The sequence below is a fragment of the Azolla caroliniana genome, unplaced genomic scaffold (assembly GCF_043228905.1).
Source record: "Azolla caroliniana isolate FFs.n. ecotype wild unplaced genomic scaffold, voAzoCaro1.0.p SCAF_15, whole genome shotgun sequence".
In the NCBI taxonomy this organism is placed as follows: domain Eukaryota; kingdom Viridiplantae; phylum Streptophyta; class Polypodiopsida; order Salviniales; family Salviniaceae; genus Azolla; species Azolla caroliniana.
Window position 1 is genome coordinate 20,002,002 of NW_028230450.1, and position 131,834 is coordinate 20,133,835.

General features: G+C 38.4%; 12 protein-coding genes, 1 long non-coding RNA gene, 1 other non-coding gene and 1 pseudogene across 22 annotated transcripts; 7 read left to right on the top strand and 8 right to left on the bottom strand.

The window, feature by feature from the left end:
* Positions 1-3,462: 3,462 nt before the first annotated feature.
* On the top strand, positions 3,463-3,672 carry LOC147855042 (U2 spliceosomal RNA). Its single transcript, XR_015531140.1, has one exon. It is a non-coding gene; the product is annotated as a U2 spliceosomal RNA (small nuclear RNA).
* Positions 3,673-6,711: 3,039 nt separating this feature from the next.
* On the top strand, positions 6,712-9,343 carry LOC147855043 (subtilisin-like protease SBT1.4 pseudogene; annotated as a pseudogene).
* A 710-nt stretch (positions 9,344-10,053) lies between these two features.
* Positions 10,054-18,074, bottom strand: LOC147855044 (calreticulin-3-like). The gene is made up of 14 exons (XM_087331592.1): positions 17,904-18,074; positions 17,547-17,654; positions 16,902-17,097; positions 16,321-16,579; positions 16,169-16,228; positions 13,685-13,732; positions 13,520-13,606; positions 13,365-13,422; positions 12,274-12,341; positions 12,077-12,172; positions 11,931-11,987; positions 11,091-11,171; positions 10,986-11,006; positions 10,054-10,460 (listed from the first exon to the last, which is right to left on the bottom strand). The coding sequence occupies exons 1-14, from the start codon at positions 18,025-18,027 to the stop codon at positions 10,449-10,451; spliced, it is 1,275 nt and encodes a 424-aa protein (XP_087187718.1). The 5' UTR covers positions 18,028-18,074; the 3' UTR covers positions 10,054-10,448.
* Positions 18,075-19,914: 1,840 nt separating this feature from the next.
* Positions 19,915-26,862, bottom strand: LOC147855045 (uncharacterized). The gene is made up of 13 exons (XM_087331591.1): positions 26,593-26,862; positions 25,390-25,564; positions 24,946-25,029; positions 24,267-24,508; positions 23,518-23,749; positions 22,109-22,188; positions 21,472-21,556; positions 21,267-21,398; positions 20,885-20,998; positions 20,683-20,733; positions 20,419-20,503; positions 20,254-20,304; positions 19,915-20,161 (listed from the first exon to the last, which is right to left on the bottom strand). Exons 1-13 carry the CDS (start codon positions 26,844-26,846, stop codon positions 20,013-20,015), a joined length of 1,734 nt encoding a protein of 577 aa, XP_087187717.1. The 5' UTR covers positions 26,847-26,862; the 3' UTR covers positions 19,915-20,012.
* Positions 26,863-30,155: 3,293 nt separating this feature from the next.
* LOC147855046 (pentatricopeptide repeat-containing protein At3g09040, mitochondrial-like) lies at positions 30,156-33,879 on the bottom strand. The gene has a single exon (XM_087331481.1). It carries the CDS (start codon positions 33,827-33,829, stop codon positions 31,466-31,468), a length of 2,364 nt encoding a protein of 787 aa, XP_087187607.1. The 5' UTR covers positions 33,830-33,879; the 3' UTR covers positions 30,156-31,465.
* A 7,389-nt stretch (positions 33,880-41,268) lies between these two features.
* LOC147855047 (uncharacterized) lies at positions 41,269-43,636 on the top strand. The gene is made up of 2 exons (XM_087331780.1): positions 41,269-41,893; positions 42,177-43,636. The coding sequence occupies exons 1-2, from the start codon at positions 41,346-41,348 to the stop codon at positions 43,492-43,494; spliced, it is 1,866 nt and encodes a 621-aa protein (XP_087187906.1). The 5' UTR covers positions 41,269-41,345; the 3' UTR covers positions 43,495-43,636.
* A 4,981-nt stretch (positions 43,637-48,617) lies between these two features.
* On the top strand, positions 48,618-50,329 carry LOC147855048 (heat shock factor-binding protein-like). The gene is made up of 5 exons (XM_087331574.1): positions 48,618-48,663; positions 48,738-48,800; positions 49,619-49,642; positions 49,729-49,809; positions 49,987-50,329. Exons 1-5 carry the CDS (start codon positions 48,646-48,648, stop codon positions 50,014-50,016), a joined length of 216 nt encoding a protein of 71 aa, XP_087187700.1. The 5' UTR covers positions 48,618-48,645; the 3' UTR covers positions 50,017-50,329.
* LOC147855049 (uncharacterized) lies at positions 48,807-49,404 on the top strand. Its single transcript, XR_015531056.1, has 2 exons — positions 48,807-49,110; positions 49,146-49,404. It is a non-coding gene; the product is annotated as an uncharacterized LOC147855049 (long non-coding RNA).
* A 1,549-nt stretch (positions 50,330-51,878) lies between the features above and the next one.
* On the bottom strand, positions 51,879-55,449 carry LOC147855050 (uncharacterized). The gene is made up of 4 exons (XM_087331560.1): positions 55,297-55,449; positions 54,912-55,019; positions 53,935-54,102; positions 51,879-52,100 (listed from the first exon to the last, which is right to left on the bottom strand). The coding sequence occupies exons 1-4, from the start codon at positions 55,387-55,389 to the stop codon at positions 51,978-51,980; spliced, it is 492 nt and encodes a 163-aa protein (XP_087187686.1). The 5' UTR covers positions 55,390-55,449; the 3' UTR covers positions 51,879-51,977.
* Positions 55,450-67,241: 11,792 nt separating this feature from the next.
* Positions 67,242-71,898, bottom strand: LOC147855051 (pentatricopeptide repeat-containing protein At4g39530-like). The gene has a single exon (XM_087331628.1). The coding sequence runs from the start codon at positions 71,363-71,365 to the stop codon at positions 67,919-67,921; it is 3,447 nt and encodes a 1,148-aa protein (XP_087187754.1). The 5' UTR covers positions 71,366-71,898; the 3' UTR covers positions 67,242-67,918.
* Positions 71,899-73,134: 1,236 nt separating this feature from the next.
* On the bottom strand, positions 73,135-77,421 carry LOC147855052 (uncharacterized). Its single transcript, XM_087331006.1, has 7 exons — positions 77,302-77,421; positions 76,406-76,459; positions 76,001-76,346; positions 75,666-75,757; positions 75,158-75,447; positions 74,862-75,010; positions 73,135-74,559 (listed from the first exon to the last, which is right to left on the bottom strand). Exons 1-7 carry the CDS (start codon positions 77,419-77,421, stop codon positions 73,676-73,678), a joined length of 1,935 nt encoding a protein of 644 aa, XP_087187132.1. The 3' UTR covers positions 73,135-73,675.
* A 19,676-nt stretch (positions 77,422-97,097) lies between these two features.
* LOC147855053 (uncharacterized) lies at positions 97,098-102,084 on the top strand. The gene is made up of 10 exons (XM_087331027.1): positions 97,098-97,149; positions 97,180-97,421; positions 98,443-98,647; positions 98,969-99,059; positions 99,227-99,363; positions 99,636-99,879; positions 100,334-100,438; positions 100,548-100,730; positions 100,817-101,018; positions 101,298-102,084. The coding sequence occupies exons 1-10, from the start codon at positions 97,127-97,129 to the stop codon at positions 101,777-101,779; spliced, it is 1,914 nt and encodes a 637-aa protein (XP_087187153.1). The 5' UTR covers positions 97,098-97,126; the 3' UTR covers positions 101,780-102,084.
* Positions 102,085-105,683: 3,599 nt separating this feature from the next.
* LOC147855054 (E3 ubiquitin-protein ligase DA2L-like) lies at positions 105,684-112,321 on the bottom strand. Of its 8 annotated transcripts, none has more exons than XM_087331096.1 (10): positions 111,963-112,321; positions 110,337-110,424; positions 109,985-110,256; positions 109,849-109,900; positions 109,730-109,775; positions 109,577-109,658; positions 109,399-109,498; positions 109,127-109,319; positions 108,984-109,053; positions 105,684-106,839 (listed from the first exon to the last, which is right to left on the bottom strand). In XM_087331096.1, the coding sequence occupies exons 3-10, from the start codon at positions 110,219-110,221 to the stop codon at positions 106,090-106,092; spliced, it is 1,530 nt and encodes a 509-aa protein (XP_087187222.1). In that variant the 5' UTR covers positions 110,222-110,256; positions 110,337-110,424; positions 111,963-112,321; the 3' UTR covers positions 105,684-106,089. The 8 variants fall into 8 exon arrangements, with proteins under 8 accessions (XP_087187222.1, XP_087187223.1, XP_087187220.1 ...); XM_087331097.1 differs by lacking the exon at positions 111,963-112,321 and adding an exon at positions 111,112-111,850; XM_087331094.1 differs by lacking the exon at positions 110,337-110,424.
* A 1,503-nt stretch (positions 112,322-113,824) lies between these two features.
* Positions 113,825-118,443, top strand: LOC147855055 (universal stress protein A-like protein). 2 transcript variants are annotated; one of them, XM_087331532.1, is made up of 4 exons: positions 113,825-114,073; positions 114,874-114,995; positions 115,805-115,923; positions 118,124-118,443. In XM_087331532.1, exons 1-4 carry the CDS (start codon positions 113,848-113,850, stop codon positions 118,230-118,232), a joined length of 576 nt encoding a protein of 191 aa, XP_087187658.1. In that variant the 5' UTR covers positions 113,825-113,847; the 3' UTR covers positions 118,233-118,443. The 2 variants fall into 2 exon arrangements, with proteins under 2 accessions (XP_087187658.1, XP_087187659.1); XM_087331533.1 differs by lacking the exon at positions 118,124-118,443 and adding an exon at positions 117,555-117,722.
* Positions 118,444-119,412: 969 nt separating this feature from the next.
* LOC147855056 (chromophore lyase CRL, chloroplastic-like) lies at positions 119,413-124,074 on the bottom strand. Its single transcript, XM_087331740.1, has 9 exons — positions 123,838-124,074; positions 122,123-122,172; positions 121,992-122,052; positions 121,688-121,723; positions 121,493-121,543; positions 121,281-121,373; positions 120,260-120,364; positions 120,067-120,159; positions 119,413-119,762 (listed from the first exon to the last, which is right to left on the bottom strand). Exons 1-9 carry the CDS (start codon positions 124,027-124,029, stop codon positions 119,715-119,717), a joined length of 729 nt encoding a protein of 242 aa, XP_087187866.1. The 5' UTR covers positions 124,030-124,074; the 3' UTR covers positions 119,413-119,714.
* Positions 124,075-131,834: the final 7,760 nt, after the last annotated feature.

Genomic DNA, 131,834 nt, shown 5'->3' on the forward strand with positions numbered 1-131,834 from the left:
ATTATTGATAGTAATGGAATAGAATAATAGAATTGATCGAGCAATTGAAAATATGTTTTTTTAAATACAATGTTTCGTTAAGACCATAGTTGTATAACGTTTTAGAGTGAAATATACAAAGCTTCTAGCTTCACAAAGTCCTTGAACTTGATACTCTAATGGTAATGCTTGCTTGTGGTTATAAGGTTACGAATTGAAGTCTCACGCAATGGGATTGGTGTTACTTTCATTGTAAGAAATTCTTCATATTTTCTCCTGAAAATATGGCAATTTAGCTTTACACATTAGTTTCCACAACCCAAGTCCCATGACTTGATAACCTTAATGGACCAATATTTCAAATCTTATTGTACCTAAAAGCATGGTGTTGCAAATAACTTTCCACAATGGAGGTCCCAAAGTTGAAAAACGCATATTTTCCAGCCTTATTGTACCTAAAAACATGACTTTACAAATCACTTTCTACAATCCAAGGGTTGGCAATCTCATTGTACCTTATTGTATTGTATGCTCACTATATAGAGAAATAATGTGCATGATTAAATATGGCATTATAAATGACTAATTGTACACTTTGTTCTATACTTCTTAAAGTAGAGAAATAAAATATGTAGTTGTTGCATGTGAGATGACATATTATACCTCCAAAAGGAAGGACTATAGAAAGATGCAAGCTAACTATGTTCTATTTCTTCACTAAAACACAAATATGTTGATTTTAAATTGTACTCTTCCATGAAAATGAACTCTTTTATTGTGTGTTTTGCCCTTTCCTAGTCCACATTTCCTCCATTTCATATTTTGCCATGCTTGTGGACCAACTAGTTGAAGCCTAGCAATGGTGTTGTGCCATCATAATATAGAGTCCAAGGAGTGGAGCTTCTGAAGAGTAGAGAAAAGTGATATGAATACTAGGTCTAAAAGGTTCATGTGGGGGGTTAGTGTCGAGTGTAAAAGAAGAGGTGGAGGCTCAATGAAGAGACCATTAGCTCCAAGAAGTTCCTCAATTGTGACCCACAATAAATCATAAGCAATGTGAGTTGGTGGTTAGTTTCTGGGATTGTTGCGAGGAATTTTAAATGCTCGGTGTCCTCTTCCTAGAACAATTGCTTGGTGGCTGACAAGACATGTAAATGTTCTATTGAAGTATTACCTTGGTGTTGCAAATAGCCTCGTTAGGGCAACAATGGGCCTACTTGGAATTGTGAACACAAATATTGAGTAAACAACCAATCAAAGTTGATATAGGGGTGTGGGCATTCATGCCACTCACCTATTGAGTGTAAAAGACTTGATTCAATCTAGTGGTTGATCTATTGGACATTGTACACTATAGTTTTGTTGATTGGTGCAATGGTTTGTCACGTGTATTGTAAGTGCTTCGGGATCCCCAAAAGTTGCCACCCCTCCTTGCTTGGGGATCACATTAGGTACTAGATTTAGGTTAAATGGCATCTCTTGTGCAAGAATATGGAATATTTGATGAATAACTTCAATTGACATGCAAACTGCATGGGGTCCTCATCATCAAATAAAACATAACCATGTGCCTAGTCTTCAGGTCATTGCCTCTGAGGAATTGTTGGATAAACTATATATGTACCCCCTATCAACTTTTACCTAGGAAGAACCGAAGGCCTAGCCATGAAAGTGTAGTAGAAGTAGGTAGTTCTTCCTTTGGTGATTGGGCCGCGACTTGGGGGATCTTAAAAGCACAATCATCGCCTTCAAAATGGAACTTGTATAGCAATGAACCATTACCACCATAAACAACATCATCATAAGAAAATCATGTTGAAGTCATAGACCATGTCACACCTTGGGATTGAAAGAAGCATAAAGCAATTAAGTTTGATGAGGCAAATACATGATGCCTCCAACTCCATTGTTTGGCGAAGAAGACATACAAGAATAATCAAATATAGAGCTATTAAAAACATGGGCTCATCGATTGGATGCTTTAAACTGACTTCAGGATAGCAACGCCAAGTGTGGAATTTGTTGTCACTACTAAACTAATGATGGGAAGTATCTACCTTGTCAATTTGTTATGTTGAGGCTTAGGTGGAGTAGCACTCTCGTGATGGCGAAATAAGTGAGAGAATGTCAATCATCCTCAAACTAGTCAATGGATAGACTAGTTCACCTAGAGAGTTGTAATCTTAACCTTGATATGGACTCTTAACTTTATTAAAATATAAGATGCCATTAACACTCACACTTAAACCTAGGTAGCATACACAATTGATGACTTAATCAATGCACACACAATGAATCATTAGCAAACAAACATATGTATCGGTTAATAGTTTGGTGAAACCAACCTCCTCATACAATACGAGATTAAGTGCAAAAATTTAAAATTTGATTGTTACAATAGTTATGAGGATAAAGGAGTACCAAAACATGCCTTACCCAAATATGGAATTTAAAAGGGTTCAAAGACACTCGATGCCCTCTACATTTTTTGAGTACATCCTTTAACATGGTTGGCATAGTTCAATGCTCTCCTCCCTCGTAGACTTGCAATAGAGATCATGTACATATGGTTCCACTTTGTTCTCGAGGTTGGAGGCAAATATGTCATTTGCCACATGTTTAAAAGTGCTCAAGGCATGGGGCAATGGCATTTGCTCGTATGCGAAAGCTTCAAGCTTGATGTGAAAGGATATCTTATGTTGACGTTGTGGTGTAGTTGACAATCCATGAATGGATTGACGAGCCTATTTGCTTGCTACCCAATTCTAAGCATGTTTGATATATGGCATTGATTGGTTATAAAGTTGATGGTGAGTTGGGTTTTCGTTATAGGCTACGTGTAATTTTCGGGGGTTGGTTGTTGCGGTGCCCTTTCTATTTGTGTCGGGTGCGGGTGCAACTGATTGGCCATTGTAACATCAGTTTGCATGGATTGGTGTTGGGACCCTCCTCTTGGGTAGCACCATGGGTAACTATCGTGACTTTGTGAAGGCCCCTAGTGGTGACACAGGAAGTCTATGCAATTCCACTAGAATTTCCTATTGATGTGTTGTTGCACCATTAAAAGTCGTATACTCGAGGGAGACAGATCATCGTGGCTTGGGTTGTGATCTATTATGCAAAGAGGAAGGAGAGCATGTGTCATCGCACAACTACCATCAAGCTGATAGGAGAAAATCTTGACGAGAATCGGAGCAAACAAAAGTTGGGTGTGATGGTTATGTGAAGGGAGTGTTAAAAAACAGAAGAAGAAGGTTGTAATGTTTTTATTGTTGTTTGGTGTGTGAGAAGAAGGAAGGTTTATAAGAAGGAGGTGGTAGAAAGAAATGAAGATTCATTCAGTGACGTTTTTTAAGAGGCCAAAGTGGCCTATAAGATGAAACTAGAGATCAAATTTACATATTAAGAGATAGATATATCCCACATAGAAAGGCACATTGGACTGTGTCCTATAAATATGGAAGCAGGTTGTCAATTCAATTCATACCTTTCTCGGCCTTTTGGCTAAGATCAAGTGTAGTATCTGTTCTTATCAGTTTAATATCTGATACGTGGCCTTATATAGGCCACATGATATTAACCTAATTTCTTTCATGGGGGCAGCTCCCTGTGGAGGCAGCTTGCTGTCTTTGGGAGCTGTATGCGTCGCCTTGGTCTTGCACTATCGCTTGAGGTTAAATAGGCGCACCCCCACTCAACAAATTATAATAAATCTTCCTAAAAGAAGAACTAATAAGGAATAAATCATAGCAATAAATTAAGATCTATTCTGTATAATTTCTAGATCATTTCAGCATTTCAAGGATATGGATGAAATCTGTGCAGGAGCAAATAATGAAGCAAATCATAGCAAGAAATTAAGATGTTTTCTCTAGAATTCTATAAAATTTGAGCATTTAAGGATACGGATGAATCTGTGTGCTAGAGACATTTCATGGTGTTAGGTTATTCGATGAATCTGTGTGCTGGAGACATTTCATGGTGTTAGGTTATTCGGAGCAGAAATCACCGTATTCGAAAATTAGGGTTCTCGGAACACAGCCGATATGAATGTTTTGCCGAATTGACTAGAGGAAGGACATTGACGGAAATGAAAACACTACACGGTCGGGGGTTTTGGATTGATGGATGGATGGGGTGTGCACATACATACATGTAAGAAGTGTATTTCTTTTATAGGGGACAACACATTGGTGCATGCTTTCTTGTCATTGACACCCCATTCTTTTAGTCGGCCAATGCCAATTTTATCGTAGGTGACGACGCATAGGGCGAAGTTAATATATAATGTTTATGGAATGCTAGGCCGAGAAAATGTCGATATAATTTGAGTGTCCAGAACCAAGCAATGCCCAGTGTTTTAGGCTGTTGGATTGGTTAAACCTCCAGGCTTTACCTACCTAGACATGCTATTGAGCATTGGGATAATGAAGTCATCGTTGCATTATTGGAGCAAGTTAGTTTCGCTCTAGGTTCAAATACTCATATGGGAAGTGTGTTGGATGACTAGACAAGTACGTTTTTGAGAATAAAGGCCTAGATAACATTCTAGCGAAAAGGTGTTGAAGTAATAGGAGAGGAGATGTTATATGATTGAACCCAAAACATTGGCATCACATGCTTCTGTGGGTCAAGCGGGGACTACCTATTGGCTAAGAGGACCCTATAATGACAACACAACAAAACATCGCAGTCATCAATAGAAATCCTAAGGTGCAAGATCTAGTTGAGGTGTTAGGAACTAAATTTAAGAGTGATAACACCAACTAGCTTCAGATATCCCAGTAATAGTGAATGCCAGTAATATGCCTACAATACCAAACATGGGAACAAGGTGTGGCGGAAGTGGAGGGACTTGGGTGGGGGAGGTTGGGAGAAACTCCTCCAATGAAGAAGCATAGTTAAGGGTAAGTCTTAACTTATCACACATTCAAGGTCAACTAGTTCACTTTGATAGCACAATGGAGAGTAATTGACACCCATCCTCTCTTACATGTTTTGCCATAAATAGGGTGTCACTCCACGTTTGTCCCTTAACAACAACCGACGAGGAATAATATGCAGAAAAAATGTACAAAAAATTAAATATGGCATTGAGAAATTGCGAACTAAGTAGTAAATATACATTGTAGGAAGAAGTAAGGAAAGATACATTGTAACGAACGATCGTTTGTTTTCCTACTAGTACACGAACATGTTGGTTTTCAATTATAATCTTTCATGAAAAAGAACTCAAACACATTATCTTATTATTTATTGAAACATAAAGTCTTGAACAATACCCGTTAACGCGTTTGGGACTCATAGAAATAAAGAAATTAGAGACATCAAACTAACCTTTCCTTTGTGATGATGAATTACATATGTAGAGACAAAACAACAAAATCATAAAAGCATATTTGGGGTCAATCAATGGTGGGTATCTTGGACTACGATTACTATATGCACAATAGTGGCAGATTGGGGATACTTTAAAATAAAACAATGGGATTTGTCTAGTCAATTTAAAAATGGCAATTTTGGTCCACATTACAGCGTAAGTCTCGCCTTGAAACTCTCTCATGGATTTGTGACATTAAATAAATGCTAAAATGTGAAGGTTGGATGTTTGAAATTTCTTGAGATTGCAAGAATTGCCAAATTAATGCACGATATAATGTTGACCTTGAACAAGATGGTTTAGAATAGGTACAATGAACCTCACGTAAATGGAGATCATAAATTTCTTAAACATTGCTATTTTCTAATTAAGGGTCACAATAAATTAATGAGCAAGCAACTTGAGCACCTACAATAGGTATCAGTTGATCTACGAAAGCATGCCAATCAAGTCGAGGAAGTCCAAGTGATGGTATTTCATATTCTAGACAAAATACATTTTGAGAGGAAACCATTGACGACAGCCGTACCAAATTGAGTTGGATTGTGAATGGGGAATCAAACATTTACATAGGTCGAATGACATGTTGAGGTTCGCCAAATTGATAGTCTATGGCAACAACTAATTGGTGACGATATTAAATTATCAAACATATTGACAAGGACTTTATCTTTTAGATCGTAATGTTTGGCAGGCATCGAAGGTGCCTAGAAGTATATACTGAGAGAGTGGGGCGTGTGGAATCTATTGAGAAGATGGTGATGCGTAAGCTCTCGAAGGATTGGAATTGTGTTTTGAATGAGTGAACCATTAGATCTTGACATTGTCAACACGCGCACGTGTGCACACACACATACATGTATGTGTGTATGTATGCGTGTGCGTGTGTGTATATGTATGTGTGTGTATGTATGTATATGTACATATGTATATGTGTGTATGTATATGTATGTATGTGTGTGTGTATGTATGTATGTATGTATGTATGTATGTATGTATGTATGTATGTATAACAGTATATGTATGTATGTGTATGTGTGTATGTATGTATGTGTATGTATGTGTGTGTATGTATGTATATGTATGTATGTGTGTATGTATATGTATGTATGTATGTTAAGAGGGTTAACTGGTCTATTAGAATTTAGAATATATAGATGGATGCGCATCATAAGAAAAACAGCACCTTGTAGAAGTGTCACAATTGTTTATTTTGGGAAACCTTTTTTGATTCGTATCCATATTTCCTATTAGGAATTTCTTACCCAATTTAGTAAGTTCATTGGGTTTGAGAGATAGGAAGGCCTTCATTCATCCTTTAATTGATATAAGAGAGACTAGAACAGTGAGTGGTGGAGGAAGAGGCTATGGTGGTCATGATGATGATGATGATGGAATACCTGCTACTGCTACTGCTACTGCTTCTCATTGTGGCCGACACCTCCGCCGCCGCCTGCCCCTCGCCGTCGGATCAACTCGAGGTCTATCTAGTTCATGTCAAAGATGGCGCACATCTCCAAAAGAACGACAATACTAACCAATCCAGATCATCGATCGATTGGCACGCCTCGCTCGTCGCCACCGCTACCTCAGCCACATCATCACCTCCGTTGCCACATCAGCGCATCCTCTACTCATACACTGCAGCTTTCCAAGGCTTCTCGGCCCTCCTCACGCCCACTGAGGCAGCCTTACTGGGCGCGTTCGAAGAGGTGACAGCACTGGAGCGAGACACGCCTGCCCGGATCCACACCACGCGCACCCCTGCCTTCCTAGGCCTGGACAATGACTATAGAGGCAATGTGATCACCCCAAACTATTCTTCCCCTTCCTTGTCATCATCCGATCGAAGCAACCTTTGGGCTGCCTCTTCCCGAGGACAGAATGCCATAATTGCAATCCTTGACACAGGCATCTGGCCCGAGCACCCTTCATTTTCCGATGCCGGATTCAGCCCACTTGACAACGATTCCACCGCTTGGAAGGGATCATGCGAACCCTCCATTCCTTGCAATCGCAAACTCATCGGCGCAAGATCCTTCCTTAAAGGCTTCGAGGCGGCGAATTGTGGCCGCAGCATTAATGAAACTCTGGACTTCAAATCTCCCCGTGATTCAAATGGCCACGGGACACACACTGCCTCCACCGCAGCCGGATCCCCCGTGACCAATGCATCCTTTCTTGGCTTCAGCACCGGCACGGCATCTGGTATCGCCCCGCTTGCTCGGATCTCGGTGTACAAAGTTTGTTGGGAAAATGGTGAGGGTTGCTACTATTCTGACATCCTCGCCGCCTTCGATGCGGCCATCTCAGATGGTGTGGATGTTATCTCACTATCATTGGGTGGTGAGAATGATTTGGATTACTCCCAAGATGTGATCGCTATCGGTGCCTTCGCTGCGATTTCAAGAGGGATCATTGTGACGTGCTCGGCTGGAAATGGAGGCCCTCTGGTTGGATCGGTCACCAATGGTGCTCCATGGATCTTCACTGTGGCTGCGAGCACCATTGATAGGGATTTCCCAGCTCCGGTGGTTCTAGGCAACGGAAAAATCTACGAAGGGGCATCACTCTATGTGGGGAATAATTCCATAGGGCCCGCAGAGCTCATCCAGGCACGGGATGCGGTGGTGACAGGTGGCAACGTTGCGAATGCAAGTGTCTGTGGCTCTGTTAGCTTGTTGAATTCTACACTAGTTGAGGGGAAAATCGTGGTGTGCGAGCGAGGCGGTGGTGTGAACCGAGTTCTCAAAGGATTGGTGGTGAAACAGGCAGGCGGGATCGGAATGATCATAGGCAATGGAATAGTATATCGGGAGGAGCTCACGGCGCAGGCTCACTTGGTGCCTGCGACTCAGGTGGGGTTTTCAGCAATGGAGGAGATTCAAAGATATTCTTCTACATTTGGCGGAGAAGCTGCTGCATCGGCATCACCCACGGCTAGCATCTACTTCAACGGAACCCGAGTGGGCTATACTCGAGCGCCTGTCATGGCCGCATTCTCAGCTCGCGGCCCTAATCCTCTCTCGCTCGATGTCCTCAAGCCCGACTTCACCGCGCCTGGTGTGAACATACTTGCAGCATGGACTGCGGCTTCGAGCGCCTCGGGCATAGATGAAGATAAGAGGCGAGTGCTCTTCAACATCATCTCAGGGACATCCATGTCTTGCCCACATGTGGCAGGCTTGGCAGCCCTATTGAAATCTGCTCATCCTACCTGGAGCCCAGCAGCTATCAAGTCAGCACTGATGACCACTGCCAAGGTGGTGGATGACACAGACCGGCCGATCACTGATAGTGCTGCTGGTGGCGCCGATGCCACTCCTCTTGGGTTCGGGGCTGGCCACGTTAACCCTAATGCCGCGCTTGATCCTGGCCTCATCTACGACATCAACCCCCAAGACTACCTAAACTTCCTTTGTGCTCTCAATTACAACGAATCGATGATTGCGGCCTTCAGTAGCGTGTTTGTGTGTAACCGATCACACCCTCATCTAGGTGACCTCAACTACCCTTCAATAACCGCGGTCTTCCCTCAACGTGGTAATGTTGTTGGAAGCGAAAGGTCAGCCTATTCTTCGACCTTCATTCGTACTGTTACGAATGTTGGGCTCCCGAGCTCGACTTACTCTGTTAATGTCGAGCCTCCTCCTTTGGTTAATGTGTCCATCTCTCCTTCTACCCTTCGCTTCAACTCATCGTATCAAAAGCTGTCCTATTCCATCACTTTCGCAGCTCCTTACCTTTCCTCTCTGCCCCAAGGATTCGCATTCTCTTTTGGCTCGCTTCATTGGTATGATGATCAACATCACGTTGTTAGGAGCCCGATTTCTTTCATTTGGTATGATGCGAATAGAAACACTAGTAGTGCTCAAACCACCCAACACTAAACAAATAAGACTTGTGTTGGTCCATTTATTTGATGAACATTAGAAATCTTGTAAATAAATGATTAGGGAGATAGATTTATCCCTAATTCGATTATGAGAACCGTTGAATCCTTGCTAGCATCTTTGCTCTTTTTTCCTTTACCGTTAAATCATTGGGCAGAGGGTCAGCAGACAAAGACAAGTCTTAAATTCGTGAAAAGTTGCAGCCAATGATGACCATTATATCTTATATGACTCAGCTCATTCACGTTAAAACCAATTGGAAGATCCCAATGGCCATTTGCGTGGTAAGAATGATACAGATAGTGCACAACATGAGTCATTCACGGTATGACCAATTGCAAGATCCTAATGGCTACGTTTGTGGTAAGGTAACAAGACCATGCATAACGTTATGTTCAATGAGAGATCTCGTTGATCATGTTTGATGAGGGTGAATAATGGTGTAAGGCATAACATAAAACACAAGTCGAAGATTATGTAGAATAAAATACTTGAATGAAACGTGAATAAATAAACGTATCAACATGATACTTGGTCACTAGTGAGAAATTTTAGCACTACACAAGTTCATAATCATGATGTCGAACAATTGTTATACTGTTAGGGGCTTCAATTAGGATGTAAATGGCTTCTTCAGACATTTTTAGACACTTTTCCAACCACATTTTACATTTCAGCATGCTCCATCTTGCAACTCTTAGTGATCTGTGCTTGGTTGATCAGATCCAACTATGAATCATGTTTTGTACTGTGTGTTCTCATGCAAGACAAACAACAATAAAACCCATCAATAACCTTAACTAGCACACAAACAAGCTTTATTTTTAAATATCCGGATACTTTCATGTCATCAGTGAGGAAAACAAGTACATACATAAAATGACATGAGTGTTAAACTCAAAAGTTTTATATTTAATCCAATGAAAAGAGTAGTGGAAGGGAAGATTGTCTCTCAGTTTCCAGGATTTTTATATGGAATTGCAATAGCAATACGCAAAATATATGCTCGGGCATAGATTTTCCCCTCATTTTGACATAACATTTGCAATAACCCCCCACAGCTATAGAGGATTTTCAAAAAGACATTTATAAGTTAATGTTACAATGTTCTCAAAAATTTCCGAAATTTTGGCACATAGAAAGCTCCTGAAAAGTAGGTACCTTTTGGATGCAGTAAAACTCCGAAAGCATCTGTACTAGAATTCATCCTGTAACACCATGACATGATACTCTCGACTTTCTTTAAGTTATTTTCAGAAATTCAACACATAAATCCCTATTAACACACATTTACATAACCCAGTCCCTCAATGCAGTTGATAAACTGAATCATATATAATTTATTTTCCAGACACTAGTTTTTGGGAAAGGTGTAACCCCAGCCCCTATATGATTGATGAATTGCAAGTCTAAAATCTCTATCAAACAAGTAAACTGATAAACTAGAAGCATCACGAAATTCTTGAAGCTGGATCTAAGTTCACATACAAATTTTCTGGTTCTGTTTTACCTTATGAACAATTTCTATCAAACAAGTAAACTGATATACTAGAAGCAAATGAAATTCTTGAAGCTGTGTCTAGGTTCACATATAAAATTTCTGGTTCTGTTTTACCTTATGAACAATTTTCTGGACTTTTCCAAAGCTGTGAGGATGTCTACAATGGCCTCCTAATACTAATCGAATAAAATAGATTAAAAGGAAGAAAACCATCTAAATTTGGTCAACTTACATGATAGTCATGGTCGCGAATCTGCAGAATTTCAATGTGAAACAAGTATTAGATTAGGAACACAGTATTATGTATCAAGGATGGAAAGAGTTATTTTAGTTATACTCGAGGGTTGGGCCGATGCTTTCTCCTTGCATAGTCATTATCTCTCCTATATTTTGGAGGTCGATCTTCTTTCTTCTTTTCCTGCAAAAGCCCAATTATTTTGAACAAAGCAGAACAAGTACACCATGGTTCACACTTAATTTGAGAAATCAGACAAGAACTTGGATACAAACAAGGCATTATGTTTGAAAGCACAATGCAAAAGCATAACAGGTATGCAGAAGCATACCGAAACATAACAGCATTCATATCATGCTAACTCAACTTTTGAAAAGTTCAGCGATAGATTTGATGAAGTATCAATAAGAATCTACTTATGTTTCAACAGTAAATCGTACTCAAAACATTCTTATGAGTTACACAGTTAAGATTATGACCCAGTTTACAAAAATATGCAAAATATCCCACATTTTGTAATATGCATATTATAAAATTTAGCACATTTCGTTTCAGCAGGGCTAAGGGCTAAATAAAACATGAAATATGCGAAGCACTTAACTTCTAAGGTGAAATGTAAGTGCAATGCCCGAATCTTGGGTTTCATCTCATTAATCCCCGATCTCAGATATTGTGCCATAAAATGATTATCTCTTGGATAAAAATTAAGCTAAATTTCAATTTGCATGTTCTGGTCAACAACCTAACATCTACAATGAAGAGAGATGTCGATAAATGGTTCGTGCATGAAATATTTGCAGTTAAGATATGAAAGAAGTTGAAAAATGCGAGCATTTTCATATGCATGTGATTTCTCCTAAAACATTCTGCAAGTGCACAAAAAAATATAGATGTGTAATAAAGAAGATGTTTTAATTACAAAGCCTAGAGTCGAGATCATGCCTCTGCCTCTTGTGCTTGAATAATCTTTTGTGCCTCTGCAAATGCATCCTTTTCTGCCTGTGGGATTACAAATGAGAGTAAACAATACAGTCGTGGGAACTCAAATGAACGTGAGGGTATGTAAAACTTTTTATGACACCATGTACCTCTTTATTCTGACCCCATGTTTCTTGCGCAACCTTCCTTGCATATTCTGGGTCATCACAAACTAAGATGTTATCAAATACTGAACCTGCTTTCACCTGATCAAAAAGTACAAAGAAAAAATCAAAAGATTCAAATTTTGTATGATATACCATATCCTAGGTATGCAAACACTATGGAAGAGAACAGAATCTCCAACCTGCCAAACCTCAATCCCAAAATATTTCAAAGACTGAAACACATATAGATCTGGGTCATCCACAAAATCTGTTCAAAATAACAAGGGTTAGTATAATACAAGTAACATATAAATGTTAAAATATGCGAAGTAGAAATATGTAAGATGACAAATACCAACTACAAACTACTACTTTTTCTATTCAATGTGATGAACCCTTTTGTTTCAAGTAGGAATCATGTGCTCTTTGGAAAGGGTAAGGAGTCTGAAAAGACAAGGAATCAAGAGAAATCTCTGATACACTCATAAAATCACAGAAACTGTCGCAACACAAAAGAGACAGCAGTAGTCTGGAAAAGGAAGAGCTATAGAAATGACGCTTGGGCTGAGAATGAAGCAATGTAAGAGAGAAATAAAATAATCCACGTTCTTGAGAATATCAAACATCCTTTCAACACTGGCCAAGTGTAAATGTGTAAATGCATATGAGACCCATAAGTCTGCTATCGTAACTACAAATCTATTTCATCCAACTTTATCAGCAAGAACAAATTGCACAATTTACCAGAACATTAGATGATTACAATTTCTGGGATGGATCACATTGATAGGCTTTACCACACAGACTACTTGATTGAAGTTTGGTTTTTGTCATTTAGAGTTGTTGGAAGGACATGCCATATCCTACAGTATCATTAATCCATTCCATGATTATGGCTGTTAAGTACATAATCTAAAGTGAATTCATGGATACATGGACATGGCAGGATTTGCAAATCATACCATCCTTCATTTCTGAGGGAGAACAGTAATGTCTCCTCCCCTTGTAGACACAACTCCTACATATCTTATTCTTTATTTCAGCTCTGGGATTCAACGAATATATGGGACTCAGGCTCTAGAATTGATTCCAAATTTAGATGCAGACTCAGCCTTCAAATTTTACCCAGGAAACATCCTTTCAATTCTGCAAGAGAAGCATATTTACTGAACTAGATTCATTCCCAGAAGCATCTTCTAAGTCCAACAACATGAGAAAACACATTATAAGTGTATCAGATTATGCCACATAATGAAGCCTTATGTTCATTGAATGATAGACTCTAGACAACCTGGATTATCAATCCACGGAGTCCTCCACTTCCCTTTGTAATTTGGGTTTTTAACTCTCTGTATATCAATCATTATTTCACCAGAATCAGATGATAAAGTGGAAGAAAAAAGCTGATTCAGAGTTGTAGAAATATAACATAAATCATTATGTTACTTTTCCCTTCCATGGACCCTTATACTCAGGGTTTCGAATTTTGGAAGCTTTCCATTCTCCGTCAATCTCATCATCCCAGTCATCAGGCTGCAAAAAAAGACAAATGAAACTCCTGAGAATTGCTAGTCAATAACATAAATAAATAAACCTAAGAATAAGGTAAACCTTCTTTGCTTTCGGATCTGGTATTTCTCGCGGGATCAAATCATAACCCTGTGGCAAAAAAATGCAACCCACACATCACGAAACAATCAATTCTCATAAGTGTTTAGCCTAACAATATAGCAATCAAACATCCTTATAATCAAGCATTCACTATTGGTATTTCTTGTTATTTTTCCAAACCCTCGAGGGTCAAGATGGTTCTAAGAAAATAAAATATGGTGATCATAATGACGTTTTAACATCATTATGAGACTAAGGGGACATATCACATATGTACAAATCCCCGTCTTTGAGCTGCATAAATCTCAAAGTTGTAAGCCCCTGTTATGAGAAGTCAAGACATAAGCTGGATCCCAACTTGGATGTCATATGACGTCTAATCATACATCTACCGAGGTGTGTTAGGAAATGGAAACGTGTACGATCAGAAATGCAGAAAATATGATCATGTATGATGAAGAAATGGCAGTAAATTTGGAAAGAGGGGATAATGGAAATGTCTATGATCGTCAAAAGACTGAAATGCAGAAACCGTAATCATATATGATGAAGAAACAGCATAAACTTGGAAAGAGGAGATAAGTGGATGAAATGCTCTCCTTATTTAATGATTTATTGTTCATGGTTGTGCTTTGGACTTATTTTGGCAGCCCATCAATCCTAAACTCCCCCTCCACCCAACTCTGGAGCACGGAAACTGCTTACATTTCTGCCCATGGAACACCAGATTCTTCCCTATCATACAATTCTAATTGAAACATCCTAATCCTCAGACTTCTCTCTAAGGGAGCCCGTCAAAGTCGGACTGCCCCAAAATCCTAAAAGCACGAAATATGCTGCTTTATAATATACTTTCTGCAGTGAACATGGTTACTTTTCACAGATCCAGAAGGCATTCCAGATCCTAGAGAGATGATGTAATTGTCTACATCCTCTACCTGGTCAAAATCAGAGCACTCCCACTATTTTCTGTCATAAGAAAAAGACAATACTTCAGTTGGTAATATTCTCCCAATAGCAGGGGCAGTTACAACCCCACCTTCCAATGGTTTTGGTCCAGTTGAGACACATACATAGCATCATGTAAACAACTTGAATGCAACCAGCTACCCACCTCACACCAATGAACGAAAATTATACACATTTGGATCTTCCGATCCCTCCCTGTCCTCAACTTCAGGTTTATTCCCACCATTCCATCAGAATGACCACCATCTCGAAGTCTGACTAATTTTAGAGCAACAATCCTGAAATTTGAGATTTATCTCTCCTTCACCTCTTGCAAAAAACCCCAATGATCTCATGTCAAGATCTTATTATTGACAAAGGGAATCATTACAACTCACATCATTCTTCATCCCTGAGATAAAAGTTCTCATCAGCTAAAGAATTTGGGTATTCAATTTGTCAAGAACCTACAAAATTGTCCAGGTTGAGCTCTTAGTAGTTGCTTAAGCCTGTACAATAACTTCCGAAGCCAATGAACCTCTTCTGCACGGAGCACCTCATTATTCAGTGGCTGTTCCAAAAACCTCCTCCATGGGGTGTTCATTCAGTAATGAGAACTTGACAGTCACATGATCCACTGCCATATACACACGTGCATAATTTCAAGGCGTGTGGATTGAAGGAACACCACTTAGTAGTCCATCTCCTTCCATTGTGTTTAGACTTGCGCCACTTGCTAAGACTTCCATTTTGTAAGGCTACTTTTTAGGAGAGCAAATCTGGACTCTTCACTTGAAAAGATTCTAGGTCATTTATTTTTTTGGAATCACCCAATCTGTGATTAGGGCATCGTTGGCAAAGTAAATTAAAATTTTGGGCTGCAATGCCATGAGTAGATGACTGGAGTCTTGTTAGTTTGATATTTTACAGAGAATTAATTATCATCTCTTCAATAAGTAGATACATGCCTTATTTATAGACAATCCTATGAAATGATATCAGTTGTTGTATTGGTTTTAATGATCCTACAGCCTGTTAAGCTTACTTTGTTGGATTCTTCTTCATTGTGTCACGAACAAGGTTTAGATTGACAGACTACTATGGTAGGGCATCTCAAATTTTGTTGTTTCACAATAGTGGACATCAAAGACGGTTAGAACCTGAAGGTCAAAGGTCAAAGATACTTGAAAACTTTTGGTTCATTGTGGATAGATATATCCAGATTATTATATAAGATCATGTTTCAAGAACATAGACTCCTCTTCGATGTTTCATAGACCTCTGGATTATCAAGAAATTTCTTGATCTTTCTCGAATGTTGTAGATGTTCCAAAAATTTCTAGGCTTTAAAATAATCAGAATTTGGAAGATTTCCTAGAATCTCCTTTAACATTTGGAGCATATAATCTAGCAAAAATTAAAGAAGCACATCAATCAATCCCTTGTGATCATGAATCACACCAAGGGCAACAAGCAACCTAATTGTAAAGATTTACACACAACATTAGCGATCGATATGAGCAAAAGTGGTAATACCTCTGGCTTCCCTGCATTAGGATCAAAAATGTATTCCTTTTCATCATCCCAGTCATCTGGCTGCATATATCAACAAGATTTTCAGGAACTCTGAAATAAGCTTACAAATGCAAAATAAAGAACAAGACTTCTATCAAAAGATGTTGTGTTACCTTTTTGGCATTAATATCCTTGATCTTACGAGGAGGCAACATATCCCAATCTGTGTACAGACTGCCCGTTTCACGTTCTTTATTATCAACTAAGACACTATAAGTGGCATCAGGTTTGATGATCAATGTGTATACATGTGTGAGCTGGTCGGTTTCACATTTCAGATCTTTCTTCATAGGATATGTCTGGCCATTGTAGGCTAGAATTACATGCAACTTTTTTATATCTGTACCGCATAAATCAGGCCCAAACATGATGCTACACCCACAATTATAACCACAGTATCAATGTTGATCCATTTCAAGTAAGGACGCAAACTCCAAGATACTCCCAAGTTTTTCTTTATTTCTCTAAATGCTCTCAAGTTTCATTATTTCCCGAAATGACCCTGGTTAACCCACGAATGAGATAAAAAGGATAATCACAAGGTTGCTCAAATAATACATGTGTTTCCTAGGGAACACATTTAAAGAAATAACAGAAACTTATGAGCACTTGGAGAAATAAAGAAGGATAAGGGGTATTTCAGGGTTTTCTCTTCAAAATAATGCTATAAGGATTAGGTACTATAATCCTCTACCTATACGGTGTATCACGGCTGAATCTATTCTGATTCACATATCCGCTCATGAGCTTCACGTATGCACCCCCACATTCAATCTTTCTCTGTTCATTTTTCACAGTATATTGAAGCACCAAGGTCCTGTTCTTGTTACTAAATGGAGGAAATTTGGCTGAAATTGCAAAGAAACGGGCATCTGGATAGGTTTGAATGCCTGCAAGTAGGACAGTCGAATTAAAACATTTCCATGAGTTGCTTTACTGAGATAGAGAATGAGCGCTTAAACATGAAGATGGCAGAATATTCAATTTCAGTCTGAAGAATTCCACGCAAAAGATACTAACATGATAACTACACTCAACCAACATGGCATTGCAGAACATCGAATACTGTTTCAGAGAATGCCCTAAAAAATATATTGCTGAATATTCTTCTCCCATCTGAGGATGGAAGGAGGAGTGGTAAAGAAAACCAAATGGATTGAAAGATCCATGTTTGGTTACGGACCACATTTATCTTCAAGACTAACAACTGACATTTGTGTCTACATAAGGAGGCAAGTTTTAAATATTCGCTTCAATGAAAAGTATACATTTCAAAATCAAAGAATGTGTATTTAAAAATACACTTACATACATTGCATTACATAGATTGCACACGTACCTTTATCATCCGGATCAGCAAACCAAGTTCCAGCAGAATGTTTCCAATTTCCAGCGAGTCCTTCAGCAGATTTATAGGTAGATTTGACCCATCTATTCTCCCACTCATCTGCAAAACTCGTAATTGGTCAGCATAAAAGGCAGCAACAGACAGAAAGAGAGAGATGAAATTATATATATACATATACATATACAGAGAATGAGAATGAGAAGAGAATATATCTATCCTCTTTATATATATATATATATATACAAAAATGGATTATTTCGTTATAGAAAATCTAGCTATACCAGGTTTGAAAAGTAAAACATATATATATATATATATGGAGAGAGAGAGAGAGAGGGAAGTATCTACCATCATCGAATCGTTCTTCAAAGAAGACTTCCGCTGAAGCTTGCAACAATGGCGAGAAATGAGGAAGAAGAAGAAGGAAGAAGAAGAGGAAGAAGGAAGACATGAGAACCATCATTCCTTTCATCTAAAACCCTTGGCCTTCTGTTCTGATTGCTGGTGCTGGAGCTGTGGAGAAGGATTCTTGTTTCTGAGTAATGAAGATTCCCTTTGGAAGCTCCTTTCTCTGAGTAAGTCAGTCAATATGACTACATATAGTCTGTGTATGTATGTGTGAGTGAGAAGGACCTTTTCTTTCCTTTTTGTGAAGGTTTTTGCTGTTCCTTTCTACAAGACAAGGGTCTCCCCCCTCACAAAGAAAAATGAAGGACTCTTCTTTATTATTTATTTATGTATTTATTTTCATTTTTAACTCTTATTTATTTATGGTGAATATGGTTTTTTAACTTCTATATTTTTATTTTGTTTTTATTTTTAATTTTGCTCTCTCTCTCTCTCTCTCTCTCTCTCTCTCTCTCTCTCTCTCTCTCTCTCGTAAATAATGGCTTTCATTACGAAAGAAAAAAACACCACCATGACTAACTTACTACAAAGTAAAGAACCCCTTCTATCTATGGGATCTAAAGACTACTACAACTCCAAACTCAATGCCACCCTACACAGCAATTCAAATGGCGAGTATGATGATATGTGACCTTGCAAAGTTCTCTCTCTTCCTGGTTGAGATTTCGTGACTTCTCTAGCACTGTCAATTGCCACAGAATAAATTCTTTTAACTTTAGAACGTATTTTCTCACCCCAACTTGCAAATCAAAAGTGATGGCATTCTGCATATTCCAATTGAACCATAGTCCCCAATACCTCAGAGAACTCAAAAATAATTTGAAAACGAGGCATTGGTTCATTGTTCTCCATATGTGCAAAACCCCAACTGAAGGAAGATAGGCTTACTCCCGTTAGAGACATCCATAGTAAATTGATAAACCTCCAAATCATCTTTGCCATCAAGCATGAAATAAATCAATGCCTACTATGTTCCAATTCCACCGAACAAAAGAAACACGATCCTTGAGTATTGTTTCTTTTTTTTAATGCATCCCCCAATGGTAAACCTCCAACCATAACTCTCCCTCCCTCCCACCCTCTCTCCCCCATCATCATAAGCAGAAATATATGTCTCCAATTGGGAAAACTCACTCACCCCAATACGGCCTCGCAGGCATTGTCTCCTCTCGGCCACGCTATACATACTTATAGAGACACACACAAATGCATCAAGAGAAGGGAGACCCACCTTCAAGGGTTTCACCTTCTTGTACATGCGAGCACCTTCGTGTGCCAACGTTTGGTCGTGTAATGAATGACCTTGAGTGTTGTTACACTTGACCACATACACATTTTCTGCCGAGATACATGTTGGGATAAACCACAATTGTCTTTCTTGACTTTCTGTTCCCTACTCTTGTTATCGATCCTCTTTGTTGTGGATTACTCATTAGTTGTGCTTTGAGTCCGCCACTTAGCCGAAAGCTATGGAAGCACTTTGTGGCATATTAAAACTCAATCCAGAATAACATCGTGACACCATCACTTCTCCATAATTGGGGTTGGGGCTACACCTATTGCATTTTATATATCTCCAATAACTACTACTATTAGAAACACCGAGATGCCAAATAAGTCTATACCTTGAAATTTGTTCATTTTCACTCATAAATCTCCCATTGATTCTAACCAATAGTGGTGACAATGACATTTGTAAAACTCAAAAAAATGAAAAACCTACCATATTTATGAATATATTTGCTAATGGGTTTGCTCTCTATGTTTGCCGGTCTTACAACATCTTAGAGGGTTTACCTTGCCATAAGATCCTCATTGTTGTGGGGCTAGGGAAACAACAAGACTTTTTTATTCACGTGGTGTTTTAATATGTGCGCTACTTTACAGGAAAAAAGGTGAGTATTTTGAAACAATTAGAAGTATCATAAACCACAAGAAGTACTAGGTATTATCTTGCTGTCAGTACATCTGAAATTTGTGTGAAACACAAAACCAAGCTAACAGTTATGGCACTAGGATTATAGTAATAAGATTGTTGTAATCTTATAATCATCTCGGATGCACCGTTCCCTTCTGAAAAGGACTGAGAAATGAGATGCTTCCTGGTGGTGATTCTTCAAGAGACTCTAACATCTCATATTTAATCGGTATCAAGTTCAGAAAGCTCCCTTGAAATGGTTCCTTTTTACAACTTTTATCTGCAAAGAAACATCCACATGGTATTATTTGTTGTAAAACTCATCATCATCCTCTCTAAAAACAAATCATATGAATACGAGAACATTCTTACCGAAATGGGACTTCATAGGTCTTTTTGCCTTTCCTTTCTTCCTTAACTCAGCTTGTGTGTTTAAAAAGCCCACAACTTTGATGTAAGTCTCCATTTTTTTTCTCCAAAACTTAGATCAGCATAAAAGAAACAGAAGGAGATAACTCTCTGCTATGCAACACTCACCAATATCAACAGCCTCTTCAGCTTGAACAGCTTCAAAGTTCTTGTAAGTGTAGCCAACAAAGTTCAAATCCTTGGATGAAAGCATCTGTTGAAATGTTTTCGTAAAAGAAGGAAAATAAAAACATCCAAATTTCTATAGGAGGGAAATCAAGAATTCCTTACAATGACTCAAGAGGCATTATAAAATATTGTTGCAAGAAAAACAATAGAAACATTTAACTTAGTTCACATAAAAGGCAACCAAAGCCAGGTATTTGTGTGTACCTTCCGCCAAGGACCAGCTTTTGGAGTTGGCTTTACTGATGTACTGGCAAGCTTGGATAAGATTAAAATATGGATTCAACAAAACTACAATCAGCATTATTCTTGAAGTCATGATTGAATATCATTTTTAGACAATTTATTGAGAGAATCTCAATAAATTGAAGAAACTCCAATTGACAATCAAAAGATTTAATACACTTACCTCTTCAAACTTCTCAAAATTTTGTGTATCTAGCTCATTCTTGACTGTGGGTATAAATGCCGCCTTCATTTGGTAAAGTCTCTCCCAGTGAAGGCTTTTGAACCATGGATGCTCCTGAACATACATATGCATACTATCAAAACTTACTTCATTAAATCTGTATGTGAAAAACACCAAAATGCCCCAACCTTGTTAGGTTTTCTGGTCTTTTCAAAATTTTACTACTCACTTTCCCCTAAGTTTCCAAAAATATACTACTACATAGGGGTAATCTGGTCAGCTTTAAAAACTTGGGGGCATTTTCATAAAGACCCAACAAGTTGGGGGTATTCTGGTATTCTTTTCCCAAATTTTACCAACGCCCATGCAGTTAGAGCATTACCTTGATTTCATCTGCACCCTTTGTGCCCAATCTGTCTTCAACATCACATAGAAGCCTACTTATCAAATCTTTAACATCGGTAGATAACCTCACCTCCTCCGGAAACTTCAAGTACCTCTTCCAGTTGATTATCTACAAGTATCCAAGAGAATGATTATAACAAGAATGTACATTTCATTACCAGATAATGGAATTTACCTTTTACCTTCCTACATGTAGCCATTGGCTCATCAGAATAGAAGGGTGGATAACCTATGAGCATTTCATACATAATGGCTCCTAGGGACCACCTAACACAAATAATGGAAGACAAAACGTAAAAATAAAACATCATTACAATACCTACCATTTTTTATATCTGCACTTGTATGAAAGGAACTATCACAAATATACCACTGGCAATTTCAGAATTCACCAAAAACCATTTCTAAATTTTGAAAATTACGAAACCAACATTCCTTCTTCATCAAATTAATTAATTCTAAAGTAGCAGAGGTTGAAGTATTACTACTTGCCAAGACTTATTGAGATACACATACGTAAGTTAGTATCCCAATAATGCATAATTTATTTCCATCAAAACATCAAAATCAACCTCTTGTTAAGGATATTCACATTCTAGTTTTGTTGTATTTTAAGTGATTAATTGTGTTATTTGATTATTAATTAGTCTTTGTAAGAAGCAATATCACTTTAAAATTTCCAATGAATTATGCTAATTTGACATCAATTGAGGTTTTGGAAAAGGAATGGTGATTTGGTAAGTTTCAAAGTTTGGATTTTCTTTTCTTAAATTTCCAAGACACTATAGTAGTTTATTCATAGCTTTTGCTATAGCTTACCAATCACATTCCGTGCCATACCCTCTCTTAACTAGAACTTCTGGAGCAATGTAATCTGGTGTACCAACAGTGGAATATGCCTGCGAAAATAAAACATGAACAAGTATTGTTGAGACCTATGTCAACAAGTTAAATACATCATGACTAGGACAGAAATCATATCCTCAAGAGCTGAATACAATGTGTACAACTATACTCATTAGTAAACATCCACCGATATAGAATCCTACATGCTATAGAGCATTTAGCAATCCCTCTCGTCTTGTTAGAGCTAGATCCTAACGTAAGCATATGATAAGGATATAATAGATAGATAGATAGAAAAGAAAGGAGAGAGAGAAAGAAGGGTGCTGATCCACCCGACCACCCCCAAGCGAAGGAATCTAGATGGACTCGAGCCCCGATCGGCGTCCCATACCACTGTTGTGACATCGAGTTGTACCTGGTACTGGCACACTTGCTACAAGAGTTTGATCACCACTTACGCAAAGTGTCAAATGAGGGTAGCTAGGCCTCATATTCATAGCCTGACCTAAGCCCCCCAGACAAGTTCACACTTCACCCTTATGGGTTATCCCAATTCCTAGGATTCAAAGTAATCCTCCCTTTTTTACACTCTCGTTTAACCCTCACACTTTATCCACGTGTATAGAATACTATGGCACAATCTTACCACAGGATATTATATGGTCATGCCCGTAACATGTCTTAATAGAAACATAAACAACTAAATGTTGGTTGTCTCTAAAGATCAATTACCGGAAAACCTATTCACACAGTCCTTATTGTTAAAATTTTGCACGGTTTTAAGCATTTCATTCTCAGCCCTTCAGCCAAGAATGACCAAGTTTTTGACATAGAATGTTCATCTTGTGAATTGGGCATTTACTATTGCTAGTGGAAGTATGTAGCACTGCTCAAGGATGTAACATTACCACCCTCCTATGATCTTCAAACCATATCAGCTTCAAATTCACAGTTTATGCACTTCATTAACATGCATATAAATAATAACATGGCAGCTTCAAACAAGAAACTGCTAATGATTTAAATAGCTATGGTTATATGTTCACGATCAATCAAGTTCCCAGATGAAGAGAATTAGATAATCATGCATTATATGATACAGTATTGAGCAGATGGACAGGTGATCATAATAAGTGGAAGAGATTCATGTATTTCAGGAAAAACTCTGCAACACCTTGAGGTTTTCTTTACTCCCCCAAATGCCTCATAGTCTTGGTTATTTTTCTAAATTCCCTTGGCTAAGCCTCAAAAGCAAGAAAACGGGGATGAATAGTCCATGTAATTTGTGAAAGAGATTTCAGGAAATAGTGAAAACTTTGGGGCCTTTGGGGAAGGAAAGTAAAATTGGGGAGCATTTCACAGTTTTTCGTTATAATTCATACCAGCATGCGCCTGTTCTTTTGCCAATGTTGTAACTGTTCTTGCTGGGTACGTTTCCGTATAGATGATGTTTTTCCCTCTGCATTTTCTGCATCATTAATCTTCTCTATAGCAATTGCTTCACTCTCTTGGAATCTTGGCAGCTTGCTACAGTCCAATGGCTTGCACAATCCAAAGTCTGAAAGCTTTACGTGTCCTTCCTTATCAAGCAATAAATTATCGGGCTTAATATCTCTGCAGGAAGAACGTCTAATTAATAACGTATGAACACATAATACATGCAAAGCACAACGTCATGCAGCGCTTCAAGTTGTTTGTGAATGTTGTGATGAATGAATTTTTAGAAACCCTACCAATAATCTATAAAACATGTATAAGAAGTAATGCACTGCCTCTAATTTGCTAATGTGTCCTGATGAGTTAACCTTTATAAACCCTTGCAATGATGACAAAATCAATAACATTTGATGCCATGCCGTTTGTTTGCAAATGGAGTGATGAATTACACCCTGGCTATAATCTGTGGATGTTAACCAACATGTCATCTCCATAAATAAATAAGCATAGCTATTTTCTTATTCTGAATTTTTTTGGGGCTTTTTTTAACAATAATCTGTCTCTCTAAGACACAGTCTATCGTTAAAAAAGTGGTTGGCATTCATAGCAATCTATAGAGCATAATCGCCCCACACTAAATTTCTCGATCAACTAGAAAAATAAAAAGGAGAGAGACATAAAGAGAAAGTTCAACCTATGAATGTAGTTATGCTTATGTATGGATTCTATTGCCAGCACTGTCTGTGCAACATAAAACCGAGCTTCATCTTCAGTAAGAGTATCTTTACGCATAAGCAATGTCATCATGTCTCCACCCTGAAGGTATTCCATGACAAGGTAGAGATAATCTTCATCTTGGAATGAATAATATAGTTTGACAATGCAATTGCTATCAACTTCAGCTAACAAATTTCTCTCTGATTTCACGTGCTCCACCTGGTCATGAAATCTCACAACATATTATTTGGTTTAAAGGGCTAGCACAAAATATCAAGAGAGAAGAGTTTGAAAGAGAAAAGTGTTTTTTTTTTCTTTTTTCCAGGTTTTTTTCGGCACCTCTTATATATCGCTGGCTTTTCTTTCTATTTCCATAAATGCCCTTTAGTTCTCATTATTTCCTCCAATGTATTATGTCACTGATCGACCTGAAAAGAGCTAATTATTTCCATGTGTTATTTGAGAAATCATATCTCCTTTTTCTCAATTATATTTGCTAATCGCGCAATTGTGTGCTAAATGGATCCCTTGCTTCTCTTTCCGGATTGACCGAGGACCTTTAGAGAAATAGCAGAAAATCCAAGGCATTTTGGGAAATAAAGAAAAGCTAAATGGTATTTCAGAGTTTTGCCTTTTTTAGTTATGCTCGATAATACCTGTCCTCTTCGAAGCATTTCAGATTTCTTCAGTTTCTTCATTGCATAAACATGACCTGTTGCCTTCTCTCTACATAACCATACCTGTGCATCAATCAAACTGCCTTCTTATAAATAAACTTCATGTATCAGAAGCGTAAACAATAAGAAATCATGAGTACATGAATATGGTTTTATTTTCGCAGGGTCTATACCTTTCACAAAACACGGGCTCATGTGATCTTATTGAAATGTATGCATACAATACAAACAGTATTCCACCTCTTGTCAGTGGATCAAAGTACAACTCTTATGAAAACATCCTTTTCTCAAGGCAAACTCGGTCATGTTGAGAAAGATCACGATGAAACTTAATCCTCTCCAAATGCATGTAGCCAGCCCAATATAAACATTAATCTTTTCATAGAAGTATCTTTATCTTGGTCTGATTAGGAAATACGTTACCTCTCCAAAAGCACCTCGCCCAATGATTGTCAAAAGATGGAAGTCATCGACCCCCATCTTCCTTCTTTGCATACGCATATACTCAGCCTCTTTCCTCTCCAAAGCTTTCCTCATGTTATTTTGTTCCTCTTCGGTAACATCAGCATCTGCAAGCCTTCGTTCCAGCAAAATCCGCCTGACAAAAGTGCAACTTTCTCATGAGCAGTGAAAGAAAGAGGTTTATTACTCACAGATTTATGCAAAGAAAACGCTTGAGGAAATGTATACATTAGGAAATAGAAGAAATTAAGGATATCTCAATGGAATAAAATTATGAATTTCTTTGCATAAATCTATGACCAACGAAAGAGAGAAATTTTAACCAGAAAATTTAGGAAAGAGAAGAAATGAAAGACGCAGGATATATATACAGTGCAGACTTAGGTCATGATGTTAGGCTAATAAATCATGAATTCGCTGATAGTACAAGCAGATGAGCTTATGTCTATGTGTATTATGGTGGAAGTAAAACAGAAGAAGAAGAATTGTGGAAAATTAAAGAGAAGCTTAGAGCTATATGCAATGTCATGGGAATAGAAATCTATCGCAGATTAAAGAGAAAACTTAAATCTATATTATTAGTGTGAGGGAAGAAAGCTGTAAGAGCAAAGAGAAGCTTACACCTATGCATATTACGATGGCAGGAAAAAAACAAGAACGAGAATAATAATGGAGATTAAATGTGTAAGATGGAAGTCTGAAGACAAGTATATTATGGTGTGGAGGGGGGAATTTTGGATTATGGAAAAACAAAGAGAATCTGAAATCTAAGTGCATTATTTGTGCAAGGGGAGAAAAATGGAAGATTGAAGAAACGGTCAAATCTATGTGTAGCATTACAGTGATGGAAAATGTTGGGATGTGGAAGCTTAAAGAGATGATTATATCATCTATATTATCAGACTTGTGGGAGAAGAAAAACTGAAGATGAAAGAGCAGCTTAAGTCTGTGTATTATAATTTATGAGTTATAATTTAAGTCTGTGTACTATAATTTATGAGTTATAATTTAAGTCTGTGTATTATAATTTATGAGTTACGGAAGCTTGGACAGAAGCTGAAATCTAGATTATTTGTGTGAGGGAAGAACTACATATGTGTAAAAAAAAGCGAGGACAAACGGAGGAGGAAAAGGAAAGATGGCTAAGAAACTTATAAGAGATACCGTTCTCTGCGTTCCTGCATGATTCGTTTCTGGGATTTGTAGTGATTTTCGATGATTTGCTTTGCCACAACCACCTTCTGTCTCGTAGCATTGGAAGGAATATAATGGTCCTTATAGCCATCGTAGAAATCTCCATTCCTCTCAGATGTCAGCTTCTCCACCATGTTTCGGTTATAAAAGCAAGAGAATACGCCTTTAATCGACCATGACCTCATATAATTCGTAGGTTCTATATCGATCATCTCCATTTTCATCTGATGAATGTGGAGAAATGAAATTATGGAAGAATTTTGTACGCAGAACTCAATGCAAGTTTGGTCGTGATGAATTAAGAGCTTTTCCGATTTAACTTGAAGATGGATAAAGATATTCACAATCTGAAATCATAGCTGCGTACGATCCAATATGAGCGAGCTGAATCCATGGATTACTGCCATATGCTGGGAAAGAATGAAAACAAAACAAAGGAAGGAATGAACGAACGGAAGAAGAAGAAGAAGAAGAAGAAGCTTTGCCGAGAGGAAAGCTTCAGGGGATCGTGGAATGTGGAATGTGAAAGAACAACAAGGAAGAAGAAGAAGAAGAAGAAAAGCCAAGGGAGAAAAAGAAGCGTTTCTGAGAGGAAGCTTCAGTGCATATCATGGAATGTCGAAGAGAGAAGAGGGTATGGCGATGGCGATGGCGATGGCGATGAAGATAATGGAGAAGATGAATAAGAAGAAGAAAAGAAGGTTTTCTGAGAGGAGTAAGATTACTCAGCAGCGCATCATCGTGAAATCGTGCGGAAGAAGCAAGAAGAAGGAAGGAATTTCCTACCAACGCTTATGAATTACAAAGTTTGAGCAAACTGTATGAAATCTGCAGGAATTAAGAAGATAAGAAGAATTAGTGAATGAAGAAACTGCAGTAGTAGATTCTGAAAGAGAAGAAGCAAGAATGGAATAGGGAAGAGGATTTTTTGGAAAAAGCTTGGCGGAGAAGCTCCTCGTTTTTATTTCTTCTTCTTCTTCTTCTTCTTCTTCTCTCTGATCAGAAGGAAGTACGAGAAGAAGAAGAAGAAGAATGTGGGAATGAGGTGAGATGGCGATGGCGATGGCGAAATTGATCGCCATGGCGAGCTCAGGCACAGTACACAGAAAAGATTTGTTCGTTTTTTTTCCGTTTTTGGTTTTTTTTAACGAATGATCTACGAGAATGGCCATTAAACCCTAAACTAAATCCTTTTTTAGGGTTTTTTGTTCTTTTTTTAACGAATAATCTCCTGTGCAGGAGGAGGCTGCAGCATTAAAGAATTTATTGTTCTTATGAATCGACAAATTGAATTAAGCTGCCAAATTAATTGAATCCACGATTTAATTAACTTAACTAACTAAATAGGTACCACTCAAAGAAGCCAAATTTCTTAATAATGAATGACACATGATGACGAACCTATTCAAAACTCAAATGTTTTCTGATAATTTTAAGAAGTGTGCTAATAATAATGTAATGGAAGTTCCATAGTACGTAATATACTCGAATGCATTGGAAACCATTCTTTTCCATACGAATGCGTATGTTATCAAAACATTCTTATGTTTTTTTTTTACACTTTTTACTTTAACTTTCTTACCTTAATTTTCTTTTTTTGCCATATAATAAGTAATGAATACAAAAAGTATGGTATTTACCATACTTCAAGGGTGTTTACCATACTCGAACGATTGCAACATTCTCGAATGAGAATGCACGTATGGAACTTATGGTTCATACTATGAATGGAACATCCATCATAATAGAGAGCCATCTCTAACCTATGTCCCTAACATACATAAGTACATATATTCTAATGATCATACATACATACATACGTATATTCCAATGATCATACGTACATACATACATACACACATACATACATACATATATTCCAATGATCATACGTACATACATACATACATACATTCCAATGATCATACATACATACATATATTCCAATGATCTTAAAACCCCATGGTGCCCAATATACCAAACAATTACATATGTCTCACACTTATCGATTGTGTGAAACTCAAAGAAAATATGACTCGAATTTCCAGAAGTATCAATGCCTAAGTGATACTTTGACACGGAGAAAAGCATCGAAAAAATGGCCCTGTGTTCTCAAAATTAGTTGTAGTAAAATACCCCTATGTTAGTTCAATTATCACACGATCTTACTAACGCATATTTGTATTCCACCAATGTATACATGTCTCTATACGATGTTTCTACGGGAGGTGCTTGTTTTTTAACAACATGTAGATTGATTGATCTTTGATCATTTGTGTTGATTATCTACTTAGAAACCAAACCATCATGGTACTCTTTAGAATTCAACCTAGGCCAACATTATTTGTTTTGTGCTCTAGGTTTGTACCTATCTATTCCCTTTTTTTTTTCTCCTCTTTGTTCAAGTGTAGAGCCCTTGGCTTCAACATGAATTACCACTTGCAACAATACACATAAAATCATAGATGATAACCATGATCATGGTTGTTTTGGTCCACTATTATCAGTAGAATAAAATCATGTGATGACTTTCAGTTCAAGAAACTTAATCGTAACCTAGAGTATTAGAAGTAGGCGAGTTCAACAAAAATGGTGCTATTCTACAAGGTGTGAATATGTCTAAACCTTAATCTTCTCTTTGCAAAATGTTTAGTTATTAGCCACCTTAAATTGTGGATAAAGTTTTGTTCGTTCAACTATGTGATTGCCCTAACTAAATCACCTTCACAAAAGTACGAGCCAATTTCAATGCATTCATTTCATGAATGCAAAGCACATCTAGCTTTGTAACCCAAAAACCACACCACACAAGCAAAGAGGCAAGCAATTGCCAAGTTTCTTCATCCAAATCGTACTACTTATGAGGAAACTACTATATCAATATTCAAACATAGAGAATTGGTGTCATTTATGGAAAACAAAGATTTGTCGTTTTGTAGCAAAATGTTTTTGATGTGTAGAAACTTAGCACTCAAAGTCATGTTCTTTGTATTCTCAAGTTTGTCTACACGATTATTCACATGATTCCTTCTTATGACATTGAGTAGAGAAAAAGCAACATATTTTAGGGGAGAGGCACACTATTGGTTTTAAGAATTTAAATTATGTATGATGTAACAAGATTTGCATCGTTTGATAGAGGCCACAATGGAAGGGCACAAAGCTTGTGTGTAGTGAAAAAGCAATCCTTTTAGGGTGCCTACTCTAGTTTGCCAAAGTTGATATTGCTATAGGATGGGATATGAACCTACTACATGATGACCCCTAAACAACCAAAAACATGGTTACAAAAACTCAAAGTGAGACATCAATTCAACACCTAATAGCCTACTTTGTTGGCCAACATGTCATATCCTTGTTGTTGGGTTTTTGGGCTTACCCATTTGCAAGTGAAGCACATTTCATAATCAACCAAACTTAATAGATATGAGTCTTTTCTATGACTCGATGTTATTATAATGAGACTTTTCAATATGTAATAAGATATTGGTGTTCTCTTTAGGAAGTCTAATGGGAGGGTGCCGAGCTCAATATACCAATGTTTTATTGTAGGAAAATTCAAGAGGTAATTGTTACAAAAATGGTTTTATATGAATCATGATGGTCATAGGTCTCCGTGCCCATTTTGAGTATTCTTTGGCACTTGCATAACAGTCCTCACATTTAAATTCATCAATAACTTCTTTACCTGCTAAATCCTCCCTTTATAGCATCTATACTAATTCATTAAGACATTCACAAAGAAGAGGTAATAATGTGTCACAATTTTTATGTGCACACATGCTTGACAGGATAAGTGAAACAGTTATCCTTATAGGTTATCAAAGCTTATTGCTATGCCAATATAGGAGCATGGAGGTCATGTCCATGGTTTGGGACAATAGGCATGTTTCATAGCAGCTGATGGACCATCCCTTCTGGTAATTTGTTTGACAGGGTGTTCGACCATCTTTGATGTACACATTTAGGGTCTCATCAATCTATCCATCTTTCCTCCTAAACAATGACAAGGGTTACACACAATTTGCATGGCTATGATTTCACCATAGACCAAAGGTCTCACAATTAGGACAGGTCACAAGGCGTGTTAGGAGCCTTATCATTTCAGTGTGGTGGCCTCCCATTGGTTCAGAAAAAAACAATCCTTAGCTTCCGAGTGTTGTATCATAGTATTTGAATGTGGGTCTTAAAATACGAGTAACTAGGACATAATACTCATGATGATCTGATCGTAGTTTACCATTTTCGTTACCATCTCTTTGTGAATGCTAACTTTATTTTCTTGCATTAGTTTACCACTGTCATTTTTATGTCTGCCCTTTCTGAAGCCACAGGGCTGTACTAGTTATTAAGGGTATAGATAATACCCTGACCGTGAACTTTCAACTCTTTTCGAACCAACTTCCATCATGAATATACATGGTACAACTTCGTACAACTTCTTTGGTTTACGGAGAATATCGCATGTTGGCACATATCAAGTTTATAACTTCCATGTTGCAGCCAAAATATTCGCTCAATCAACATAGGCTGAGCATTTTCAGGATTCAAGTGAGCATACTCATTGGTTTGTGAACTTTGTGAATCTTTTCAGACTCACTTTCCATGGTATAAATTCTACTTTGGTTATGGAGAATATCACATGTAGGCACATATCAAGTTTTTGACTATCATGCTGCAGTGAAAATAATTGACGAATCAACATAGGATGAGGCATTTTCAGGATTCAACGTACACATTGCTATGTGAACTTTCGACTCTTTCCATCATGAGTATCCATGGAACAATTTCTACTTTGGTTTATGGAGAATATTGAATGTAGGCACTTATCAAGTCTCAACTATCATGCTGCAGCCAAAATATTTGACAAATCAACATAGGATGAGGCATTTTCAGGATTCAAGTGGAACATACTCATCGCTATGGAAAAACCACGCTCAATATCATTGTGAATTTTGCATGCCCCAAGTAGGCTTGACAGAGCTGATAGAAGTTGTTCACATGCCATAGATTTAGAGAGCTGCTCTGCTACGATTAGCTGACCTGCCCGGCCATATAGATCAGTAAGACAGGCCAAATGCTCCTCATTTAGAAGTGGACCATAGGATTTGCTTAGAAGGAAGAAGTATCTTAGGCCATCCTCTACTAGACCCCCGTGACTACATGCTGTAAGAATACAAACAAAGGTAACTTCGTTGGGCTCAATCTCTTGTCGCCCCATCTGTTTGAACAAATTCATAGCTTCTTTTGTACATCCATTTTGTGCACAAGCTGAAAGTGCTGTATTCCATGAAACCAAATCTCGCCTATTCATCAAAGAAAACTGACTAATTGCATCAGTAACACTTCCACACTTCCCATACATGTTGATAAGAGCATTGATAACGATCTCATCATCATTGCATCCACAGTTTAATATAGCATTATGAACCTCTTTACCTTCTTCATAAGCAGCAAGACAGCCACAAGCATCCAGCACACAAATGAATGTGACACTGTTTGGATGAAATCCACCCAGCTGCATTTCATAGAACAGATCCAAGGCTTCTTTGTCATGCTCTAAATGTTTAAATGTTGCTAATAGAGCGGTCCAAGATACCACATCTTGTTCAGTTATTCTCTGGAAAGTCTTCTTTGCATCATGAAAACTGTAAAACTTGTCATACACACTGATAAGGGCTGTTCCAACTGAGGTATTTTCATCACGTTCATCACAAACCATGGCATGATGAAGTATTCGGCCTTCATTCAAATTTCTACATGCTTCCAGAACAGATACAACGGTTACCACATTAGGATTTATGCCTTTCATTTGCATCTGGCAATAGAGATCGATAGCTTCTTTCTCATTACCACTCTGAGCACAAACTATAATTAAAGTGCTCCAGGTCACTACGTTTGTCATTGGTAAATTACAAAACACGCATCTTGCATGAAGTATATGTCCACATTTCCCATAGAAATTGATAAGGGAGTTTCCTAGAATGAGCTCATTGCCATAGCCATTCTCTATAATTGAAGCATGAATAGCCTGTCCAACTTCTAAAAGACCCAAGTTTCCACATGCATCGAGAACACTAAGAAAAACAATTCTATCCGGCTTTATGCCATACCCCTGCATTCGATGGAAGAGATATAGAACCTCTTTAAAGCTTCCATTTTCGGCACAAGACCCCATCAAAGCACTCCAAGTTACCACATTCGGCCGATCCATCTTACTGAATAAATTTCTTGCATCGGGTAAACTAGCACATTTACCAAACATATCAACAAGTGCATTACCTACAGGGAGATTCTTTTCATACCCACATCCTATAATTACCATGTGAACCTTTTGCCCTTCCACTAAATCTCTCAAGTTTGCACATGCATCTATTATAGATATACAAGTAATGTGGTTAGGTTGAAGGTTTGAGACCATAATTTCATGAAACATTTCCAACGCTTTTTTGTCTTGACCATTACGAACATATGCAGCAATCAATGCACTCCATGTGACAACATTCTTTGCTTTCATTTTCATGAAAACACCTTCAGCTTCATGTGTCTCGCCACATCTTCCATACATAGTAATAAGGGCATTCCCAACTATAATATCATCTTCAAAGTGGAATTCGATGATCGAATTATGAATCTTATACCCAATTTGCATGTCTATACATGCATCTAAGACACAAATGAGAGTGACATTTGATGGATTTGATCCACATATTTGCATTTCAGCAAAGTGTTCAATGGCATCTTGGCAACATCCGTTTTGAGCATACGCAGCTATCATAGTATTCCATGCAATAACATCAGGATGTGGCATCTTATCAAATACATCTCTCGCCTTTGAAACTTCGCCATTCTGACTGTATGCTTTAATGAGCACAGTCCATGATACGTTATTAGGGTTTATGATTCGAGCAAATGTATTCTTTGCATCTTCAGTGGAGCCACAAAGGCCATACATTTGGACAAGGCAATTTGCAAGGAACGAAGAAGGGTTTTGCCCATACCTTATGATGATTTGAGAGTGCATAGCTCTTCCTTCTTGCAAGGATTTGTTGTGTCCATATCGTTTCAAAGTCTCGATGACATGGCCAAACCCTACATCTTCTCTCCGCATACCGTCTTTGGAATGGGTTTCTGGAGCTGAGAGGGAGGAGAAGCTTGATGAAGTTCTCTTCATTTGCTCTGTTCTTCTCCATAGCTGTGGAAGCATGAACTCCGTGTCTACTCTGCATTCTCGAGCTTAAGAAGTTTACTCAGGGACGATCCATGAACTAGAACAAAACAAATCCTGGGAGGCCACCCCTGAATTTCTCTTTATTCACCAAGATGCCCCTTAGAGTTTATATTTAGAAATTAGATTCCGATTCTCATTGCGATTGCGATTCCGATGCCATGAGCGGCGCATTGTGTGCAGAGACATCGATTTATTCGCAAGCGAATGTGACCCCTTGATCTGTCGCTTTTAGGCCTCAAATTCAAAAGATTGCGATCCATGAACTAGAAACAAAACAAATCTTGGCAGGGCACCCTTGGGTTTCTCTTTATTCACCCAGATGCCCCTTTGTATTTATATTTAGAAATTAGATTCCGATTCCATTAGCGGCGCATTGTGTGCAGAGACATCGATTTATTCGCAAGCGAATGTGACCCCTTGATTTGTTGCTTTTAGGCCTCAAATTCAAAAGATTGCGATCCGTGAACTAGAAACAAAACAAATCTTGACAAGGCACCCTTGGGTTTCTCTTTATTCACCCAGATGCCCCTTTGTGTTTATATTTAGAAATTAGATTCCGATTCCGACGATTTTGATTCCAATTCCAATTCCATGAGCGGAACGTTGTGTATAGAGACATCAATTTATTCGCAAGCAAAGGTGACCCCTTTATCTGTAGTTTTTAGGCCTTGAATTCAAAAGATTGTGATCCTTGAGAGGTATCCTCCTTCTTCAAAGTCTTTGTGAGTAAAGGCATCATTGGAGCCGGATAACAAGACACGGGTTTTTCTTATCTGTTATGGTTTGTTATCAACCAGGCTATACACATAGTGTCACTAATTGGCAGTGACATGCGTTATAATGGTCCCATCAATTCGGCTATCATTAAATGTATGTGAGTATTTACGTCCATGACAAATGTATGGACCAAGGGGGGCGGGAGGGAGGGACAACATGGTTTTGAGACACCCATTGTGTGTGACTCACAAGTTCAAGGCACCATGTCATATGGACTATACATTGATCCCTTAAACCACATGCACATCTCTCATTGATCCATGAAGCCACATGCATGTCTCTCCTCACCGTTTGTCTCTAACCTTCATCATCTTTAATTCTTTTGACTTGCACCTTCCTTCTGCTAGAAGGTTTCTTTGACTAGTCGATTCCTCGACAAGTTTATTCAACTAAGGAGCCTTAGATTAGTCGTTCTTCGACTAGTCGATTCCTCGAATAAGGAGCCTTCAACTAGTCGAGTCGACAAGTTTTTTTTTCCCCAAAAAAGATACTACATTAGTATTAGAAAACACCATAAGGCTAAACATACAAGATATACCATCAATCCCCTATGTTTTTCTAAATTCTAACCATCGGCTTAAATAAATACTTTGGTGTTGAGTGAACCACTTCACCTTATCAAAACGCCATCTATAGAATATACCTATGTCCCAAATGGCATGAAACTCCAAACGCTTAAGCTCTGCTTGATGCGTATTACCTTTTATACTATCCAAAAACCCTCTGAGATTATGCACAATCTCTATCCAAATTCCTAAATTTATTTGGGCATGTCTTTTAGTCACATTTTGAAATACCTTCAAACATCGAGCCTTCCAAATATACCAAATTGTAATACTACTTACCAATTGCCATATTTGAGGTTTATCAGTTTGTATTTGTGGATTTAGAGTGATCAATTTTTTTTCCATCAAACCATGTCTCATCACAATAGCATCTACAACCTCCTCCTGTTCATATACCATAGGTTTATCATGTACCACCGCCCATAATACCGCACCCCATGTATACACTGTTGTAGGATATACTAGAGTTAATAATTTTATGATTCGTTTCCATATGTCCAGAGCAAAATCACAACTCCACAAACAATGTTTAGCGGTCTCTATTACATCTATACAAAAAGGGCACATATTGTCTACATTTCCTTTTCGCCACCCATTAATTGGTATAGCATTATGAACCAACGACCATCGAAAACAAATTAACAATTTTCCTACTCATCTTTATACCCAATAGCCATTTCCAAAATTGTTTGAGATGTTGTGGAGAAAGTCCATTTCATCTCCAAACAACATTTGCAGTTGGTACTTTCCATGATCTAGCACCTAATATTTTCCTACCAATTGTCATAGAATACTGAAAGAATGGCATGTATTTGATGTGATCTTGCACCTACACCTTCCAATACAGTTCTCTAGGATCCCAAGTTAGTCTAGATATTGGTCTCCTTTCCATAATCCAAATCCTCCAAAAATAATTCACCTTTTGAGGATCCAGGTCTAAGACCCAATTTGATCCATCATTTGCAATCATCCTCACTTCTTTATGCAAACAAAACCTAAACAAATAATTTTCCTTAGGTGTAAAGATTAGCCAACCATCATCTTGTACATCAAAACTCATACACTCTTGTTCCCCAATATAGGCTTTAACTCCAATTAAAACATCCAATGGAGTAAATAAACCCATCCACTTATGTGTAGCAAATCCAATTTGCATCTGAGTATTAAAAAGGGCATTTTGTATTGCAGAATACATTATCTTCCCACCCCTTATATTACTAATTAGTATCATTGGTTGATCTATAGGTTTAGACAGAAATGTTGTCCATGCACCTATAGACTCTGTTGGTCCACAATCTAATTCGGCCCATGCACATCTAGTACGCATTCCCAACATCTGCCCTCTCTGGTCAATCAACCATGAATTCCAAATCAGGGGTTGTCTACAGAATTCAAATTTTGTTTTTGGCAATGTCTTAACTAAATCAAGAGAAATATCTTTCCATGCATTAAGAACACATCGAGCAAATCTCTCTTCCCAGTTTGTGGCCATAACCAATTTATTATGTTCCATAAAAGCCCATCTAAAACTAGGCCTCCAATCTCCACCAGTTTTGGGACAAAACTTTTGCAATTCATAAAACAACAATTATTTCCAAGGTTCCGATCCTGGCAACAATCCTCGAATCACCAAATTTGCAATCAAAGCTTTGGACTGTTGTAATGGATCTACAATCCCTAATCCTCCTTGATCCAATGGCTTAACAATTGTGGACCAAGAGACTTTTGCCCCGGCATCACTTCCATCATTACCATACCACACATAATTTCGAATCAATCTTTGTAATTGTCCCATACATGATCTTGAAAAACTCCAACATGACATAATATACCAAAGAATAGACAACAAAACTTGATTAACAACTATCACTCTACCCGCAAATGATAGTTTAGTTTTACTCCAAAACAATAGTTTTTCCTGATTTTCAATAACAAAGAAGCAACCTGAATTTCTGAAGAAATATTCAAACCTACTTGACATCCCAAATATCTAATTGAAGTGCCCTTGGGAATCCATCAGAAATCTGGATGAGGACTCCATTGTGGAGTTGTGGAATTGGACGACACCCAAAAACCCACTGATTTATTCCAATTAATTGATGCACCTGAAGCCATACAAAATGTTTGCACTACTATGTACATTTTCTGTAGATTATTATTTTGACCATCCAGATACAAACTTGTGTCATCAGCAAATTCTACATCGACAACATTTGTCCCATCAATCGGCTTTGACAAGTTTCTTCGACTAGTCAATCCTTCAAAAACCTCATTCAACATCTTTTTTCTCCGAGTCGTTTTCTTCTATGTACTCCCCTTTCGTCTCCTCCATCTTTTCAACACTCCCTAGTCCAAGGCAACCATGTTCCTGCTCAAGTAACACATACATGCGCAATTACACAACGGGTCGGCCTATGCATGCGTGAAGAGCCAAGATGGGAGGAATTCCATCCAATTCATCACAGTAAGGCCCACCCATGAGCATAACCGGAACTCCATCAAACGCGAAAACCAAGAGGATTTTTTATGTGGTCCCTCTTGGTTTTCACCTTTGAGGGAGTTCCGGTTATGCTCATGGGTGGGCCTTACTGTGATGAATTGGATGGAATTCCTCCCATCTTGGCTCTTCACGCATGCATAGGCCGACCCGTTCCACCACATAAAAAATCCTCTTGGTTTTCGCCTTTGAGGGAGTTCTGGTTATGCTCATGGGTGGGCCTTACTGTGATGAATTGGATGGAATTCCTCCCATCTTGGCTCTTCACGCATGCATAGGCCGACCTGTTGTTGTGTAATTGCGCACGTGTAATTCATCATAGTAAGGCTCGTTTTTAAACAAGGTTTGTTCAATGATTGACTCACGAATTGGAGTAAGTCAATTTTTAAAGAAGGTGATAATAATCAAGTATCAAATTATCATACTATCATGGTGAGCTCAACTATTGCTAAATTGTATAACACTATCATGGAACACAAGGTAAGTGCATGGGTTGAAAGTCAAAACAAACAAGCACTTGGGTAAACATGTTTTAGACCAAAACACTACACGGTAGATCATTGTTACGAGCATGAACATAATTTATCCTGTGGTAGTTTGTATGGTAGCATTCTGCACACGAGGATAAATTATGTTCATGCCCTTAACTATCATCTAGTTACATTTAGGGTAATTATGGAAGAAAGTTGATTATAAGGAAATAGGCTCTATTGTTGGTTTGTTGATTTTAATAAAGCATTTGATATAGGACCATGAGGTGAGCTTTGGAATAGAATGGTAGAAATTGGCATACCATTAGAGTATTGAGTTGCTATTGCAGGATCATATGAGCAAATTAGATGCCAACTAAAAATTGAGAATGAAATCAAAGTGATTAGGGAATTATGTTCTTTAACTAACCAAAGTTTTGAAGACGGTATAAGCAATCAAATTTTTCATGTCTATTAAGGAAGCAATCAAAGCGTGTGTAAGTACCCTCGAGGAAAAATTAGAAATAGTTACATTGGGAACAAGGTCAAGAACAAAATCAATCAACTAGTCAAAATGCATCATCCATCCCTCCTAGCCACCAACATAGGTAATGGCATTCTCCAAGCATCATGAATTGCACTTACAAGTCGAAAATGTTGTCAACATCTTCATTGGGGGGTCGACCCTTGGAATTCTTAGCTTTCTCAACAAAATCGTACACTTGACAAATCTTTATGAAAAGACATAAGTGACACTCCATAAAGTAGGCACATCAGTCTTTCCCTTTCAGAAATGCTATCCTTGTCCTTCAAATACCTATATTATTGGTCATTTAGTGGGTTCTTAACCTCGTAGCAAAGAAATTACTAAAGGTTTCTTTGCATATATTGATGACCAATTTCCCAAGGTACACCAATGTGTTTTCATTCCATGGAATGAGATAGTGAAAGACCTCATGAGAGTCAACGGCCGAAGATTCGGGTTAGTTGATTAAGTAGGAAAGTTTTGCTACTTGTTTGATTCCTATAATCAATTTAGATCTTTACAATCACACAATGATTCATGGATGATGAGAGGAATCACATTGTACTTCATCATGGTAAGTTTGTGAGAAGTTAGATTACATGCTACCCATTATAACCACATACTATAACGTATACGGGGCATTGAGGATTCATCCTTTATGTATCCAAGTCAAGGATCCCTACGAGAATATGGATGGCATTTACATGGAGTAGTTTGCATCCAAGGATATATGTAGTCAATCACATTCATGAAAAGACTACATAATATGCCTTGGTATTAAATGCTAAATTGCGCTAAAATTTTGGTTTCATGTGAGTCACAATTGCACAGAATTTGGTAGTAGTCTATGAAATTCTCGATTAGATTTGTGAGCCATGGGCATAATCGAACCTAGTTTATTAAGGTTTATAGGTGTTATGCAAGGAAAAAGAATGTATTTTTTAATGTGTTCTAGACATTGAGCTTCCCTTTTACTTGCAATGGCAGGAATACCAATCTTCTTTCTATATCACATCAGTCTTATGAGTAGCCTTGCAACAACTTTATAACAATATTATGTAAAGAAAACACGCTGAGCTTTTGACCGATGGATTGTCAAAATATTTAAAGCTTTTTGAACCTTAAATAAAGTAGTTCTATTAGCATTGTAATGATTTACTTTATAGTAAGACTTTATTGTTCTAGGAAACATAAATAAATGTTTTTTTTGAGTTGAAGGGTCATTGGGTGGTCATGGTGGCTTGTTTCAAGATTGTTAAATATGGAACATTCCCAACATATTTTGAGATATTCGCATTCATGGGGCCTCCCAAACGAATCATATTTTTATTTCACAATAAAAAGGGGATATTTTTAGTCGCCAATAAATAGGAGACTTAACACTAATCATATTTTTATAATCTATTAATAAGTGATTGTTCTTTTTTTAGTGAATGAATTCATTTTAATTATATTTATTTTGCAAAACGAATGGTTTTATAATATTCTTTGGGGCCATTTCTTATTCTCGACTATTGCAAATATCACACAAGGAAAATATCACGAATATCATGCATGTGTCAATCTATGATTCTCACGTTATGTATACATATGTGTCCAACACATCAAAACAATTTTGGAATGCATTGCAATAAACTCTATACAAACAAACGTTATGTTCATTGATAATTATGGTTGTATCAACTACCTCACTTTTTGAAGGGTAGATATTGCTTTAAGTTACCAAGACAATTAACAAATTACAAACATAGAATAGCAATAAAATAATAGATTCAATAATTTGTGAGGTAGGATAATGCTTCTTGTGAGCTACTTATTTCTACATTATTAGTATGGGGAGCAATAAAATAATAGATTCAATAATTTGTGAAGTAAGATAATGCTTCCTATGAGCTGCATATTTATCCATTATTAGTATGGGGAGCAAAACATCATAATTTTAATAAAAGGGGTTGGAAACCATGATGACAATCAACAATGATCCTTTGTGTTGATAATGTACTATGATTTCTCAATATAAGCTAAGGCTATAATTTTAGCACGTTGTTTATGGACACAATCATCTATGTGACTTTTAAATGTAGTTCTAGTTTATGGTGAAGACAGGTAGATATATTGTATCATCTGAAGAAATGCATAAGTTATATCTTACACTACAAGGGATAGGCCAACTTGCACCTCGATCATCACACAACTTTAAGCAAAGTCTTTGGCTTCACACGCGAGAATGACATCCCCAACTTCACATATAATAGAGTAAGATGAGTCCAAGCTCAACAGTGTCTTGCCATTTGGACTATATAAGAACTAAAGTCATGCATGATTCATTGACGTAAAATAATCTTGACTAGATTATGAGCTCGCAAGATAAGAAGCTCACCCATGACTTCTTCACCAAATGAATATAGCCATCATATTACTTCATAATATCTTACACTATAAGGGATAGGCCAGCTTGCACCTCGATCATCACACAACTTTAAGGAAAGTCTTTGGCTTCACATGCGAGAACGACATTTCCATCTTCACATATAATAGAGTAAGACGAGTCCTAAGTTCAATCATTAGTGTCTCGCAATGTCTAGACTCTAGACTATATAGAGAAGTTAAAAGATAGGTATTACATTGAGCCAAGGTGACTAACCAATGAATATACATGTTAATTATGAGGACACCTAGTAGTAGTAGCATTACATGGAGCAAGGAAATATTAATGGTAGGATGTGCCATCATAACCAGTGTGCTATGGTTGGAGGGGTTGGTACTAGTGGCTGCACAAGCCGAGAACAACTTAGCTCTTTCCGATGCCGCAAACTTCTTGGATGCCGGCCTCACGGCCCTCGGTCTTCTCACGGCACTCGTCATTACTATCATGAGGGGCCGGCTCGATGCCGAGAATGGAACCCGGGACCTCCTCACATTCTTAAGGGGCAACCGTTCAGTTCTATCCACCCGGACACTAGTGCCGAAATCAACATCCATTAGCACACCGGACTCTATTATACCGGGATCAACGTGGCACACGTCTTCAGGAATTACCTTGTCAAGCTTGCATTTGGGCAGCCAAGCGCTGGTCATTGTGGAGGAGGCGTCTCTCGTGTGTGCACGCCAGATGTTCGGCTACTATTCGGGCGTGTCCGGGAAGACGGTGGACATCATCCCGGCTCATTGGTTGCACCGTGCTAGCAAACAAGAGCCATCCAGGTACTTTGTGCTCACTCAATTTAAACAATCTAGTAAAAGAACACAGATTCAAATAGCTCTTACCCTTTTTTTCTACCAGGTATTCTTGCTAAACTTTCTCACTCACAATGTGTTTTTATAACACATTTAACATCTATGCTGCATGTTTGGCCTGACCAGCCCCAACCATTCCAACTACACTATAATTAAAATGCTTGGTCTACTTGCCCAATGCGTGGATCCACCCGGAATGGGATGTAAATGCTTGGTGTTTCAATCATGTTTGATGGCGTCTTATGAGCAGGTGCAACTGCCCAACTACCCGATCCACCGGAATGCGATGCAAATGCTTGGTGTTCAGTCATGTTGATGGTGTCGCCGAGCATCTCTCCAAAGTGGCTGAGGGCGCATGTATCCGGCTTGACAATGATCTCGACGCGCTCATCACCCAGTCGTGTTGTTTTTTCAAATGTCACGGATATCCGAAGACATTGTACAACTCGCAGGGAATTATTGCGGATCCGGAGATCGCCACAAGTGGTGCATCGCGTGCCCAAACAGACACTCCAGGTGCGATCGCCCTCATCAAATGTGTTTCAGATCTCAATGTGGACGTAGACGGCATGAGTGGGTTCATATTAGTCGAGGGCGACACTAGCGAGGGCTTAAAATGGTCCGAAACCTTAATACAAGCGAGTGTAACCCGAGACGCCAGTGACCGCGGTACTACCAATGCATTCGTTCATAGTTACAAGAGAGCTCTTGAAGGGGTGCCCTCAGAGCTAGAGTCTACACAAACGATGCGCAACTCCCCTATCTGGCTCTCCCGCCTCGGCTCATTCCTCGTCGCCTCCGTACTCGTCCTACTCTTCCGAACCGACCCATTCTCGAGCATCCTCTTGGCACGCCGGACCATGAGAGCCTACATCCTCGACAGCACAGCCACCAAGCTGCCACTCGAATTCTTCGTAAAGCAAGCAAATGTGCAAGGCGTGGAGAGCGAGAGACGAGCTTTTGTCGTGTTCAAGCGCAAAGACAATTTTGTGCTATGCGAACCGAGGAGAACATTGTTCTGGACGGGCGCATTCCCTGAAACATTGGTTGTGGTCATGTGGCTCGGTGCAGTTGCCGCAGTTCCATGGTTCCATCCCACAGGTGGTAGTTACCTAGTCGGCGCAACAAACTGGGCTCTCTTATTAGGGTGCAGCTTTGCATTAGTTGCTAGTTGCATTAATGCATTTGTGTGGTCCGTTCCATTCATCAACAAGCTAGCGAAACAAAATCGGTGGACATTCACGTCGTTGGTAGCAACGGAAAGAAGGACATTGTGGGGGCTCGTCGCATTGGTATGTGCAATGATGGACATGGCAAGCTTAGCAATAGCTGTGATATGGGTTTGCAAAGTGGACACCATCATCGTCGTTGTGGGGCGACATTGGCTTACCACCATCTTCCGGTGGTTGTTGCTTCTCGCCGCATTGTTGCAATGGTGGTTGGGTGTGGAGGCGCTTGACATGATTATTTCTTCATCCACAGGACAAACAACCATGAGGATCATGCCATATGCCCTTACATTCTTCCGATTGCTTGCCCTAGTTGCAGGTGCTGGCAAATGGGCATGACTACTTGTGCTTGCTCATACTTGTATTTGTTGTACATCATCAATTCTGTTGGAACATGATAATGATGCAATTGCCTCGTATTTGAAAGAAACCGGTTGTACATGCTCTAAAATTTAAATAATAAATTTATGTTTTTCACATGCTCATGTTTCATGAACTATATATGAGCTACATGTTTTTGTAGGAAAAGAAGGAGATAGATAGAAAGAAAAGAACACAGAGAGAGAGAGAGAGAGAGGGGGGGGGGGGGGGGGAAAGAAGAGAGAGAAAATGAGGGGAAAACACTTAGATTATGATGAAAACCTCTTAAGGAATTGGAATGGATCATGCTTTATAAAGTGTAATTTTTTGGACATACGGGTAGTTTGGTAAATTTGAAACTTCAAGGGGCATTATGGTAAATAGACGAACTTCCAAGGATATCTTGGTACTTTTCCCTAAAAAAAACAAACAAATTGACGTGAAAGAGAGGCAAGGGAAAAATCGAGATGCAAGGAGAGCATCTCGCTACAATGATGGCTACGACCATGGACAAGATGATGCAAGAAAGGGAGAACACGACCGGCCTAAACCAAGCCATGGAGATGGTCATCAGGACGACGGGTCGGTTCAATGGAAAGGATGTCTCGCCCTACCTAGAGATGTATAAAGTCGAGATGTTGATGAGGGACATCCTTGAAGCAAAGCAATTGTGTGGCTTTACGAGAGTGGTGACGTTGAGTCTCCATGGAGAGATACTCGAGATGATTGTGGTGAGCCGCGATTTGGAGGACTTCGAGAGAGGGTCGCTTGAAGAGTATGACCTAGATGACTCCTTAAGGATGACCAAAAAAGACCTAATGGATTGGATTGAGTTCCTTGGGAATGGGAGAAACACAATAACGATATTCCAAGAATTTGAGAAGTGTTTCACTCACCTCTCGACGCTCATATGATAGTGCTTGACACAAGTAAAGTCCTATTATTTCTCAATGTGGTGGAATTGCAAGACAGGGAGGAAGTCGACTCCCTACTTGAGAACGGAGATGGGCTCTCCATGGCCCAATCCATGGTAAGAAGGTTATGCAACCGCTTCGACAAGTGACATCAATGGTACGATGAAACCTCCACAAGTGGCAAATGCCTACTAGAAAAGAGACGTACCTTGCCGGAGTCCCTAGATCCCCTGAAAAGAGGATCCTAGATAACTCGGGGCTAGGGCCTACAACAAATGTGGTGGAAGGATCAACCATTTAAGATGGTGCAAAACCTCCAGATAGCTGCATGTGGTGTGGCAAGGTCATCTGGAGGTTTTGCACCATTTGGAGGTTTAAGATGGTGAGAGAAGGTGGTCGTCCACCTCAAGGTCGGTGTCTTGCAACTACGAAAAGCTGCATGTGGTGTGGCAACCCCAACCACCTACGAAGAGAGTATGAAGACTTCCAAGAGGCCTTACAAAGGAATATAGTCTATTTTGTGGGCAACAGGGTCCACTTGACGGAGACTAGGCGTCCAATGGAATTGAACAAAGGTCGGGGAAGAATGAAGACTCGGCTGAGGGAAAAGACCGAAGCACGACACGGTCGAAGCCGTTCGCTACTCGACATCGTCCGGTATATAAGATTTTGATGGCAAATTTTTATTTTACACTTACTAGCTCTTTTTTTGTGTGGAAGGTTTTGATGTCAGTTTTTGAGTCAAGCTCCAGCCCTAAGTTGGTCGGGCTCCCGGTGATAGAGGCTAACCGTGAGTCAGAGCCTCCTAGTGGCAAGAGTCTGTCGCCGATCAGCTCTTTTGATGGCGCACTTTTCTATTATGTAGATCGCTTGCGCCCTCGAGGACGAGTCCTGGAGTGTCCAATCTTTATGATTTGGTAGTAGTTAGAACTTAGAGACGAGCCATGCCATGCCATGCCATGCCATCTCATCTCATCTCATGAGATGATGGGTGGGCTACCCCCCATCCTTTTCTATACATACATATGTACATACATATTTATGTACATACATATGTATACATACATATCTATCTCCCTCCTCTCTCTCTCTCCCCCTCTCCATTCTTATGGACTACTACAACTACTACTAGAAATAGAAAGTCATCATCATCATCATCATCATCATCATCCCACAGACACAGTCTTCTTTGCCGACCTCTCTCCATCATTGTCTACATCCATGGTACCTCTCTCTCTTTCTCATACAGGTTTTGGCATTCTCTTCCGGTTTCTCGCTCTTTACTTACTTCTCGTGACTGTTTTCTTTGGGTTCTCTTTCCCTCTTCCCCTGTATCCTGCATGTTTTTTTTGTTTTGTTTAGGGTTTCTCTCTCTCTCTCTCTCTCTCTCTCTCTCTCTTTGTCTCATTGCGTATGTAATTTGTTAAGAGTATCTCTCCCCTCCCCCAACCCTCTCTTTATGCGAACTGTTTATGGCATTTTCTTACAGTTTTGAAGCTATACGATGCAATTAAATGCTGTAATGGTTTTTAAATAACAAGTTGCTGCACAATCCATGGTAACTATGGGTAAAAGGCATTTTTTGCTCCGAGCTTTGTTAGATCCTTTGCTGAAGAAAGAAACAAAGGAAGTTTCATACAGAGGATTGATTGCCTGAATTTCGTAATTCTTTCATTTGAATTCGCAATTCTTTTTTCTGTATTTGTCAATACTTTCCCGTTTATCCTCTTCCGTCAATGGGGCCATCCTTCTGCTTATGTTTTCACAAAAATTCGTGCAAAACATTTCATATGAAATATTGCAGAAATCTAAGAGTAGAATCATTACTAGCATATATTTCCGCTCAGGATTTTACAGTTTCGTGCATATATTTTTGATATAAAATGTATGTAAAAGAGAATAATAAAATGATAGAATTTGTGCCTCTATATAAGCTGCAAATCCACCCAAAATTGGGGTTTACACATAGTAATTGAATGAAGTATTCTCTCCAGGTCTGAAACATAGGTGAACACATACTCTTCTCACCATACTAACTCATCTCAACCTTGAGCTTGAGCAATTGGATGTCAAACCAGCCAGCTTTCTTGCAAGATGAACTTGAAGAGATCATTTATATGAAAGCAACCTGAAGGGCATGAAGCTCATAGTAAAGAATATCATATTTGTTTATTTCCAAGACAGTGTATGTTTACATGTGAATTGCTTGTAAGGACATGCTAGAGATCAACAATTTAAAAGCTCGTAGGTGGGTCTTTTGTGCTTGGGAATGGCAACTTGAGGAGTCAATGTGATAGTTGTGCATATTACAAGAAGCTCATGGGTGGGTCCTTCATTTACTTGCCCTTGCATGTTGTTGACATGTTGATTGCTTGTAAGAACATGCTAGAGATCAACAATTTAAAATCTCAGTTGAATGCGGAGGTTGAGATGAAAGATTTGGGCATTCCAAAGACAATTTTGGGAATGGAGATTCTTAAAGATAGAAAATCTGTTACTTTTTTCTATAACAGAAAAAATACAACGTAAAGGTGTTAGAGCGATTTAGTATGCAAAGCTCAAAACCTGTTAGCACTCCATTGGCAGCACATTTCAAAATTTCAGTGGCGTTGTCATCACAAGCTGAGGAGGAGGTGGAGCAAATGTCCCATGTTCTTTATGCCAGTGCTGTTGGGAGCCTCAGGCATGCCATGGTGTGCTAAGATTGATATTGTGCACGCTGTGAGTGGATACAAAACCCAGGAAAAGTGCATTGGCAAGTGGTAAAATGGATTTTTCATTATGTGAAGGGTACTACTGATGTTGGCTTGGTTCATGGAAAACATATAGACAGTGGACACTACTATGTGGATTCTTATTATATTGGAGATTTAGACAAAAGGTCTTTCACAGGCTGTGTCTTCACTCTGTTCGGTTGTATTATCAGTTGGAAAGCAATGTTGAAATTGGTTGTTGCTTTATGGGCCGCCAAGGCAGAATACATTGCAGGTATAGAAGCAATGAAAGAAGCTATTTAGCTTTGAGGTTTGGTTGGGGAGTTGGGAAACTGTTGGATAAGATAGTAGTTTACCGCAATTCTCAAGTGCCATACATAAAGCTCACTTTTGCTGGCTATGAAGAGCTATAACTCCCATACATTTGCAGCTAGGCCAAACAACCAAGAAGCATAGTTTCGTTCTTATTACCTCTTTAGTTTCTAGTAAGATAAAGAATCTTTAGTGAGTGTGAGAGAGAGGTATATTAGAAAGAAAGAAAAAAAAGAAAGATATTAACATATTTTAAGAGGCCAAAATGACCTATAAGATTAAACAAGACATTACATCTTAAAATGTTGTCTCCTCTTTGAGGAAAGTAAACCAAAATAAATATAACTAAGTAAAAAAGTAAATAGAAATAGAATTATGAAGTGACTAAAGAATCTTGTCATCTATGCATGGAAGATTCTCAAGTCAGATATATTGTACTTCTCATCTTCAAAAGATCTCTAGAATAGGTTGATCCAGAATGGAGAGGTCTCTGAAGCAAGGGAAGCAACTGTGACAATGGGAGATAATAGTCTTTATTTGTCGATGACAAGGGTGGTGAGTTATCTTAGGGTGTACATGGTTAGATTTGGGCTGTGATAATGAATTGTGACTCTTCTTTTATCGTAGTGGATTTTTTCTGCTGTTCTCCTGCAGTGGACGTAGGCCCTATAGCTGAACCACGTTAAATCCTTGTGTCCCTATTTTGTTGATTTTTTTTTTCACTATTAATGCACATTTGTTTTTTTCTCCGGATTATTAACTTGTTGTTTATCAACATTCTCTTTATTTCCTGTCCATGACTTTTGTTTCACTTGTGTTTTTTCATATTGTAGATATGAATTTCTAATGTTTACCTTTCACTATTGTCAATAGGGTTAATATTTCATGTTCACATGTAGTTTAAGATTCAGGTAATTTCTGAATTAACAATCAGATTTAGACATCATAACTTTTCCTTGTGTTTTGTTTTGGCACTGAAATCATAACGCTTCATTTTAAGCTTGGTAATGGTTATGATTTATAAATTTGTTGGAATGCATTCATTAAAAAATGGTTGTGAGATCAGCGTAAGGTTGAAACTTCATCATTATGAATTCATAATGTGTTCCTTCACCTTTTGGTTTAGTTTTTAGATAGGTAGATAGATGCAATCTGTAATGGTGAAGGATGGATTCCTTAACATTAACACTATGGAATGCTCTCATTATGTACAGACATTTACGATTACATGTCTCCATTGCTTTCCCACAATGTTACTGTTTAATGAGTTTGATTGGACCAGGATGGAAGAGGCCATGGAGAATCAGGAGAGACAGGCCAGAGTACTGCAGATCTCACAGCCTTTGTAAGTTACAAATTGAACAATTTCCTCAGTCAAGCTAATTTTAAGGGTTTGATCTGCAGTTTTTGGTGTCTAGGATTCTGAGTGTGTATTAAAATGAGCATGGAAAAATCATTGAAAAACACCCAAGTTTTTTGCTATTTCCCCAGTGAACTGTCTTGAGCAGTTATATGCGTGCATTATGACAGCATAGATTATGATGCAAAGGTAAACATCATCTACTATGTGGAGTAAAGGAATGCCACGAGTAGAGATGGTGTCGTTTCTCATGAATACTATGTAGCAGGTAAAGCGATGACATAGTAGGAATGTTGTTGCAACTAGTTAATACTATGTAGTACTCAATAGTAATCCATGTTTCAATGGAGTTATCTTGGTACCTGCACTAGACCGAGAAAATGCATGCAACGGCAATATATGAGTATTATAGGGATGTAAGTGGTAGAGGCTAGACTTTTGATAACAATCTAGATATTGTTTGGGTTGGATGTCTATTGTGCCATATCCATCAACTCGCATATGATTGGCTTCCGTATTTAATAACATTTGTTGAGTGTTTACTCTAATTTGTTTATTTCATGATTAAAAATTTACTGTTTTCCATCAATGGTGGTTAAGATTTTTTGGGGAATCTGTACCCATTTAGAGGAAATGGTTCATAACTGTAGAGAAATGGGACTTGCCGGAAGGCAAGGCTCTGCATTAGAACGAGATGTCCAACTATAATAGAAGGATAATATATGTATGGCTTGCAACATCAACTGAAGTTCAAAAAAATAAAATATACACACTGAAATGTAATGTTTTGCTATATTCTGCAGGTCCAAAATCTTTTGCAACAAATGGTAATTTGATTCACCTTCACCTTACTATCTTAGGGTGTTTTAACATCATGAATTGTCTGAACAATATTTTTTGCCGACTTCTGCAGCAATCCAGATTCGAAACAATGTCAGAATCTATCATATCGAAAAATATCCTTGACCTTGCTGATTTCTCTAAGGTTCTATTGGTAAGATCTTGTTGAGTATAGCAATGATGTGGTCATGTGGTCAATTCATTCCGTTTTTACTCGCTGTGGGGGGTTGACAAGGGTGTTTGAGGAAATAAAGAAATTTGTGGCTATTTCATAACTTTCCTCTTCCTTTTTATGCTCTCTGCTATTTGCATGCCTTAACATTGTCACTAGATGAAATGGGAAGCCGAATCGATGATTTAGAAAAGAGCATAGTTGATTTGACCAAAGAGATGGGAATTGAAGTTCCTCCCTCAAGCTCTGGGGGAAACAAGAAAGATCAAGATTAAGATAATAAATTAGCCTACTGTTATCAAATTAGACTAATATGCTGAAGTGGTTGTCACCAACTGTATCTGAATTGAACTATCTATGTATGAATTGTTGATTCATAATTGTCACATAAAATACAGAGGACTTAACATATACCTGAATGATACATATCTTTATTATCCTGGCAATGCTCAGTGATCTTCAATGTTCTTTTATCTAGTAACAATTAGTTTCTTTCCACTAACATGCACCAGAGTACTGAAAACCTGTGTGCAGTGGTCTTATTGTTAAGAGAAACAATTAGTTTCTTTCCAATATGCACTAGAGTACTGAACTGATAAAGACCAGAGGTAATTGGATCAAAATTGTCAAGGATCTGTGTATAATGATAGTTTGTGCATGCAATGCGTGCTCACTTCTAACTTCTGAATCCAACATTGTAATGTAATTTAATAAGTCTATAGATTCAACTATGTGGTCAAGGACCTGTGTGTAAATGATAGTTTGTGCATGCAACGTATGCTCACTTCTAACTTCCTAATCTGACATTATTTTGTAATATCATAACTCTATAGATTCAACTATGTAGCAAGCAAATTAATTAAAAATCACTCCGTGTAAGCATATTACTTGAATAGGATAATGTTAAAGACACTGATGGATCATTAGGTGAAATGTTGGGTCATGTCAATAGTAATCGTCTACCAAGAGCATCCTGGGATAACCCATAACATTGTTTGTTGGATCCTTGGTTTGCAACACCCCTTGAACAATAGCATGATGACTAGACATTGCCCTTATGATGAGATGATGAATTAAATGAGAGGCAGCCTTTGGCCAATGACAGTGTTGTAAGTATTTCAGGTTGAGGAAGCCAGCCTTTGGTCAATGCTAGTATTGCAAGCATTTCAGGTTGAGGAAAACGCATGCTTCAATATGTGCCTGCAAACCAGTGTGGCTAACATACACCCCAACTTTGAGAAAAACAACTCAAGCATATTAATAAATGCTCATGCATCTTTGTAGAGTGATTTCCATATACACCAAAAACAAATATTAAACAGCTTGCTAAAAGGAATAAACTAATTTCCTGCTGCCAGATACCTATCTAATACAAAAGAACACATTACTATGTTTAAACATAAAAAATACAAGGCATTGATGATAAGAAAATGGATGTAAGTGACTCATCAAGACATGTTGTTCACAATAACATATGCAGCTATTTGCACAAAATGGCATTTTGATTCTGGAGCCTTCTTTTGGCGGTTTTATTAATTAATCATTTGCATCACTCTAGGATTTGACAATCCACAGCAACAAAACATTCATAAATTAGTTTTGACACATTTGTCGCAGATTTAGAACTTCTACGAACATGATTGAGAATACACAATGTTACCTTAATGTGATCACTGCACAGTGAACAAAGAATGTGCTTCTCTAGTAGCACATCAAGATATTCTGTTTGTTTGAACATGTTTACATAATCTATAATTAAGGAAGAGAGATCAACAACAAAGAGAATAAATAATCTTGTCCATACAGAAACATTCTCACGATTTGGGATGAGATCATAAACATTTTCAGGAATATTGGATGAGTAGGATAAAGATGGGTTAGGATGATAATGGATTGCGGAGAAATATTTGATCAATGCGTTCTGAGCCCTATTTTAATTTAAGATATGTTTTAGGTTCTTTAGGTATTTTCCCTATTTTGGTGCCTCTTTTACGTTCTTCACCTCATGGTATAAAAAATTACTTGGCTAAAAATGCATCTTCACTTCCTGATGATATGTCAAAGTAGTTCAAGCATTAAACTACACATACTTCTTTTTGTATATAACAATCTATCTTTTATATCAACCCCCTTGAAGATTTGGTGAAAAACTATTTTGTAATAGAAAACCTGTGATTTAGATTGCTAATCCCTACTGGACACGATGCTTTCTCATCATATTCTGCAAACTCCTCATCAGATAGGTCAATGTCTACAAATTTTGATCCTGATACCTGTATAGCAACAAAAACTTTAAATATACTTCTTAGTCAAGTTTTATTATGCAAAGCATGCCTAGTAAAGCCTTGTAAACTATGTCATCAATGTTTATTCAAATATCTGATTGTGAATTTTGAACGCAGTTTGTTTCTCAGGACAAAAGAGTTAGAGAAAATTAAAGGCAAGTGCCGAGTTCAAGGTATTTGGTCAATGTGTACATCTATAGAGCTATGACATCTGCTCATGTAACTACATATATTAACAAACGCATCATTCTCATCAGTGAGGTCAATCACCTCGCGAGTTGCGAATGTCCACTGAGAATGGATGATTGTATCAGCTATGAGGTACTTCAGATAGTATTAATTAATCCAATAACTGGCAAATAGATGTCAGTATCTACTCGTTCAGTTAGCATTGTGCCTCTTTAGGCTCTACATTAATGCAGTGGTTACACCTTTAAGACTCATCATTTGGTTCCTATGTCACATGGGAGCCTCCAGTCCCCAATGGGACCTTCATGGCCACATGCAGTTCCAGCTAAAATTCATTGTGGGACGCACTTTTAGAACTCTTTATATCAGAGTTTTAATGTCTATAAACTTTGACCCTGATATTTGCATAGCAACAAACCTTTAGATATACATCCTAATCAGGTTTGATGATGCAAATCATGCCTAATGAAGCCTTGTAAACTATTTCATCAATATCTAAGAGTTTGAGGAAAGTGCAGGCAGGTGCGGAGTACAGCCTCAAGTCAATGTGGATGCTTTACAGATGTATAGCGCCATGGCATCAGCTCACAGTGAAGCCTTGTAAACTATGCCACCAATGTCGATTTGAATATCTGATTGTGAATTTTGAAAACAGTTTGCTTCTATCAACAAAAGACATTGAGAATAAATGCAGGCAGGTGAGGAGTGCAAGCTCTTAAGTTGATGTGCATGGTTTTTTCAAATGTGCAAAGCTATGGCTTGTAAACTATCTCATCAATGTGAAGTTTGAAAGCAATTTGTTTCTAGGAACAAAAGTGCTCAAGGAAAATGCAGTCAGATGTGGAGTATAAGCTCTTAGGTCAATGTGCATGCTTTCTTTGAAATGTGTAGAGCTATGCAGGCAACTGATAGTGAAGGCTTGTAAACTATCTCATCAATGTTTCTTTTAATATCTGATTGTGAGCAGTTTGTTTCCTGGCGCAAGAGAGTTAGAGCAAAATGCAGGCCAGTGTGGAGTGCAAGTTCATAAGTCAATGCGCATGTTTTTTTCAAATGTATACGACTATACCGTCAGCTCACATGAATCCTTGTAAATCACGTCATTAATGTCTATTTGAATATCTGATTGTGAATTTTGAAAGCATTTGTTTCTTGGAGCAGATGAGTTTGCACAAAAATGCAGGCAGATGCAGAGCTCGTGAGTCAATGTGAATGTTTTCCAAATGTGTAGAGCTATACCATCAGCACACAGAAGTAAGTATATAAACAAGAGCATTATCTATTATCTGCCACGAGGAATAGTCACATGAATCTACAGGTGCTCAATTCAAGCTATTTGATCACTCCATATGTTTTCTGAATGTGTAAAGCTACCCTATCAGCCTGCAGAAGAAGACCCTACTCCTCACTGAGGAATTGTGAGATGAATTTAAATACCATCACTCTAACCAGCAAAGGCCTCCTGCTGGAAGATTGTTTGGCAAAATCCCATAAAGGTAATGACATGAGCATGGCTTAATCCAGCATTTATATGTCTCTTAATAAGTGGTCAAAACATCTCAATGCAAATCATAATGATAAGAAACAATCAACATAATAAAAAAGAAGGATCAAAATCTTGTAGTAAACATACCCCTTCAGCAGCCCATCCACTTCTGAAGGAAAATTCACAAGGTTCGATTCCTCTACAATCAAAGCACGCAATGGCAATATACTTTCCAGACTCGCTATCTTCAAGGGTATATGGACTCCCTTTTCCTTCCACCATAGTGATTGAACCATCTCTGCCACAGAATTTGCACTAAGACAAGAAAAAACTAAAAACATTGAGCACATCCTCCCTTGAACCAAGGCTCGCTTGAGATTCTCGAGCGGCCCTATCTCATTTTGTGCATGAAAAGATCCACAGCACAATGTGCAGAAGATACTTCTTGGTGTCAGAATGTCATATCAAGTTCTTTTACACTCTGAGAATGTTATTGGAAATGATACTTCTTGGTGACAAGTAAAATAAATGAACCTACCTTTCACATAAGTCTATGTTTGGGGTTCTCTTACCAAGTTTTATTTAACGTTGTTCAAATGTTACAGAAAATGATAAGCTTCCCACTTAAAATAAATGAACCTACCTTTTGCACAAGACTAGGTTCAGGATTCTCTCACTAAGTTTTCTTTCATGCTGTTCAAATATTATTATTGATGAAAAGTGTCACTAGTAAATTAGCTGAACCAGAATATGTTCAGGATTTTCTTCCCCAGTTTAATTTCAAATTGTTCAATTATATTATTTGAGATGAAAAGCTTCCACACATGAGGAACTGAGCCTACCTCTTGCACTTTGATGAACTGTTCCTTGGCTTTCTTAGGCAAATCAACCAACTTTTCAGGTATTGCAGATATTACAGGAGGAAATAAAAAAGCTTCACATGCAAAGAACAGAAAAAGCTTACATTTTCACATGAGATGAGATTTTCCTCGGCATTTATATGCAAAATCAATGATTTCACATATGGAAACATTTCCATGAGTAGATATTTCAGATACACGAATGTTTCCACGAGTAGATATTATATGGTATGAAAAGCTTCCAATGTAAAGAAATGAGCTTACCTTTTGCACCAGATGAGCTTTTCCTCGGCTTTTCGGCAAATCTACCATTTCAGATGCAGAAACACAAGAAAACTTGTCTGAAATCTCACCGCAGCTGCCACATTTGACCTGCGAGGTCAGAAAAATGAAGAATAAGTTTACAATGAAAAGAAAGATATCGAAAGAATGCTGCAAAAAGAGATCAATAGAACTAGGATCTTAAAGAAAATAATTCAGAGAAAAGATCGAAAGAACAGGGATCTAAGGAAGGGAGAAAGGCATGGGAGGAGTGAGAAAAAACCAATCAACTAAAGAAGGGAAATGAAAGAAAGATATGGAAGGACTGCAGAATCAAACTGAAGAAGAAGAAAGAAAGAAAGAAATGAAAGAAGGGAGCAATGCTTACCTTGAAGAAGTAAGGGAAATCAGAAGCATCTTGAGGCTGCAAATTTGTGAGGCTTTCAAGCTCAGCTTTGATCTCCAAGGAGAGCAACACCATGGCTACAGAAGATCGCCTCCTCCAGCAGCAGCAGCCGCCTCTCCTCTCTCTCTCTCTCTCTCTCTCTCTCTCTCTATAAACAGAGAGACACAAGACACAGAAATAAGAATGATCACAAACATAGAGAGAGAGAGAGAGAGAGAGAGAGAGAGAGAGTGAGTGAGAGTACATAGTTGAATGAAGCAAATATGGCCTCCTGCCGTCGCCATCGCCTACCGGTGTTTTCCGGAAGGTCTCGTGTCGGCCTCGTGTCATAGCCTACCGGTGTTTTCCGGAAGGTCTTGTGTTGGCCTCGTGTTGGCCTCGTGTCATAGCCTAGCGCTGTTTTCCGGAAGGTCTTGTGTCGGCCCCGTGTCATAGATAAGATAAAGATATCCTCTGAAGCCCTATAGGCTCCGACGGCCCGACTTACAAATCCTGTCCTCCCCAGGCTTTTTTGTCCGCCCCCGGACCCTTTCTGTCCGGCCGGCCAATGCATACACGCGAAAGGCTCACTCTGCCCCCACCACACGTCTGCAAGGTTTTTCATCTTGCATGAACACGAACGCATACCATGCAACAATAATCGCCTTGTATGATGAGGGGCATGTGGAAAACGCAGACCCCTGCCCGAAAAACCTCTTTCGATATTGAACTCTTAACATTAAATAGCTTGAATGCTAGATCAAATTTATTGTAGGGCCCCCTCATTCCATTCCACCTTTGGACCCCAATCGGAATACGAGGAATCACGCTCTTGTGTCCTTTTTTTGTCACCCCCATGCGATCTTTTCATTTCCTTAGCAACATTTTTACTTAGCAGTCGTACCAATCTGAAGCTTCGCTGGTTATAACAACGAACAAAAAGACATGAGCCATGCACAACACTTCTTCATCTGCCACCTTTGACAACCATGTGGAATAGACATATGGTTACATTGAAAAGGAACAACAAATTTCCAATTTTGATCCTAGTATATGCTAAACACACACAAGATTTATGATAGCTTTTGCAACTCAAATTGCCGAGCATCATTTTGCCTCTCTAACGAGGTTACACTGACAAAAAAACAAAATTACAAATTACAAGTACATCGATAGAAGTAGTATCTTTATTAGATAAGCACTAGCGACATTGTCATTGCTTTAAATAAGCGAGCACCTCATGGACTCGTGAATGGTTTGGTGAATGTTGCATAGGTTAGGGGAACTTAAAAGTTATTGCAACGTTAGTTAATCTCTTCATTTTCCCCATATTTTGGTAATTTCTAGGTAACGTTGATTGCCATTCGTTGTTTTTCTTGTAAAAATCATAGAAATAATCGAACTTTTTAAACTTCTTGAAAAATATCCATTAAAACATGCCAATAAAGATTAGTTGCATAAAATACTTGCATATGTCCCATTTTTATTGTACATGTCAAACGCTAGAGCCTAGGACGCAGCACAACCTCTACGTGCACATTTGACTAGATTCCACGCAATTAAATGATCCATCTTGGCATCAAAGTTTCTTTTTTTTTGCTTAATAAACATGCATCGAAAACAAACACTTCTCTAATAACACAAACAAAGTTGGGTAGTTATGAACCTTTCTTATTGACAAAGATGGGCACTTTTTAAACACCGAAAATACCTTTTATTGTGTGTTAAGTAGAGACGCCAAATTTCTCTCTCGCTAACATTCCAAAACAAAGTTCATAATTTTGAAATCTTCTTTGATTGATTGTAGTCCAACTAATTAGGTTTCTTTAGACATGGCACCTTGGAACTCTATAAGGTTGGTGAAGAGACATCAACTTGCACCATCAATAACTTGGCTTGTTGCTTTAAAAGTAGGCCATAGCCCCATATAATTGTTGCATATCGAAGATGAGACAAAAACACACATGCACTTATGTCTTCATTAACCACATTCTCTAATATTGGTCTTTGCAAGTAGATATGGCCATGCTTCATTCTCCACTACCAATGATGAAGATCATGTTGCAAGTGTGCAATAAGCTTGTGCGTAACGTAACCCCTTCAATTAGATCGTACCTACAAGGATTGTTACCTTTGAGGAATAGTCCAAATTCGATAATCTTACATTGTCAATAGCCTAATGTGTTGCTCTAGAAGCACCTCGTACTGCCTTATAATTGATGCATACATGCTCCTTTCTCTTGATGACCTAAAACAAAAATGGGGAAGTGTTGTCGTGTATGCATAGTAATTCAATACAAAATGGGGTGGTTTGGGAGACTATTAGTTCCATAATATTGTGGGTTTTGTGGACTAGTAGATGTCGAAGGATATTTCAGCAAATTCAATGGAATGTTGTGGATATAGTCAAGAAGATTTGGTTGACCTTGGTGCATACACTAAAAGGAGAGTATGACGCTATCAAGGGTGATTTAGATGTAGTCCTTCAAAAGAAAGAGGTTTTTAAGAAGACATGAGAAAGGATGAATGTATTTTACATGGTTAATTGTTGTATACATTGGAGGTATTCGCCACCTCTCTGGGTATTTCCTCCACCGATATGAGACATGGGGATATGTTAATTGTTATTGGTACTACCTTAGGAGTTATGTATGTTAATGGCAGTCTATGAGTAGTTGAAAAGAAAGAAATAATTGAGATTTTGTGCAATCTCATTCGAGACTTATTTTTTGGTTTGGTGATATCAAAAGAAATTATGGCATCATGGCTTATTTGGAATTTTGCCCTTCGAGGAGTAGGAAAAGGATACGAAGTGAAATTTGAAAACAGGGTTTGGAACATGATTTTGTAATCACTAAAATGCTAAATGATATGTATGCAGAATCCCATTTCTTCTTATAAGATGAATGGAGTAATTGAAATAGGTGGAGGGGGGTGCTCTTATGTATGCATTCGGAAGAAGTTTGTTTCTTCTTATGTGATGGATGGTGTCATGAAGCACTGTTGATTGCATGCAACATGTGGAAGGTTATCATATGCATATAAACTGGTCGAAGGGTTGAGATCCCTTAAGGTGGGTGTTGATCACATGGCTTTACATGATGGCATGTTCATACATACTGGAATCATGGATCGAGGCACACAAAATGACCTCTATACCATAATGCTTTGATTGAGTTTTACGTTGAATATGGAAAATAGAGGAGGCTTGGTCATTGTAAATGTGGGGGTATATTGGATGCATGTGATGGATGACCCAAAGGTGGTATCTGGATATGTTGAATATGAATATGATGAGGCAGATTAATTTCGTTTGAACATATGCAAATTCATGGTATGTTTCAACTATTGAGGAAGTGTTCAATCAAGTCTATCAAAAGAAGAATTCATGGCTAGCTATTGTCTTACACAAGACGGGTTGGGGAAGGATAATCATCTCCTTTCCATCATTTTGTATTTTGTAGCTGATATGCTTTTTTAAACTAATGGAATGATATGTTTTCTAAACAATAAAAAAGGCTTCTCTTTGGGTAGTTGTGACCATGCCTTGTTTTCTTTTCACACAAAATGTAGCTATATTTGATTCAAATACCCAAGACAAAAAGAAAGAAACAAGTCAAGTCTTGGAGCAACAAACATGATGGTCGAATATGTGGAGGCAAACAAAGTTGCATTTAACCAAAATGATTAAATTATGGCTGAATTTGAAAAGGTAAGATACTCGTGGGACACTTATTGTAGTGTAGGCAATATTGTGAGCAAATATACACATGAGAATGTTTAAGATTGATGATGTGGGTACAAACACAATACTACTCCTCTTAGCAATTAGCGAAATGAGAACTTTGAAAATCGATGAGGTTGCCATAAACTTGTAGCCAATAACGAAGTGAAAACTTTGAAGAAAGGTGAGCTTACCATATGATGTTAGATTCTACCTCGTAGCAAATATTCAAAACAAGAATTTTGAAGATTGACAGTGCGAATATAGATTGCCATCAGCTCATACGGTAACCCATTTGTTGCATTTGGGGATTTGATTTATTGTGGATCACATAGTAAATAAATTTCAATAATTTCCAAACAAATTTTGTAAGGGAGATATATTAAGTGAAAATAACTTCCACATCCTTGCCTTCAAACAAAGAAGGTGTCAAATCTATTAACATCTATTATGAGGATTGTTAGAAACATATGTATCGAGGAAGGATGGCTTTGGATAGTCGATATTGATCACAATGTGATTGCAACAGTTGGCATTGGAAATTATACGATTGATCAAGCATCATTAGGGTGGGTAAGGCATAGAAAGCAAAAAACGAGGCCTTGACAATGACAACCCATCCACAAGAATTGTATTGTTAGCCAAAATAACAAGTCTACAACAAAGACTAGTCAATTGCTTCTCGGCTTGAAGAATAATATCAATTAGCTTGGTCCATAATACAATAACTCTCTTTTTATGTTGTCACTAAGGAGAACTTTCATACAAATCACTTATAGAGAAGGGATTAAGACAACTATTGCTCCGATTTATAGAGACGAGGCCTTGGTTAGGGCTACTCGGGGCGGATTGAGTTGGCAAGAACTTGCTCCTTTGCAATAGTCTTTTCATTGTTTGTACAAGGTCGTCGAGTGGGCTATTATTGTATTTCTCATTGATTGCCCCTTTTGTTCCCACCTTAATATTGAATTGCCTACATACATTCATATGGGATTCAAGGGCATTCTCTAATATATAGTTATGCCCCCTTTCATTAACATTATAATTGCCACTAGCTTTGATATACTCTTCATTCACGGCAACTCCACAGAGCCCACATATCCATTTTCCACAAAAGAGGCTTTTCACATGGGCAATATATGTTGGTGTGCATTCTTCAATATGTTCACAACACTCACACTTAACTTGATCAACTTCTTGCACCATACCTCTTTCTAATGGGTCCTCATCATTCATTTTGAAGCTCTCTTCCATTTTCATCACCATTATCATCAAGTACATATAATTGCTCCCTTCATTAATTCACAATCATATGATCAATTTTTGGAGAACATGAAGGGAAAGAGAAACCTCTACACATCATAGCAATGGGGTGAAGATATGGCGTGCAAATCTGGCAAAGATTTTTATTTAGAACAATGGATCTTAGGAGCATAGCAAGAATGATGAATATGACAAATGAGAAGAACAATCACACCATAAAAAAAGGATTGAAATCTTAACACCACCTACAATATGAAGCCTAAAGTATGGGGCTTATAAGGCATATATATAGTCCTAGCATTAGAGTTTAGAAGGGAAAACAACAATAAGGACAAAGTCATCAATAACAAGTATATTTTAAGTGTGTGGGGGTAAGGTGGACCTTGACTCCACATATTGAGGGGATTATTATCATCCCATCACCATAATAATAATATTGACCCATCATCAATAAGCCACATGCTAGGAGGACACACACACACACACACACACACACACACACACACACACACACACACACACACACACACACACACACACAACACACACACAATCTCTCTCTCTCTCTCTCCAAGTTCCCACATTTTAAAATTTATTCTCGAATTCACCCTCGTAGAGTATTTAAACTTCTCCCTTAAAAGATGCCGATATTTCCTTCTTTCTCTCTAATGACATCGTTTTAAGGTGTAATCTCTCGTTCGTTCTCGTATGCATGCCTCTTAAAAGACACAAGGACATATGTACACATATTTTTATATATTCCCTCCCCCCCCCCTTTTCAAAATAAGCTTTAAAAGTTTTCTGTATGTGATTGCCATGTACACACATTGGTTGATCGTTGAGCAATATGGTCATTGCAAACAAGCACATTGCATTTGTGATTTTGAGGTTTCTCTAGACCAAAATTTGTTGAGGCATCTTGACTTTCTACATGTCTAACCGGTTCAATGAATCACAATACGTTATTTTAATGCTAGAAAGCGGTAATATACATCAAATACAATCACATCCATATGGTGTCTAACTGACTTCAAAAAGTAGGAAATGCATATTATCTACACATTGATAACATTGTCATCAATTTGTCTTATTTAGCTCAACAATGACTTCAACATATTTTATTTTGCGTTGTCGACCTTTGAGGTTACAATCAAACACTTTAGCCACAAGTTGGATGTTTTTTTATTTTTAAATGGGGTATTATTCAATGAAACGAAAAGAGATTACCCTTGTTTGGCAACTTGGCTAAGTTTATGATTCTACCAACCAAGATGACCTATTGATTCTTGAAGTGCCCCATGAAAAGGCATCCAAAATACCAATTTCCAAATCAATTCTGGATGTCTTTGGCATGTAAAACTAGCAACCAACCAATAATATTTGTGAGTTGAGTGATTCACCTCCTATGTTATTTATTCTTGGTCTTATTATTAGAGAAGCCAAATTTGGAAAGTGAATAAAAAATAGTGGAACCACTAACATGATTTAACATACATATGCATAGCCTATAGGTATACAATATATATAGAATTTGGTAATTGAATAATGAAAGCCACGCATATTTTGTGATTTGATTCAAGAAAAGGAGCATTGTATTAGCTTGCACATATTTTATTTATAGCATAAGTGCTTATACTTTTGCATCGATTAAAATTGGTAACTTTGATATTGTCTTTGTACATAGACTAAGGTAGTCCCAATATGATATATAAATTTCAACGTTCAGATCAAGTATCCATAAGCGTGAAACCTAGGGCATGAGGAAATATGACAATATATTGGATTCTTTGAAGGAGCATTAGATCAATTTGTGTGTGGTTTATTTTGTCGATGATTTACACTTCGAAACATAGACTTGGACATTGAGACATTAATACACCATAAATACATATATGACCAATGCTACATTGTTTGGTCAATGCCTAATACTTTCTTAACATACACTTGGACATTGACGCACCAACACACCATAAATAAACACATATAGGACCATCTCTCATGCACTAGCGTGATAGCATGATAATCAATAACTATCAATCAACTAAACATTGAATGGTCTTGATAATGAATCAATATGCCACTAGCACAATATTAATGAATATACATCACATATAGACGTATAGTTGTAATGTTCCACTTATATAGTTTGAATTAATGTAAATTAAAACAAGGTTTCGTCTTTAATGGATGTTTATCAAGTTTAATAATTGCATGTTCAAGCACCCATGTGGTGCAAAAGCAATGCATTTGTCTTATCGAGAAGGACAATTTATATTGTTCCAACTAATATGTGACTATATGACACCCTTCCTATTCAATAGCTGCTTTGAGGCCCTGAAAAGATAGAATTACTAGATATACTTAAACAACTAGGCTAACCTATAACAACTTAAGTGGTTCTTGAGTAGTTGTTGGATTCTCAAAGCTTTGAGGTCCCGAAAAGATAGAATTATTGGATATACTTAAACAACTAGGCTAACCTATAACAACCTAAGTGGTTCTCTGAGTAGTTGTTGGACTCTCAAAGCTTTGAGGCCCCGAAAAGATAGAATTATTGGATATACTTAAACAACTAGGCTAACCTATAACAACCTAAGTGGTTATTGAGTAGTTGCGTGTGCATAAACCCCTGTGTTACATTAACCAATCTACATGTGTTAAGATCATTGGCAATAAAAGACAAAAACGTGGAACTTAAAAATGTTAAGTTCTTTGACTGTGTGTTAACCTATGAATTTCTTCAAATGATATAATATATACCTTGTTTTCAGAATAAACTAGAACATTATTTAAAAGATGTTTATATAATATAAAGTCACACATATCATTGTGTGCATAAAACAATGTGCTAAAACTATAGCCTTACCTTATATTGACCAATCATAGTACCATGATCAACATAGAGGATCATTGCTGATTTTCATCATGGTTTCCACTCCCATTTCTTAAATTTACGAAGTTTTGTTCCCCATACTAATAATGTATAAATTTGTAGCTCGTAGGAAGCATTATCGTGCGTCACAAATGATTGAATCTATTATTTTATTGTTTTTCTATGTTCATAATTTGTTAGCTTTCTTGATAACTTTATGCAATATCTACCTTTCAAAAAGTGAGTTAGTTGATACAACCATAATTATCAATGAACATAATGTTTGTTTCTATAGAGTTTAGTGCAATGCATTCCAAAATTGTTTTAATATGTTGCACACATATGTATCTCAAAGTAACATGGGAATATTCCATATTTAACAATCTTGAAACAAGCCACCAAGATGCAATGACCCTTCAATTCAAAAAACGTTGATTTGAGTTTCCGAGAACAATAAAGTCTTACTATAAAGTAAACCATTACAATGCTAATAGAGCTACTTTATTTACGGTTAAAAAAACTTTAAATATTTTGACAAATCTATCGCAGAAAAGCTCTATGTGCTTTCTTTACATCATATCATTATAAAGTTGTTGCAAGGCTTTCAAGCATGTGGAATAGTAGGAGACGTTGAGAAAGTAGGAAGTTTGGAGGCAGAGATTGTATGGGATGGTCTTAAAAGTGATATTTGTATTCCGAATAGTGTGATAGGGATGTATGCTAGGTGTTGATATCTGTTAGATGCACAAGATGTATTTGATACTCTTGCAAACAGGTACAGGATATGTTGAGCATGGCCCAACAGAGATTTTTTGTGGTTTACTTGGTGAGGCACAAGAAATATTTTCAAAGCTTCGATTTAGAGATACATGGATGTGAAAAATATAGTGATTTTGGCCTTGGGAGGTTTTTTTGATTTCAAGAGATGGTTTTGAAGCACTGAAATGTTTTCAAAGTATGCAAAGTGAAGTGCTTTCTCTTGATGTGATATTATTTCATTTGCATTTTAAAGGCTCCCATATTCTCCAAAGCGCTTTTCTAGCAAAGATTACCCATCTTGGAAGTAGTTTCGTATAGATGTATGCAAAATGTGGTGACCTACTGAAAGTTGAACAAGTATTTATTGAACTACCCATGAAGACTATTGTTGCTTGGAATGCTCACATCACATTCAATGTGGCCAAGCTTATGATGATATAAAATGGATTAATTTAGTTCACCTTATGTGTCTCTCCTCAAGTAGGTTTTTGGACCATGTTCCAACTTGATTTGTAGTCTCTTGGAATGTATTATTCGCTGGGCTAGCCTAGAACTGGCTATATTGAATTTCACAATTGTGATAAGGTCTTTGTTTATTTCAAGTTCATGATCAGATTGTTAGAAGGGGATTTGTGAGAAGGATGTTATGTTGGGCAAGGCATTGGTAGATATGTATGTGAATTGTGGTATGCTTGAAAAAGCACAAAAAGTGCATGGTGAGCTTCTTGTTAGGACTCTATACTCTTCGAATCACTCATTACTAGGTATGCTCAACACAGAAAGGGTTACAAAGCAATGAATTGTTTCCAGAAGATGCAAAGTGAGGGTCTCTCACCAGATAGGATCACATATATTTGCATCCTGAAGGCTTTTGGAAACACTGGATTTAGCGTAAAAGGGGAAAAGATTCATGATGAGAGTATAAATGAAGGTCTCTTCATGGAGGAGGATATCGTGCTTAACAATGCTTTGGTGAATGCAAAAGAAGGATTGGAAAAATATCCTTTTGTTGGCACTGTAAATGTGGAGCAATAATTGAAGCCTGAGCTTTTTGATGATTTATTGTTGGTGGAGATATGGTACAATGGCTTGCCATATTATTGGGCTATATTGAGCATGATAAGAATGAGGATGCTATACAACTCTATCCTTGAATGCTTGTGCAAGGTCTCTTGCCTACTATGATGACATTTTCTAGTATGTTGAAAGCATGTGGCAACATGGGAGAATTGGTAGACATACTGAAATGAAATTAGATGTTGAGATGGATCTCAGTTAAAGGAAGGATACATGGCAAGCCATTGTCTTACACAAGACAAGCCACATAGTCGTTTCTTTTCTATCTATTTTGTAGTTTGTAGCTGATATACTTTTTTAAAACTAATGGAAGGAAATTTTGTTTTGAAAAAAGAGAGTTGTTGCAAGGCTACTCATAAGACTTGTGTGACACAGAAAGAAGATTGGTATTCTTGCCATTGCAAGTAAAAGGGAAAGCTCAAAGTCTACAACACATTACAAAAGACATTCTTTTTCCTTGCATAACACCTATAAACCTTGATAAATTAGGTTGGACTATGCCCATGGCTCACAATTCTAATCGAGAATCTCATAGACTACTAGAAAATTCCATGCACTTACCTCTTTGATGCTCATCATTCCATTATGTTTTTACATGAGAATGAGGTGTATGTAGATAGAGGCAATTGTGGCTAACATGAAGCCAAAATTCTAATGCAATTTAGCATTTAATTCCAAGGCATATTATGTAGTCTTATCATTTGAATGTGATTGATCACATATATCCTTGGATGTAAACTACTCCATGTAAATGTCATCCATATTCTCGTAGGGATCCTTGATTTGGATACATAAGGGATGAATCCTCAATGCTCCACATTCATTATAGTATGTATGGTTATAATGGTTAGCATGTAACCTAACTTCCCACAAACTTACCTCGATGAAGTACTATGTGATTCCTCTCATCATCCATGAACCACTATGTGATTGTAAGGATCTAAATTGATTATAGGAATCAAACAAGTAGCAAAACTTTCCAACTTAATTGACTAACCCGAATCTTGGGCCATTGACTCTCATGAGGTCTTTCACTATCTCATTCCATGGAATGAAAACACATTGGTTTACCTTGGGAAATTGGTCATCAATATAGGCAAAGAAACCTTTAGTGAATTCTCTGCTATGAGGTTAAGATTCAAGAACCCACTATATGACCAATGATATGGGTTTTTGAAGGACAAGGATAACATTTCTAAAAGGGAAAGACTAATTTGCCTTCCTTATGGATTGTTGCTTATGTCTTTTCATAAAGATTTGTCAAGTGTAGGATTTTGTTGAGAAAGCTAAGAATTCCACGGGTCGGCCCCCCAATGAAGACATTGACAACATTTTAGACTTGTAAGTGCCATTCCTGGTGCGTGGAGAACGCCACTATCTACGTTGATGGTTAGGAGGGATGGATGATGCATTTTGAATGGTCGATTGATTTTGTTCTTGACCTTGTTCCCAATGTAACAATTTATAATTTTCTTGGAGGGTGCTTACCCATGCTTTGATTGCTTCCATAATAGACTTGAAAATTTTGATTGATTATCTCGTCTTCAAAACTTTGGTTAGTTAAAGAGCAAAATTCCCTAAATGCTTTGATTGGACCTGTATTCCAATGTTTAGGGCTACCATGGAAGGTGATCGTGATTATGTGATATTCTTGGATTTTTCAAAATTGATGTGAATATATGTAATTGATGTTCAAAACAAGAGAAATATTCATACCTTGAAGGAAGTGGCATCCATTAATGAGCTCTCGTTTACACGCTTTGAATTTCAAAATTTGATCAAACATTTTTAGAACTTGAGTCCTCTTATGATATGAAACTTCTATTCATTGGCTTGCCCCACCTAACATTACTTACAAGTTTGTGATGGAAAATCGAGTTTTCCCACAAGGGTACCCTTATTCTTAAAATGCACTTTATCTTAAGCTTCTCTTTTACATCCTACATGGAATAGGACTTGCTCATGCTTTCGAACAATATTCAAAGCATAGGTGATATATAAACAAGAGGTTAGTAAGGGAGAAATTTATCCAGAATATGAAAGGTGTTTAGAATAAGGCAGCCTTAGAGATGTCCTTGTTGACCCACTATTTGAGAAATTACCTTTTCGATCCTACCTCCTTTTTCTTCATTTTTATGTGGTCAATTGATCTCTCCCTCTCACTTCTTGGGGTTTAAGGGCATTTGATGAAACAATGAAAACTCTACGGTATTTAGGAAAATAAAGAAAAACTCAAGCAAAATCCCCCCCCCAAATACCTGACACCAAGTTCGGTGCCTGATCTTCATCACTAGATGTCCATATGTAGTAACTTAACCATACATATCATGCTTGTAGTAACTTAACTCCACCAGATACCTGGCATCAGGTACTTGATCTTCATCACTAGATGTATACAAAATCACTTAACCATACAAATCATGCTGCTACACTCAATTCATACGGTACCCCTCCCTCGAGAACCTACCAAATATCTGACACCATGCATCTGAACTTCATCACTAGATGCACACAAATTGTCACTTATCCATGCATATCATGCTTGTAGACTCAATTCCAATAGCACCCTCATTTAAGGAGCCACTAAATACCTCATATCATCTAGCCGGTCTTAATCACTAGGAATACATACATAGTTTACTATGCATATCGGGTTTGTACATAATTCATTTCGCATCATCGATGCTGCATATTTTACATATTTGACCCTACCATTTCCTCATTTCTTCCACTTACAATTTGGTGACTTACGTTCATTTCTTCCTTCCTAAAGGAAACCAATGAGGACATTGATGCTTGTGCCTGTGATCAATCATATAGGCCTATTTTGGCCTCCAGTAGATGTTAATATCTCTCTTTCTCAAAAAGTCTTTACAGTTTCGTGGAATGGTGAGGTCTGTTTCCGTGGTAACAAGATCGGGATGAAAGTCTTAAAGAGCTATGATCCTCTCCAATTTGCCATACAATCTACGTAACTTTGCATGAAGAATAGCATCAACTTCAAAGTAAGTCTTATTATCCATATAGAAGTTACCTCCTCCATCCCCGATGAATATCGAAGAATCCCTTAAATCCTTTTCTTTAACCTTAGGATCATCTTCCAACTCAAGCAACATGCTACAAATGTTTGATAGAAGCACATAGAGAGCTGCATTTTCAGGCTGAAGCTCAAAAATATACTCGGCCGCATGTATTGCGAGAAGTAAATTGTTGTATACTCTACATCCACCGAGGATTGTCATCCATACAATGGAACTTGGTTGTAAAGGCATATTTTCAGTAAGCTCTGATGCCTCTGGTAGCAAACCCACACGACACAACATATCTATCATGCAAGCGTAGTGCTCATGTGTATAGTCAATACCATGAATTCTACTTATATTATCAAAATGATGCAACCCTTCTTCCACGAGTCCGGCATGATTGCATACTGATAAAATGGTTACATACGTAATGTGATTAGGGTTTTGCCCCTTCAATAGCATCTTATGTAGGTAGTCAAAGGTTTCCTGAACATGCCCACTTTGAGCATGTGCTGAAATAAAAGCATTCCAAGATATCACATCATGCTCTTTCATACCATCGAACACTTGCTTCGCCGCCTTGACATCACCACATTTACCATAGGCATCAATGAGCGTGTTTTCCAAATATTGATCGAATTCGAATTCATGCTTTTCAGAGAGGGCATGCATTTCTTTGGCTTGGCTCAAGTAGCCCAAACTTCCACAAGCCTTAAAAACATTCATAAACGTGATCTTATCTGGCTTGAGACACTCTTGTTGCATGTTTTGGAAGAGGTTTAAAGCCTCCTCTGCTTGCCCACATTGAATGTATCCTATCATTACAGCATTCCATGATACTATCTTTCGTTGAGGAAGACTGTCAAAAACCTCACGAGCATCCTCACAACTACCACATTTTGCATACATATCCACAAGAGCATTCCCCAACAATTCAGTCATCGGCAATCCATGCCTTTTTATGAGGGCATGAATCCCATTGGCCTCTTTCAAACTTCCCAAACCAGCACAAGCTTTAAGTAAGCTAAAAAATGTCAACTCATCGGGCTTGAGACATTGACTAGCCATTTGTTGGAAAAGTCTCAAAGCCTCCTCATTAAGCTGTAATGCAGTATAACCAGCTATCATTACATTCCATGTCACTAAATCACTTTTAGGCATTTGTTCGAACACTTGTTGGGCATCCTCTATGCTCCTACATCTTGAATACATGTCAATGAGAGAGTTACCAAGATACAAAAAAGATTCCAATTTACTCTCAATTATGTAGCTGTGTATTTGCCTACCATCATCGAGAAATTCTGGGCTTAGACATGCTTTTATCATTGTGATGAATGTCACCTCATTCAACTCAATGTTTACAGATAGCATTTCTACAAAAAGCTCAAAAACAAACTCTGTTTGGGCTTGATATAAGTATCCAAAAATCAACGCGTTCCACGACACTAGACTTTGATCAGTCAAACCATCAAAGACATGATGGCCACTGTCAACATCCCCACATTTTGCATACATATCAACAATGCTATTTCCAATAAAGCTGTCCGTTTCAAAATTGTTCATGACAATAAGATTATGCACGTGTTTACCTTCTTCTAGGTCTCCACAGTTTGCACATGCCTTTAAAATGCTTAAAAAGGTGACTTTGACAGGTTTAGTACCAAACTCTGACATTTGGCCAAATAGCTTGAATGCTAGATCGAGTTTATTGTGCTGAACATATCCAGCAATGATTGAATTCCAGGCCACCTCATTTTTTTCTTTTATTCTATCAAACATGTATTGTGCTTCATCAATGCCACCACATTTCGCATACATATCCACAAGAGTGCTTGCAATGAAAATGTCACTCTCTAATCGCCTTTTCCTGACATGGTTGTGAATCTTCTTTCCATGTCCAAGGTTTCCCAACTTTATGCATGCCTTAATGACACTCAAAAATGTTACCTTATCAGGACGGAAAGTTTCCCTTTCCATCCTCTCAAAAAGCGCAAAGGCTTCCTCTGGAGGTCCAAATTGAGCATAGCCAGCAATCAACACATTCCATGAAATTACATCTCTTTCTGGCATCTCATCAAACACTCGGCGAGCATTCTTGATACTGCCACATTTTGCAAACATATCAACAAGCGCATTTCTAAGGATTAAATTTGCCTTCATGCCACTATTCAAGAAGCTTTCATGGATTTGCTTACCCTTTTCAAGGTTACCAAGGACAGAACATGCTTTAAGAGCACCAACATATGTTATCAATGTCCGATTCACATGTTTGGATTCCATTTCCCAAAAAAGTTTAAGAGAATCCTCAGCACAACCTAATTGTGCACAGCCGATGATCATTGCATTAAAACAAACATCAGTTTGAATAGGAATTGTAATGAAAACCTTCCATGCATCCTTCATACTCCCACATTTAGCGTACATGTCGACAAGAGTACTAGCTAGAAACACATCAGCCTCAAGCTTTCTCTCGATAATATAGTCATGAATTTCCTTCCCATGCATGTACATGTGTAAGCCAGCACATGCCTTAAGTACATTGGCAAGGGTGATCCTATCAGGTTTAGAAGCTTGCTCCATCATGACAGGAAAAAGGTTCAACACATTCTCGAAGTACCCATTTTGGGCATAACCTGAGATCATCGCATTCCAAGACACCGAATCTCTTCTCGGCATCTCTTCAAACTCTCTCCTTGCACATTCTAATACACCACATTTTGCATACATGTCGACTAAACTACTCCTTATAAGTATGTTATAACTGATTTCACTCTCGATTATCATTACATGCAATCTTTGACCACAATCTAAGTTCTTAAGCTTAGCACATGCTTTGATGACACTTAGAAAGGTAACTGAATCCGGCTTGACATTCTCTTCTTCCATTTTTGAAAATAGTTTAAATGCATTCTCCTGTGGTCCATGTGTTGCATATCCAGCAATTAATGTAGTCCAAGTGAAGACATCTTTCTCCTGAATAACACTGAACAAATTTTGAGCGTCAGCAATGCTACCGCATTTACAATACATATTGATGAGGGAATTGTGCAAAACTAGTGATAATTTGATGACATTTTCAAGTATATAAGAATGCACAAGCTTTCCTATATTCAAGTCTCTTAATGTTGTATATCCCTCTAAGATGCAAGCATAATCCTCCATTTTAACATGAAGAAGACCATCTTTATTCGTGACACAGAGGAGAGATAGTGCTTTATTAAGTCGACTGTCTTTTGTCATACATCGTTTCTCTGTGTCAGAAGGATTTTCACAACATTTAATCATTCCTAACAATTTGGGTGTTTGATCAATGTGGATAATTCCATGATTTAATACCTCTTTCTTTGCTTTCATGAAATTATTCTTCTTGCCCTACTCTTAGAGTATTCATATGCATCATGTGTTTTCTTCACATTCAAGACAAACCTACATATTGATGCCCTTTTCTAGTTTATTGACATATATGACAGCATTTTCTAATGCATCTTTTTCTGTACATCGTTGTGTCTTGCATTGAATTACTTCCTCTGTGATTAGTTCAGTAGGGTATATGTGTGAAATGAGTAGCAAGAATTGAGTGAATTTCTGATCGCCCAAGAGCTGAATATGGTCCATTTCCTGATGTTTAGGAGCCTTCCCTGCGCAAACCGGAAACTCAGAGAAGCTGAATTTAAAGGTTCCATTGAGTCATTATGGTAGCCTTCTTCCACATATATATGCATGGCTACCTCATTGAGAAGAAAACTTCGACATTTCAAAATATGTAGAAACAGAGATCCAAAATAGCCATAAAAAGTCTAATGAATCCCCTTACATCTCTCATATTTCCTCCTCAATCGCTTCTATTTTAACCGAAAAGTTTCCGATCCAAAAGGCTGTTGATGACTCCTGCATGATTGCATCCATGGTAGTCGCCAATAGTTCGGTTTGGACTCAAACCAGTCCAAACCGATACGAGAATATCGAAGCTCAAACCGAACTTAAACCTGAAAATCGTCTAAGCTCAAACCGTGATCAAACTGTTGAAGTTGAGATCATTTAAGCCGAAACAGTTTGAGAAATCCTCAAACCTAAGTCGTTCAAAACCAAACCATTCAAATGATAAATTGTTGGGCAAATAAATCGCATAAAATTAAAAACAAAAGAGAGGTATGGTATAGGTACCATAAGAGATGAATTTCATAGGATCTCAACAGAGGTGTCAAAGTTTTAAGTTTTTAATCTCTATACTAATTTGTAATGACGAATGAACGTATGAGCCATTTTAGCTTAGTTGTGGTTTCAAACTTAGTAACCCATATGTTAGTGTGAAACAAGTGCCGACAACCCTCTCATGCATGGTCACCTAAGAAAGTGGAGAATCTAATACATTAGATGAGTTAAGTCTTGGGTTAATCTAGATTCTATATGTATGTTTCTTTTGGCTCAAATGATTTGTACATGTATCTAGTCACTTAGGACATAAGCTATAATTCTTGCTTTATTAGTTCACCATTATAATTTGCCTTGGGTGCTCCATTGATTAATGCAATCTTTGGTTTCTTGTTGATCCATTAGCGAGTTTTTCTAGCAATCCCAGCCACATTAGTTCACACTTGAGCCCTAACATCAATTACAATGCATGATCCATTATCAGTTGTATGCCTTGTTGCATTAAGTTGCTTGAGTTTTCCAACGCAATCTGAACCATATTAGTTCACACTTGAGCCCTAACATCAATTATTGTGCATAATCCATTATCATTTGTATGCCTTGTTGCATTAAGTTGCTTGAGTTTTCCAAAGCAATTAGAACCATATTAGTTCACACTTGAGCCCTAACATCCATTCTCATGCATGATGACATTCTCATCAAAGTCTCTACAACCCATCCCTTACTTTCCCCTCTCCCCAAATTGGCCCTTAACCTCGATCAATTAGACTCCCACTCATCCCACCTAGAGCTACATCACACAATGAAACTTCTTTGTATTTATCAATGAATAAACCAAAGAGTATAGGTGAAAATGGATGTTCTTGCTTAACCCCCATGTTTCTTTTTTTTTTCAAGAAATATACACCTTAGTATATTACTTGAGAAATGTACATATAGAAACAGAAGGAGACATTTCATCTCACCTCTATTGTAATACAAAAGCTACTACCAACATCTGATGAAACAGATGATATCATATAAGGAACAAATGGAGCACAATCTACAAGCTATGCAATAAAAAAGGAGGTATGGCATAATTCCACTTCATACCAGAAGTCATATCTGAAAATATGTGAAGCCCTCGCCACCGTTTCTTAAAGTCCACTTGACGTTGCCTTTGAGCATCGGATGAACCTTGCAAATCATCATATTGTCCACATATGGTCTGGACAAATAACCACCAGAATTCAATAAGCATATTACCGAGATGTATGTGAGCATTATTAAAAACAACCTCACATCTCATTTCCCATATTGTCCACAGAGCTAGTGACGTAATAGTACGCCAAATAACCAGATTTTCAGTTCTAAACTATGGAATCAAAGATGGAAATGAAGTGAGATAGATGTACCCATTGGAAAAGTGAAAAACATGAGAAGCATGCATACTTTCGTACTTCATAACATCTCCATGAAGGACACCCCATAATACTGCACCCCACGAGAAAGTAGAACGAGCATAATTGTGTCTCAGTAATAAAAACAACTTACTCCAGAATTGCTTGATTTTGGGACAAACCAAAACAAATGCAAAATAGATTCCGTAGATGCACCACAATGCATTCCACAAGCATATTGCTGATTTTGCCTCAACCAATCACCAACAGGAAGAGCATAATACATCAACAACCAACGAAAACAAATCACTTTTTTCGGCAACTGCATACTCCACAAACATTTCCAAAATTTTGAAAGTTGTAATTCATTCACATTATTTGCAGTCCAATGCTTCATGGCAGCTGGACATTTATACTTTGATTGCAATAATAAATTTCTACCTAGCTTAACTGAATACTGAAAAAACTCCAAGTGTTTACCATTTCCACTAGCATTCGGTTTTTTCCATTGATAATCAACTGGATCCCAATCCAAATTATAAAGCGGCTTTTTTTGAAAAACCCACAACAAACAACACCGTAAGCATTCTTGAAAGGGTGGATCCAAGAACCATTTTTTTCCAGATCTTGCAACTACTCGAATCGTTGAAACATTGGCGGATATCCACACATCTGATTTAGAAAATACATGCCACAACCTACCATCATCATCCACATTAAAGTATATTACATCACCTGTAATGTTAATTACTTTAGCTCCTAAAATCACTTTTAAAGGAGAGAAATAACCAAACCAAATCTGATTGCTAGAGGGGGACCATGAAGCCATAAATTGTCCCAATGCCACTTGCACATTATCGCACATAATAGCACTTCCTCGAACTGAAGGCCTCGACAAAGGTTGTAACTGTTGATTCATAACATAACATCCCCATGATTGAACATTACCTGCTATTGATGCATCCATAGAAGCCCAATTCAACCGAGGACGGCTACCAAGCAGAAAACCCCTTGAATCTGAAAAGAGAAAGTTCCAGGTCAAGGGTTGTCTCAACAAGTCATCCGTTGTTGAAGGCACCTTCGAACTAGAAATTTTTTAACAGCTGACCAACTTGTGAGAATTCCATTAAAAAACCTATCTTCTAATAAGGTTGTTTTAAATAAATGAAAATTCTGAATAAAGCCCCATCTTAATGATGGTTGCCACTTTCCTCCTATTGTCGGGCACATAGTAGACAACCTATGCATCATCAATCGACTCCAAACACCTTGCATTGGCAACATAGCTCTACACACAAATTTAGAAAGCAAAGCCTTACACTGTGCTTTTGGATCTACCAGCCCCAACCCACCATTTTGTCGTGGAGCAATCAATACTGCCCAAGCTACTTTAGGCCTTTTACCTTGACCTGTTTTTCCTCCCCAAATGTAGTTACGAATGAGGCGTTGCACCAATAAAATACAGGATCTAGCAAACAATGTAGTTGAAGCAACATACCAAATAGTAGTTAACAACACTTGGTTAGCTACAAGTATACAACCTGCAAGTGACAAGTTAACCGAATCCCAAAGCAATAAATTTCTCCTTAATTTCACAAGTAGAGGAGAAACTAACATATCTGCAGTAACATGAAGTCCCACTTGACAACCTAAGTAACGAGTAGTGGTTCCATTAGGAACCCACTTGAATTCCTGCGAAGGCATCCAATTAGGTAAGGAATTTTGTGACACCCAAAAGCCAAGAGATTTATGCCAATTTATCTTTGCTCTAGAGGCCAAACAGAATTCCTCCACTACTTCTTGCAATTTACTTAAATTTTCATCATTACCTTGAACATAAATTGTAGTATCATCTGCAAATTCCGCATCCAACATTTGATGTTGCGTGGCAGGCAAAGGCAAACCCTTCAGAGAAACTTGAGAGGAGTTTAAATACATTGAGAATGTTTCCATTACTAGCAAAAATAGGAATGGGGCCAATGGACAACCTTGACGTACAGAACGCGAAATAGAAAATTTTCTAGTTTGCCCACCAACGACCAAGACTGAACTAAAGGCCTCACGATACAAGGAAGCTACAACCCTAATTCATTGCGTAGGAAAACCTAATCTCAAAAACGAACCTTCCATGAAGTCCCCCAATCAACTATGTCATATGCCTTCTGAAAATCTAGTAGAAGTACCACATGATCTTGTTTATTTTTCATTGCCATCCCTGTCAATTCCCAAAACAGAAAAATATTGTAAAAAATACTACGTTCTTGCATAAATCTCGTTTGTGACTCATGCACAATCTCTAGAAGAAAAGGTTGTAATCTCAAAGCCAATAACTTAGCATAGATTTTGTAAATTGTATTCAATAAAGTAATGGGTCGCCAACCCTTCACCTCATCCGTAACAACATCACCTTTCAGAATGAGGCATATTAATCCCTCTTTCCACTTTTGTGGCATAATACCTGAATTGAACATTTCTTGAAATGCTGCCAGTAGATCATCGGCAATCAAATCCCAATATGTAATGAAAAAATCTCTTCCCATTCCATCTACTCCCGGGGACCCATCTGGCCCAACACTTTTAATAGCTTGTAATATTTCAAAGGATGAAAATGGACGAAGAAGCTGAAGAGATATCCGAGATGTTACCTTAACCGCAGTAGCGGCCCATACTTTTTGGCGCATTTGTAGAGTTTCAACACTTGGAGTATTTGCTGATAACAACGACTCATAATAAGTGGCTACAATGTTCCTCATTTCATCTCTATCCATTGTAACTGTGCCATCAGATCTTTTCAGCTGTACAATCTGAATTTTATTTCTTTTAAGCATAACATGTTGGAATTTTTTTTTTGACATGGTGTCACCTTTTGCACACCATCTTGCTGCAGATGCTTGAAGAAAGATTGAGCACGTTTTTGCTGCAAAGAAGAAATAAGCATCATAACATTCTGTAATTCACAATGAATATATTGAGAATGAGGTTGTTTTTCTTGCAAAATTTGAAGAGAAGCCAAACCTCTCTTAGCATTCAACAATGTTCTAGTGTAACTACTTTGTTTTAGCTTAACTTGTTGTATAACGAAGTTGGAAACTACGAGAAGAGCATTCTGTAATTTTTTGACAATTAGAATCCCCTACAACCATTCTCCAAAGTGACAAAACTGTATTCTGCAAATTCATATCATCAACAATAAACCTTGGCACATACAATCGAGCAATAGAAGTATGGCTGTTCATAGAGAATTTGAGCATAATCGGGGCATGATCTGAGAACGAAGTGCTTGATATAATACCCACATAACCCCCATGTTTCTTAAAAAGTATTCTGAGAAACCATTCTCAGTTTTTAGTTGGCATCTAATTTGCTCATATAATTGTGCAATAACAACTCAATACTTTAATGGTATGCCAATTTCCACCACTCCATTCCAAAGCTCACGCCATGACACTATATCAAATACTTTTTTAAAATCAACAAAGCAACAATAGAGCATTGTTTCGTGTAGTCAACTTTCTTCCATAATTACTCTTAATGTAACTAGATGATTGTTAAGGGCATAAACATAATTTATCCTCATGTGTAGAATACTACCGTACAAACTACCATGGGATAAATTATGTTCATGCCAGTAACAATGATCTATCATGTAGTGTTTTGGTCTAAAACTTGGTTGCCCAAGTGCTTGTTTTTTTTTCTTTCAACCCATGCTAACTTGTGTTCCATGATAATGCTATACAATTTAGCAATAGTTGAGCTTACCATGATTGTACGATAATTTGATAATTGATTCTTATCTCTTGCTTTAAAATTTGGCTTAATCCAATTCATGAGCCAATCATTTAGCAAACCTTCTTTAATAACTTGATCTATGATAGTCATATCCAATGACTAGCACTTGGCATTGTCCATTTTAAGATATCACTTGTAATGAGAGTTACATTAACTGGTTTCTCATTAGCCATCATCTTTGTTCCCTTATTAACATCTTCAAGATCAATGCATGTACAAGATGTTTTGATGTTCTAAACCATAGTAACCACTCCCTCATGAATATATAGGCTTTGTACATATTCTAACATCTCTTAATTCACCTTTGATATATTCCTTCTTACCATTGAAGTGTCTCCATTCTAGGTTTGGTCTGAGCTTAAACAACCTTTTCTTTTTCCTTTCTTGCATTTGGAAATATTGTCTTTTCTTTCTCTTGGATACCTTTTTATATTGGTGTCACACCATGACACATTCACTTTCCCCTTTTGCAAACCTATATAGTTTGAGATATATCTCACATTCCTCATCAAACCAAGAATTACATGGGAAACTAGATCTTTTATGTCCACCGACATACATTTGAAACAGTTGATATCCTACCTCATGAATGACATCATTTCCTAAAGAGAGTTTTGACAAATGGTTATCAACTTATTTCGCATATATCATAGCTTTATTGTAGCAAGGTCGAATGATGTATCCTCTTTTGCTTTTCTACTTTTGTAGATAGAGTGTGAGAGTATAAGCTCCAATTACAAGGGCTTATGGTTCGAGTTTGGGGATAGAGGACCAATCTTAAATGCATTCACCATGGGTGGATCACATGTGTTCATAAATACATACTCTACTACACTTCCTCCACTTGAGGCTAGTAAACATGTGTGTACATTTGTCAAAAGGTCAATTTCTACAACCTCCATCTCGCACCAAGGCAACACAAGCATTAATGAACCTCTCTACTTGGAAATTTTCCTTGCTACAAGATTATGTTCACCATACTAGAACCCAAATTAAAAATGCGGGTCTAGAAGGGGATAATTGATTAATTGTCTGTTTTGCCAATGTCCTTCCCAATACAGCCTATCATTGGATAGTGCGCGATCAATATCTAAAATCCTTCGACGAGGCCCTTGAAATAGTCCTTCATTATCAACGTTGTTTGAAGGACTATAACAAACCTGAAGTGCTCGGGACCAAGCAGACACAATTCGCTAGGAAACGCAAGACACCCATCAAATTCCTAGATTGTGATTTCAAGTGACAAAATCCTTTTTGCGTGTTCTGCAAAAAGAAGGGTCATACAAAAGAGAAATGTTGTAAGCTCCAATGTGATGAAGAGAGATAGACAAAAGATAGAGAAGAGAAGAAGAATAAGCGAATTGGATGGACTCCAAATAGAACCACAAACCAAAGAACTACTTGACTTCCAATCACCCAAACTCATAAAAGTCATTCCTTCTTCTGTTATGCCTCCTCTCACTTCTTTTAACCCTTTATTCTTCCCCCCCCCCCCCCCAACCAAATGGCTAAGAATAGCCTCCTCTTTATAGGTTTTTGGTCGTGTTATTCTTGCTTTTTCTTCTATTCCTTTTAAATTATCCTCGAGTTTATGTGAAGCACTTTTTTTATATATAACTATTTCTCTATAATCCCAAAATTTTCATACAAGATACTTTTGGAAAGCTCTCGTTGTTAGCCTTTTTTATGAATCTTTTATTTTGAAATTTGGATATCGAATGAAGAAGTTATGAGCCTTTTTCTCTACTTAAAACTTCATATCCATGCCTTGCTTTTTCCTGCTTTTTTCTACTTTTGAAAGATGCCTCTAACTTTATATCCCTTCAAGTTCCTTCCTCCTTTAATACTTGATTCTTTCATATCGAGCTTTATTCTTAGACATCTTAGCATCCAACGTATTTGTAAGAGTCTTTTCTTTTGAACAAAAACTGATTTCACACAATGCAAAGAGCACAACAACAAAAACAAAGTTGCAGACCATAAAGGTCAGATTCTTGATGTCCTTGAGGTCTATACAAATCATTTAAGTAATTGTAAATGTTCTTTCCCTCACAATGTATTGGGACCCAATAATTTATTACGTGCTTAATACTATTGTCCTAAGATACATCTTGACAAACATATCTATATGACTAAATGTCATCAATGTCATGTTAACAAAGTCGGGCGACGTAAAGCAATTGGAGTTTTACATCCCTTGGACATTCCCAACAATAAATGGGAAAACATATCTATGGATTTTATTGTTAGCCTTCCTTGCACTAAAAAAGGCCATGATGCCATTTGGGTTGTCAATGATAGACTAACTAAAATGGCCAGGTTTATTGCTACTAAAACCACAGACAATAGCTCCTGAATTGGCTGACTAACTCGTTGATGAGTTATTCCATTTTTATGGGTTACCGATGGATATTGCGAATGATCACGATCCAAAGTTCACTAGAAACTTTTGGATGCAAGTATTTAAGGAGTTAGAAACTACATTGAGCAGCCTCAATTTGATAGATAGACAGAATGGGTAAATCAAATTATTGAGGACCTACTTCGAGCATATGTTGTTGCGAAGTCAACAAAATCGGAATGCTATCTCCCAATTTTGGAGATGGCTTATAACACCTCCAAGCATACATCGACCAGATATAGTCCTTTTATGTTGATGTATAACTTTTAGCCACGAGGCCCAATTGATGTTAATATACATCACAATGAGTTGCGAAATACACAAAACTTTCTAAGGGATATGCAAGATATGTTGCATATTGCACGAGATAATAAAAAAACAAGTCAAGATAGAGTGTGTTTTTATGCCGACCATAATAGGCAACCTCGTGTATGCAACCAAGGACAGAAGGTATTTCTAAGTTTACCTCACAATTCTAAGACATTATCTACGGGTAAGTGTGTTATCTCCCAATTTTGGAGATGGCTTATAACACCTCCAAGCATACATCGATCGGATATAGTCATTTTATGTTGGTGTATGGTTTTTGGCCACGAGCCCCAATTGATGTTAATACACATCACAATGAGTTGTGAAGTACACAAAACATTCTAAGGGATATGCAAGATATGTTGCATATTGCACGAGATAATAAAAAACAACTCAAGATAGAGCACGTTTTTATGCCGACCATAATAGGCAACCTCGTGTATTCAACCATGGATAGAAGGTATTTCTACGTTTACCTTACAATTCAAGACATTGTCTACGGTGTCGCGTTGCTACACGCGTGCGTGGAGAAGGGCGGGACCACGGGGGTCTTGGACTAAGGAGTAGAGGAGAAGGAATCATACATGGAATGGAAGCTTTGCTCAAGAAGAAGAAGAATGAACAAGAGATTAGATCGAACAAGAGGAAGATGGAGACAAGATTATCAACAAGATATATTAAAACGAAATGAACGATTACAAACGGTGGCCGCGTAGGCCACACCAAACGACTACTCGAAACCCTAACCGACGAAGATGAAGAAACGACAAAGAAACCCTAACCCTAACCCTAATGCTCGACCTATGTGGTATACCTCGCACACTCAAAATAGGCAACCCTCACAATGGTGCCTTCCCTCTTCTTTTATAGCACAAGGAGGGAAGACCGTTTACAAAAACGAGACTAAAATATCCCCTTTCATTCAAAGGGGATATTTGCCTTGATTTGGGGGAGGGTGAGATTGATGGCCCCCTTAACTCCCACCTCCTCACAAACAACTAGGTACCTATGTACCGCATAGTACCTCTCTCTCTCTCGCGCGTGGATGTACGTACGACCACATCACCTTTATACCTTTATTACTATTACAAATACATTATGTACGTGTGCAACGTTGCACATCGCTCTTTGGCTCTCGTTGCTCGGGTTTCTGCTCGTGGACGAAAATCTTCACGACAACGTAGCCTAGAAATTCCACTTGCTTGCAGTCAAAGCTACATTTTTCTAGCTTGGCATAAAGACCATTCTCGCGGAGTCGCTTTCGTACTAATAGTACATGAGAATCGTGCTCTTCCTGGGTCTTCGAATAAATCAATAGATCATCCAGATAAATGATCAAACAGATATCCAAGAGGTCTCTGAATATATCATTTGCCATGTGTTGGAAGACTGTGGGTGCATTGGTTAGGCCGAACGACATAACAGTATACTCGAAATGCCCATACCGCGTGCGAAAAGCGGTCTTCCATTCATCTCCCGGTCGGATCCGCACGAGGTTATACGCTCCTCGTAGGTCGATTTTAGTAAAAAACTTGGCACCATTAACTCGCTCTAAAAGACTTGATATAAGAGGAAGTGCCTACCTATTCCGGATGGTGACTTTATTCAATCCGCGGTAATCAACGACAAGACGAAGTGAGCCATCTTTCTTCTTGACAAAGAAGATGGGTGCACCGGTCTGAGATTTCGAATGACGGATGAACCCGCTTGCCAAGTTCTCCTCTATGTAGGCTCGAAGGACTTCTAACTCGGTGGGTGACAGACAAGTTGTAAATTGGTCCCCATGGTGGCTCGGTTCCTGGTTGTAAATCGATGGGACAGTCATAGGGACGGTGATGAGGAAGGGTACCGACTTTTACCTTGTCAAATACATCAGCATAAGGATGATATTTTGCTGGAAGTTGTACTGAGGAGTCCTTCTTAATAGTGCTGGAAGGATGTATTGATATTGCAAATAGGAACATTGCCTCCTTGGGTCCTTCTTCGCGTAGTTGATGGAGTGAAATGGTCGAAACTCGGTGAGTTGATTCTTGGGGTGATCGATATCGGACTTCTCTTGTTCTCCAATCTATGGCTGGATTATGTAATTCAAACCAAGGTAATCCTAGGACAATGGGATGCTCTGGACTACTAATTATATTAAATGATATTACACACACAAAACTACCTAGGACAACTTGAATGGGTTCTGATTCTTCTACAATATTCCCGGAAGCAATGGGACGACCATCAATGACTACTACAGATGCAGGACAAGGAAGTTTTCTTAAGGATATCTGAGAAGCTTGGGCAAAATTTCGATCCATGAAACAGGAATTAGCTCTGGAATCTAAAAGTGCTAGGACGGGTACTGGGGGAGTACTTTTAGTACTAACAATGACTTGGGCTAGGAACACATTGCTAACTTGCTTGGAAGGAATGGAACCACTAATGGGTTGTACAGATCTAGGGCTGTTGTCCAACCAAACGGCTCCTATTTTGGCTGGACTCAATCGTTTAACTCTTCATCTAATTGACTAAGGATTTCAAATTTATTTGAGATACTTGGGCTATTAGTACTATGAATACTATCAAACACTCTATTAGTACTATTAATACTATCAAACACTCCTAAGGGAAGAATTGACTCAGGTTTAGTACAACCTACAATTTGATTTACCTGTCTTCTTGGCCTATGGGGACAATTGATTGCGATATGCCCTGGTCCACTGCAATAAAGACATAATTGATTTGCACGTCGTCGTTGCTTTTCTTCTTCCGATAACGGGCCGCGTCGACACATGGTATCGATCTCCATCGGTGTCGAAGTATTTGCTTGAGGTATGTCTCGTGCAAACGGTTTAGCCGTGATTGCGGCGTAAGTGGGCTTCGGCCTAGCGCGTGGTATCTGTAATTGACATTCCGAACGTCGTTCGAAAAGGCGGTTGTCACATCGGACCGCTCGACTGATTGCCTCCGTAAGAGACTTTGGTTCTTCGGGGAAAGTTAGAAGTAGATCTTTGACATCGTTTCGCAGGCCATAGCGAAACTGCTCCATTAGTGCTTGATCATCCCAGGGTATGTCTGAAGCGAGTAGGCGGAAATCCGCCGCGTAGGCAGAGGCTGGACGATCGCCTTGACACAATCGCCGGATCTTGTTGATCGCCGTCCTGATGTTGTCGGTGTCTCTAAAGCAGGCTTTGAACTCGCTAATAAAATCTTCAAATTTATTAAGCAAGGGCGATTGTTTTTCTAGAAGCGGAGCGAACCATGCTAAGGCTGAGCCGCTAAGCAATGTGCCTATTAAGCCGACTCGGGATGCATCAATGGGGTATTGGGAAGGATGCATTTCGAGGACTAATCATACCTGATTAAGGAATCCCCTGAATTGCGATCGCGTTCCATCAAATTTCACAGGAAGTCCAATCTTCGGCTCTTTATGAAATCCTTGGGGACTTGATCCTTGTTGTTGCAATGCCGCTTCGAGTTGTTGCACCCGTAACGCTAACTCCCCATGTTGTTGCTGCGTTTGTTGCTTTTCTAGAGCGATTTGTTGCAGATCCCCTATCAGCCGTTGGTTTTCTTGTTCCAAGGCAACAAATTTTTCTTTTAAGCACTGTAGCTCGGAGAAAACGGATTGATATTCTTGGGCGCTAATAGTAGCCATAGTATAGGGAAAAGGGTAGGAGGAGGCAAATTGGTTCAAACTGTCATGAATAATACTAAAGCAGAGATGGAATTAGTACTAAAGAAGAGCAGTACTATTAGTACTAAGGGGACGGGACTGCGTAATATTCCCGAGAGAGGAAGTGAGAAGAGGAGAGAGAGAGAGAGAGAGAGAGAGAGAGAGAGATAACGAGAATGAGAGAGAGAGAGAAGGATGATGACAACAACTCTTATATTATGTGAAAAGATAAGTACAAATCGGCTAAGAGGCTTAAGACTGGCGTTGAACCAATTTGGTTCAAAACAATGCCTCCTTTTATAGTGTTTTTAGGAATAATCCTGAAGCTTCTAGAATGTTCTAGAGAGATCTAGAATATACATCAATTTTCTATGATAAAGCATAAATGAAAATAATATCCTACAAATTACAATTCATAGTCTAATGGTAAGAGCTCGACCCATGTAGCATAAGGTCATGGGTTCGAGTCTTGCCATATCATGACAGTAACAATCCACAATCGCTACCCACTACCTTTGATTCCAAAGCTCTTGGACCGCCTTCGGCTCAGATGAGTGTTCTTGAAAATCGATCTACGAGGGGCTTACAACTTCATGCGTATCCGTCCAGGAGACGAATGGAAGATAGTGTTTTGAACCCGATACAGGTTGTTCGAGTATCGTGTCATGCCATTTGGGCTAACCAACGTCCCTGTCGTATTCCAACCCATGATGAATGATATCTTCTAAGAATATCTTGACCAATTCATGGTGGCCTATTTGGATGGCATTCTCATCTACTCTCCGGATCTCAATACCCATGAGCAGCATGTTCGCATGGTGTTGTCAAGACTTCGGGAACACAATCTTTACGCCAAATATGAAAAGTGCGCATTCAAGCAGTATTCTGTAAAATTCCTGGGCTACATCATCTCTCCCAATGGTAATTTCATGGATCAACAGAAAGTGGCCGCAATTCAAGAATGGCAACCTCTGACCCGGGTAAGAGACGTTCAACCCTTCCTTGGCTTTGCAAATTTCCACCATCAGTTTATTAAAGGGTTCTCCAATATTGTGCAACCATTGGTTGCACTCACCCATAAGGACCGACCCTTCTGCTAGACGTTGGCAAAACAAATTGCATTCATGGTGCTTAAATCTGCCTTTATGACCACCCCAATGCTCCTTCGGCCCGACCCAACATTGTCATTCATAGTGGAAACAAATGCATCAAACTTTGCTATCAGCGCTATCCTCTCACAACCCGGCAACGATGGGGTACACCATCTGGTAGCTTACTTACTACTCACGTAAATTCACAACTCCTGAGATCAACTACCTGATCTATGACGAGGAACTTGCAGCCATTATCTCTGCTTTCGAGGAATAGAGGCCTTACCTAGTTGGGGCCCAACACTGTGTTCAGGTCATAACCGACCACAAAAACCTTCTCTATTTTACTTCTACCCACACCTTGAATCGTCGACAAGCGCAATGGTCAATTTTCCTTGCCGACTATGACTTCGAAATCATGTTTCGTCTAGGACACCGGCATAGCAAAGCCGATGCTCTTTCTAGGCGGTCAGAGCTAGCATCCTACCCTAGGGATAAGGCATAAGACCAACAGTCCCAATGTCTCTTGACACTTGACCCAGTTCAAATCTTTGCAACATATGTACTCCTTGCTGAAATCACCACCCACTGCAACCGATTGTTTCACTCAGGAAATCAAAGCATGGTTCGATGACCCAACTCATCGATCATATCGAGATGACCTTGAAAAAATTTCCTTTCAAGATGGAGTATTCCTTGGGAACAATCTAGTCTACATCTCGGAAGGGCCGTGCCGAGTTTGCATCATAACTGAATGCCATGATGGTTTGCTTGCGGGCCACTTTGGGGTCTCCAAAACTTTAGAACTGATCTCTCAAACATATTGTTGGCCCCGAGGATTCGGCACCGTGTTACCATAACCGGTAACATTGTGCTCTTTCCATTGGAGCTTCTAACATTGCTCCATAACCTTCCCTCACCCGAATTTCGAATACATGTAAATCTGGAGGTACAAAATGGACATCGAACCAATATGCATTCTCCATTATTAGAGTAATGATATTCAATGCTAACATGTTTTTCACATCATCTGCATTCTGATACACAAGAAATTCTTCTAATATCAATAATCAAACTAGAAGCACTGTAACATCATCTTTGAAGATGGATATCTGAACAATGGAAGCTAGTCAAAGACTTCATCAAGCCTTGTGACATTTGTGCTCGGTCCAAAACAACACATCATTGCCCGTATGGACTGGTTCAACCTCTCCCGCTCCCGCATCCGCCATGGTCATACATATCTATGGACTTCATCACCGACTTGCCACCATCTAAGGGACATGACTCCATCTTGGTAATCGTGGACCGATTTACCAAAATGGCACATTTTATACCATGTTCCAAAGCCATCTCGGGCCCAGAGACAACAAATTTAATCTTAACAAATGTTGCGCACCTCCATGGGTTACTTGATGATATCGTCTCCGATTGTGGTGCCCCATTTATTTCCCATTTTTGGAAAAGTCTCTTCTATATTCTCAGCAACACCACCAAGTTATCAATGACATTCCATCCACAAATAGACGAGCAGACGGAACACGTAAATCAAGTACTCGAGCAATATCTTCGATGTGCGGTGGGTTACCAACAAGACGATTGGACTATGTTCCTCCCCATGGCTGAATTCGCTTATAATAACACCCGTCATTCATCCATCGGAACCTCTCCATTCTTTGCCAACTTTGGTTTCCAACCTCGATTCAACATATGCCTTCCCTCTGGTTCGGTGAACCCCTCGGTTCAAGAGCGGGTGCGCCGTCTAAAAGAAATCCACCAAGATGTAACTCTTGAGCTCATTAATGCCCAAGATCGACTAAAGTCAATGGCCAACAATCTAGGGGCGGCGGCGCCCAACTTTCAAGTAGGCGACATGGTTTGGCTACTACGGCGCAATATCACAACCACTCGTCCCTGTTCAAAACTAGATTACACAAAATTGTGTCCTTTCCATATCTCCAAGTGTATCAATCACGTGGCCTACCGGCTCGACCTTCCACCCCACTATCGCATCCATGACGTTTTTCATGTATCCCTTTTGGAAGTTTACCACCCCTCTGTACTTCTCGGGTGGCAACCCGCTCGACCACCGCCCATCAAGTTGGTGTCTGGCGATGAGTATGAAGTTGAAGAAATCCTTGACTCCAAGTTTCTACGTCGAAAACTCTATTATCTAGTACACTAGAAAGGATACCCGATATCTGATGCTACTTGGGAACCTCAACACCATTTGAAGAATGCAACCAAGGTAGTTCTGTATGAGATTGAGCCATTTGAATCTGTCTTATTCTGTATGAGATTGAGCAATTTTCTGTAGGAGATTGAAGAAAAGCAGATGGGATGCCAAAGAGAAACTAGTTGAGTCTGTGATGAATAGCCAATTTTTTTCAAGGAAAAGGAGGTGGATGTATTATGTGTCTTTCGTTATGGGTTTTGATTTGTTCTATGGCTGTTTGATTTGTTCCATGGCTGCATCATCGAGATGTCTCCAAAACATCGTACATTTTCAGCATATGATCCCATGGAATATAAATCAATGGTAGTGGCAAAGAAGTTAAATGGCAGAGAATGGTTCTGGTTGGACAATGTCCCACATGTTCAAGCAAAGGTGAATGGAAATGAGGTGATAAAGAGGCTTATTCGTGCTAAAGTGGAGGCCTTTCCAAGGTTTATATGTGGTCTTATAGCTCGACGTAGCAATGGAATTTTCTCAAGGTTTATATGTGCTCCGCTAGCAAAGGTGTTATTGGCAACAATGTAGTTTTTTGATAATATGGTGGAGGCCTTTCCAAGGTGTATATGTGGTCTTATAGCTCGACGTAGCAATGGAATTTTCTCAAGGTTTATATGTGCTCTGCTAGCAAAAGTGTTATTGGCAACAATGTAGTTTTTTGATAATATGTATTTGTGCAAAGGAAACAATATTATGTACTATTTGTATATTGCCTTTGGCTTTTTATTAATACCAATGGAGTATATTTTTATGGAAAAAAAGAAAAAAAAATTGCAACCGAGGTAGTTCGTGCTTTTCACCTCCGCTACACACACAAGCCTGCGCCGCATAGAAGTCGGCGCTAAACATGGGGGATAATGTCACGATCATGTCAAGATTCAAACTCTTAACATGATCGTGTTATAATCGAGTGTTATGTGTTAACCAACATATCTGTAAACGTAAGTGTTTGCGGAAGCGTAAAACAGAGAACAACAGAGAGAGAGAGAGAGAGAGAGAGAGAGAGAGAGAGAGAGCGAGAGAGAGAGAGAGAGCAGAACACAATTTCAAAATTATATCAAGACTCTGTATCTACACACTGTGCTAAGTAGCACTATTTATACAAGTCCTCTTGGGACTGACTGACGTACCATGTTCTTCAATGCTCACACGAGCATCTGACACTTACTACGAGACTATAGCTACCTAGTAGTCTATCCTATACTAGGCTTCCGATTGGACTTCCGGTTACGGATTGCACCCGGCCTCCACTGCTTGCCGGTTCGGTTGCTCACCGTCATACCGATCCGTTTCGCCCGATCCGTCTCGCTTACCGGCTCCGGCTTATTCAGTCGATCCGGCTCCGGTTGAGCTTGCCGCTCAGCACTCCCCCTCAAGCTCAACCTGAGGTGGGGTCGTAGTGTCGACCTCTGTGGCAGTCGGTTCTTCCAACCGACTTCTCCTGGCATCACTCCGCCTTGCTCGCGCTCCTCGTCCGGTCCGGTCCCGTTTGCCGTGACCCCTTTGGTTCTGCGCGCCTCGACCCTCTCGGTCGGCATGTCTGCTCAATAGGCCCATCTCAGCACTCACGTTGTTGTGACTCCGGCGCTTGCCGATCCATCGGTTCTCCCACGATGGCATCGACTTCCGTTGTGTCCATGTCCCCTTGGCCTTCAGTCAATCCGACTCATCCAGATCCATCTGTTGGTCCGAGTCAGCTGTCTCCGACTCGTTCCAGCTCTTGTCCGAATCGGTACACTCCGATTCGACTTCCGGCTTCAGGCCTCTCACCACATCGGACCACATCCGAGTCTTGGCCTTCTCCATGCTTCCCTCAGCTTCTTCAGCCGGTGAACCGAAATCGAATTCTTCATTTGACTCCGCATCATGGTCAGTACCGTCGTGATGACCTCCGCACAGCATGCACTTCTCTTCCTGAGTGCACAACTCTTCTTCACAACCGCTTGCTCCGACCTGTTCGAATGTCTCGACTTCCTTCGTCGACTCGGCTTCCTTCATCTTCTTGTCTCCTCTTCTTCCGGCTCTCCTCTTACCGACGGGTTCAACAATTTTTTGGCCTTTGCCCGTTTCGGTAGAGACTTTGCCCTTGCTTCTCCCCCTCAAGTGCGGCACGTCGAGATGCTGAATACCAAGCATGTCGGTAAAGTGCTGCAACTTGTCCAATCCAAGCGGCTTGGTGAAGATGTCGGCAACTTGCCGATCCATATGAACATACCGTAGGTCAACTTCACCGCTCAGGACCCGCTCACGCACGAAGTGGTAGTGCACCTCGATGTGCTTTGTGCGAGCATGGAACACAGGGTTCTTGGCGAGCTGCAGGCTACTCATGTTATCGCAGTAAATCGGGATCGGGGTCGGTACCTCGATCCGCAAGTCTCGCAGAAGTCGCCGAAGCCAGATGGCTTCACAAGTGGCAACGGTAGCGGCCCAGTACTCAGCCTCAGTGCTTGACAATGCCACTGTGGGCTGCTTCTTACTACTCCATGCAACGGCCGCGCTACCTATGGAGAACATGTATCCGGAAGTGGAGCGGCGATCAGACGCATCGCCGACCCAGTCAGCATCTGTGTAACCGACAAGCTCTTCGGGTATACCTCGCCGGTATAACAGTCCCCGGTCCTTAGTGCCGCTGACATACCGTAATATTCGTTGCGCGCACTGAAGGTGCTCCACGGTCGGCTTCTGCATGAACTGACTTACCATGCCGACCGGATAGCTGATGTCGGGTCGGGTGATGGTTAAGTAGATCAGGCTTCCGACAACCTGTCGGAACCGTTTCTCATTGCAGGTTGGTCCAGAGTTGGGACGGAGCTTCTGGTTCCGGTCCAGGGGTGTGGAGATAGGTCGGCAATCCGTCATGCCGAACTTATACATCATATTCAACACGTAATGTCGTTGTGAGAGAAATATGCCGTTGGGGGTCCGAATCACTTCGATCCCAAGAAAATAATGAAGGTCCCCCAGGTCCTTCATTTCGAATGCGTCCGACAACTGGGACTTGACGCGGTTGATTTCGGGAAGACCCGGTCCGGTGATGACTAAATCATCCACATACAAGAGTATACATACCGAACCGTCAGAGCCTTGCCGGATGAACAACGAAGAGTCCGACTTAGAGACAGCAAACCCTAGCTTACGCAACCGGTGTGTGATCTTCGCGTTCCAAGCTCGGGGGGCTTGCTTCAAGCCGTAAAGCGACTTCTTCAGTCGGCATACCGCCGACTTGTTCATCTCCGATTGAAATCCAGGGGGCTGAGTCATAAAGACTTCTTCTTCAAGCTCTCCTTGAAGGAAGGCGTTCTTCACATCCATCTGGTGAAGATGCCACCCCCTTGCCGCAGCAACCGCCAGTACCACACGAACCGTCGTCATCTTTGCCACAGGAGCGAAGGTCTCGTCGTAGTCGATTCCGTGGGTCTGCTCGTATCCCTTCGCCACTAACCAGGCTTTGTACCGGTTAACAGAACCGTCGGCGTTGTACTTGACCTTGTACACCCACTTGCATCCGATCGGTTTACAGTGACAGGGAGGATCAACTAGGTCCCAAGTTTCGTTGGCATCGAGTGCCCGCATTTCTTCGTCCATAGCGGCACGCCAATTTGCGTCCTTTGCCGCTTCTGCGTAGCTCTCCGGCTCACGCACTTATGTTACCTTAGTCATGTATGCATAATGATGCGCCATGTATTCATTGTACCCGTACCGCATGACGGGATCCTTCTGGCGGGTTGATCGGCGCAACGCACCGTCACCTGATTTGAGGCCCTTCTTGGCCAGTTCGGTCTTCGTTGCCGAAGATTCGCCTTTCTCCTTTCCGGAGTCGGATACGCACCGATCCGACTCATCGTTGCCGGTTTCGAATTCCGGCATCTTCCTCTTCCCCTTCTCTTTGCGCGTGAACCGTTTCCTCGGTGCCTTGCACGGGGAGAGCACGGCAGAGTCTCCACCACTTGCTGTCTCTTCATCCGACTGGTCCAACCGACTCAGTCGCTCGTTCGGTCCACTCAACCGTAACGATTCCAGACTCTCATCTTGAGTCCCGGCTTCATCATCCTCTGCCAGGGCTGATTCAGGCTCACTGGCCTGATCTTCCGGCATTGGGTCGGGATCGGAAGTCGGAGTCGGTACGGAGTACCAAGATGCCGATTCATCGAACTCGACATCCCGGCTAACTTGGACTTCCTTCGTCCGGGGGTTATAGCACGTATACCCCTTTTGCTCTTGAGCATAGCCGACTAGGATGCATTTTTCCGATTTTGCATCCAGCTTTCTCCGCTTCTGATCCGGCACATGCACATACGCTATGCTGCCAAATATCCAAAGGTGTCTTAAGTTCGGCTTGCGCCCGAAATACAGCTCATGAGCTGACACCTTGTCACCAATGCGGTTTTGTATGTAGATGGCCGTCTGGACCGCCTCCGCCCAGTAGAACCGGGGCATGCTCTTCTCCTCCAGCATTGCCCTTGCCGCTTCGACGAGTGTCCGGTTCTTCCTTTCGGCCACACCGTTTTGCTCCGGTGTGTATCTGCAACTGAACTCTCGCCGAATTCCCTTCTGCTGCAGATAACTAGTGAATTGGCCAGAAAAATATTCCTTTCCGCCATCCGACCGAAGGCATTTGATCTTCCTCTCCGATTCCCGTTCCACCATCTTCTGGAGGCTCTGGAAACAGTCGAAGACTTCGCTCTTCCGCTCAATGAGGTAGATCCAAGTATGTCGAGTATAGTCATCGATGAAGGAGACGAAGTATCGGCTCCCGCCAAGGCTTACACTTTGTGCCGGTCCCCACACATCCAAATGGATGAGATCGAGCTTGTTACGGCTCCGGTTCCGTTCGGTGGGGAATGGAAGCCGGTGTTGCTTCCCAAGTTGGCAAGCTTCACAAATTTCGGCTCTCCGGCCTCTGAACTTTGGCAAACCAAAAACGACTTGTTTCGTTTGCAAGTCTTGAAGCCTCCGGTAGTTGATGTGGCTTATCCGCTTGTGCCACAGGTCGATGTCCGACTCGACCTTCTGTCATTCCGCGAACAGAGCGGTGCCAAAGTCATTGGTGTTGAGGATAAACATCCCCCCGTCTCTGCGCCCTTGCGCAATGACTTCGCCCTCATCCTCAATGAAGCACCCGAGGTGCGTAAACCGCACCTGCATCCCCTGGTCGACAATCTAACCGACGGACACTAGGTTCTTCGTTATTGTCGGAACGTGTAATACGTTCATCAGCTTCCCTTTTTGTCCGACGTGGCTTAGAGGGACTTCTCCGACGTGCACGATTGGGTGAGGAGTGTCATCTCCGGTTTCGACTACTCCTGGTTGATCCGGTTTCTCCAGAAAGGAGAACCACTCTTTGTGGCTCGTCATGTGGTTCGACGCGCTAGAATCAACATACCACACTTCCTCCGTTTTGGAAGTGGTCTTCTTCATTGAGTTTGCCTTGTGATTCATCACCAAGGCTGGCCCCTTACCGGCCTTTCCGGTTCCGGATCCTCCTGATCCGTTTGCGTAGTGCAAGTTTTGCCGGCCATCCTTACCGGTCTTGCCGGATCCGGATTTGTCTGAATCGGCACGCTTTCTCCAGCACTCGCTTTCCCTGTGGCCTTTTTTGCCACAGTACCAGCATTCCGTAGCGGATTTGTCTTGCCGGCCTCCGGCACCGCCTTGACTCCCCCTACTTGTGGAAGTCCCGGAACTGTTGTCGGCACGCTCATAGTGCCTCCGTTCCTGCTCTTGCCGGCCGCCTCCATTGCGTGCCGACCCACCTCTTCCACCACGCCCACGGAGCCGATCCGTTCCCGTGTACAACATTTGGTTGTCCGGGGATGCACTGTTAGATGCACCGGCGTGGTTCTCCTCTACAAGGAGCATCGACTGTAAGTCGAAGAATGAGGGGGTATTCTCCCTTGTACACACCGCAGTCCAGAACGCTCCGAACTTGGACACCAGGCCTCCGAGACATACCTGCACCATCTCGTCTTCCTCTACGGTAACATTGATAGAGGCGAGCGAGTCGCAGATCTCCTTTATCCGGCCCGTGTAGTCTGCCACGGACATGTTCTTCTGTCGAACATTGCTCAACTCCTGTCTGAGTTGCAGCTTCCGGGCAGTGGTGCTTGCGGCGAAAACCTTTTTCAGGTTCCCCCAAGCATCCTTCGGTGTCTTGGCATCACGGATGTGGCTGAGCAGCTGATCGCCGACACTGGACGCGAAGCAGTACATCACCCTGCTTGCCGCCTGTTCCCATACCAGGAAGTCCTTGTATGCCGAGTCTAGCGCCGCATCATTCGCTCCTTCGACATAACTCCAGTACCCGTGTCCAAGCAGGTACTGGTGCATCTTGTAAGACCAGGATGCGTAGTTGCTCCTGTCGAGCTTCTCCACCGGGAGCGACGTAGCCATGCCTCTATCCATGTCTTCTATTGTGTCTGTTTTCGACCTGTTAGGGTTTTCTTCTCAAGAGTAAATGTCTGCAGCAGAAGTTCTCAACCCTCGCGCTCTGATACCATGTAAGCGTAAGTGTTTGCGGAAGCGTAAAACAGAGAACAACAGAGAGAGAGAGAGAGCGAGCGAGAGAGACAGAGAGAGCAGAACACAATTTCAAAATTATATCAAGACTTTGTATCTACACACTGTGCTAAGTAGCACTATTTATACAAGTCCTCTTGGGACTGACTGACGTACCATGTACTTCAATGCTCACACGAGCATCTGACACTTACTACGAGACTATAGCTACCTAGTAGTCTATCCTATACTAGGCTTCCGATTGGACTTTCGGTTACGGATTGCACCCGGCCTCCACTGCTTGCCGGTTCGGTTGCTCACCGTCATACCGATCCGTTTCGCTCGATCCGTTTCGCTCGATCCGTCTCGCTTACCGGCTCCGGCTTATTCAGTCGATCCGGCTCCGGTTGAGCTTGCCGCTCGACAATATCTAATATACAATCATGTGTATAATTCCTCCTTGTAGTTTTAAGCTAGCATCATGTGCATAATCACTCCCTCGTATTATAATTTTACACTTGGCACATGCATGCGTATACATGCTCTATTATATCACATGTGTGCAACAAGTATGCATGCCGGTTAGTATAAATAATTGAGTTCACCTTGAATGAATTCAAGGTGAACAACACCAGTTAATGATATTTGCTCTTTTGCGCTTGCCAATCGTGTCCTTGTAGTTTCATTCTTCTTATGTCCTTAACAGTCTACAACTCCTAACAATCGGTAACAGTTCGATTCGGTTAGATTCAAGAGGGTCAAAACCAAACCGTTTAACAATTTTGAAACTTGAACCAAACCATGAAACTGTTAAGTCGAATCGTTAAACTTTTTCAAACCATTTAAAACGTAAAAATCGTGGTTTCGTGGCTCAGTTTCGGTTTCGGTTTTCAACTTAGGTTTAATTTTTAATTTTTTAAATTTATAATATTTCATTTTAAATTTTTTTTTAAATTTTAAAGATATTCCTAAAATGTGAGAATAAGGTCTAACAATGAAAAGATTGTTTTAAAACAATCTTTTTAATCTTTTTAAAAATAATAATAAACCGGTAAACTATTTAAACTGTGATTTCTGATTGTTGAAACCACACCGAAACTGAACCAAACCGTTTTAAAATACCTAAACCTAAACCGAACCGATGAAACCGTTAAACCGCGGTTTCGCGGTTCAATTCGCCGATTGTTAACGACTCCAACGGCTTTGCCCTAAACCATAACCATAAAAAAGCTATTATATGATATTCCTAAAAGAAAAAAGAAGAAATATATATATATATATATATATATATAGGAATGGGCTATTTGCCCCCCCCCCCCCCCCCCCCCGAAAACAAAAAAACCTTTTTGGCCCACTAAAAAAAAAACTTTTTGGCCCCCTAAAAAAATAACTTTTTGGCCCCTCTATTTTGGCTATTTTGGCTATTGTGGTGGATAAGCATAGTGACAATAGAAAAGTCACTTTCAAGTCCTCCTCCTCCTCCAGTGGTGGCACCCAGCAGCCACCACCGACCCTCCCCATCGCCTAAGACATCATGTAAAACGTGATTGATTGGAATCCACAGTATTGATTGGAAACGTGAGGAAGAAGAAGAAGAAGAAAGAGAAAGAAGGAAGAGTAACTACGCCTTTTTTTGGGGGGGAGGTGGGGGGGTTTAGCCAAAATAGGGGGGCCAAAAAGTTTTTCTCTTTTTTAGGGGGCCAAAAAGTTTTTTATTTCTTTTTTTTTTTTGGGGGGGGGGGGGGGCCCATTCCTATATATAAGTATATGTTTTTTAATTGATACATACCTAGATTTTGAGGGAACTGGTTGTGTGTTGGTGGTCATAATCAAGCATTTATTAATTTTTGAGATTTCCTGTTGTTGCGAGGGCTTCTACTGCACTCGTGATCACAATGCTCCATCTATTTGAATGTTGGTGCAAAACCCAAGATGGGGAGGAGTATGGTGAAATTAAAGGTAATAACATGAGAGCACAAAACTGCATGTTCCACTCTGTGTGTGCTCAAATTCAAAAATTTGAGTATTCCCATATTTCCCTCCCCATAATAAATTATATGCATATTTAAGACTTGCCCACTAAATATTAACTAAAAAAATAGCTAATTAGCTATGGTCTTTTTAGTTATATGTTGGCTATAATAGTGTTTCTATTCACATGCTTTCACCCTAATATAATTATGTGATTCCACCAAAAAGAAAAGAGAGAAGAGAAGATATATGCATATCAATCATTTAGTCTAAAGATGACTAACTTTCCACGTAGATTCTTGCATGATGGATAAAGACAAACATACATACTCGAATTCTTCACGACATGTATCCTTTAGTGATGGGCACATAGAGGGATAGAGAAGGGGGGAGATTTGTATAATTATCCACATGTCTTTAATTTGACGGTTCATTGTTGATATGTCACAATAGTGGTTGAAAATAATTGAATGAGGAACAATAATATGGAACTATTCTCATATATTGATGTTGACTAGGTCTTTGTGGCTTCATGCACGTATTATGGTAATCTTAACCTCAATAACATTGATGGTACATAAACCTACCAGGTTGCAACTATGCTTGGATGAACACTTAATTAATCACTTCATTTAGTTTCAATAGATGAACAAATTGCTTATAAATTGTGAAAAAGGAGGGAGAGCAAATTCACAAATGGTTGATCATAGACTTAACAAGATAAAGAGAAATTGTCAATCTATGTTGCAAAAGTATGTATAGAGACAAACACCTAATAACTTAAAATGAAGACTCTTCGGCTTTCTTAGATTAGTGGCAATGCACGAATGAAGGCTTCTTGGCTTCTTCTAAACTTCATTATTAAAGATAGCTTGGCTCAAAAAAGTGAAAGAAAACCAAAACAAACCAAATTTTAGGAGTCTTGGTCTTTTTATTTCTTATTGTTTTTTTGGTGGGGTTTGAACCCAAGATCCCAAAGTGGATCATTTTTCATTCTCTTATGACCACATGCCCAAGTTTAGGTTACAAATACATATATATAGGAAAGAATTCAAACAGGAATGAAATCCAAGAAGGGAGGACACAAACCCTAAACTCTAAACCCTAAACCCTAAACTCAATAATCATTCATCATTCATCATTCACCCTAAACAGAAATGAAATCCAAGAAGGGAGGACACAAACTCTAAACCCTAAACCCTAAACCCTAAACTCTAAACTCTAAACTCAACAATCAATCATCATTCATCATTCACCTTAAACAGAAATGATATCCAAGAAGGGAGGACACAAACCCTAAACTCTAAACCCTAAACCCTAAACTCAATAATCAATCATCAATCATCAATCATCAATCTCTCTCTCTCTCTCTCTTAATCATCAATCATCAATCATCAATCATCAATCGCTCTCTCTCTCTCTCTTAATCATCATTCATCAATCATCAATCTCTCTCTCTCTCTCTCTCTTAATCATCATTCATCAATCATTCAATCCTTGTCTCTTCTCTTCTCTGCTTTTAAAACCCCTCTCCTCTTCCATTTCTTTCTTCCATCCCCCAACTGCTGCCCTGCTCTGCTCTTATTTCTTGTGTTTTTCCCACTGATTGTTTTAGGTCAGACAGAATAGAAATGGCTTCTCTCTCACCATCGCCCTCTTCTTCTTCGTCTTCTACCACTACTACCTTCCTCTTCTTCTTCCTTCTTCTCCTCCCGTGCCTTTTCTCAGCCCTGCCTGTATCAAGTTATGCAAAGACGACTCCTCTTCCTCCCAAGAAGGCGGCCTTGTACAAGAACCCATCTGCAGGTGTGGAGGAGAGGGTAAAAGACCTTCTTGCGCGAATGACACTCATGGAGAAGATCGGACAGATGACTCAGATCGAGCGCTCTGTTGCAAATGCGTCCAGCATATCCGCCTTCTTTGTGGGTAAATACAAATACGATTACATTGCTACACAAATATGTATTATACCAATACAAGTTCATAATATGCATATACACACACATACATATGTATACAAATATACGTAATATACTATTAAAATTAGAAATTCAATTACGAACGAATACAGAATCAAATACATATGCGAATGAATGCATATACACTTAATTTTTGAATTAATTTTCATTTCAATTACACTCCTCCAAATGAACTACAGAAACAAAATCGAGGTAAAGAAGATAATTTACAGTGTTACTTAAATAAGTAGATAAATCAGTACTGAGCTGATCCATCCATCCATTCAGCATTGATATTCTTCAAAAAGAAAACAAACAAATGAAAAGAGAAAAGAAGAAGAAGTGCTTGTATTCTCCTTGTGGTGAAGACACGCATAATTCCAGTATATTATCCAAAATTAAAAGTACGTAATTCATAAAAGCATACATTTAATTTTCAGCATTCGTGCCCTCCCATTGTTACTGAAGAAATATGGAAGGAGAAGAAGAACTCTCTGTTCTTGCATTGTCTTCATTACCTTTTAGCAAATTATATACTTCCACTAATTCAAGATAACGAAATGAAAGCAAAGAAAAAAGAAAGTAAGACAGGAATGAACATGGACGTGTGCCTTGTTATGATATCAAGTCGTTGTCTCATGTTATGATATCAAAAATCTTATTAGAGAGCTTTGTTTTGCTGATCTTTACTAGCAATGTCGAAGTTTAACAAACTTTTCTAATATTGTAGTATTTTAAATATTTTGATTTTCATAATGTGATGTCATCCTCTCTTTGTCTATTCATGTGCACAAATCTGTCTAACTACACATTGTTCTCTTTCAATGAGATTATCCAATGTAACCCCCCCCCCCCCCCCCCCCCCCAAAGTGAGATTGACATGCATAAGTTACTACAGAGCTTAATGGCTTGATGATTCCATAAGTGATGCTTTATCTGAGATGGGTAACTTAATGTTGAATGTATTGTGTGCTTTCAACATGTAATAGGAAGTATTCTTAGTGGGCCTGGGAGTGCTCCAAGTCCTCACGCATCACCAACTGCTTGGATGGATATGGTGGATGGATTCCAGAAGGCAGCATTAAGTACAAGGCTGGGGATCCCCCTCATGTATGGAATAGATGCTGTGCATGGCCATAACAATGTCTATGGAGCAACCATCTTCCCCCACAATGTGGGTTTGGGCTCTTCCAGGCGAGTGAGAGATTATCTCAACTACGATTGCATTGTATTTGTATGCATATATGTGTGTGCATTTCTATGTGTTTGAGACTGTATGCGTGTATGTGCAAGGAAATGTGTTTTGTAACATATGTGCATGATCACTTGGTTTGATATTTGTATGTGTTTCAGACTGCATGTGCTAGATTGCATGTATGATATGTGCCTTGAGGATGAGAATGTGTACGTGCATGTGCATGTGCAAAAAATGACCACAAGAATTCGTGTATGTATGTGTCTTTCCCTATTAACTATGTCATCACAATCTTATGCACACATTTCATCTCTGTGCAGGGACCCAGATTTGGTAAGGAGGATTGGAGAAGCCACTGCCCTTGAGGTCCGAGGCACTGGCATCCAATATGTATTTGCACCTTGTATCGCTGTAAGCACCCAAATAGATTTTGTTTTGTGTAAATTTTGGGTTATGCCTATAAATTAAAGCTGTATCAAGTGTTGCATTTGTGCTACACCCTAAACACTAAGAAAGACCTGAATGCTTTTGAGATATCTTTGTGATAGACCATGTAATAAGCAGAACCTTTTTCGCAGGTTTGTAGGAATCCTAGGTGGGGACGCTGTTATGAAAGTTACAGCGAGGATCCTCAAATTGTTCGAAATATGACTGAAATCATAGTGGGTTTGCAAGGAGCTCCTCCAAAACCAGGTGTTCCTTATGTTGCTGGACAGTAAGTTTCTATCATCTCATGGTCCTGTTTATTATATCATCTCTTTAGCTAGCTCAAAGATGGTCAAAGATACACAACATCGTCATCGTCCATCATAAGAAAATCATAATGTCATTACTGTAACAATCCGTTAGTTTTTTCCCCTTAAACAATCCTTGATTACAATGTCAGCATGATGACAGCCCATGATTTGGAATCATGTCTGTAGGCAATCCTTGATATGGTGTCATTTATACACGCTAACCTTGATTTGGTGGCGTTATTGTTCTCAGGCGTAATGTGGCAGCTACAGCCAAACATTTTGTTGGTGATGGCGGCACTGTGAATGGCATTGATGAGAACAACACCGTGACTAGTTTCAAGAGTTTGGTTAATATACATATGGTGTCCTATTTTGATGCCATTTCAAAGGGTGTATCTACCATAATGACATCTTACAGTAGCTGGAATGGGCAAAAGATGCACGACAACAGATTCCTTATTTCACATGTGCTTAAGAAACAGCTTGGATTCAAGGTACAGAATCATTCTTTACCTGGAATTGATATGCTGTATACAAAAAGACTTATGAGAACACGTTTACGATCATATATATTCCCTAATGCTATCTGTACTCAACATTGAGTTCACATGCTGCATAGATGGAAACTGCCATACATATACATGATCGTTAATACTCCTTTGCAATATATATTCACATTGAATTCATACATTGTTATATTCATGGTAATTGTCGTACTCTCCCCTTTGCTGTGTACTAAACATTTGGATCATATGCTGCATACATGGTAACAATTCTAACATTTGCTGCATACTTTTGTGGTTCGTTAATCTAGTAAAGTATCCTCTAAGTTAATAGGAGAGATGCACTTGTGTGGCTCCTGGTTGGTTGATTCCTTACCTACATTACTCGTTTGCTATACTTTGTGAATAGACTTCATTTTTATCTGATCAGATTTGTGATATGCAGGGCTTTGTGATCTCTGATTGGCAAGGGATTGACAGAGTCACTGATCCTCCAGGAATCAATTATACATTCTCAGTTGAAAAGGGTATTAATGCTGGGCTAGATATGGTAAAATAGATCCACCATTCATAAATTGTCATTATCTATACTTCACAGTAACACACTATATGTGAAGTGGTTGTATACGGCATAATGTTTGTGAGATGGTCTTATACAGATTATGGTACCGTTTGACTATACATCTTTCGCCAATGACGTGCATCAATTGGTTAAGTCTGGTTACATTCCGATGAAGAGGATAAATGATGCAGTAAGTAGAATCCTCAGAGTAAAGTTTACAATGGGTTTATTTGAAAATCCACTTGGTGATCGAAGTCTTACCAGCATGGTCGGTGCACAGGTAAGCTATCATTGGTACATTTATACATATATTTGCTTTTCACCGTTCAATTTCTCTGAAGATTTGTGATGTGTTTTATAATTTAGAAACATAGGAATCTGGCTAGAGAAGCTGTGAGAAAGTCTCTTGTTTTATTGAAGAATGGGAAATCAGGCGATGCACCATTCCTTCCTTTAAAGAAGAAGGCATCAAAGATCCTTGTAGCCGGTAGTCATGCGAATGACATTGGATACCAATGTGGAGGGTGGACAAGCTCTTGGCAAGGCTCGAGCGGCAACATTACCATAGGTGGGATGATTCGTGTTACCTCTCAAGGTTTCTAGATTGATCATGCAGTTCACTCACATTTGATATGTAGAGCACAACACACCTTTGATGAATATAGCTACAAGTAGCTCACATCTGATACATATTACTACAAATAGCTCACATTTGATCAATATAGCCACATGTAATCACGCTGTGGCACTAGACAAATCGAACACTAACAAATGAATCTAATGTGCATGTTTCAATGGATTGTTTTTTTTTTTATGCCCATGTTCACTAAAGGTTTCCCCACTACAGGCACGACTATCCTTGATGCTGTTAACAACATTGTTGATAAATCTACCCAAGTTGTCTATAAACAATCACCAGACACAGACTTTGTGAAAAACAAGGGATACTCATATGCTATTGTCGTGGTGGGAGAGGAACCATATGCAGAGTTCTTGGGTGACAGTACAACATTAACAATTCCAAATGAAGGCATACAAACTATAAAGAATGTTTGCACCTCTTTAAAGTGTGTGGTGGTACTTATATCAGGAAGGCCTCTTGTGATTGAACCATACTTGCCACTGGTTGATGCATTTGTAGCTGCGTGGCTTCCGGGGACGGAAGGGAAAGGTGTCACCGATGTTATATTTGGAGATTATCCATTTCAAGGAAAATCGTCGCGGACATGGTTTAAGAGAGTTGATCAATTACCCATGAATGTGAATGACCGGCATTATTATCCTCTTTTCCCATACGGTTTTGGACTGACCACCAATACTAATAAATAACATGTAGTTGGTAGGCGAAAATTTTCCTAAACACTACTAAAACTATTCCAACCACCATCATTGCCATTGCGACATTGCTTCCTGTGTATCACATCAAGGATGTTTTTTTCATTGTTTTTCTCAGTATCCTTCTACATCGATTGTACCATGATCGATTCATTGGAAATCCCAATATTATTTAATTGTGTTCCCAGCATTGGGTGAATGTTCGTGAAGCTGTTTATATGTATAATGAGCTTCGTACTCATGTAAATGCACTTGAACATTCTTTCTTTAACATGAAACAGGAGAATGAAAATTTCACTGGTAAGTTGTAACATTGATGGTACATTGTTTTAAATTACACAAGAGTTTGATTTAGTTATAGACGGTTATGCCTAACCATGAGTGCAATTTCCTCAGAGGTGAGAGGAAAGATAAATTTTAATATGGGTATTAAATCACAAGGCAACAATAGCGAGGGCATGTTAAGTACCCAAAATTGTGTAATGCATTTTGTTCCGAGAATATTCAAAAACAATTTTTGTTTTCAAAAAAGAGGGCATATTATACTTAACTCCTCATGCTTCATCTATGACTTACATCTTTCTTCAGATTGACTCACATTTTGCAATATTCGGAAACTATTTTTTGCATGTTATTTGTTGATGTATATCCCAAAATCCTAATCCAAGTCAAAACTTCAAGCCAATTGCTTCCAAGATGTTTAAGATGTGTAATTTCCAGCATTTATGTTGGATGATGATATTCATAATTTTCATAAACACACTAAATTTCATATTGATTACTTATGAGTCAATGCACCCTAATCTTTATTCAGAGAAATGCATTTCCATAGAGTAGCTTTTAAGAATCCGAAACAATCATCCATCCCTTTTCTATATTTAGCTAATCTACTTCCCCTTTGACGTTAGTTATTTCCATTCCTTGAGCTCGCTCAATGGTAACTAGCTATTATTCAGAGATAATGTCCTTGTTGTCGCTCAAACCTAGATTGTTTTGAGTTTGTGTCTACTGTGAGGAAAAATAGGTGGTAAATGCAATGACCGAAGTACTAATAGATTGCATCTTTGAGATCACCAAGCCTTCCTCAATGACATTTTGATAAAGGTTGAAGAAGATAGAGATGAGACCTTAGATAATGATAGGTTCATACATTTTGTGGCAAATCACGTTGCCAATTATAAGAAAGTATTACAAAGATTCGAAGTTGTGCTTTTGGCATTCTTAGGTGACAAGTTGGCTTTTGGACTATAGGATATTCTACTAGTAGGGTACTTGTGTGGGTCATATGAGCTATATGGTTGGGGTTCCAACTCAATTCTTGACTGTGGTCTCATGTAAACATGTGTCATCAAGACTGCTTTTGACTTCCTTTGTGCATTAAATTACCCTCAATCAACCCTTTAACCTTTTCTCTTTGTCGCACTTTTGCACCAATAGTCCTCGCCTTGTTGACCCTTTATTATCCCTCCTTTATCCTCTATGTTGATCTTAGTGTTGTTACTAGTGGTCCCCATTACAATTATAGGCGCCATCTTTTCTATGTTGTTGTGGAGCCTTCAATTGTTATCTATAGAGATCGATTTAGAGTGTGAAAGGGCCGAAAGGCCGAAAGAAGTATAAGAAGAAGTTTTGGTGACCGGATGGCCGGAACATGTAGCCGGACAAAGTGTGAAAAATTGTCGAAGCCGAATAGTTGATTGTGTGAAAGCAAAAAATATTAATATGCTGAAAATATTATTAATATGTATAAAGTAGAAAATGTAAATAGTAGGATGTTATAATTGTTAGTTAGGAACGGTTTGCCCAACGGCAATATAACTGCTCTATGCTTTCCTATATAAAAGTGGCATGTGTATTGTATGGGGTGCTGGAGAAATTTTAATATAGAAATATCTTTGGAGTATATAGTGTCTACTATATCTATAGACTATGTTATTTTATTTTTAGTTCTAAGTTTTAAGGTACAGAGCATAGAGCCAAATTGCCAATCAAACATAACCCCATCAGCCAAAGAGTTAGTGAATAATCTATTTGTTTATTAATCTCTTGTTGTAATTTCCATACCTCCAACCACAGGACATTTAGTGATTAAGTATCCAACCTGTGTTTTACCACGAGGGTGGAACATCAACCTTGTATTTCCACTAACCTCACCAAAAGCTCTCTTATTCCATCATCTTTACAACATCAACTTCCTCAATCATCAAGGAATCTTACTCATTTGGCTCCCTCACTTGGACCAATTTTTATCACGATGTCACTAGTCCAATTTCCTTCATTGTGTTTGCACAAAAGAACACATAGATATCTTAACTTGCCATATCCATTGTGTAACTTACAATTTTCTCTCAAATCATTTTTCTCCTTTGAGATGATCAAAACACATACAAAGGAAACAACTAAAGATTTCAAAGGATTTGCACTTCAAATAATTCTAAATGTTTGTAAGGATGACATTGGCTCCAAAATCTTTATATCAACATATTTCCTAAATATTTAAATATAAGTGCAAATTTACGTCATACTAGTCCCACAACATCTTCATGATTGTGGTCACATATTGTATGACACAAATATAGCATGAATGTCTTTGAGCTCCAGAATGATTAACGTGAAGAAATGTAATAATCAAAGTTGAGAAGCACAAATCTTTGTGGATGAACCTCGATGATGTGGCCCACAATTGTCTTATGGATTTGCTGAATCCAACAATCTAAGCCCTTAGAAAGGTTCACTTAGCTACAAATCTAACCCAAGGTAGAGGTTGAACACCCTTCACATGTTATGAAAGTGAGCAAGGGACATTTCCATTTTGAAAGCTTGGTTGCAAATGCTATATTGCAATTTAATTCTGTCAACTTTGATAACTTTTTTTTTTTTGTGAAATAACATTCTCACAACCTTTTTTTAGTCTTAGAGAAAGAACTGTTTGACAGGATGACCTCGTACATTTATAAATGCCCATTATCTTGATCATTCATTGTTGTATTGCAACTAAATTCTCTCAACTTTGAGAACTTGTCATTTTAGTGAAATAACATTCTAACAACCGTTTTAATCGTAGAGAACAAACTCTAGGACACAATGACCTTGTACTTTGATAAACGCCCATTATCTAGATCATTCATTGCCTTTGCTATTATGAGCATGTACCTAAAAATCTTTTGTGGTGTTCCACAAGTTTTCTAGATGGTGTGAAAGAAAAAAGAACATTGCTTTGTAAAGCGCAACCATGAGCTTTCTTTGAATCAACTCTCCTAATAATTCATGTCTTCTTACCAATTTTCAATACTTGGAATCATTAATGACTTGTTTCTCTTTTTTCTTGATAATATTATAAGCTCTATGTCGATTACTTACTCGAGAAATCAATATGCATGTTTGAATACAAACTAACACAAGCTTATACAGTCAACTCGAATTCCACGACAAGAGATTACATGCTAAAGCATAGTTTGCCTCATAAAGCAAACTTTTGACATCCTAACAAATTAATACATGTACACACATATTGGCAATAAAGTTATCAAAGTTGACCTCTTAGTTATGCAGCTTTATAAACCTCGACATTTAAAAAATGCCTCATTTCTCTTTGATTAAATTTTGTCTTGTAATATTACATTTAACCTTGGTTGTTGGTGATCTTTACCAGTTTCCAGTCTGGCAAACTTGCAATGAACCTAGAAATAGTTCAAATTCTGGAGGACATCTATCTACGGTTAAATCGCAAACTCGAGATTTATTTTATAGTCTAAGATACAATAAAAAGGACAGTAATTCCCCACATGCTCGTGTAATTAATTTTACATATTTCAGAAGATCATTTTAGATAGAAGAAACTGGCAAAAAATTTATCCAGATACTTTTATTTCAGATTTGATATTGAGATGAAGAAATCAAAGCAATAAATAGCTAGACACTTCATTAATTCAATAAAATACTGTAGTGTCACTTCGAAGCTCTTCAGTATTTTCAATACACTGTTTAGGAAGCTTTCTGTGACATATATGTACAGGGCTTGAACTTTCCTGTCTTTTTCCAAACTCCAATAATATATGTATTCTTGGCAAAAAAACAAAGAGTTTTAAAACTGGATTTATGAATATACACTCAAGAAGCAAAAGATTATATATGCTTTTCTCTGGAATGATGTGAAAATGACTCCTTGATGGGGAACATACAATGGACTTTATTCCTATAACATTTGAACCAATGGTTGTGTTTGCTGATTGCTCCTTTATCATTTCATCCAGCGTCAAATGTTCTTTTTTTACCATATTTATTTATAATCATCCAAGCATATCTCATCTGTGCTTTTGGGCATCTGCCAGTGACAAAGCCAAAGCAAGCATTATCTGTTCTTCAAAGCTATCTGGAACCATAGGAGAAAGCGATGTACTTGATGAGGGCTGATCAATCGTTCCCACCTGTACAGCTTCAGAATTAGGACATTCTGATGTAGAAACCTTACTATCTCTTCGTAGCAAAGGTAAAAGAGTTCTTGACCAACCAGATATAGAACCCTTACTATCTTCTCTTCCAACTGTTAACCTTGTCCAATTATTCAATACTTTAGCAGTCTCTAGCTTTGCTTGGTCATTCTCTCTTTCTTCATATTCATTTACACTATCTACATTACACTGTATATGACCTTCCTTTTTCATCTTCATTGTTCTACTCCTAGTCACACTGTTTGGTGGGGATCCGGCAGTAGCTTCATTAGCAATAACAGAATTCAGTAGAGCATTTCTGGAGCACTTCCTTATCTCAACGGATTTTTGTGCAGCAATAACAGAATTTACTGGACCACATATGGAGATATTAGTTGTCTCAGATACCTGAGAGATACCCAGATTTCTCTCAAACCTGTTAGCTTGCCTTTCTGCCAAGACAGCAATTGCTCCTGCTAAACTTCCCGTTACACCCATGTTTGTTCTTTCAGGTGTAGATCTCATAGTTCCATCAATAGTAAAATTTGCACTTCTACTACTTGGGTTTCCAGATCCTCTGATCTTCCAATCTAATACAGCTCCCTGTTGTGATTGATCTTGGTCCTAAAAGGTGATGAAAATTTATAACCATCCAGATAGTTTAGTTTGAAATAGATGGGATGCGGATATTCAAAGAGGTACTACTGTATCCACTTATGCTGGGTACAATGTTGAGATTCAAGTAAAAGGTGCTGACTACAGATAATATTGGAATGTATCACATGAATTAGCAATTTATCCTTCTCATAACATAAGAATGTCATACTGTATTTTCTGTGCATAAAAAACTTTCTAGAGGTAAGAAATAAAGGAATACCTTCTGTCATTTTGTTTAGCTTTCTCTAGTGGTAAAGTGAATCCCAATTCACATAGCATCACTAGGAGAGAAAATGATTCTTACAGTTACTCTTTAACAGGACTGTATATGACGATAGTATTTTTTCACCTGTCGGCTCCTTTTCAACCTCAGAAAACGGTATCCTCGCAACATGCTCCACGAAAAGTTGGACCCCTTCGTAGCTAGTGCAGTTAACTTTGCCACTTGAAACTTCAATGTCAGAACTAACCATCAATCGAGATTTCCCAGCTCAAATCATGTTGGGCAATAACAAGACCTACCATGATGCCATGGGAGTATGAGGGATGAAGCCCCTGCCAATCAAGTTCTTCTGGTTTACGCACTCAATGTATGTCACCAGGAATCAAACTCCATCTTAGTCAAAGGAAAGACAGACCTTTGCGATGGGGATAACATCAATACATTCCTGGTGAAGAAAGGTTCGCAAATCAAAAAACCGTAGGGCTAGGAATGATTGTTGCAAATGATGGATCCAAGGGAGAAAATCTCCTCGTCTAAAGCCATGTTCTACCCTCAGTTACAAGCTGAAATCCGAGATTTTATCATAGATTTTAGTCTAGAGTTGCCAACTGTTCTTATTTCAGTGCCGATTGCATTGAGGCTTCACACAAAGCCTGCCAGAGATTGCATTGTGAGCATTCTCATCACGAGGCAAGAATGTCCTCACGCCAGAGATACTCAACGCAGACATATCACTGCCAGATGTGAACATAATTGTGGCGTAGATGTGAGCAACTACTCCCATCTACACCAAGACTTCCAACGAGGGTATAGTGAATTCCAATTTCACGTGGCATCTCTAGGAGAGAATTATCCCATCTTACAGTGACTCTTTAACACAAGGAGTGTATATCTCTCAAACGTATTTTTTGTATGTTCCACTTGTAATAGTATCACACAAATTTCAATCAAGTATAAGTGAAATCCTATTAATCTAATCCACCAGAATCTCTATTACTCAAAAGGAAAGTATCTTAATCATCCACTGACGGAATGACCAAAAGCATGTATCCATGGGTCCTAAAATCAACTTTTAATTGAACCTGTGGAATGAATTTAACGAAGCCACTGAATGTCTTAAGGATTACATGACAAGTCACACAATTCCCAAAAATGTCCATTAGTAAGAAAATAATATTGGCAGAGGGTGAGAGGCAGCATGGACAAGTACCCAAGACACATCAAGATCCTGTTCTTCCTTCTTTCCCTACAGCGTATTCTGCTTGCCAGTGCATCAGAATTTTTGTGAAATGATCAGGTAGGATATCACAGATGCAGGGGTAGATCACTATGTTTGAATATTGTGGTTTGATTTGGATCAGAGATCCAGACTCAAGAAAGCCGATCTCAGACCATTGTCTCATATTATTTTATTGCATCATCAACAAAGAACCAATCATGAGTTTGGAAGAGAGTACGAAACAGCACGCACTGTCAGATGTGAAGCTGTGGCTCAGGTGGGGTTTGCATGTGATGATGGTGCATGCACATTATCCAGCTTGAAAGTCACCCTTGTAATCAGTTATTCAGTAATGCTATTTCTATCTATCTGGGCATCTGAATGCTTTCCTTTCCTCAATGCATGATCTGTCAAAATTAGACTATTTAATTTTCTTTTGCCATGTCGCTGTGCTTGTTCTTCTATCCTTCACTTATGTTGCCATCTCTTTTACTTATTTACATTTCTCTCATTTAAGCTTTACACCTGACTGACCTACCACAAAATTATCATATTTGCCTTGGTGTCTTCATGAGATTGACTTGCACTCGGATTATGGTAGATGCACTTGTAATGGCCAAACATTCATATTTATTCTCTATCTTCTTTAATAAGAAAAATAGCAATTACCTGAATAGAGAGCCAAATGGCTTCCATGAGCATGATGTCTTCCAAATCAAAATCAAAATTTTCCCTGTCACTAGAGATTGTAGACATCCATAAGCAACACGATATTTTAGAGAGCACATTTTAGATAGGGGGCCAGAATATACCTATTTAACTGGTAAATGGAAGATCCATGAGACTCTGCTGCATGACTAGGGATCGTTGCTTCACCGTCATGATCAGATCCATTTTCTCTTTCAATTAAGAAATCGTGGGATTGAGACACCCAATTTGGCTGAGTAGGAACAAAAGAATCCTGACGGTCTCCAATAGTTCTAGCTTCCATATCTTCTCCATCACCTGAGAACAATCAAAATTATTAAAAAAACAAGGACACCAGAAGCATTTAGATTTGGAAAAGATGTAGTAAGGGCACAACCACTTTGCTGACTGTTGTCTCGCCTGAGCATCCATTCCTCATCTTCGTGTAGCTCCCTCTGTCGGATCCTTATTTTTGCCTCTATAACCTTCTGCTCTTCCTGAAACGAATGTACATAATATTATCAAGTACCTGAGAAATCAAAATATATTCTTCAAAAAGAAGAATTGCACAATACCGCTTGTTCCATGCTCTTTTCCTCCAAAGACTTCAATCCTGGATATTCGACCCCATAATTTGTTATCTTGCAAAATGGGCATCTATACACAATAAGAAATACCAAACAGAGATAGATAGTATGTAGATTCATGAGAAAAACTGTGAAGGATACTGTACGGATCGAGCTGGGTGCAAAGTCTTGATTTGCAAAAAGCATTCTGAAATTTTTCAGCCATTAATTACCCCTGCATAGAAATGAGAACTGACAAAAAGAAAACAAAAGAAATTTACCTGTACATATGGCTTTGGTACAGCATTTTGACCTGTTTAAGCTTGGATAGGACTGATTAAGTTCCAAAGCTTAGGACATTCAGAAAGATAAAAACAAAATATAGAATAAAGTTTCAAGAACTGAAAGAGACAATACCAGGAAGCAAATTGGACACTCATCAAGATCTGCAGAAGGATCCTCAACACCAGGAAAGCAAGGTGCCAATCGGCCTTTGATGATGAGCCGCTTTAATTTTCGAGTGTCCAAGCCTATGTGCTCATACAATCCCTGAGGTTGAGTATATTTATCCTCTACCACAGGTCTGCATCTTGTAAATCTGTTGCCCATACTGAATGATATCAAGTGTTGGAAAAGTCTCCAGCCTTTCAACATTGGAAGAATACCTTCTACTTCGAGTTCACTTATGGCTGTGTTGAAGAGAACAATGAGAGGGAAATCAGATAAGAACCACGAGTTTCTTAACATGAATTCAAAAAATAACGCAAACCTTCAAGGTCTAACTCAGTTATCGCCGTGCGAAGGTCGCTAGATACAGAGATGCAATCTGAATCAATGCTGGCATAATTCAAAAAACCCTACAGAATTATAAAACCATATAAATCCACAGTTGAAAATCAACTAATGTTACCAATTGCTATAGAGTTACTTCTAATCAAATGATTAGTGATGTAATCAGCATGTGCTACAAATAGACGCCTGAGCAATTAATCACCAACCTAATCATAACGCTTGAGCTAAGGGCACTCTCTGCATCCCAGACAATACCCAAAGGTGAGCGCTTCTATAGGAATCAAATATGCACATGAGGAACCATACCTTCCACCAGAGTATTACATATCTAAATGAGGGTGGAACGCAAAATTATTACAAAGAGAGGCCTTTCCTTTATAAATCCAATCCTATGGTTCATATAGACTATAGTTCAGCCAGATCATATGCCAAAATGGACTACCTCTAACTCCTCTGTATGCCTGTCCAAATATTATATCTTTAATAGCAAAAAATTCTTAACTTGTTACAACTTATGCATATGCATATAACAGAAAGGCATTGCGAACTTTTTAAGACAATAGACTAATACATGCCACACCTTTCGATGATAGAAGAAAGAGATTGATACACCCCACGCACTTCAAAGATGAAATACAAAGGTTTATTACATGCAAGAAGAGAAGGATACATCCCACACATTTCTTAAGATAGAAGAAAAGGATTAATGAGACCACACCTTTCTGATATAGAAGATTAAGATTAATATATACTTTCGAGGTCTAGCTCAGCTATAGCCGTTCAAAGATCAGCAAATGGAGAGATGATGCTTGATCTGGATCGAATCTTGCATCATTTTAAAAAAATTAAATTTACCGAAGCCCAAACCACAGTGACATTCCTGTTGAGATACTTTTCTACAATAAATGGCAAATATTACTTCACGCTACACCTTTATTAAGATAGAAGCACAAGATTAATACACAGATTGAAGGTCTGGACCTGCCATAGCCATGCTTAGTTCCAACATAAGGAGATTGCAATCTCTGATTAATGCCTGCATAGCTTAATCAAACCTATAGAATCATGAAACACTAAAACTCAGACATGGATGAGATGAAGAGAGTAAATTCAGAAATAAGGCAGGACTTTCTAAGATTTATAAGCAAAAGATTAGTATTAATTACCTAATCTTACTTCTACGATAGAAGGAAAAGAGCAGTAACACCCCTTATTTAAGATAGAAGAAATATATCAAAACATAACACGCCTTTCTCAATCTAGAAGCGAAAGCTTAACTCATTCTTTTGAAGACTAGCTCTGCCATAGGCGTGCAAAGTTCAGAAGAGAGCAGAATGATTCGCAGAGACGAGTGTGTTGAAAAGAATGAACTTAAACAGAAGATTTTTCTTAAGTTAGGAGGCAAAGATCAGTGCAAAACACAACTTTCTTAAAATAGAAGCGAAAGAGCAATGCATACCGCGACTTCCTTAAGCTACAAGAGAAAAACGATACGTACCACATCTGTCTTGAGATATAATCAATGCATACCACATCTTTCTTTAAGATACAAGAGAAAAAACAACGTATACAGTATCTTTCTTCGGATAGAATCATTACACACCTTGAAGGTCTGGCTCTGACATAGCTGTTCAAATATCAGAAAGTGGAGAAATGCTTCGCTATCTTGATCAATTCTGACGCAAACGTAATGTATACTTATCAAAGCCTGACACTCCACATTCTTCTAAATCTGATCGTCTTTCTTTGAGAATGTTATCGAGAAAACCTATACAATTCGAGAGCACCTTCTACAGAACCATCAAATCCTAAGAATTCCACAGCCCAGTCATAATCTGGTTATCTTTATTCGCAGTATTGTAAAAATCTAAGTGCTGAAAAAAGGAACTGCGCTTCGATATGAGAAATGACTTGCAGGTTTCGTGGTGGTTACTCCATCAAGGAAGTCCACTGAGTTCATGGCTTCCTTTCTTTCTTTTGATTCGGAGCTCCATCGCCATCGCCATCGCCATTTCCTTTGGATACAATTAGCTTAACGACGGGTTAAACCCTGATCAGGTTTTAACCCAGGTTAAGCTAATTCAGGGCTTTAACCGTGGTTTAAATAACTCTGGGATTTAACTGTGGTTAAGCTAGCTCAGGGCTTTAACCATGGTTCAGCTAACTCAGGTCTTTTAACCATGGTTTAGCTAACGCAGGACTTTAACCGTGGTTAAGCTAAAACCTGTATTTCCCAAAATGCCCTTGGTTTATCATAACTCTCAAAATGCCCCCTCACTCAATCCCAAAACCACATAACATATCCAAGTTGCCCAAGTTGTTGAGATTACTCCATGCTTTCGTTAAACTTCTAATGCTCTACATGTATTAAATAGCAAAGCACCGATCCTCACAGTATATTTCCGACACCCGTCCCTTCGAATGGCATGACACGAGATGCACAATAATCACATGATAAGCACACACACTCTCTCTCTCTCTCTCTCTCTCTCTCTCTCTCTCTCTCTATCAATCATTGCTTTTCTCAATCTTCTTGTATGTATGTTTGATCATATCCGATCAGTACAAGCAAGCATGGGGTGGTCATATCTTATCGGCATCATGGAAGAGACTATGTTTGATGATGAGGCAATGTGATCTTTAACTCGGGCCCCAATGGCATGACACTAAGATGCACAATAATCGCATGATAAGGACACTCCTTGATCATAGAAGCATCAAACTCACTACACTTGTCTCCCATCGGCATGCAATGGTGATCGATGCATGATAGTCTCGGCACAAAAATCACGTGATAAGGGCACTCCCTGATCACAAAATCATCAATCTCGCTGCACTTGTCTCCATCGGCATGCAATGGTCATGGGCTCAAGACTGTCTCGACACAACAATCACGTGATAAAGGACACTCCATGATCATAGAATCATCAATCTCGTTGCACTTGTTTCCGTTGGCATGCAATGGTGATCGGCTCAGGAGAGGACATGTTATGTTATTACATTCCCAACATGTGATACTTTGGATTGCATGGGAGGTGGGCTTCCCACTAAAACCCCCAGACATTGTGCCCTTCGACGTGTTTATCACTGAAATCATAGAGGGCATCTTTCAGAAATAAAAAGAAAAACTCTCTCTTTGTTTTTTTTTTTACGGTAATTGCTTAGCCTAATGATAAGTTGTTATACTAGAATTCGTGTTCGTCTAGCATAACATTCGTTTTCCTACGTTGGAAAACGAATGCGAATGGTATTCAAACATTATTGTGTTTTTTTTTCCCCTTTTTAAAAGTTTTTTTTAGGTTTATTTATCTCATAATAAATAGTTGTGGTATTACCATTCTCTGAGGGTGTTTACCATACTCGATTGCACGTATGGCACGTATGGTTCATACTATGCCAATGGCTATAAATATATATATATATATATATAGATATATATAATCATATATATAATTACAGGTCAAAGAAGAAGGAGGAGGAGCTTGGAGATGGAAGCTATGGCAGAAGAATTACACCCTGCTGCTCCCTCGGCCTCTGCTACTGGCGATGTTACTCGCGTCCTGTTTGCAGTGAATCAGTCTTCTGAAGGTTACCCCAATCCTTCCATTAGTAGCCTCTCCGCATTTCACTGGATTCTCAACAAGCTTATCCACCCCGAAACAAAGCACAGATTCAAACTTCTCATCTTGCACGTTCAAGTTTCTGATGAAGACGGTACGTATATACGTGGAATACCTGATTCACTATTTGCGTTGCATCTTCTGTCGTTGATTTTCTTGCTGGTGAAATAAAGGTTAATTTGTTTAAATGCCAGAAGGGGGGATTTTCTATTCACCTCTTTTATATCGAAATTGTTTATGTGCACGTTCATCTATGCATTTATGTGCATAACACATACATACATACATACATACATACATACATACATACATATATGTATGTATGCATCTATGTATATATATGCAAATGAATATGTGTGTATGTCTGAATGCATGTAAATTTGTGTATATGAATGTTACACACATGCATTGGTTTGGAAAAACTTGTCCTCATTTTCATGAAGCTAGTAAATTAATGCCAATTTATATTAATTTTCAATGCATGTCTCTGTGCACACATACATGCAGTGTTTTGGGAAATAATTGGGCACCTGTGCATCTCTATGGGTTCGTAAGTTTATATATGCGATTGTGTGTATATATACCTATGCAAATTGTGTAATGTTTAAACATATATATGTATATATGCTCATATAAAACGTACATATTGATAAGTTTGAGGCCATATAAGTACTTGTGGGTTCTGATCATTTCCAGCCTTTTAAATAGCTCTTCTTCGTATTTGATAAATTTGTATCGAACATGTACAGGTGGATTATATGTAGCATGTTTTTTGTGTGGATATGAATTACCATCACAATTTACCACAATTTCATCCATTATGAATGTAAATTATCTGAAGACTATTTTCTTGGAAAGTTAATATCTTTTCCGGGTTTGGAATCTCTCATGCAGGTTTTGATGAAACTGATAGCCTCTATGCTACTAATGAAGATTTCAAGCATTTGCAACAAGAAGATAAAGCTCGAGGAGTTCATTTGCTACAACATTTTATAAATCATTGCAATGATTTGGAGGTTTGAATCATGACTTTATAGAATTCTTTTACGAGTGTAAATGATTTCAATGTAGTTAACTCGTCATTACATTTCCCAAACAGAGCTTTGTTTGCAAGGCCGTTTAAAAAAAAGGAAACTCAAACATACTGCTTGTGCTTGCATCTGGATAAATGAAAACTTTTTATCCTTACTGAATAGGTGACGGGGTCAGTTTTCTTTGAACATCTGGTTTGCACAAATTATAGAAATATAATGGCCGGAAGGTGACCAGTAATTGTATGGAGTTATAAGATTTTTGAATGATGGACACTATTCCTTGGTTTTGATACATAATTATATGGTACCAGCCTTTAACAAACGAGATTGTTCAGATGTTGCTATTGACAGGTGTTGTTAAGAAGATTTGAAAGACTGGCATGTCATTGAAGTCAGCTATACTATCCATCACGTGCACATTTAATTATTATTTTAATACATTATTATATTTCTTATTTGGCTTTTTATTTGGGAATGGCATTTGATTTGCCATTATATTTCTTATTTTGAATCCTTTCATTTCTGTTTTTAAATGCCCAATAACAAAATTCATTTAGTAACCTAGATAAATAATATCTCAACTAGCATAAATAATCTTAAAAACCCATTTGCGGATTTGGGAGCTTCATTATAGAGATCTGTTTTGGCACACTAGATTTGAAGTTCTAATATAGTCCATTGAATTTGTCATCTTGCATGAAAAATTAAACCTTAAATAATTTACAAAAGTAATGGAATACTACATTTGGGTTTGGCTTGTATCTTATTATGCTATGGGTATATATTTCTAGGTGTCATGTAAAGCATGGATTAAGGTAGGAGATCCCAGAGATGTTATTTGCAAAGAAGTGAAGCGGATACATCCAGACATCTTAGTTTTGGGCAGCCGTGGTTTGAAAACTATTGACAGGTATGCTTATGAACAAATTTGTAAAGAAATGGCACTTTGATACCAATTATCATAAGCTTTCTATGTCTTATTAAAATTAAATGGTGTCAATTCTTTGATGTTCAATTTATCTGCTAATAGGAACTATCTTTTTTAAATTCAGTATTTGATTATGAGTTAGTGAAAGGGGGAAGTGAAATTCTGAAGTCGTAATCTCATTGATATCGCTGCCTAAAACATAGATAGATGTCATATTTACCCTCAAATATCATATGGGCCAAGGCCTAGCTTTTGTTACCAACTCTGGGAATACAGTTAGGATATGACACTATTTTTGTGTTCTTGATTCTTGTTGTGTGAAGGGTTCTTCAATTTATCTGTTGTGCTAACTGCAGTTGCTGGCCTACTATGTTTTTAGTCAAGTGGTAATTGTGTGCATGCTATAATATTAGGCCATTATGCTACATCCCATCATTAAACATGAGAACCCACTGCATGCTGCCTGCCTACCTAAAAGATGGGTAGGGCTATTGTTGATACTAAAAGCATGTTCATGTGCACATGACTAGATTCAAGAATTAGAATTTTTTATCGTCCATAAAGAGGCCAATTTTGACCCATAAAGAAAGGGTAGAAAGAGAGGAAGTAATGACATCAGAAACTGAGTAGAAAGAGAGGAGGCAGTGACATCAGAAACTGAAGACACTGGTGAAAATTCAAATTTCAGGCAGCCAATTCAGAGTGAATTGTGTTGTTGCTATTCCTTGGACTAGGTTGGATACAATAGTGTCATGTTTCACCAAGTTGGTGAGAATTGATGAAAAGGAAAGTAGGATGTGAACACTAGATAAAAGGAGGTCAATGGAAATTAGTGCACATGGAGTAACTCTAGGAATATTTCATCACCCAGGGGTTCATTATTGTATAGATTGCATTGTTTATCCTTATTTTGGGCCTTCACAAGCATAATCTTTGTTTTGAAGCTTTTGCCACACAATGTGCTATGCATATAAAAGTTTTCCATTAGTCATAAGCTGTTCGGCATCTTCTGAAGTATTTTCAGAAAACACCATATCCTTTGCATATGACAAAAAACATGATAACGACATTCCAATGGTAACTTCTTCAATGCTTTGTGCTTTACAAGCTCGTTGACCATTTGTTCCAATTCATCAATGCATAAACCAAAGAGAGTGGGTGACAATGGACATCCTTAACACCAATGCTGGTATAGAAAAAATCTGAAAATTCCATTTCCCATATGCACATGGCATATCATGTTCTCATAGATTTGAGAATATTGCAAGCATATACCCTTGGTATCTTGAGTTATTGCATCTGTCTCCAAAGATGCTCATGGGGCACCATATTAAAAGCTTAAGTCTATGAAACAACAATATAGTCCATTACCTTTCAAATGGCTTTCTTCCATTGTCACTCAAAAGTGACTATGTGATGGATTGTGCTATGGCGTTTTTGAAAACTAGCTTGTCTATAAGCCCTCTTATCACCCACACACTTAACACAACTTCTATTATACGTCAAATAGCTTCGCCATAAGAGAACCGACTATGATTGTCATAGAGAGAGAGAGAGAGAGAGAGAGAGAGAGAGAGAGAGAGAGTAGAACATAATCAACATCGATTTATTAGTTGTCCAGTGGCAACGGCTATTTGGAAATTTATATCTGCAGTATGGGCTTCTCTATGTGGAATGTCAAAATCCCCTTTTCAATAAGCTCTTGATCGTTTGGAGTTGAGAATGCCCTCTCCACATTTGACATTGTCTTTCAGTTTCTAAGGTATTAGGGTTTATTGCGTATTTGGCATATGCATACTGCCTTTGTTTTTTATTGCCTTTGGCATGACATTCTCCATGTTAGACTTCAGGGAAGTTGACACAAGAGGAATTAGGGAATTTTAGGTTGGCAAGGGATCATGTCTATCAATTGGATTGGCCTTTATCACATGGGGCGGTATAGGTCCATAATGATGTACTTAGAGATGGGAGATGTAATAGGAACCTTCATTGACTTTGTAGTGAGCTGATAGGATATTATATTCCATCGATTGTAATTCAACTTTCATAATTAATAGATTACTATTTACAAAATAAGAGTAGAATAGATTGTTATGTTCTTGAGACCAATTTTGACTTATGCATCCGAATAAACATCTTCTTGTATGTGACTCCTTCCCAAGAGAGGTTTTTTGTTTTTAAGGATTTTTGTCGCAACGGTGAGTGACTATTGCTCAAAGCATGCGAATTGCCCGGTTCTTGTAATCAAAAGGAATAAACAAGATGCACCAAAGGACCCGATAGATGACTGAGTAAATTCAAAGGCTCAAGAAAGGGAACAAGACGATTCACCAAAGGATTCAATGGATGACTCAATATCTTGATGGTTTGATGAAGTGATTTTCCAATCTATAAATGTGTACAACCTTATATTTGATACTAAAGAATGATGATATCTCATTCAATTATGAAATGTGTATATGAATCCGTTACTTAAGTCAGATGGTGTTATTTTATTCACTTCTTTTGTATCATGTGATACATGACCTTATTTTTATAGCTGGGAATAATATACAGGGTGATCAGAATGTATATTACATATCCGTCTTTTGTAATTTAGGAAATCACATACAGAATAAATTTCATTCAGTAAAAATCCTCTGTTTCTGATATACAAAGATAATTCTAATTGGCACCAATTTCTCTTCTACCAATTTGCCTTTGTGCCAATCACGTGGTATGTTATCAAAGAGTTATGAAATTGTAAAATGAAGAAAAAAAGTTTAATAATAGAATAAAACTAACTCCCATCTATGACATGACAAACAATCTGCATTGACAAGGAATGGGTTATCTATACACATTATTGATTATCATTCATAACATATTACATTTATAATTGAACAACTTAATGCCCAAATTATGCATGCTGTCATTTCCAAATTTGGCACAACTATCATTGTCATATTCTTGCAATGTTAGAAGATGGTATGGTGTGTTTTAATGTTTAGGATAAGGTGATGAATACCTCTAGATTGATGAGTTATTAATAATCAATTGATCATAATACTTGGGCTCTCTACAAAATTGTCAAGTGGAATCTAGTCCTCTTCCAAAACACATGCTCAATAATAGATAGCAATAAGCTAGTACTTTTTGGATGTTGAATTGACATTTACATGATTGAGGACATCCTCCTATCAAGTTGAGTTGCACGAATACGTCAATAAATAAGCAAAATATTGAAGCTGAATTTGAGTGGATGAAGAACCAGCAGCATTGAGAGACAATTTTGCATTCAGTATGTAATTAGAATTTTGAGCTCTTCCTAAAAAATAAAAAATCTTTCCATAAAAGAAATTTGAACCATGAATTGAATAGGTAATAAAATTCCAAGAAAAGAAAAATCCGTGGAACTTATTGTTTTCTTAACACTAGGCCATCCAAGACTTGGACTACCAACCTTAAGAGGAATGTTCGATTAGTTCCATGTTCTGAAGCTATTGTTCATATTCATAAATATAGAGTTAGTAAATGAACAAGTAAGTTTATTATGAAACATCTTAAACCTTCTTCACAAGAATTCCACGAATTCCAAAAAAATCCTTGATTATAATTACTGTCATGAGCTTCTCACCAGGTAAAAAACTTTTGCTATGAGCTACCATGTACCTAAAGAGTGTATGATACAAGCAAAATCAAGATGCATCTTGAAAATCATGTTCCCTGGATAATAACAATTAATAGAACCAATTGCCCTGTGAGACAAAATTTTCCTCAAGTGAAACATTTCTTTATATTACTGGTTTGAATTGGTATGGTCCCTTCTCCACACCCCAGACCTACAAAACATAGAAAGATTAATGATTTTGTCTTGTGTGAGAGTGAACTGTCAGACATGCTTATTTAAATTGATATTCAAAACGCCCATTGAATGTTTTCTGGTTGGAAATTTGAGTATAGCAGGAACAAATCTGGCACAATATATGGATTTGGAAGAAATTTCATATGTGCATTTGAAGATATTTTCTCGAAATTTCCCATTATTTTATGCATGAAAAAATCAAATTTTCGCAGGTGATATATAACATAGACTGATAACACAGACTGTTTCCGATATGTAACAGATCGATAAAAATTTCATACCTGGACTCCTTCCTCATTATAACCACGATCCCAGCAAAGCATTTCCCCATTTCTATATGTGGTGAGCTCTGATGTACAACTTGCTGCACCATTCTGTCGAATAAGATTATATAACCGTCAGATAAAATAAATACCTTCAAAGTATCACATAGTGATGGACAAAAGAGAGTTCTTGATTAGACTAAATTGATACCCAAGAATTAGGGTAACCCCCTGGTGGAGTGGAACCTTTGTATGTACATTGCTCTCCTTGTTCACATCGTGAAAGGTGAACTGTTGTCAGATGCTCAGCAATATCCTAAAATCAAATCAAGTGCCCCCAAACATGATTATACCCAAATGTTCAATTCAAATATTCACTTTTAAATAATTCAAAATTAGCTGGGAACTTGGGAAGTTGAAACTAAGAGGGATGTATGAGATATTGCATCCAAATTTCAACGCATAATGTTGAGGAAATATGCTGTAATATGCCTTCAGATCTTATGTATTAATAATAGACAAAGCATTGGCGCAAAAGTATGAATTCAGAAGTTCTTTTCAATTTAATGGTGGAAAGTTACATTCTAGCCTACTCTAGTTTTGTGTCAATCCTCTCTGTTATGTAGTGTTAACAGAAGAATGTTATTCTCATATCTTCAAACCTGAGTAGATGCTGGCTTTAAGCTTATGACCCTATTGTTCAGTCGTTCCTTAAAAAAGGATATATCAGATCAAGTCTATGAAACCACTGCTTCCTTACACTTGACATACAAAACTACATTTTGGGAACATAGTTTTGGCCAAAGAACTTTCTGCTTCCTAGTAGCCTGTTGACAACCTGATAATGTGTCCTTTTCGTTCTATTGCATATGCCTGCTACTATCGCTAGGCATATAAAGGTCCAAACTCCATTTTGGACGATTGAGTATATAGACAAAAATGCAACAAGTGCTTCATATATGCACATGAATGGATCCATATAAACATTCATTACCCAACTCCTAGTTCCTTTTATGTATGGGTTATCAAGGTTTCTTAACATGCATTTTAGATGATTGAATATGTTGACAAACATTCAACAAGTGCTTCACATACGCACATGAATGGATTGATATGAACATTCATTACCCAATTCATTCCATATAAAAAAGACAGTGCCCAGTTCTTGCAAAAGATAGCATGAACAATTTTTAAGTTACTTCACACCAGTCCAAAAAGATGTGAGTACATACCCCAATAATTTCTTCTGGCTGTGGTCGCTGGTTCTTTGGTCGATCACAAAAGTTCCTATACTCCTCAATATCTCTTACAGCAAATGCAGAGACCTAGGCCCAGAAATATTACCCAAATTTCTAATGCATACGATAAGAACAGTGTCTATAACACATGTAAACACAAAAAATTGTAGTGCATGTAACAACAAAAACGTGCTAGATAACCTTACCTCTACATCACACTTGAGTTCTTTTGAACATGGCTTCAGCTTGAGAAATCTCTGACAAGAAAACAATATTTCAAAAATATTTTAACAAATGAAATACCTATATGGTGAACACGACATATTAGAAACAAAGTATACGATCATAAACAAACCAATATAAAGAACGGGCATTTCATGCACATTTCTAAGGACTCTTACTTGTCGATAAGGTTTTTCTGGTGTCCTCCAAAAGGCCTGCACAAGGGATATCCCAGAAATTAAATGGTATGGAATCAAAAGAGTTCCAAACCTGATCTTTATTTTATAAACTTTAACCAATTACTTAGTTGGCCTAGTAACCAATGCCTTCAGATTCTTCATATTTTGATTGTAGAAAAACCAAGCCTTCTAAAGGGATGTTTATGATTGTTAAAACTTCTTGAAAATAAATTGTGCTCCTTTTTGATAAATTCTCTAGCATGAATGCACTAAAAATGTCATCGCTTTTTGGTTTATCCTTTACCTGCTCTGCGTATAGAACCTTTGAGCCATCTGGAAGATCTGTCGCTGGACATGCATGATACCTAGATATAAAATACATCCAGATCAGACTTCCACACAAGTCAAACTTCTTGAATGTAACTGACCCAATACCTTAGATTGAAATAAGTTTGTGGATCTTGGGCTGCTTGTTCAGAAGAGAACTGAAAATATATCAACTTCAATTCAGATTGTGTGTTTTCACTTCATAACTTAATGGTGCTCTACATATAAAATATGTGTAGACAGCTAAACTTAGATCTATTATTTACTCAAAGAATCCACATGCCTCATAGATTGGAGAAAGATAAGATTGCTTGGAACTAGACCAATATAATAAACAGCAATTACTTGTTTTCTCTGAAATTCTAAATGCAAGAAAATCAAGTTATGAAATGTGCACGAACTGTTCTATTTGAAATTCTACATGCTAGAATATTAAGTTGTTAAATGTGCACAATCAGGCAAAATCTAGTCTTGTGATGTAGGCAATAATACATACATTGATGTTGAATGGAAAGCAAATGAGCAGTAGTGGGAACTCTGAAAAGTTCATAGTCAATAGCTCCTTCGCCTTTTTATATCTATTGCATTTTTTCATTTGTTTCTTGTCTTTGCCAGCTTTATATGCTCTGTCTGAACTTTGTTTCTACTACTCACTATATATACAATCTCTGCCTCGTACAAAAGACATCCAAGTAAATCTACAAACATTGGCTACTCTTAATGATGAAAGACCAATGGTACTAGTGTTCTTTAGAGGATGAAAAGGACACAGTTATAGTTCTTGGCTAAAAAAGTCCCGGAGCTCTACATAAAAAAAGGCAAATTGGTCCAATGTTAGCATTCATTGGCTATAGTCTCACAATACAAAAAAAAACCACATAGACCGACCTTGTAAAGAGCATTTTATTCCAATGCTAGCATAGACTGGTATTAATCAACCTCTAACTCAAGCTGATGCTTCTTTTATCTGTAATTTCTGCCGTAAGGTTTTTCTGGATACACGTTATCTGACAACTTCCGGTCATAAAGGATGAACACTATCTAATGACATCTACGTTAGAGGATGCAACTAAATTGCACACTGTGACAGTACTATACCATGCATCACAGAGCTCTCTTACATCATTGAAAATAACTCGTACTCCTTGCATATTGATAATTTTTCTATGTTAAAAGTATTTCTATTCCATCTCATATCAATAAAATGTCTTAAAATCATTTGAGTCATTGGAAAACAAGTGTAAACAATCACTCCTACACATACAAACGAACTTTCATATTAAAATATGCCAGAAATTTTCCCATGCAAATGCTTTCATATCACTGCACATCACAAAATGCTTTTAGAATTATTAAAAAAATGCCAGAAGTTTACACATGCACATGGTTCCACATCACCTATGCATGTGTCGGGTTGGATATACACGATTCTCCAAATCAAAAGATGCAAGAAAATTGCATGGCACATATCTCCAGAGTGGATTACTATCCATCGCAAAACTCTTAAGAAAATCAGTGAAAGTCTCCGAAAATAAAATATGAACACACATTCCTACACATACAAATTATGAGGATGAAACTCTTCTAAAAATAACATTATATTTCCTTTCAAACTATCCTCCCATGATAACTGTGAGCATTGTCGATGATGAAAGATGAAACCAGAAATTGCACACCTACAGTTCCATATACTCCATCTCAAAACACAAAGCTCTCTTAAAAACCAATGGAAAACAGAGCATTGGACACGCTCATTCACAACATATGAGAGTCTGCGAATATACACTAAATTCTTGTTTTAGAGATGAGGATCAAAGTCTTACTTTTTCACCGGAGAGAGAATCGGCAACCTTACGAGTATGATCGTCCCATAGTTTGGTGTCCTTGGTGAGCTTACGGATGATAAGGGCGCCACCGAGTAGACCTAGGGCTGAGAAAACCAGGTTTCTCAGAGATTTCCCACCATTCTCTGCAGTGGAACCTCCAGCTCCATCTTCAGGGGAACCACCTGCCATCTCTCTCTCTCTCTCTCTCTCTCTCTCTCTCTCCTTCCTTTTATGAAAGAGAAAGGCTGTATATTTTTTTGTATTCTTTGCCTTCGGATAACCATTTCCTCTATTTCCCGGAATGCCCCTGAGTTTTCATTATTCCAACAAATACCCCTACCCCTGCCCTTACTTAATCCTTTGTTTCACCTAGGTACACTGCGAGATAATCTACCTATATGTGTCGTGTCTTGACTACCTCTATGTTGCCCGCTTGTGGGTTTCAGGGAGAGTTTCCACGGGGCATGGCCCATCTTACGAGAGAAAATGGCACAATTGGCGGCTTGTACAAATCTGTCTTATAATTATGGTATGGTAAAGGGCATAACAGCAAGCGCCTTCTAGCTAGATTTGGGAATGCAAGGGCGGCGGGTGAGAGATCTGGCTATGCTTTCTTTGCGGCATGATACTCTCATTTAATGGATACTTGACGGTGTCCTCATGGGGCCCTTGTTGTTCGCCCATCATGTTGGGAATATGTCCCTCCAGTGGAAGGAAGAGCTGACTGTTCGGAAAGCCGACAGTCGAAAACAGGGAGTCGATTGTTTGAGAATTCGACTATTATTATTATGGTAATAATAATGATGATGTTAGGAAACAGGTTTCTCCGGATGGGGACAGAGAGGAGCCGAGGCCAAGGCCGAAACCGGAATCGTGTACATAGCCAACTCGGGAGACTATAATTGTAAATAGTCTAGATGTGCACCCCATGTGGGCTAGGTATGTAAATAGCCAGAAAGTTGCGTAAGTATATATGTAACTAGGGCAAACTTTTGTGAGAGAGGTACAGAAGTTGTAGTGTGCAGGAGAGCGAGAGAGAGAGAGTGTGTGTGTGTGTGAGCCGCGCCATAGCTGTGTGAGTAACAGCAGACGCGAAGAGCCCTGTGCGGCTGATACACTCGACAGAGTGTTGTATTCCTCTTGGTGTTGTATATCCACTTTGTATAGTGAAGATTTTTGTTCACCCGTGGTTTTCCCCGTTTTAGGGTTTCCACGTAAATCTCTATGCACTCTTGTTTATCTTGTCTTTCTAGCATTTCTGTAAATCGTATTTTAGCACGTAGTTCGTTTATTGTGATCTATTCCGCATCGATTTCTCGACACATCACACATGGTGGGATCTCTATATTAATCGTAATGTGAAGGGAAACATCATCGTCAAACTCAACCCTTCAAACACATCATGTATCTGCTCTCTTGGAGCTTACTAGGCAAAAGGACAATAAGGGAGGTGGAAGAGAAGAGAAGGCGAAAAATACAACTATTATATTCAATTGTGTCGCTTGCTTTCTTACTTTTGATGAATGGGTAAATATCCCATTTTTTGTTGTAAAACATTTGTCTCATGGGCCAATTTTGGCCTTAGAAGACGTTAATATTTCTTTCTTTCTTTCTTTCTTTCTTATGTCTGAGTGTGCTTTTCTACATGGTTCATGTTTAATACAAATTGAAGTACACTTGAGCTACATGAATTTACTTCTCGTCGATACCTTTTACATCTTAGTCATTGGACGCCTCCTTAATTGAGGGCCCCTTTCTATTCTTGAGCTAGAATATATTTCTATCTTGAGCATAAAATATATTAAGTAGTCGAGATATTGATGTGCACTATTTACAATTGATTTACAAGACTGGTATTGGCCTATTGGAATTACAACTTCCCACCGAACCAACATTATGGCATGCCCATGAGATAAAATATTTACATGCATGAACCCGAAACCAAATTGGTGGCTTGGGATTCAACATGGAGGGTAGTTGGAGGCTCCTTGTTGACATTGGTTGGAGAATTCCTTGCTATCGTGAGCGGGGCTGCCAATGTGGCATAATTGTTTAGCCATTGAGCAAGTAGACATTGCATTCTCTCGAGGGTGGCAACCACTAGGTTGACATATCTTTCTTCGAGGTCTTTTGAACTTCGACCATATCCTCAGTGTAGGTGACATTTTCTTCTTGCATTTATGTTTCAATGTATTTCCAAAGAATGTGTAGGTTTGTAGTTTCCACCACCCAACAGAGACCATAGCTTGTGGATAAGGATAGACACCCGAGTGGCAAGTTCAAGGTGGAAAGTGCCCACATGTTCCCAAACTTGGTCCTAATGCTCTTGAACTAGAGAAATGGTGATAGTGAGTAGTTGGATTATCATGACTATACCTTGCAACCATTGGAGGTGGTGTCTATACAAGTGTTTTTGGATGTCGCCATATCGATAGTCACCAAGTTGGTCCATCAAAACATATCACATAATGAATCTTTTTCTCTTCAAAATTAGTGAGGTGCTTCGCCAAAGCCTCATGTTGTTGGAGAGAGATTGTGGATTTCTCTTCTATCATTTTCAATCAATCCAATACTCAACAACTTTGCATTGAGCATGTGCCCTATATTCGTCCATCCTCTTCTAGGCTTCGTCAAACAGTCGATAATGGTTGTTGGCTACTTTAAAAAGACTCAACCTAAATGAGGTTGATGTGGATATGTGTTTGCCATTTTGTGACTCAGTGTGTACATTGTCAAAAATAATTTGTAGTAGATAGAGGACAAGTAAAAAAAAGGAAATAAAGACTCCTTAAATAAGGAGAATACTGTTTATTGGCATATCAAGGATCGTTGGCCAATTAACCAACATATACGACTTTAAAGTCAAACAATTGGATGGTGACCTACCACACAAGTATAATATATTGTTTGTCATACCAAGGATAGATATATTATGGTAGGATTATTCATTTCGGTAAAGCAAATGAACATTTGCTCTATTTTTGTGCTTCACCACCTTGTAAGTTAAGCCTTACGTATTCAATAGTCTAAATTATTTGACTATATGAAGGCGTGTGTGTATATGTTCAGCATCACTAATCACCTTAGGTTGTTAGGTTTCTTTACCACCTGACATACTCCCCACGGAGATAATAAAAAAGGATGTCAACACATTGAAAGACGAAAATGTGGAATAAGTCAACCATATAAATACATAATCAATGTGGGGAAATAACAAAAACTTCGGAGCATTGGGAAGTGATTCTTGTTTATTTATGGATATTTAAATGACTGAATCTTTATATGTTTGTTATAAAATTTGTAAAAACGTTGCTCCATCACCATTCTCAAATGCAATTGTGTAGTATGCTTGAATGCCATGCTCAAGAAAACCTCCTTCAAACGCACCTTCTATTTCTTCTCTTTATCTCCTCATCTTTGTAAAAGATTGTCCGGGTTTCGGGAAAAAAAGGAAGATTGTCCAAACAACCTTTCGATAAACTTAACATTCAAAAAACTCTAGCATAATTGTGAATTTTAACAATTTGGATGATTGATGTAATGGCCATGATCTAAAATGATAAAATATGCACCATTTGGAGTTTATATCCTCCCTCTTCCGATACATGTATTGATTAATATGTATCATAAGGTGTGTTCTAGTCTAATTGATCATTAAGCATGTTTTTTCAATTGCCTAAGATTTTACTTTCATGTGAGTGAGTGTGAGGTTTCCTTCATAATCGATGACAACGTTTGTTTACAATGGAATATTCTACAAATACATCCAAATAATGGTTGGTTTCAATGTAACTTTACATGAAATTAATGTTGTAACCAAGGGTATGAAGAGTTCGACTAATGCAAAAAAAGTTGCCAGGGGTCATTTTTATTAAAGGTATGCTATTGTCAGTGAAAACTTCACCTTGATGATAAATGTCAATAGATTCTAGTTATTTTAATCTTTGCAATTAACATCAGACCGAGTTCTATTGACAATGGAACATCCAAGATATTAGTATGTTCATGAATTCTTTGTTTTTATCAAGCTTCGTGTAATAGGGTATAAAGGTAATATCTATGAATCTATATACCCCCCCCTAGATGTGAAGGGGGTCATATGGTAACAATGTTAAATAAGGAAGAGCCATAAAGGCGAAACTAAACACCTTTGGAGGGCCCCTTCTTTGTTATATTCCCCATAGTTATGGCATAAACATATATCTCTCTCTATCTTAATATATATCTTAATCTCACTACATAAGCTTAAATATTGTAATTAAGTTAAGCTTGTAACTAATTAAGTGGACTAATGAAAGCTCAATTGTGTTTGTGATTTCTTATCTCATTGCTTTTCTATTGATCACGTGGAAATGTAGTAAAGTTTCTTCGTGATTTAAGTTGTAAGTCTTATGAATGCGATTAGGTAGGAAAATAATATTAGGGTTGCTTAGTAGTTAGCCCATACGCTAGTAAGTCCAAAGTGATTGACACTCACTCTCACCCATCTCGCTAACAAATAATGGCTATGGTAGATTATTGTAAAAGATGCTACAAATAATGGCTTTGATCAATAGCGAACTTACAAGATTATTTACCATTGTATATGTGGAGTTCCCTTCAATTTTGTCTCTTTGAACGGTGTGTATTTAAAAAAGTAATTCATTTGAGAACGAGATAATGCATGGAATCACAATCTCAAAATCCACAAATATATTCCTATAATTTCATAATACCATGTTTGATCAACATTGATGAGTCATTTATTTAAAATACATGAGTATGTAACTGTATAGTCTACAAATAGACCATGACGAGTGAAGGACATGGAAAGAGGTTCTGAAATTCATGCAATGATAGAAAAAGATGGTTCTCTGGATATGTACCCTGTGGTCATGCTGAGAAAGCACTTTATTGCTATGAAAATATGCAGCTTGAGGGAGTGTCTTTGGATGCGATAACATTTATTTTTGGATTTCAAGCTTGCAACGACATAGAATCCATTGATAAAGGCCAAGAAATACATAATCAACTTGTAAAAAGAGGGTTTTTTGAAACCAACATTGTTGTTGGCAATTCCTTGCTTGATATATGTGCTAAATGTGGCTTGGTTGTTGAAGCTACATGAGTGTTTAAGAGTCTTCCAATTAAAGATGTCTCCTGGACATCACTAATAACAGGATATGCAAAACATTGTCATGGTGATGAAGCATGTAAGAGCTTTGCAGAGATGAAACATAGAGGCATCCAACCAAGTGCTTTCAATTTTGTGGGCATCTTGAAAGCTTGTGTTAGCAGTACAAGAGCAACTCAAAAGGGATGTGAGATGCATGTCAAGATTGAAAAGAAAGGGGTTGTTGGATGAAAACATTATTCTTGGATATGCCAAACATGAACAAGGTCAAGAAGCAATGGAATGTTTTGAAATGTTGCACTTGGAGGATGCCCAACCTAATGCTACCACATTTATTTCCATGTTGAAAGTTTGTGGAAGCATGCAAATTGCAAATAAGGGCCAAGAAATACATGTTGTCATTGGCAAAGAGAGAACATTAGAAAGAGATCTAGATGTTGGCACAACTTTAGTGGATATGTATGTAAAGTGCGGTGTAATTGTCAAAGCACAAGAAGTATTTGACAACCTTCTAGCTTAGAACATTGTAACATGGAATAGGTGAATATCAGGATATACAATATTCATTGTAATATTGTACTATTTTGTATATTGCCTCTGGCCACTTTAATTTTAATACCAATAGAGGATATTTTTTCATGAAAAAAAAGAGGCCATGAAGAGTAGTGGGACACAAAGTCCTCAATTGAAGGTAATGGATTTCGTCAAAGTCTTCATGGTGTTGTTTGGTGATCAATTGCTAGTCAATATTACAAGGTGCACTTAGTAGTAAGAGATTTGAAATGCATGCGCACAAGAAGATTCTACCACAAAATTAGGGAACATGCATTTACTACATTATTTTCTTCTTCTCATTCTCATGATAAGATAATGACATTATTCTTTGCTAAGCCATATAGAACAAGTATGTAAATCAATCCTCATCATGTAAACATGTCTCAACAAATATCAACAGTTTTCTATTAATCTAAATATCCACAGAATCTTCTTTCCTCTCTCTCATCAAACCTACATTTGCTTATGATTAAAGCCCAAAGAGGCATGTTGATTATAACCTGAGTAATTAACCCAAATTTGAAAGTTGGTCAATTCATATTGTCTCATGGTTAATTTGATTCGATCAACCAATTAAAAGTCCATTCGATATATTCTTTCATATCAAACATCATCACATGGTATCACATATTCTTTGCACAAGAAGCAGGGTTATATGATTACAATGTCTCATCAAGCTCAATCAAAATGGGAACCATGGAGTATCACAAGTCATAGATTTAATAGTACCTCATGATATGTACACAGTAATCCCAACTTCATATTTGATCAACTTTTCCCTCAAAACTCTCTCGTCTATCCACATACATAACTATTGGGTTGCTTCTTCATTCATCCTCTGGTGTGATTTTCAATTGAACTTCACTCATTTGAAAACTTGTGATTTGCCGTAAGGCGTTCAAATACGTACTTGTTACTAGGAGAATAAGCAACATTCCATTGGTTGTTATCTCAAGAGATACATGGGCAAAATGGGTAGCCAACTTCCTCTTAACAATATCATTATTCTTGCTCATGCCGAGTGTTTGGACATCATGTTCACTATATGACTACAATATGCTTGGTTGTATAATAATGTTAATGAAAGATATATCAAGGACCTAAATATATTTCTTAGGAAGAAGAGAAATTAGGAAATGTTTTGTAACAAGTTCAAATAATAAAGCGAATTCATTATTAATAAAACAATAAAAGAGAGAGACAACAAGAAAAAGGGAGATATTTCAATTCAAAATGAGCATGTGCTCTCAATATTACAATATCCCTTGATAAAGGCTATGGATGCATCCTACACTAGACTTGTAGATATGCAAAATATTGGGATTAGGGACACGTGCTACTATTCCAAAGTGAATCAATTTGAGTGAAGGATGGTGTGTCGCCACTATACCACTATACGAGTGAATAGAATTGAATGAACAATGAAAGTATGCAAGAAGTTAACCCTTTATATACACGTAAAATTATTAAGTCTAGTATCCATTGTCTAGAATAGTCGTCCGCGTGATAATGAATGAACCTATATCTAGCCTTATTTTCAACCCTTAATTAAGGAAATATGTGTGATTGTCCAAATATGTTTCAATGACGATAGTGTTTGAAGCTCTTTATAAAAAACCTTTGGTAGACAATTCCATGACATATGATTTAGAGCATATTTGCAACCACAAGATTGTGCATGAATATTATAGTTAGCATATATACCATTATCATCGAATTAAAGCACATGTGATCAAATGTAGAAACTAATATGTATGAACATGTATTGGAATGGCCTTTCCAATTCCCTATGGTACTCATTGACAACTTTTTGTTTTCTAGTGCTATTTGTAAAAATACCTCTAGTTTCATAATTGTGAGACTACCCTTAGCTTTGAGAAATTGTAAATTGTGTCTACTTGGCCATCTAATGTCACTTACATTTCTCCTACTCCAATTGATTGTCTTATACCACTTCCGGGTTCTTACAATCAAGTGATGACTCTAACCATTTACCTTTTGCCAAATACATCACCAATTGCAAAATCATAAAAATTGTTTTTTGTAGCACATGCTTTTTGTGTTTCGAAGGCATTCTAACTAGTTCTAAAAAGTTAAAAGGCATCCTCGCAACTATGAGAAATCACAACTAGCCCTATTTTCTACCACATCGAGATATGTTCGTTGAAACGAAATTCACATTAATTTGAAATGTGATGTCCTGGTGGTTGAAATCATTTGTACTTTTTGACCATTGCGTATTATCTGTCTTGCATCGAATATCACATATAATATGTTCAACATTCTACTTTCTAAGTTGTAACTTTCAAAGGACTATGTTATCACA

What these genes read in the sequence shown, in the direction of transcription:
- LOC147855044 (XM_087331592.1), bottom strand. Translation starts at nt 18,027, where the DNA reads ATGAAAGGAATGATGGTTCTCATGTCTTCCTTCTTCCTCTTCTTCTTC. An exon ending in TGCTGATCCGGATGATAAAG is followed by an intron (nt 17,098 to 17,546) that starts GTACGTGTGCAA and finishes TCCTACTTGCAG; the next exon opens with GCATTCAAACCTATCCAGAT. An exon ending in CATGGGGTCAGAATAAAGAG is followed by an intron (nt 11,988 to 12,076) that starts GTACATGGTGTC and finishes GTAATCCCACAG; the next exon opens with GCAGAAAAGGATGCATTTGC.
- LOC147855045 (XM_087331591.1), bottom strand. Translation starts at nt 26,846, where the DNA reads ATGAAAATGGAGATGATCGATATAGAACCTACGAATTATATGAGGTCA. An exon ending in ATTTTGAGAAGTTTGAAGAG is followed by an intron (nt 20,734 to 20,884) that starts GTAAGTGTATTA and finishes ATCTTATCCAAG; the next exon opens with CTTGCCAGTACATCAGTAAA. An exon ending in ACCTATGAAGTCCCATTTCG is followed by an intron (nt 20,162 to 20,253) that starts GTAAGAATGTTC and finishes GTTTCTTTGCAG; the next exon opens with ATAAAAGTTGTAAAAAGGAA.
- LOC147855046 (XM_087331481.1), bottom strand. Translation starts at nt 33,829, where the DNA reads ATGCTTCCACAGCTATGGAGAAGAACAGAGCAAATGAAGAGAACTTCA.
- LOC147855047 (XM_087331780.1), top strand. Translation starts at nt 41,346, where the DNA reads ATGTTAATTATGAGGACACCTAGTAGTAGTAGCATTACATGGAGCAAG. An exon ending in AGCAAACAAGAGCCATCCAG is followed by an intron (nt 41,894 to 42,176) that starts GTACTTTGTGCT and finishes TCTTATGAGCAG; the next exon opens with GTGCAACTGCCCAACTACCC.
- LOC147855048 (XM_087331574.1), top strand. An exon ending in CTGCAGATCTCACAGCCTTT is followed by an intron (nt 48,801 to 49,618) that starts GTAAGTTACAAA and finishes TATATTCTGCAG; the next exon opens with GTCCAAAATCTTTTGCAACA. An exon ending in ATTTCTCTAAGGTTCTATTG is followed by an intron (nt 49,810 to 49,986) that starts GTAAGATCTTGT and finishes CATTGTCACTAG; the next exon opens with ATGAAATGGGAAGCCGAATC.
- LOC147855050 (XM_087331560.1), bottom strand. Translation starts at nt 55,389, where the DNA reads ATGGTGTTGCTCTCCTTGGAGATCAAAGCTGAGCTTGAAAGCCTCACA. An exon ending in AAGCTCATCTGGTGCAAAAG is followed by an intron (nt 54,103 to 54,911) that starts GTAAGCTCATTT and finishes TTCTTGTCTTAG; the next exon opens with TGCAAATTCTGTGGCAGAGA. An exon ending in GTGGATGGGCTGCTGAAGGG is followed by an intron (nt 52,101 to 53,934) that starts GTATGTTTACTA and finishes GTTGCTATACAG; the next exon opens with GTATCAGGATCAAAATTTGT.
- LOC147855051 (XM_087331628.1), bottom strand. Translation starts at nt 71,365, where the DNA reads ATGAAAGCAAAGAAAGAGGTATTAAATCATGGAATTATCCACATTGAT.
- LOC147855052 (XM_087331006.1), bottom strand. Translation starts at nt 77,421, where the DNA reads ATGACTATCATAGATCAAGTTATTAAAGAAGGTTTGCTAAATGATTGG. An exon ending in AGCAAGATGGTGTGCAAAAG is followed by an intron (nt 76,347 to 76,405) that starts GTGACACCATGT and finishes AATAAAATTCAG; the next exon opens with ATTGTACAGCTGAAAAGATC. An exon ending in CTTCATGTTACTGCAGATAT is followed by an intron (nt 75,011 to 75,157) that starts GTTAGTTTCTCC and finishes ATTGTTTGCTAG; the next exon opens with ATCCTGTATTTTATTGGTGC.
- LOC147855053 (XM_087331027.1), top strand. Translation starts at nt 97,127, where the DNA reads ATGGCTTCTCTCTCACCATCGCC. An exon ending in CATATCCGCCTTCTTTGTGG is followed by an intron (nt 97,422 to 98,442) that starts GTAAATACAAAT and finishes AACATGTAATAG; the next exon opens with GAAGTATTCTTAGTGGGCCT. An exon ending in TATTTGCACCTTGTATCGCT is followed by an intron (nt 99,060 to 99,226) that starts GTAAGCACCCAA and finishes CCTTTTTCGCAG; the next exon opens with GTTTGTAGGAATCCTAGGTG.
- LOC147855054 (XM_087331091.1), bottom strand. Translation starts at nt 110,314, where the DNA reads ATGTTAAGAAACTCGTGGTTCTTATCTGATTTCCCTCTCATTGTTCTC. An exon ending in TCCATTTACCAGTTAAATAG is followed by an intron (nt 109,054 to 109,126) that starts GTATATTCTGGC and finishes TACAATCTCTAG; the next exon opens with TGACAGGGAAAATTTTGATT. An exon ending in CCATTTGGCTCTCTATTCAG is followed by an intron (nt 106,840 to 108,983) that starts GTAATTGCTATT and finishes ATCACCTTTTAG; the next exon opens with GACCAAGATCAATCACAACA.
- LOC147855055 (XM_087331532.1), top strand. Translation starts at nt 113,848, where the DNA reads ATGGAAGCTATGGCAGAAGAATTACACCCTGCTGCTCCCTCGGCCTCT. An exon ending in TCAAGTTTCTGATGAAGACG is followed by an intron (nt 114,074 to 114,873) that starts GTACGTATATAC and finishes TCTCTCATGCAG; the next exon opens with GTTTTGATGAAACTGATAGC. An exon ending in ATCATTGCAATGATTTGGAG is followed by an intron (nt 114,996 to 115,804) that starts GTTTGAATCATG and finishes ATATATTTCTAG; the next exon opens with GTGTCATGTAAAGCATGGAT.
- LOC147855056 (XM_087331740.1), bottom strand. Translation starts at nt 124,029, where the DNA reads ATGGCAGGTGGTTCCCCTGAAGATGGAGCTGGAGGTTCCACTGCAGAG. An exon ending in CAAACTTATTTCAATCTAAG is followed by an intron (nt 122,053 to 122,122) that starts GTATTGGGTCAG and finishes TTTTATATCTAG; the next exon opens with GTATCATGCATGTCCAGCGA. An exon ending in AGGTTCTATACGCAGAGCAG is followed by an intron (nt 121,724 to 121,991) that starts GTAAAGGATAAA and finishes TCCCTTGTGCAG; the next exon opens with GCCTTTTGGAGGACACCAGA.